This window comes from Nerophis ophidion, unplaced genomic scaffold, assembly GCF_033978795.1.
Source record: "Nerophis ophidion isolate RoL-2023_Sa unplaced genomic scaffold, RoL_Noph_v1.0 HiC_scaffold_93, whole genome shotgun sequence".
Taxonomy (NCBI): Eukaryota; Metazoa; Chordata; class Actinopteri; order Syngnathiformes; family Syngnathidae; genus Nerophis; species Nerophis ophidion.
Genome location: NW_026907015.1, coordinates 135,001 through 247,500, shown reverse-complemented (window position 1 = coordinate 247,500; position 112,500 = coordinate 135,001). Strand labels below are relative to the sequence as shown.

At 39.6% G+C, this 112,500-nt stretch overlaps 4 protein-coding genes and 1 long non-coding RNA gene across 6 annotated transcripts; 4 read left to right on the top strand and 1 right to left on the bottom strand.

Annotated features, from left to right (window-relative positions):
- Positions 1-9,222: 9,222 nt before the first annotated feature.
- Positions 9,223-35,012, top strand: LOC133547387 (gastrula zinc finger protein XlCGF57.1-like). Its single transcript, XM_061893065.1, has 3 exons — positions 9,223-9,636; positions 22,153-22,371; positions 30,797-35,012. The coding sequence occupies exons 1-3, from the start codon at positions 9,534-9,536 to the stop codon at positions 31,984-31,986; spliced, it is 1,512 nt and encodes a 503-aa protein (XP_061749049.1). The 5' UTR covers positions 9,223-9,533; the 3' UTR covers positions 31,987-35,012.
- Positions 35,013-39,351: 4,339 nt separating this feature from the next.
- On the bottom strand, positions 39,352-48,458 carry LOC133547389 (oocyte zinc finger protein XlCOF8.4-like). Its single transcript, XM_061893069.1, has 3 exons — positions 48,339-48,458; positions 46,485-46,707; positions 39,352-41,320 (listed from the first exon to the last, which is right to left on the bottom strand). The coding sequence occupies exons 2-3, from the start codon at positions 46,705-46,707 to the stop codon at positions 40,398-40,400; spliced, it is 1,146 nt and encodes a 381-aa protein (XP_061749053.1). The 5' UTR covers positions 48,339-48,458; the 3' UTR covers positions 39,352-40,397.
- Positions 48,459-48,642: 184 nt separating this feature from the next.
- On the top strand, positions 48,643-53,426 carry LOC133547383 (uncharacterized). Its single transcript, XR_009805478.1, has 2 exons — positions 48,643-48,901; positions 51,798-53,426. It is a non-coding gene; the product is annotated as an uncharacterized LOC133547383 (long non-coding RNA).
- Positions 53,427-55,235: 1,809 nt separating this feature from the next.
- On the top strand, positions 55,236-70,177 carry LOC133547384 (gastrula zinc finger protein XlCGF48.2-like). Of its 2 annotated transcripts, none has more exons than XM_061893060.1 (3): positions 55,236-55,653; positions 56,397-56,663; positions 68,583-70,177. In XM_061893060.1, exons 1-3 carry the CDS (start codon positions 55,551-55,553, stop codon positions 69,182-69,184), a joined length of 972 nt encoding a protein of 323 aa, XP_061749044.1. In that variant the 5' UTR covers positions 55,236-55,550; the 3' UTR covers positions 69,185-70,177. The 2 variants fall into 2 exon arrangements, with proteins under 2 accessions (XP_061749044.1, XP_061749045.1); XM_061893061.1 differs by lacking the exon at positions 68,583-70,177 and adding an exon at positions 60,574-61,559.
- Positions 70,178-76,572: 6,395 nt separating this feature from the next.
- On the top strand, positions 76,573-106,973 carry LOC133547385 (zinc finger protein 568-like). The gene is made up of 3 exons (XM_061893062.1): positions 76,573-76,705; positions 78,396-78,618; positions 104,045-106,973. Exons 2-3 carry the CDS (start codon positions 78,396-78,398, stop codon positions 104,896-104,898), a joined length of 1,077 nt encoding a protein of 358 aa, XP_061749046.1. The 5' UTR covers positions 76,573-76,705; the 3' UTR covers positions 104,899-106,973.
- Positions 106,974-112,500: the final 5,527 nt, after the last annotated feature.

The window sequence follows — 112,500 nt, the reverse complement described above, 5'->3', positions numbered from 1 at the left end:
CATCCAGCGGCCTGTGAAGCAGCGGAGTATATGTGTTGTCTGTCTATTTATGAATAATGCAGACCAAGAGTGTTGGCTGAGTTCTTAACGTTTGCTTTCAGAGCGTGCATATCACAACATACAAGATGCTGTCATGGCGACACACAACCTATACCGGGCTACCGCGCATGCTCGTCACTCCTGTTGCATGCTGGGTAGGGTAGTTCTTTTTTTCCCTGGCTCATAACATCACAATATAGTACCATGTATATGATGCGTTCAGTTTATCAAAGCACCAAGCAAACAATCGGAAAATTCCCATCATATCAATTCCTAGATATGGTCTTAATTATTTTAAGTGCACTACGCAGAATAAACATAACATTATTAATATTGCTACTACGGATAATTTGATCAAAAATTCCCTAAAAGAGCCCACTACCTATAATATAGGTTTTTTAAACATAAGACCCTGATAAAAAAAAAATGTTTCTGCTGTTACCTCAGAAATTGCCTGTTCAGATGTTATGATTGTGGCTCAGAGATTTGTATGTAGATTATATTTATTTTCCATAACAAACAGGATAACTTAAATACCCTGGCAGTGGCAATTAGCTTAAATGTTTGTATTTACATTTTTTGAGTTGATTTTCATCAAATATGCTATTTAACTGCTACTGTTTAACAAGGACTGATTTAAATTGTGTTTGCACAACAAATGTTTTGGCGCTTTTGTTCATGTGAGAGAATATTCCAATAAAGGTGCACTACACACTACTTTTGAATTCATTATTGGGCATTGCGTATACAATGCAGTTAATCACGATTAATCAGAGGAAATAGTGCGATTAACTTCGATTAAAATTTTTAATCGTTGTCCAGCCCTAATATATATATATATATATATATATATATATATATATATATATATATATATATATATATATATATGTTAAACATGTATTTAATATTTATACACTAAACATGTATTTAATATTCATATATTAAACCGTTTTTTAATTAATACTTATACACTAAACATGTAAAAGACAAATTGGAAGTCTGGGACACTAAGTAAGGCACACTTGGAAGTAATGAATTACTTTGTGTGTGCAGTTGCAGCAGAAGTCCACAGGAGGGCGCACGTTCCCTCTTCATAAGTCCGGTTCTCTCTCTCTCTCTCTCTCTCTCTCTCTCTCTCTCTCTCTCTCTCTCTCTCTCTCTCTCTTGCTTTCGCTCTCTCTCTCTCTCTCTCTCTCTCTTCTTTCCCTCTCTGTCTCTCTCTCACTCACTCTCTCTCTCTATATATTTATATATATATATACATCCATCCATCCATTTTCTACCGCTTATTCCCTTTCGGGGTCGCGGGGGGCGCTGGCGCCTATCTCAGCTACAATCGGGCGGAAGGCAGGGTACACCCTGGACAAGTCGCATGTATATATTTAATCTATATATATCAATTATTTATACACTTGTGGAGGAGGATTGTGATTAGCGCACAGTTAGAGTGGAAGTCAGCGACCCCGTCTGGGTGACTGGAGACAGTGCACCCTCAGACGGGGGCGTGGCATGTGCTGGCTGAGAGACACAGCTGTCAGATGATTAGTTGGCGCAGGTGGTACGTGTTAGACTAATCATCTGTATGATCGCCAAACGCTGTTGGATCTGTGTCCCTCTCACACGGACATGATCATCTTGGACGTTGGTTTTTCGACGTCCAAGTTAGCGTTCTCACCTGGCCGGATTCCTCCTTTCCTTTTTCGCCCACTGGCTCCTCCCCCCCGGCGAAAGCGCCACCGGCGCCCCGGCAAACGTGGCGGCCAGCTGGTGAGAGTTAGGGCACTCCTGGCCCGCCTTTCCGTGGCTTCCCGAAGGAAGTATAGTCCGGTACCTGGTCTCTTCCTGCACCCGCGTTCGCTGGATCCCCCCGGGTCCTGGATTGTGCCTGTTGTCGGTCTGCAGAGGGAAGCTCGCCCGCCTCGCTCCTGCTGGCCCCGCCCCCGGAGACGCGGCGTGAATTCTCGCCACCTGCGGGCTCTGTGTCGGGCCCCACCTGGATTAGCAGCGGCCTTGGACGAGCCGGCCCCCGTTAAATTCGGTCTTGTGAACGCAAGATCCTTGACCAACAAAAAATTTATCCTGAAGGATTTATTCGTCTCCCGCGGACTGGACCTCCTCTGTTTGACAGAAACCTGGCTGAGAGTTGGTGAGTCCGCCGCTCTTAATAAACTTCTGCCTCCGGAGTGTTCCTATTTTAATTCTCCGCGGTCGTCCGGCCGAAAAGGAGGAGGATTAGCAGTGGTTTTTAAAAATGACTTTAAATGCCGTCAGATCCGCCTGCAATCCTCCTTTTCAAGCTTGGAACTATGCATGTTTGAACTGGGTCTTTCTGGTGTCGTCCTGTGTGTCGTCGTATATCCACCACCCAAGTACCACAAATACTTTATAAATGACTTTTCTCAATTTCTGGCCGAAATCCTGCCCAAATACGATCGTGTCTTAATTGTTGGTGATTTTAATATTCACACCTGCTGCCCAGACGAACCTTTATCCAGGAGCTTCCTGAATGTCATTGACTCTTTTAACTTTGTACAGTCTGTGTGTGGTTCTACACACGAACGCGGGCATACACTAGACCTCGTACTGTCTTATGGTTTTATTGTTGACAATGTTATTGGTGATGCGGTGTTCAGTGATCACAGTCCTGTTATGTTTAATTTAACTTTTGAACCTGATGTAAAGCCGCTTGCCGTGCGTCATGCGCGTGTTATTAGGTCTGACACCGCAGCCGCCTTTTCTCCTTTGTTTACTGAGTCCATGCAGAGTATATCACACCCTGCAGACACTCAACAATTGATGTGCTCTTTTCTTTCGACATGTTCTAAGATTCTGGATAGTATAGCGCCCCTCAGAGCTATACGTCCCAAACTAAAACAGGAACCTTGGCTCAATGAAAGCACACACACAGCTCGGCTTGAGTGGCGAAGGGCGGAGCACAAGTGGAAAGGGGATCACTTGGAAGTCTCCTATCAAATTTTAAAAGAAAACTGTCGAAATTATCAAAGTGTGGTTAAAGCTGAGAAAACAAAATATTTGTCAGACTTCATTTTAAATAGCATCAGTAAGCCACGTGTTCTTTTTAATACTATTAGTAATGTTCTTAAACCGAATCCAGCCACTTCACTGGAGTTGACAAGTGAAACTTGTGAAAAATTTCTCTCCTTTTTTAATCATAAGGTTGCTTCTATTCTGGCAAATCTTTCTCGTTTTCCATTAAGTTTTAATGTGGCCACTCAGTGCTCGACTGTGTTCTGTCACTTTGAGCCTGTGTCCATGCCTGAACTTACAGGAATAGTCGGCAAGCTAAAACCCCCGTCATGTCCCACAGACTCAGTCCCCCCTCGCTTTTTTAAAGAAATCTGGGACACTATTGATTTGTCTGTTAGGAACATCATCAACAGCAGCTTGATTTCTGGCTGTGTCCCCTCCCTTTGTAAAAGAGCTGTTGTTGAGCCTTTGATTAAAAAAACAGGTCTTGATCCGACAAGTTTGTCAAATTATCGGCCCATTTCCAAATTACTTTTTGTGTCAAAGATTTTGGAGAAATGTGTTCTGGCACAACTGCAGCCTTTTTTAGATGAAAATTGCACTTTAGATCCATTTCAGTCTGGATACAAAGCTTTGCACAGTACTGAATCTGCACTTTTAAAGGTTTTTAATGACTTGCTTTTAATGTCTGATTCTGGCAGCTCTGCCATTTTAGTGCTTTTAGATCTTACAGCTGCCTTTGACACAGTCGACCACACAATTCTTTTAGACCGCCTGAGAGACTGTGTGGGTGTCAGGGGGACTGCGTTAGAGTGGTTCAGATCTTACCTGTCTGAGAGGTCCTTCTCTGTCAGGCTGGGGGACGCCACCTCCTCTTCTGCCCCGCTTTACTGTGGTGTCCCCCAAGGATCTATTTTAGGCCCCATCCTGTTCGCTCTTTATCTCCTTCCTCTTGGAGATATTTTTAAGAAACATGGAGTGTTTTATCACTTTTATGCAGATGACTGCCAAATTTATATGCCGATTTCAAAAGGCCACGGCCCCCTGACACCCCTTCTTAACTGTCTATGTGACGTCAAGGCTTGGTTAGCCCAGAATTTTTTAATAATGAATGAGGGAAAAACGGAAATTTTAGTTTTTGGTCCGGCCCTCACTGACTTGGGACCATCGGACCTCATCCAAATTTACACTCCTGCGCGCGCTCTGAGGTCCGAGAGCCAGTTCCAGCTCGTGGTGCCCAAGACCAGACTTAAGACCAGGGGAGACAGGGCCTTCTCTGTGGTCGGCCCTAAGCTCTGGAACACTCTGCCCCTCCATGTTCAAACTGCTTCCACAGTGGAGTGTTTTAAGTCTCGTCTTAAATCCCACTTTTATTCTTTGGCTTTTAAAACTACGTGAGTTGTGTGGTCTTCTGTCCTCTGTTGTCCTCTGTGTTTTTTATACACTTTGATTTCTATTTTACTGTTTTAATTGCTTTTACCCTTTAGAATTGTTTTTAATCATATTTTGTTTTTATATTGTTTTTATATTGGTTTTATATTTATTTATTTTGTGTTTTTATTCAGTCATTGGTGGAACATAAAATAGTTTTTTTAATATTGTTTTTAACATGGCTGTGCAGCACTTTGGAAACGTTCTTGTTGTTTAAATGTGCTATATAAATAAAGTGGATTGGATTGGATTGGATTGACAAAGATTGAGAGAAAAATTGAGAATAAAAGTAAAAATGGGGAGAAAAGGAGAGAATGAAGGTGAAAACAGATAGAAAATGAGAGAAAGAAGGTATAGAGTATGAATATTAAATACAATCAGGTGAGCAGATACCTCAGCTGGGACGAGTTATCTAATCACCTGTTTCCTTTTATCAGCAGCGTTGGAAACCATGAGAGGGGCTGGCGATTGAGGAGTGAGAGCCAGACGAAGGAGATCAGGAGAAACGCATGTCATTGAGAGCTGAAAAGCTGAAAGAGACATTGAGCACAAAAAGAAATTGTAAAGAAATAAAAAGTGTGTAACCACTGAACCAGGCGTGGTGTTTCCGTGGAGGGAATGGAGGATCCAGGACGAGGATCTCCACAGGGCTATACAAATAAACATTGATTGACATTGATTGATTGATATTTGTAGTTGCTCAGATGGATGGTGGATGGACTGTGGTGGTAAAGCTTGGCTTGACTGCTGCTGTGTGAGGGGTTGATAGTCTTGAGCCTGGGGGTTGAGAGTGACTGCTGGTTCCTTGGTTCTTTTTAAGTAGGAGCTCATGCCATCAGATGCTGTGTGTGAGGAAGCATGAAGGCTGGAAGCTTTTAAAACTGCAAATTTTGCATCAGCAGCTGCCACTTGAGCATCCAGGTCCATCATTTCCTTTTTCTTTCGGATTTTTTCCCTCTTCTCTTCCAATTTCTTTTCGATATTTTCTTCCTCCTCTTCCAATTTCCTTTTAATCTGTAGTGACTCTTCTTCCAATATCTTTTTGATATTTTCCTCCTCCTCTTCCAAGGCAGCGAGGGCAGCCCTGTCGGCCTCTGCCGGTCTGCGAACTGAGGAGGTTCTAGAATTACTAGAACCAGACCGTGTGGGACTCCCATGTGATTTGTGACTTATATTACTAATGCTGTCATTTGGATTAATTTCGTTTTCGAAATCTTCCATATTTTCCAGGGTTGGTGTTTTTATCCAGGTGTTAACATGCTCAATGAATTCATGTAGATTGATTAATTTGGCTTTGTACCATATGTCGTGATTGATTTGGTCCTCTGTTGGTAGAATTGGTAGGCGGGATGTGTGTGCACTTGCGGTTTCCTTTATAACATTGAGATATTTGGTGAAAGCAGATTGCACGTCCATTTTGTCCTCTCCATTTTCCATCATTTCCATGATATGTTTCTGCATGTTGCTTGCCTTGTTTAATTTAGATCTCCTCTCCTTCTCAAGTGTTTCAATTCTGTGCATTAGGGCTTTTGGTGTCATTTTCACTGTGCGTTTTTTTACATCAGATGTTTGATCTGTGTCATACTTGCCAACCTTGAGACCTCCGATTTCGGGGGGTGGGGGTTGGTGGTGGGGGGCATGGTCAGGGTGGGGCGTGGTTGGGAGCGTGGTTAAGAGAGAAGGAGTATATTTACCGCTAGATTCATAGATTTACCAAGTCAAGTATTTCATATATATCAATCAATCAATCAATCAATCAATCAATCAATCAATCAATCAATGTTTATTTATATATCCCTAAATCACTAGTGTCTCAAAGGGCTGCACAAACCACAACACAAAACACCATATATATATATATATATATATATATATATATATATATATATATATATAAAATAAATACTTGAATTTCAGTGTTCATTTATTTACACATTTACACACACATAACACTCATTTACTCATTGTTGAGTTAAGGGTTGAATCGTCCATCCTTTTTCTAACCATATGCAAGTGCAGTAGATGGCAGTATTGTCCTGTTTAAGAGTTTCACAACAATGCTGTTTGGCAGACGAACTGCTTTACGGTAGACGAAAACGGACTGCTGTTGTTGTATGTTGTTTTACCACGCTGGGAGGACGTTAATGAAACTGCCTAACAATAAACCCACATAAGAAACCAATAACTCGCCCTCGATCATTTTACAGTTATAACATCATTGGGCAGACACGCTCTTTATACATGTCACTCAGGTCCGCATGGAGCTGGAGGGGGCGTGGCCTCCAGCTCCGCCTGAATTTCGGGAGAAAATTGTCCCAGGAGGTTTTCGGGAGAGGCGCTGAATTTCGGGAGTCTCCCGGAAAATCCAGGAGTGTTGGTAAGTATGATCTGTGTCCACCTGTTTTTCCATCTCTGCAGGTTGTGACTGATTTTCAATCATTTCTGACAGTTCAGCCTGTGAGGGTTCCATTTGACCTTTAATTGTATCACACATTGAATGCGTTACTTTTGATTCCATTAACACATGATCATGCATTTCCAAAGCATTGTATTTTCCTTTCCCAGGATCCATGATTATGCACAACCCACAATTCAAAATCAGATCAAATATATGGAAACCTTGTTAATGTCACTCAAAACACCAAACATCAAAACCGCAATTATTCATTTGCATTTGTTCAAACCAAAACCTCACCCACGAATGGGCTTGCACAAGGAATCATGAAACACCACCTTGTATTTTAAATGTACCCACGAACGGGTTGCAATCATTCACAACATCTCCTGGAAAATACCCACTATCGGGTTCAATAACATTGAATATTAACCACCAATGCATTGGATTTTTTGTTGCTGTCTTTGTGTGCACACACTGTTATATGGCCATATATTACATACCTTTACTTCATGCTGGCCTGTGACTTTGTTCTTGTCTTCAAAAGATTTTCTTCGAAAAGAGTTCCATATCTTTGAAAAGAGTACACAACTTCAAACAGCGCTGCTCAGCTGTCGCTCCAAAGTGATATCTGTTTGTCGAGACATTATGTATTTTGCATCTAAAGGTCGGAGGTTCTGATGATAGTGAAAGCTAAGAGATGAACAATGTCTCCCTCGTTCAGAATACGCAAATTCCCACTTATTTAGTTAGTTCTCGAATAAAAATTTGAGTTTTGCCCCATTTGAGAAAAATCCCTCAGAGTATTTTACTATTTCTTTTTTTTTAGTTACTTAAGTGAAATGCTTTAAAAATAGAATGTGAGGTTACAGTGCACTTGACCTTAACATATATAATAATCATAGTTTGAGTTTGTGCCAAATTTGAGGAAAATCCATCAAATAATTCTTGAGATATGGCTTTAACAATGTGCTAAGTTAAGACAAAATAATAAAAAAAAATACCCAAGACCTGCTGTCACATTGTTTTGTTCATGTAAACATTGTTTTATACCATATTGTGTACAGATTCTAAACTGTAATGCACTTTTTGGTGTATTTCCATTTTTCATCATTATTCGATATTTTGATTGTTGTCAGCCATTTTGGGCCAAAGTGTTCTTTATTTTATTTTATTTCTTTACTTCCTCTTACAACAAATTATCTGCTGAAAATTTTAATGTATAAAACATTATTGTTAAGCAAAATGTACCATGTGTATGTTCAATTGTACAGGTTGCTATTCACTTACTTTGAAGCATTTTTTTTCATTTGTTTTATATGTTTCATGGTTTAAATTTAAATTAAAGTATACCAATGCTAAAATACCTGTATCAAATGTTAGGTATATGCATTAATGTCAATTTGTTCGAGAGAGTCTGTTTCCAGAATGAATGTAAATACATTTACAAGAAAAAATAGCTGCATAAGATTTTCGTTTTTTTATCATTCCTATTTTTATACATTTATGGCTCTTAAAAAAACTGCCAGGATATTTTGCGTATAACGTTTAACCTAATGTCCACAATGGCATTGTGTAGGCAAAAAAAGAGTAGTGCCCAGACGTGGGAACGAAAATCACTTTCTAGCCACTTTTTCCTGGTTCACCTTATGGCCTATAACTAAGAGTTTCCCGCTTGTCTCCAACCTTTCCCCCATGCATTCCTGAGAGTGTGTGCCTCACTGACACTCTGCTGTTAACAGGCGGCCTTTGTCTTTTGAGGCCTCCAATAAATACTAAAACAAAAAGGTATTCTCTGAACATTTCTTCTTAAATAGATTATTACATTATAAAACAACAGACACTTTACTTTTGCGTGTCCTTATGTCCCTGCAAGATGATGTTACGTTTTGGACGCATGGCTGCAATGGTTGTGATCTCTCGGATGCAGAATTTTAGAATAGAATAGAAAGTACTTTCTTGATCCCTGGTGGAAATTCAGCACCACAGTTCGCTCACAATAGGCAATAATAATTTACACCAGTAAAACCAGCAAACCAGCGAACCAGTAATTACAGTCTGCAAATTGTGTTGTTGTTGAATGATATTTATCAGATTTAAAGTCAAATACAGTTGATATACATGTCTGTCTATCTGTGTTGGCCCTGCGATGAGGTGGCGACCTGTCCAGGGTGTACGCCGCCTTCCGCCTGAATGCAGCTGAGATAGGCTCCAGCACACCCCGCCATCCCTAAAGGGACACACAGTCGATAAAGGGATGGATGGATCATTGGTGGCCGTGATTTTTTTGTGTAGACACCATGAAAACATACATTTAGAATGAATCGTTCATGACTTGCCCATCACGATGACTCGTTGGCCCCGCCCCTAAGTGACGCATGCGTGGAGGATATGTTCCTCGCAGCAAAGTCCTCCTTTACTCCACACACGCTTCTAAGCCTCGGCACATCTACTAACTACACTTTATTCATCCTCCGTGTCAGCATCAACTCCACACGTCTTACTCAACTTTGGACATTATTGGGCCCGCTTAGATTGCTCCTTGTTTGAGCGCGCTAGTTAGCTTAGCATGCTAGTTAGCTTAGCTTGTTAGCCGCTAACAAAGAGACGCGGATTTGATCAACACATCGCTTAGTTAAGATCAAGTGTGAGTGTAAAGTGTTGTGATTGTGTGAAAATGTGTGAAAGAACGATAGCAGAGTACGAGGAGGAACTTTGTCCAACTAAAGAGGAGAAGGAGCGACCACATCAAAAACCTCAAGTTGTGTTACACAGTACAGGTTTGTTTACTTCTTACTCTCACATCTTTACTAACTTTATATTTCATCATGAACATGACGTGTTTGATTAATAATTTATCAATAGGTGTACTCAAACACATGATTGTTATTGTGTTATTAATGTGATTATCAGACAGCAGTCATTTCCATTAGATAATGTTCAAATATAGGTGATTTGGCACAATTATAATTAAAAAAACAAAAATAATGTTGTTTTTCATCAGATATGTACTAGTATTGTATATGTGGATGGGGGCCCTGCTTTGGTAATAATGTGTACCCCTTTCAGAGATCACATTTAGTTCCACTTCAAACATTCACATGTTGCACAATGAGATGAGATGGTATAACGTGAACAGTTCTGGAACTTTCTAACTCGGGGGAAAAGAACGGGATCTCGTTGGAAGCGCGATGTATGAGCAGACGCTGTTTGGGTATAACAAAATGGTGTCTGCCAATTTAGTTTACAACTTCACTACATCAGTAGTTGTCAAACTTTTTTCACCAAGTACCAACTCAGAAAATACTTGGATTTCCAAGTACCACCATCATGAACAGCAATAAAGTACAGTAGCATAGTAGGCCTTAATTATTCATTAATAACAAGGAAGACACATTATTTAACAAGTATATTTAATATTTTAGTTACTGTAACATTACACACAGTTTGAACAGTAACACAGTTTTTGCATGTTGGAAAATAAAACAATGTACATAAAAAATGAAATAATATTTGGCGTACCATTAGGTGATACCCGCGTACCACTAGTGGTACACGTACCACAGTTTTAGAATCCCTGCTCGATCGGTTCAAGAAGACATGATCAATGCACGCGTGTGCAGAGACAAGGTCACTTCCATTTTTTTTGTTTCACGTCAGTTATGTTCCTGCATGTTGTCACTACTATAGTTTTCTTTTTTGCAATCTTTATTTGAATAACAATTTCACATAAAAGATGACATGCTGATCATTTAAAAAATTACAGAGCCCCTAAAGGGACATGGGTACAATTTTTTTTGAGATATGTATCTTGTGCGCACCAGAAACTATGATGCAGCTTCCTCAGTTGACCTCTGACCTGGTCCACAGAGATGACTAATGTTTGCGTAGAGGTGGAGGAGGAGGAGGAGGAGGGGGTTGCAACCATGGCTGGGGAGGGGGAGAAGAAAAGGGGGTGGATGCAATGAGGATTGGGGGGTGGGGAGAACAGTACTGGTTAAACCGGTTGAAGAAGTTCTTCATCTCATTGGCCCTCTCTATTGTCCCCCCTACTGCTCTGGTCTTTGTCTTGTGGCCTGTGATGGTTTTCACACCTTCCCAGACCTCCATCATGTTGTTCTGCTCCAGCTTCTTCCTGTAGCTGTCCTTAGTCTTCCTCACGCGTCCTCTCACATCCTGCTGTGCTGCTCTCATTGCCTCCCTGTCTCCACTCCAGAAGGGAGCTTTCTTCTTGTTGAGCACAGCTTGAACCTCCTGTGTTACCCAGGGTTTGTCATTAGGGTAGCACTGAACAGTCTTAGCAGGGCAGGTCACGTCTAGGCAGAAGTTGAGGTAATCCGTAGAACAGTGAGTCAGACCATCAATGTCCTCACCATGTGGAAACTGTGTTCCATTCGTCTGTCACAGAATGACATCACACTAAGATGTTCAGTGACAGTTTTATTTAGCTATTTAGCCTTTTTGTTCAGTATCAATCAGTCAATGTTATTTATACAGCCCTAAATCACAAGCGTCTCAAAGGGCAAAAAAATGGCAGTACACATCTTCCAAACAAAGTGTTTGCGAGTGAAATTTTCTGAAATGTGTAGGTATATTCTTGCTATCGTTTACATTTTCAGAATGTATAATATTGTGTTTTAGAGAAATGCTTTGACATTCTTGTCAGGTTCAAACACCGATGACATCTATTAGACAAGACAAGAAGCAAAGAAATCAAACAGAGACAGGATTCAATTTAGCTCATGAGGAGAAACGTCTGGGCCACAACTTCGTACAGTTTCCCACCACGCTCTGACGAGGGAGTTCCACGCTTCCTCTTTTATTTGGGCCTTTTCTGATTACATAGCTGCAGCTGTTTTTAAAGGGAGGGGGGTCGTAAACAGCTTTTGCACTCGGTCGTAAACAGTTTAAAGAAAAGGTCTGCTCCCTCTGCTTTGTAGATCTCAGGTCAGGAAAAGGTCTTCCTGTGGCTGTCAATAGATCAAAGAAACCGAAACCTCCATGTTGCATCCCATTGCAGACAGTGGAGTTTTACAAGCCTTTTGTTTGATAAGATGAAAGACAGCTTTGGTCTTCTCGCAGGGGACCTGAACTCAATGGAACAGAAAAGTTTTTTCATAACTTCCATCCATCCATTTCCTACCGCTTATTCCCTTTTGGGATTGTGGGGGGCGCTGAACTCATATACAATTATTCTGAAAATTTTGTTATTATTGTTAATATCATATGGAATCAATTATTGGTCGCAGTAAAGTGGCAAATTGGGTTCTTTTTAGCTCTAAAAAGGGTATTTCAACAAGTAAACAGTACAGTAGGTACTTGATTTTGATAGATGTAATGCTCATAATGCTCATAGGGACTGCGTGGCGTAGTGGGAGAGTGGCCGTGCGCAACCCGAGGGTCCCTGGTTCAATCCCCACCTACTACCATCTTCGTCACGTCCGTTGTGTCCTGAGCAATACACTTCACCCTTGCTCCTTATGGGTGCTGGTTAGCGCCTTGCATGGCAGCTCCCTCCATCAGTGTGTGAATGTGTGTGTGAATAGGTAAATGTGGAAATAGTGTCAAAGCGCTTTGAGTACCTTGAAGGTAGAAAATCGCTATACAAGTACAACCCATTTATTTTATCATAAGGGTATTCTAGTAAACTATGCAGAGATGAGATTTGTCAGTATCAAAATATTACTTGAAATCAAATTTTGGCAGCAGCAGCGTGGTTGTTTCGGTATAATTTAGCTTTGTAAAGGGTATTTCCACAAGTATACAGTACAGTAGGTACTTGATTTTTATATATATATATATATATATATATATATATATATATATAATGCTCACAAGAGTATTCTAGTAAAATATGCAGAGATGAGATGTGTCAATATCAAACTATTACTTAAAATACATTTTTGGCAGCAACAAAGTGGCCATTTGGGTAGATATTTGCTCTAAAAATGGTATTTCAACAAGTAAACAGTACAGTAGGTACTTGATATTGATATATGTAATGGTCATAAGGACATTCTAGTAAAATGCGTGTGTGTAAATATGCGATGTGTAAATATCAAAATATTACATCAAATCCCTTTTTGATTGAAGATTCAAGATAGTTTATTGTCATATGCACAGTTAAACACACAGTTTGCCGTACAATGAAAATCTTACTTTGCTAGTCCACAAGTCACACGGTACTTAGCTAAAAATAAAAATAAAAATGTAGCTAAAAATAAAAATAAAAATGTATATACAAGGCACAGTAAGTAACATAAAATTATGGCACATTCTGATTGACAGTCAACAGTATAAATATGGAGTTGACCTTGGGTCACAGCAGCAGTTAACGTGTCTTTATTGATCAAAGGTGAAAAGTGTCTACAGTGATGGTTCACAGTTGTGGTCAAAGTAGCTGTCTTTTCTTCAAAAAGACAAAAGTAAAGACGGAGGGTTGGGGGAAGCTAGCATTCATGAGTTAGCATTCACAAGCCTGATGGCCTGTGGGTAGAAACTGTTAGTCAGTCTGGTAGTTCTGGATGTCAGGCTCCTATATGGTCTGCCTGATGGTAGGAGGCTGAAGAGACTGTGTACTGTCCTTGATGATGCTGTGTGCTCTCCTGGTGGCCCTGGTAGAGTACATGTCCTGTAGTGAGGGGAAGGCTGCTCCTGATATGTACTGAGCAGTTTTAATCACTCGCTGGAGTGCCTTCCTGTCCTTAGCAGTGCAGTTTCCATACCAGACCGTGATTGAGCTGGTTAGGACACTCTCAACCGTACTTCTATAGAAGTCGCTGAGAATTTTGGGTGGCATGCCAAATTTTCTCAGCCTTGTTAGGAAGTACAGTCGCTGCTGGGCTTTCTTTATTGTTTGTTGGGTGTTGTGTCCCCAGGTGAGGTCCTCGCTGATGTGAGTCCCGAGGAATTTAAAGGTTTTCACCCTGTCCACCTTTGTCCCACCTATGTACAGAGGAATGTACTGTGCACTCCTTCTCCGTGGGTCAATAATCATCGCATTGGTCTTGTCTGTGTTCAAGGAGAGATTATTATCCTGACACCAGGCCACCAGTTCCGCTAACTCCCTTCTGTACGCTGCCTCAGATCCCCCGGTGATCAGTCCGACGACCGTAGTATCATCTGCAAACTTGATGATAGTGGTGTTGTTCTGGGAGGCCACACAGTCGTGTGTGAAGAGGGTGTACAATAGGGGGCTCAGCACGCAGCCTTGGGGGGTCCCAATGCTTAGAACCTTTGTGTCTGATGTCTGGTTGCCGATACTGACTGACTGGGGCCGGTTTGTGAGAAAGTTCAGGACCCAGTCACAGAGAGTTGGTGTCAGACCAACAGTGAGGAGTTTAGCAGTGAGTTTTTGTGGGATGACCGTGTTAAAAGCAGAGCTGTAGTCGATGAATAATAGCCTGGCATAGGTGTCCTTGCCCTCTACGTGGGTGAGGGTGGTGTGGATGACAGGGTTGACTGCATCCTCAGTGGACCGGTTCTGCCGGTAGGCAAACTGTAGAGCAGGGGTCACCAACGCGGTGCCCACGGGCACCAGGTTGCCTGTTAGGACCAGATGCGTCGCCCGCTGGCTTGTTCTAAAAATAGCTCAAATAGCAGCACTTACCAGTGAGCTGCCTCTATTCTTTAAATTGTATTTATTTACTAGCAAGCTGGTCTCGCTTTGCTCGACCTTTTCATTTCTAAGAGAGACAAAACTCAAATAGAATTTGAAAATCCAAGAAAATATTTTAAGACTTGGTCTTCACTTGTTTAAATACATTCATTTATTTATTTTTTTACTTTGCTTCTTATAACTTTCAGAAAGACAATTTTAGAGAAAATATACACCCTTAAAAATGATTTGAGGATTTTTAAACACATTCACCTTTTTACCTTTTCAAATCCTTCCTCTTCTTTCCTGAAAATTTAAATCAATGTTCAAGTATTTTTTTTTTATTGTAAAGAATAATAAATACATTTTAATATAATTCTTCATTTTAGCTTCTGTTTTTTCGACAAAGTATATTTGTGAAATATTTCTTCAAACTTATGATTAAAATTCAAAGAAATTATTCTGGCAAATCTAGAAAATCTGTAGAATCAAATTATATCTTATATCAAAGTATTTTGAATTTCTTTTAAAATTTTTCTTATGGAAAATTTAGAAGAAATAATTATTTGTCTTTGTTAAAAATATCACAAAGTGCAGATTGGATTTTAACCTATTCAAAACATGTCATCAAAATTCTAAAATTAATATGAATCAGGAAAAATTACTAATGATGTTCCATAAATTGTTTTTTTATTTTTTTCAAAAATATTCAAATTAGCTAGTTTTTTTCTTCATTTTTTTCGGTTGAAATTTGAATTTTAAAGATAAACTATTTTTCAAAATATAAATTTAATTTTTTCGTGTTTTCTCCTCTTTTAAACTGTTCAATTAAGTGTTTTTTAATCATTTATTCTCTACAAAAAAAACTTCCTTAAAAAGAAAAAAAATTACGAAAAAATGACGGATAGAAATACCCATTTTTTATATCCATCCATCCGTTTTCTACCGCTTATTCCCTTTCGGGGTCGCGGGGGGCGCTGGCGCCTATCTCAGCTACAATCGGGCGGAAGGCGGGGTACACCCTGGACAAGTCGCCACCTCATCGCAGGGCCAACACAGATAGACAGACAACATTCACACTCACATTCACACATTAGGGACCATTTAGTGTTGCCAATCAACCTATCCCCAGGTGCATGTCTTTGGAAGTGGGAGGAAGCCGGAGTACGGGGAGAACATGCAAACTCCACACAGAAAGATCCCGAGCCTGGATTTGAACCCAGGACTGCAGGAATTTTGTATCGTGAGGCAGATGCACTAACCCCTCTGCCACATATATATATAGATTTATTTATTAAAGGTAATTTGAGCAAATTGGCTATTTCTGGCAATTTATTTAAGTGTGTATCAAACTGGTAGCCCTTCGCATTAATCAGTACCCAAGAAGTAGCTCTTGGTTTCAAAAAGGTTGGTGACCCCTGCTGTAGAGGGTCCAGTGTGTCTGGGATGGTCTTCTTGATGTGTGACATGACTATCCTCTCGAAGCACTTCATCACTATTGGGGTGAGTGCAACAGACAGGTCACAGTGTTTTTCTTTGGCAGGGGCACGATGGTGGTGGTCTTGAAGCAGGTGGGCACAACAGCTTGTGTTAGTGACAAGTTGTATATGTCAGCAAGTACGTCAGCCAGCTCTGATGAACACACCCTGAGGGCCTGGCCAGGGGTGTTATCTGGGCCGGCTGTCTTCCGTGGGTTTGTTTTCTTCAGAACTGTACGTACCTCTGCTGTTGTCATAGTGAGCGGTGGGTCCTGCGTGGGCTCCGTGGTCAGAACCCCTCTCTGTTAGTTGGTGTTGAGGACCTCGAAGCGTGCGTAGAACTCATTCAGCTCATCTGGCAGTGAGCGTTGGCTGTTTGTGACCCCCCTGCTCCCCTGCTTGTAGTCTGTGATGTGTTGCAGGCCTTGCCACATGCGGCGGGAATCTGTGGTGAAGTAGAATCCCTCCAGCTTTAGTCTGCATTGTCCCTTGGCCTTGCTGATGGATTTACACAGGTCATATCTGGCCTTCTTGTAGTCCTCAGCGTTGCCTGAGAGAAATGCAGTGGAGCGGGCATGTAGCTTGGACCGAACATTAATCCAGGGTTTTTGGTTTGGGTATATCTTGTATTGTTTTGTGGGAACAATGTTTTGCACACACGTGCTGATGTAGCCAGTTACACTGGAAGCATATTCCTCTATGTCCACAGTACCGTCATCCCTCTGAGCAGCAGTTTTAAACATGTCCCAGTCTGTACTCCCAAAGCAGTCCTGAAGCACTAGTTCAGTGTCTTCATTCCAAACTTGAACAGTTTTACTCACTGGGGGGGCTTGCTTGGGACGCTGGATGTAGAAAAGCTGAGATGTGATCAGATAGTCCAAAGTGTGGTCTGGGTACAGCCTTGTAGGCTCCCCTCACGTTGCAGTACACCTGGTCCTGGGTGTTTATCTCCCTCGTAGTAAAGTTCACATATTGATGGTATTTTGGGAGGACACTCTTTAGGTTGCGGTGGTTAAAATCCCCAGCTACCGTGAACGCAGCATCAGGGTGTGCGGTCTCTTGTTTACTGATGACGTCATGCAGCAGATTTAGCGCTGTAGTGGAGTCCGCCCGTGGCGGGATGTAAACAGACAGTATAAACACTGCACTAAACTCCCTTGGCAGGTAAAAAGGTCTGCATTTCACCATCAATCAATCAATCAATCAATGTTTACTTATATAGCCCTAAATCACTAGTGTCTCAAAGGGCTGCACAAACCACTACGACATCCTCGGTAGGCCCACATAAGGGCAAGGAAAACTCACACCCAGTGGGACATCGGTGACAATAATGACTATGAGAACCTTGGAGAGGAGGAAAGCAATGGATGTCGAGCGGGTCTAACATGATACTGTGAAAGTTCAATCCATAATGGATCCAACACAGTCGCAAGAGTCCAGTCCAAAGCGGATCCAACACAGCAGCGAGAGTCCCGTTCACAGCGGAGCCAGCAGGAAAACATCCCAAGCGGAGGCGGATCAGCAGTGCAGAGATGTCCCCAGCTGATACACAGGCGAGCAGTATATGGCCACCGGATCGGACCGGACCCCCTCCACAAGGGAGAGTGGGACATAGGAGAAAAAGAAAAGAAACGGCAGATCAACTGGTCGAAAAAGGGAGTCTATTTAAAGGCTAGAGTATACAAATGAGTTTTAAGGTGAGACTTAAATGCTTGTCCGAGCAGTGTCTTTCAACCACCTGTACGTCCGAGCACCAGCTGTTACTCACGTAAACACAGACGCCGCCTCTTGCCTTTCTTGAAGCCTTTGTCCGGTCTCCACGGTAGACTGAGTGCGTTGCTAGCTGGATAGCAGAGTCTGGGATGCTGTCCGAAAGCCAGGTTTCCGTGAAAATAAGAGCACAGCATTCTCTCTTGTCATTACAATGAATGTCGCAGGGGGGCGCCACTGAACCCCAACATTAAAGGTTTGTTTGATATACTTTGAATTTATTTTTGAAAAACAAGACATTCTTTTATATCACATTGTCGTTCAAATAAATATTACGTAAAAGAAAAGCATGGTAACAGTGGCAGCACGCAATATCTTATATAGAGCTACCTCTTCGTCCACTCGGCTGTGACGTCATTCCCAGCTTCCGGGGTAAACGGAAGGCAGCAGAACAGAGCAGTACTGCCTTGTAACGTCAAGTGTGCTAACTGTCGTGAAAGCACATCGACGGAGAAAGACGTGAGCAAGACGCTAGTAAGTCAGTCTTATTATTTGTTATCCAGTTTGAAATATCTACGTCGTATAAAATACATATTTGATTCTTTCATTAAGGATAAAGTCGTCTCGATGCGCTAGAAGCACTGTGCCGCTTCTCGTGCTTACTTTGCTTGTAAGTTAGCTTAGCTCGCTAGTTAGCTTAGCTTGTTAGCTGCTAACAAAAAGACACGGACTGTCAGGACTGTGACATGGATTTATTTCGCTTCTTCTACGCAAAGGATGATTCGAACGGGCGAGAATTGAATGTAAGTACATGGTTTTTATTTATACACTATAATACAGAAAAGGCAAAACAAAAAGCACGCTCGATGGCGGATGATAATCCATGGTAAAACTTAGAACAAAAACAGCACAATGGCAATACTATCTACAAAACAAACAGAAGATACTATAAAAGGCACATGGCAAACCAAAAACTAGCACTGAGGCATATAAACAAAGAAGTCTTACGTGGCGTGGTCAAACAAACAGCGTGGCAAAGCATGAGGGTCCGGCAAGGAAAGGTAGGTGCGTGGTCATGAGTATTCAACACAGTCCAGTAGGTAAAGAAGCCAGGCCGAGGAAAGGAAAATAAATGACTTAAATACTGCTGTGGTAATTAGAACCAGGTGTGAGAGGCTGAGAATCGGGGCGTGACTAAGGGGACCAGGTGGAAACTAATGGGTTGGCATGGAAACAAACAAAACCAGGAAGTGCAAAATGTGAAGCAAGAGTCCAAAAACAAAACAAAACATGACCAAACATAAACCTGATTTACAGGCATGACACGGATGTTATCAACACATCGCTAAGTAGAGATCTAATGTGAGAGTAAAGTGTTGTGATTGTGTGAAAATGTGTGAAAGAACCATAGCTAAGTATGAAGAGGAATTTTGACCAAAAAAAGAGGAGAATGAGCGAGAATATCAACTACTGGACGCTGTTTTCAAGAAAATTCAAGTTGTGTTACACAGAACAGGTTTGTTGACTTCTTACGCTCACATCTTTACTAACTTTATATTTGATAATTAACACTCTTTTTCAACAGAAGATGCTTTGTCTTGTGGGGATGATGCAATGCTTTGATTTAGATTCTTCATGAAAAGGAGACAGTTTGAGGTTGATGTTCCTCTCTGTTTGGAACAATGTGTGATTGATTGATTGAAGGAGTTATGAAAAGTTTGCATAGGAAAGGGTACACTTTCATCACGGTACACATTCACTGCTGCAAGAAAGCCTGGGCTTGATTTTGTTGAAGTATTTTTTTTAATTTACACAACACAGGACTATGTAGAAAGTAGACACAAATACTGTAAGAAAGTAAATGGAAATATAATTTCAAATAGGTAAAAGGCTTTGTTTATTCCCAGGTACGAGTAGCCACAACATGTAATGTGTTTTCTTTTTGATAGGGAGTTCCACATGTTGGTGGTATTGCAGGCAAACAAATTAGAACCTTTTTTGGAGTGAAATCTGGGTTGAATGTGATTTGTACAACTACCTGGTTTTATAATGGTGAATATATTTTGAAGTATCTAGACAGGTAAATGGGTATTTTAGTGGTAGGGTGTATCTTCTACACCAGACCAACTGCAAGAAGATGTACTCTGTCAGATACCAAGAGCCTCCCCACGTTAAGGAAATGGTTGGCTGCAAGGTGAGTCTTATATGGACGGTTGAGTAGAAGCCCAATCATTTGGTTTTGGGCTGTCTGGAGTTTGTTTTTCAGGGCTTTTAAGGCCTCACGGTACCAAACATGAACTTTGTAGTCAAAGTGGGGTTAAAATGGGCTTGTGTTGGTCTTAAGTGTATTTGTACCCACCGGCGGGGTGATCTTTCCATGTAAGGTTGTACGGTATACCGGTATTAGTATAGTTCTGCGATACTATCCATCCATCCATTTTCTACCGCTTTTCCCTTTCTCAGTGGGTGCTTGAGGAGCCTATCTCAGCTGCATTATTCATATTCGGTACTATACCGCCTCTAAAGTGTACAACTGCTATGATTACATCAATATTTTTTGGCATCACATCTTTCTTTTTTTCTTTTTTTTAATTTATATTATGATTATAAACTCAGGAAATATGTCCCCGGAGACATGAGGACTTTGAATATGACCAATGTATGATCTTGTAATTACTTGATATCGGATTGATACCCAAATTTGTGGTATCGTCCAAAACTAATGTAAAGTATCCAAACAACAGAAAAAAAAGTGATTATTACATTTTAACGGAAGCGTAGATAGCACATGTTAAAACAAACAAAAAAAAGTAGATATTAATATTAAATGAACAAGGAGATGAATAATCAATTTTCTACCACTTTTCCTTAATAATTTTGACAAAGTCATAGAATATTAATGACACAATATGTTACTGCACATTTCAGCAGACTAAATTAGGAGCTTTTGTTTGTTTACTTACTACTAAAAGACAAGTTGTCTAGTATGTTCACTATTTTATTTAGGAAAAACTTTCAATAAGAATCATATGTTTAATGTAACCTAAGATTTTTTGTTAAAATAAAGCCAATAATGTACTTTTTTGTGGTCCCGTTTATTCAGAGAAGTATTGAAAAGTATCGAAATACATTTTGGTATAGGTCCCGGTACTATAATATTGGTATCGGGACAACACTAGTAAGAACAGAATTCATTGGTTGATTCTTTGACCACCTTAGTAGTCATTTTTTCACTGGAGAGATTAGTCTCTACGATGCAACCAAGATAGGTAATCTCATTTTTGTTTGTTATAATATTGTCACCCACTTTGACTGTGAAGTTATCTACTTTTCTGAGGATAGGAATTGACCCAAAGACCTGTGTACTTGCAAGTACCGAGGCAAGTCTTATTTCGGCAGTTTGTCATTGAAAGCCTTGCTAGTCTAGGTCTTGAGGATTCTAGCTTCTCTTGTTTTGTGGCCGTCAGCCTCGGTTCTGTTCTTCATGGGTACAGAAAATGATGGAATGATCACTTAAGCCGCACACAGTTGTTCCACTCGTGGTGATCTGAGACTGGTCAGAAGTAACAAGGAGGTCTATGAAGGTTTAACAGGACTCACTCACCCTGGTAGTTTGCTTAATGAGCTAAGTGAGACAATGTTGGTGGCACAGCTTAGTGAAGGTTTTAAAAATGGGTGCATCCTTTCAGGACATATCTGTGTTCCAGTCCCCAAGAAGTAAACCTGTATCAACATGTTTACATAAAACTCACACACTCACTAAATACATTTTATACTGTAAACAAATCTAATTAAAGTTATAATTTCACTTCCTAAATCTGACTTACAAGTATCAATAAGTGAACGTAAACAATTATTTTCAATAACTAAAGTAGTCAAAACTTGAATTATTAAGGTGACTGACTTTCCTTCAGCGTGTCATAGATGGTCTCCAATTCCTAAAGAGGAATTGTTGATGGAGATACTCCATAATGTTTTATGGAGTATCTCCATGTTTTTGGTGAAAGTTCCTTTTGGCCTAGCCAACAAACTGACCACCAAAAAATATTTTGCATGATCACAAAAACATACCATGAATGTTTTTGCAGTGATTTCGGAATTAGATTTTTTGAATTTCCAGGATATTTTAGTTATAGTAATAACTATGGCATTAAAATAATATGGTTAAGTTTACAGATAAAGTTTAGGTGTCATAGACCGTATACACAAAACAATATTTACCCACTTTACATCAGTGAAGTTAAGAATGCTTCAATCAATGCTGCCTCGTATTTATAAAAACTTTTCAAATTGCCCCGCATCAAATTTCCAAGTCTGTTTGTGTACTCACTGTACCACTTTTGAATTATTTTAGGAAACAATTGGGTATTTCCTGTGTTTTTATTGGTTGTTTTTGCTACACACTTTTAACACAACACACAAAAGAACACAAGTAATGTCATTATGTTAACAGTGTCAGTTCAAAACTATTTCTATTCTCTCTTTATCTTATTTACTTATTTACCCAACAGACGTTCAGCAGCCCCCTCACACTAAAGAGGAAGAGGAGATACCACAGCCCCCCCACATGAAAGAGGAAGAGGAGGAAGTGTGGATCAGTCAGGAGGGAGAGTGTCCTGTAGGGCAGGAGGAGGCTGATGTCAGCAAGTTTCCACTGACTGTTGTCTCTGTGAAGACTGAAGAGCATGAAGACAAACCACCTGAGTCCTCACAGCTTCATCACAGTCCAAGTAAGCACAACATTTTATTCTCAGGGCATTCAATCCATCACAACTGGACTCTTCACTTTGTCTTACAAGACCTTTGTCCTCTCATCCAAGTAGGCTTCATCACTTCATGCTCATACACTTCAAGTCTTAAATCTAATCATTGGAATTTAGAGGAGATCTGCACTTTTTTGAGGAATTTTTCTATCGTTCACAATCATTATAAAAGACATGATGGTGGATATATAAAAAAAAATAAATCCCATTCTAACTAGGGCTGGGCGATATGGCCTTTTATTAATATCTCAATATTTTTAGTCCACATCACGATACAGCATATATATGTGGATATTTTGCCTTAGCCTTGAATGAACACTTGATGCATATAATCACAGCAGTATGATGATTCTATGTGTCTACATTCAAACATTCTTCTTCATACTGCATTCATATATGCTACTTTTAAACTTTCATGAAGAGAGGGAAACCACAACTAAGTCAAATTAGCAAAAGTGTATTTATTAAACAGTTATTAAGCAGTGGCACAAACATTCATGTCATTTCCAAAGCAAAAAGTGCAAGATTGTCAGAGACATTTTAAAACAAGCTATGAGTGCACTTTTGTGCATGATGTCACTAAGATGACATAGCAAAACAACACTATATTAAAGTGCACTTGTTGTACAGAACACCACTACAATAGTTTAAAACAAATAAAGTGCACTTTTGTGCATGATGTCACACAAGATATATCAATAACTGTCAAATAAAAATGTGCTGCATAATAGGAAATCAAATAGTGTATGTCCTTCGCTATGTGGTAGGTTCCTACGGACGTTATCTCCTTCTGTTGTTGACCAGTTTTTTCATATGGGGTTGATGTGGAAATGGTTGCTTGGGCATTTTGTGGGTGTGGCACCAAACTGAGATGTTGACATGCAGAGTTTCAAGCACTCCTCATTCTCTAGCGGGTGACTTTTCAAATGATGCTACACATTAGCAGTGCTGCAACTTTTTGTAGCAACGCTTTTGCCGCATACTTGACATATTACGGTTGTCTTTTCAACATCTTCCCTTTTGAAGCCAAACCACCGCCAGACAATGGACTCTGTGCTACTTTTCTTGGGAATTAATTATTCCTTCATTTGTTACCAGACTAGCACCTTCTTTCTCTCGTATTACCACTAGCACCACCCCGTTAGCACCACAGCTAACGTTATAATGCCGCTACCTGTCTGCTCTGCGAGGGCGTATGACGTTGCACACGCGACAGTATGTGACGTATGTGAGAAGGTGCGCTTGTTTTATGTCTCTGTGAGAAGGACAGACAAGGAGTGAGAAGAGGATGTAGTGTAATGCCCGCGGCTAAAAGCAACTGCGTGAGAATCTATACTCCAATACTGACAATATAGTCATTTTCTATATCGCACAGAGACAAACCCACAATATATGGAGTATATTCCATATATCACCCAGCCCTACATCACACATGCATGCATACAACATGATACATCACACATACAACATGATACATCACACATGCATGTATACAACATGATACATCACACATGCATGTATACAATATGATACATCACACATACAACATGATACATCACACATTCATGCATACAACATGATACATCACACATGCATGCATACAACATGATACATCACACAAGCAAGCATACAACATGATACATCACACATGCAAGCATACAACATGATACATCACACATGCATGCATACAACATGATACATCACAAATGCAAGCATACAACATGATACATCACACATGCATGTATACAACATGATACATCACACATGCATGCATACATCATGATACATCACACATGCATGCATACAACATGATACATCTCACATGCATGTATACAACATGATACATCACACATGCATGTATACAACATGATACATCACACATACAACATGATACATCACACATGCATGTATACAACATGATACATCACACATGCATGTATACAACATGATACATCACACATGCATGTATACAACATGATACATCACACATGCATGTATACAACATGGAACATCACACATACAACATGATACATCACACATGCATGCATACAAAATGATACATCACACATGCATGCATACAACATGATACATCACACATGCATGTATACAACATGATACATCACACATACAACATGATACATCACACATGCATGTATACAACATGATACATCACACATGCATGCATACAACATGATACATCACACAAGCAAGCATACAACATGATACATCACACATGCAAGCATACAACATGATACATCACACATGTATGCATACAACATGATACATCACACATGCATGCATACAACATGATACATCACACATGCATGCATACAACATGATACATCACACATGCATGCATACAACATGATACATCACAAATGCAAGCATACAACATGATACATCACACATGCATGCATACAACATGATACATCACACATGCATGCATACAACATGATACATCACAAATGCAAGCATACAACATGATACATCACACATGCATGTATACAACATGATACATCACACATGCATGCATACATCATGATACATCACACATGCATGCATACAACATGATACATCTCACATGCATGTATACAACATGATACATCACACATGCATGTATACAACATGATACATCACACATACAACATGATACATCACACATGCATGTATACAACATGATACATCACACATGCATGTATACAACATGATACATCACACATGCATGTATACAACATGGAACATCACACATACAACATGATACATCACACATGCATGCATACAAAATGATACATCACACATGCATGCATACAACATGATACATCACACATGCATGTATACAACATGATACATCACACATACAACATGATACATCACACATGCATGCATACAACATGATACATCACACATGCATGTATACAACATGACACATCACACATACAACATGATACATCACACATGCATGCATACAACATGATACATCACACATGCATGCATACAACATGAAACATCACACATGCATGCATACAACATGATACATCACACATGCATGCATACAACATGATACATCACACATGCATGCATACAACATGATACATCACACATGCATGCATACAACATGATACATCACACATGCATGTATACAACATGATACATCACATATGCATGTATACAACATGATACATCACACATTTATGTATACAACATGATACATCACACATACAACATGATACATCACACATGCATGCATACAACATGATACATCACACATTCAACATGATACATCACACATGCATGTATACAACGTGATACATCACACATACAACATGATACATCACATGCATGTATACAACATGATACATCACACATGCATGTATACAACATGATACATCACACATACATGATACATCACACATGCATGTATACAACATGATACATCACACATGCATGTATACAACATGCTACATCACACATATAACATGATACATCACACATGCATGCATACAACATGATACATCACACATGCATGCATACAACATGATACATCACACATGCGTGTATACAACATGATACATCACATATGCATGTATACAACATGATACATCACACATACATGATACATCACACATGCATGGATACAACTTGATACATCACACATGCATGTATACAACATGATACATCACACATGCATGGATACAACATGATACATCACACATGCATGCATACAACATGATACATCACACATGCATGTATACAACATGATACATCACATATGCATGTATACAGCATGATACATCACACATACATGATACATCACACATGCATGGATACAACATGATACATCACACATGCATGTATACAACATGATACATCACACATATAACATGATACATCACACATGCATGCATACAACATGATACATCACACATGCATGCATACAACATGATACATCACACATGCATGCATACAACATGATACATCACACATGCATGCATACAACATGATACATCACACATGCATGCATACGACATGATACATCACACATGCATGCATACGACATGATACATCACACATGCATGCATACGACATGATACATCACACATGCATGTATACAACATGATACATCACACATGCATGTATACAACATGATACATCACACATGGATGTATACAACATGATACATCACACATACAACATGATGCATCACACATGCATGCATACAACATGATACATCACACATGCATGTATACAACATGATACATCACACATGCATGTATACAACATGATACATCACACATACAACATGATACATCACACATGCATGCATACAACATGATACATCACACATGCAAGCATACAACATGATATATCACACATGCATGTATACAACATGATACATCACACATGCCTGTATACAACATGATACATCACACATACAACATGATACATCACAAATGCATGTATACAACATGATACATAACACATGCATGTATACAACATGATACATCACACATGCATGTATACAACATGATACATCTCACATGCATGTATACAACATGATACATCACACATGCATGTATACAACATGATACATCACATATGCATGTATACAACATCATACATCACACATACATGATACATCACACATACATGTATACAACATGATACATCACTCATGCATGTATACAACATGATACATCACACATATAACATGATATATCACACATGCATGCATACAACTTGATACATCACACATGCATGCATACAACATGATACATCACACATGCATGTATACAACATGATACATCACATATGCATGTATACAACATGATACATCACACATACATGATACATCACACATGCATGGATACAACATGATACATCACACATACATGATACATCACACATGCATGGATACAACATGATACATCACACATACATGATACATCACACATGCATGGATACAACATGATACATCACACATACATGATACATCACACATGCATGGATACAACATGATACATCACACATGCATGTATACAACATGATACATCACACATATAACATGATACATCACACATATAACATGATACATCACACATGCATGCATACAACATGATACATCACACATGCATGCATACAACATGATACATCACACATACAACATGATACATCACACATGCATGCATACAACATGATACATCACACATGCATGCATACAACATGATACATCACACATGCGTGTATACAACATGATACATCACATATGCATGTATACAACATGATACATCACACATACATGATACATCACACATGCATGGATACAACTTGATACATCACACATGCATGTATACAACATGATACATCACACATGCATGGATACAACATGATACATCACACATGCATGCATACAACATGATACATCACACATGCATGTATACAACATGATACATCACATATGCATGTATACAGCATGATACATCACACATACATGATACATCACACATGCATGGATACAACATGATACATCACACATGCATGTATACAACATGATACATCACACATATAACATGATACATCACACATGCATGCATACAACATGATACATCACACATGCATGCATACAACATGATACATCACACATGCATGCATACAACATGATACATCACACATGCATGCATACAACATGATACATCACACATGCATGCATACGACATGATACATCACACATGCATGCATACGACATGATACATCACACATGCATGCATACGACATGATACATCACACATGCATGTATACAACATGATACATCACACATGCATGTATACAACATGATACATCACACATGGATGTATACAACATGATACATCACACATACAACATGATGCATCACACATGCATGCATACAACATGATACATCACACATGCATGTATACAACATGATACATCACACATGCATGTATACAACATGATACATCACACATACAACATGATACATCACACATGCATGCATACAACATGATACATCACACATGCAAGCATACAACATGATATATCACACATGCATGTATACAACATGATACATCACACATGCCTGTATACAACATGATACATCACACATACAACATGATACATCACAAATGCATGTATACAACATGATACATAACACATGCATGTATACAACATGATACATCACACATGCATGTATACAACATGATACATCTCACATGCATGTATACAACATGATACATCACACATGCATGTATACAACATGATACATCACATATGCATGTATACAACATCATACATCACACATACATGATACATCACACATACATGTATACAACATGATACATCACTCATGCATGTATACAACATGATACATCACACATATAACATGATATATCACACATGCATGCATACAACTTGATACATCACACATGCATGCATACAACATGATACATCACACATGCATGTATACAACATGATACATCACATATGCATGTATACAACATGATACATCACACATACATGATACATCACACATGCATGGATACAACATGATACATCACACATACATGATACATCACACATGCATGGATACAACATGATACATCACACATACATGATACATCACACATGCATGGATACAACATGATACATCACACATGCATGTATACAACATGATACATCACACATATAACATGATACATCACACATATAACATGATACATCACACATGCATGCATACAACATGATACATCACACATGCATGCATACAACATGATACATCACACATACAACATGATACATCACACATGCATGCATACAACATGATACATCACACATGCATGCATACAACATGATACATCACACATGCATGCATACAACATGATACATCACACATACATGCATACAACATGATACATCACACATGCATGCATACAACATGATACATCACACATGCATGCATACAACATGATACATCACACATACATGCATACAACATGATACATCACACATACATGCATACAACATGATACATCACACATACAACATGATACATCTCACATACATGCATACAACATGATACATCACACATGCATGTATACAACATGATACATCACACATACATGCATACAACATGATACATCTCACATACATGCATACAACATGATACATCACACATACAACATTTCCCCATTTTTCTGCACAATAACTCAGATATGGTAACACTAGTGAGCAGTAGAGAATATGACGTGATTTTTGGGCCAAAACATGTTTAGTTTTATTCATTATTGCCGTGTTTCTTGCTGCTTTATGTTGTAAATTTTTTACATGAGATTTTCAGTTCATTTTATCATCAATCATTATACCTAGAAATTTGCTTTCATTTACTCTTTCAATTTCTATTCCGTCTATTTGTATTTGTGTTTGACACTTCTTTCCTACTTTTACCAAATAGCATTATTTTAGTTTTACTGAAATTCAATGATAGTCTGTTTTTGTCAAACCATCTTTTTAATTTGTTCATTTCATCTGTTATTATTTGTATTATCTTCTGTGTGTTCTCTCCTGAACAAAACACTGTTGTATCATCCGCAAATAATACTAATTTTAAATATTTTATAACTTTACAAATGTCATTTATATAAAGCTTGAACCATGTTGGTCCTAGTTTTGATCCTTGAGGTACACCACAGGATATATTTAGTGTTGCAGAAGTGTGTTCGCCCGGCTTCACGTATTGTTTCCTGTTGGTTAAATAACTTCTAATCCAGTTTAAGACCAACCCTCTGATGCCATACCAGTATAGTTTTTTGATTAAAATATTGTGATTAATAGTGTGAAATGCTTTAGTTGGATCAATAAACACTGCTGCCACATATTTTTTTTTTTTTACTATCAATTGCATTGGTCATTTCTTCTGTCTTTTCTATTACAGCCATCGAAGTTGAAATATTAGCTCTGTATCCATATTGGTTCTCATCTAATATTTTATGTTGGTTTGTGGAACTCTCTAATCTGACAGTTTTTCAATGATTTTAGAAAATTGTGGAAGTAAAGAAACAGGTCTATAATTTGTAAATTGGTGTTTGTCTCCATTCTGATGAATTGGTGCAATTTTAGCTATTTTCATTTTGTTTGGGAATTTACCTGTTTGAGATGATGGGTATTTTTACGCTGCTTTTGCAGTGTAGCGTGTAGTGTAGCTTGCTACAATTCTCTGAGGATAGCTTAGCTACATTTAATTGGGAGTAACTTGTAGCTTAGCTTACTACATTTTCCAGGTCGCTTGTCCATCACTGTCTGTTTGGCCTAGCTCACATGTGAATAGTTTGAATACTGCAAACTTCTATACAGTAACACCTCATTTGTGTTTTATGTTCTGCAGACGTCCAGCAGGTGTCAGCAGAGAGTCATGAAGAGATCCCCTCCAAGCAGCAGGAGTGGAGCTCCAGTGTGGGACAGAAGGAGCTACAGACCCCCTCCCACATTAAAGAGGAAGAGGAGGAACTGTCGAAGCAGCTTCAAATGTTGGTGGAGGATAATGATGAAGCTGAAGCTCAGTCCTTACAGCTTCATCACTGTCAAAGTGAGGAGAACAGAGGGGCGGAGCTTGTAAGTCAACACATCACAGAAGCTGATGGAGAGCATTGTGAACATATAAAGTCAGAACCAGACAGCATCTTTGCTCCACTGTCAGACATGGACCACATGATGTCAGACTCTTCTGATCACAGTGACCACATCCAAAAACCTTTGAAGAGTAAAAATGACTCTAAAGGTGATACGAGACATCACACTAACAACAAACACTTTGACTGCTCTGAATGTGGGAAATCATTTAGACACAAGAGTTATATTACAATACACATGAGAATACATACTGGAGAGAAACCTTTTATTTGCTCTGTCTGTAAGAAGAGTTTTTCCATTAAGCCTGCCATGACCAGACACATGAGAACACACACTGGAGAGAAACCTTTTACTTGCTCTGTTTGTAAGAAGAATTTTTCCAGAAAGTCTAACATGTCCTCACACATGAGAACACATACTGGAGAGAAACCTTTGACTTGCTCTGTTTGTAAGAAGCGTTTCTCCACAAAGCAAAATATGGTCACACACATGAGAACACATTCTGGAGAAAAACCTTTTACTTGCTCTGTTTGCAAGAAATGTTTCTCCAGAAAGCCTGACATCTCCATACACATGAGAACACACACTGGAGAGAAACCTTTTACTTGTTCTGTTTGTAAGAAGAGTTTCTCCACAAAGTCTAACATGTCCTCACACATTAAAACACATACTGGAGAGAAACCTTTGACTTGCTCTGTTTGTAAGAAGCGTTTCTCCACAACGCAACATATGATCACACACATGAGAACACATACTGGAGAGAAACCTTTTACTTGCTCTGTTTGTAAGAAGTCTTTCTCCAGAAAGCCTGACATCTCCATACACATGAGGACACACACTGGAGAGAAACCTTTTACTTGTTCTGTTTGTAAGAAGAGTTTCTCCACAAAGTCTAACATGTCCTCACACATGAGAACACATACTGGAGAGAAACCTTTGACTTGATCTGTTTGTAAGAAGACTTTCTCCACGAAGCCTAACATGACCGCACACATGAGAACACATACTGGAGAGAAACCTTTTATCTGCCCTGTTTGCAAGAAGCATTTCTCCACAAAGCTTGTCATGACCACACACATGAGAACACACTGGAGAAAAACCATTTAGTTCAACTGTTTGTGCATAAGTTATCAGGTCAGTAAACACAAGTGTGTAACAGTCATGGAAGCTGCAGGGATTTAAAAACACTTAGTGATTGTGCTAAATGTACTTTAAAAACACAGCATGTTTAATATGAATGTATATTTGATGTTGTATGTAGTGCCTCTCATCTTCTACTGTTAAATTTAAAGGCCTACTGAAAGCCACTACTACCGACCACGCAGTCTGATAGTTTACATATCAATGATGAAATATTAACATTGCAACACATGCCAATACGGCCTTTTTAGTTTACTGAATTGCAATTTTAAAGGGGAACATTATCACCAGACCTATGTAAGCATCAATATATACCTTGATGTTGCAGAAAAAAGACCATATGTTTTTTTAACCCATTTCGGAACTCTAAAAGGGTGAATTTGGCGATTTAAACGCCTTTCAATTGTTTGCTGTCGGAGCAATGACCTTTCACCCGTGACGTTACAATGGGAAGCAATCCGCCATTTTTTCAAACACATTACACACACCAAGTCAAATCAGCTCTGTTATTTTCCGTTTTTTCGACTGTTTTCCGTACCTTGGAGACATCATGCCTCGTCGGTGTGTTGTTGGAGGGTGTAACAACATGAACAGGGACGGATTAAAGGTGACTTACGTGGAGTGTGCATCGATTAGCATGGCGTGCTAATCGACGCTAACATGCTATTTAGGCTAGCTGTATGTACATATTGCATCGTTATGCCTCATTTGTAACTATATTTGCATCCAGCCTTTCCCTCCACCCACATTTAATGCCAAACAAACACACACCAATCGACGGATTCAAGTACACCAGTGGTCAAAAGATGCGAAAGTCCCTTGTTTGTTCTGCACATTTTACCGGCGATGCTATGACAGACATGGCACAGAGATGTGTGGCTATCCTGCGACACTCAAAGCAGATGCATTTCCAACGATAAAGTCTACGAAATCACAAAGGTGAGTTTTGTTGATGTTATTGACTTATGTGCTAATCGGACATATTTGGTCACGGCCTGACTGGTAGCTAATCGATGTTAACATGCTATTTAGGCTAGCTGTATGTACATTTGTAGCTATATTTGCCTCCAGCCTTTCCCTCCACCCACATGTTATGCCAAACAAACATTTACCAATCGATGGATTTAAATTGCTCCAGTGGTCAAAAGATGCAATCGTTGGTTAGAAGGCGATCGCCGAATAGCTTCAATAGCTATTCGCTCAATAGCTTCAGTTTCTTCTTCAATTTCACTTTCGCTATCTGCCTCCACACTCCAACCATCCGTTTCAAAACATTCGTAATCTGTTGAATCTGCTGAAATCCACGTCTGAATCCGTGCTAATGTCGCAATATCTTCCTGTTCTATCCGCCATGTTTGTTTGTATTGGCGTCAATATGTGACGTCACAGGAAAATGGACGGTGGATTTACAGATAGCGAAAATCAGGCACTTTAAAACCTTTTTTCGGGATAATCCATGATGGATAACATTTTGAAAAAAGCTTCAAAAAATAAAATAAACCATTGGGAACTGATTTTTATTGGTTTTAACCCTTCTGAAATTGTGATAATGTTACCCTTTAAATTTCTCTCGAGTTACTTGTTAAAAACGTTGCGGAATGATGACGCATACGCGTGACGTCACCTGTTGGAGGGGACATATTAGCGTAGCACCAAACACGGCTAAAAGTCGTCTCTTTTCATCGCGCAATTACAAAGTATTTTGGACACCTGTGTTGCTGAATCTTTTGCAATTTGTTCATTCAATAATGGAGATTATAAAGAAGAATGCTGTTGGTGGAAAGCGGTGGATTGCAGCTGCCTTTAGCACCGAAACACAGCCGGTGTTTCTTTGTTTGTTTTTAACACAGAGCGGTCAAGCGAACATGTTTTCTCTACGTCAACCAGCATGTTTTTGGATGGGAAAATTGTGATATATATCTTACCGGAGAAATCATTGGATTATTCGTCGTCCTGCAGCAGCTGTGAGCTTGGCTCCTTGGCTTCTCTCTGAGACACTGGCGTGTTCACCGCAGCCATCCGACCTCGAGGTATGTTTTTACAATCTCACTAAAACACTAGTGTGCTGGTGAGAACAGCAGCAGCAAATGAAACTGCAGAATTTGAAATAAACTGTCAAGACTTTAACTTTGATTTTCTAGCAACATCAGCACATATAACATGTGTGACATTGTTGTGTGTGCAACACAATCTTTTTAATATGATTCTAACATTTATAGATTAGAGACTTCAGATTAGTGCTTTTATTTCAGTCAAGTACATGAGTTAATACACACATTTGTGTACTTTAAAATGAACACAACAGTTTGACTGAAAAGGTGAGAATAAACAGTACATAAAATATGTTACATACAATTAACATTTTAAGTGTAGATATTCATAATTCACTATTATACTTATTCATAATAGTGTTTTATATATGTTTTTTTAAATAATGAAGTGTTACATATTTTATTTTCTAATTGTAGATGATTCCATAGATGAACTCCTTTATATGATGTACATATTTGTTTTACATGTGTTCATACCTTTGCTTTTGAGTACACATAAATCCCTCTTAGTTCATATTTACTGGTTCACATCTGAAACATCTTCTGGACCACTTCTGGAAGCATATAATTATTTACTTTATACAACATTTGAGCAGTTGTGTTTTATATAAGATCATTTACTTTTAAAATGTATGACTTTGTGAATAATTTGTTGGGTCTCTAGAATCCATTCTATTAATTGTCTATTACTTTCTTGTGTAATATGATGATTGATGTGTGATTGTTTTATATGTATGTCCCCAGACTTTTATGCAATAAACAATGTATGCTTCAACTAAAGTTGGGTACAATAATTGTAGTTAATATTTGTAAGTATGTATTTTGTTCTATTTAGTAACGCACTCCATTTTTTAATGTTTTCTTTATATGACTTACATGTAGTGTCCAGCTTACTTCATCTATATTAACTCCTAAAAATGTGATATTATCCATAATTTGTTTTTTACAATTTTACAACCCCCAAATATGATATATTTAGTTTTATTGAAGTTTAGTGACAGTTTATTGACGTGCAGCCATCTATTTTATGGTCAAGTTCCCTCTGGATAAAATAAGATGAGAGTTAAATCAAGCGGTAATGAAGGTGAAGAATGGAATATTATTATATACATAATTATATATAGATAGTAGTGACAATTAAAGACACTTTCATCCTGTTCATTTGAGCAAAGAAAAAGAGTAAAGTAATATTCCAAACAATAGAAGAATATTAATATCAGCAGTCAATATTCCAACATTGTGAAGCTGAGCTATGGTAAACATATTCAGCTTTAGAAGCTTTATGGGAGTGATGTAATAACTGTTATAAACATGTGAATATTCAAAGTAATAATGTATGATAATACCATAATAAAATGGTACGTTTGGGGATGTGTAATATTGTTTGTATGAACATCCTGAATGTTTTCATGCTAGAATAGATTTAATTAGTAGGGAGTGAAACAAAATGAGGCAGTAATGATAATAATGTTTTGTTTTAAGCCTGTTTATGAATAATTAATTAAATAAAAAATGCCAAATGTAGCTTACATCCTCAGTGAGCTGAACTCCAGCAGTAAAGATGAGATAAATAATGTGGAAAGGTCAGAAGTCAAATGTTTCTTCAGGTAATACATGGAGCCTCTGCTGCCACCCAGCGGCCGTTGGAAAGAATGCATACATTTTGTTTTGACCTCCTTAAAGCTGCTTTTTACTTTCTGTCCTGTTTGTGTCCAAGTCTGTAGTGTGGGCCATAGGACAGAAGGAGGACATTTTGTTTATAGACTGTGGAGGGCAGCAATACACCTAAGAAGTTCTACTAGTCTGCTGGAAATAGAAAGAAGACATACGTAATAAACTGTACAGAACAGGCAAGAAATAAGAGTGAGAAGATCAAAAATAATCGTCAAAGCAGTAGCAAAGTTTTTAAATGTAAAAGAACTATCTTGGGAACAGGTACAAGGTGAACTACAAAGAGGAGACGAAACAGAGTCATGTGACCACAATCCAACGCCATGTTGATTGTTCAGTGGAATGCCAGAAGTCTAATAGCAAACGGACAGGAATTAAAGGGATATGTTGGAGCCAAATTTCCTTATTTGCTTATATTTATATTTTGTTTTCTCTGATTGATTGCTGGCCTCAGTTCATGCTGAGTTTCCCTTTCAGCAGATTGCTCTGCCCACTTCCTCTTGAGAACCAGGAAGTGTTGACAGGGATGGGACTGTTGCTATGGTGCGGTTGCCATGGTAGCCTCCTTTAATTGTGTTCAGCTGGGAACACTGGGGGGTGATTACATGGAGGACAAACAGTTTTGGAGCGTGTGGTGTGGTGTGTGGTCAGGTCTCGCTGCTGTGACAATGTGCCATTCAAGCCAAGGTCAGCATACATAATGTTCTAGAACCTACTTTTCATTTCATTTTGATAGCTTGGAATAAAGGGATTGTCATATCCAAACACATTTCTACAGTACTGGACATTCAATCATCAAACTGGTCAACACAGTATCAGTATCAGTATCAGTATCAGCCCAAAGGTAAGTGCTGTACAACGAGAATAAAATGCCTCATAGCCGATTACACAAATGTGATCAATTCATCTAGATACTGTCCTGCCACAGTGAATAGGTTTCCCTTTTTAAAAGGGCAAATTCCTCCCAGGGTCTTTTGTCCTAATGACTGTCTGGATAAAGTGAGGAGAATATAATTCAGGAAAACAATTTATTTTACTAATAAACTAGAACCCATTTTTACATCTTCTCAACAACACCCACATTCTTACAAACATATTTAAGAATGGTGGTAACAAATGAATATAAAGTTAGTAAATATGTGAGAGTAAGAAGTAAACAAACGTTCTGTGTAACACAACTAACACTCCTTCTCTTTTGTTGGACAAAGTTCATCCTCGTACTCTGCTCTCGTTCCTTCGCACATTTTGACACAATCACAACACTTTACACTCACACTTGATCCAAACTAAGCGATGTGTTTTGATCACTAATGTTTTTTTCTTAATCCGCGTTGACAGAAAGTAAAAAGCAGTTTTAAGGAGGTCAAAACAAAATGTATGCATTCTTTCCGACGGCCGCTGGGTGGCAGCAGAGGCTCCATGTATCACCTGAAGAAACATTTGACTTCTGACCTTTCCACATTATTTCTCTCATCTTTACTGCTGGAGTTCAGCTCACTGAGGATGTAAGCTACATTTTTGGTATTTTAATTATCTTTAATTATTCATAAACAGGCTTAAAACAAACCATTATCATTACTGCCTCATTTTTTTTTTCCACTCTTAAAACTATTCTAGCATGAAAACATTGAGGATGTTCTTCAAAACAATATTACACATCCCCAAACGTAGCATTTTATTATTGTATTAATATCATACTGTGACGGGCTTCCTGCCGTCCTGGTGTGAGTTGCAGTGCCATCCAACACATGACGCATCATAACAGGTTTGACTCTGATTTATTGCTTCAATCATCATGTCATTCTCTTGCCTTCTTGTCGCCGCACCTTGCAGTGCGCGGGCGTTTCCTGCTTCTGTTCGCGGTGTCCGGGGTTTGCGTCCGTGGCGGGGACTCGTCGTCTCTCAGGTCTGATCGTTCGTTGCTCGTGGTCGGTCTCGTCAGCGGGTTCCTTCTCCTACTTCCCCCTGAATGTTCCTCCTTCCCCCTTTTTATGCTGCAGGAGCAGATGATGTGATTGAGCGCAGCTGTGGTGTACGCACCTTGCGCTGATTGCTGTTGTCCTGCCGCCCTGCGTGCGTCACGCCTCTCCCCTCTGCTGCATGCCCCGCCTCCTGGCCTCCATCTTTGTCAGGACAATCATGTTTCTCAGCCCGCTGTCGGCCCGTCGGCTGCGTCTCTCCACACATACATTATTACACTTAATAATCACATGTTTATAACAGTGCTGACATTTTTTATTTCCCATCCATCCATCCATCCATCCATCATCTTCCACTTATCTGAGGTCGGGTCGGGGGGGCAGCAGCCTAAGCAGGGAAGCCCAGACTTCCCTCTCTCCAGCCACTTCGTCTAACTCTTCCCGGGGGATCCCCAAGCGTTCCCAGGCCAGCCGGGAGACATAATCTTCCCAACGTGTCCTGGGTCTTCCCCGTGGCCTCCTACCAGCTGGACGTGCCCTAAACACCTCCCTAGGGAGGCGTTCGGGTGGCATCCTGACCAGATGCCCGAACCACCTCATCCGGCTCCTCTCCATGTGAAGGAGCAGCGGCTTTACTTTGAGTTCCTCCCGGATGGCAGAGCTTCTCACCCTATCTCTAAGGGAGAGACCCGCCACACGGCGGAGGAAACTCATTTGGGCCGCTTGTACCCGTGATCTTATCTTTTCGGTCATGACCCAAAGCTCATGACCATAGGTGAGGATGGGAACGTAGATCGACCGGTAAATTGAGAGCTTTGCCTTCAGGCTCAGCTCCTTCTTCACCACAACGGATTGATACAACGTCCGCATTACTGAAGACGCCGCACCGATCCGCCTGTCGATCTCACCATCCACTCTTCCCCCACTCTTTTTTTTATTTCCCCTCGGGGATTAATAAAGTATTTCTGTTTCTGAAAATTACATCACTCTCATAAAGCCTTTAAAAATAAATATGTTTTTTACCATAGGTCAGCGTCACAATGTTGGAATATTGACTGCTGATATTAATATTCTTCTATTTTTGGAATATTACACTTTACTCTTTTTTTTGCTTAAATCAACAGGATGAAAGTGTCTTTAATTGTCACTACTGAGTGTAACTATACATTCTTCGCCTTCATTACTGCTTGATTTATCTCTCATCTCATTTTATCCAGTGAGAACTTTATCAAAAAATGTTGTCTGCACATCAATAAACTGTCACTAAACTTCAATAAAACTAAATATATCATATTTGGAGATTGTAAAAATGTAAAACACAAATTATTATGGATAATATTGAAATAAAAATAATAAAGGTAGTCACATTTTTAGGAGTTAATATAGATGATGAAGTAAGCTGGACACTACTTGTAAATCATACAAAAAAAAGTAAAAAAAACAATTGAGTGCAGTACTGAATAGAATAAAATACATACAAATATTAACTAGAATTATTGTAGCCAACTTCAGTTGAAACATACATTGTTTATTGCATAAAAGTCTGGGGACATACATATAAAACAATCACACATCAATCATCATATTACACAAAAAGTAATAAAGACAACTAATAGAATGGATTCTAGAGACCCAACAAATGATTCATAAAGTCACACATTTTAAAAGTAAATGATCTTGTATAAAAGACAACTGTTCAAATGATGTATAAAGTAAATAATTATATGCTTCCAGAAGTGGTCCAGAAGATGTTTCAGATGTGAACCAGTAAATATGAACTAAGAGGGATTTATGTGTACTCAAAAGCAAAGGTATGAACACATGTAAAACAAATATGTACATCATATAAAGGAGTTCATCTATGGAATCATCTACAATTAGAAAATAAAATATGTAACACTTCATTGTTCAAAAAAACTTATATAAAACACTATTATGAATAAGTATAAAACTGAATTATAAATATCTACACTTAAAATGTTTATTGTATGTAAAATATTTTATGTAGTTTATTTTCACCCTTTCAGTCAAATTGTTGTTTATTTTAAAATACACAAATGTGTATATTAACTCATGTACTTGACTGAAATAAAAGCACTAATCTGAAGTGTCTAATCTATAAATGTTAGAATCATATTAACAGGATTGTGTTACACAAACAACAATGATGTCACACATGTTATATGTGCTGATGTTGTTAGAAAGTCAAAATGAAAGTCTGGACAGTTTATTTCAAATCCTGCAGTTTCATTTGCTGCTGCTGTTCTCACCAGCACACTTGTGTTTCTTACACTGCTACTTAGAAGACAATCTTTCACCACACACACTGCAACTCAACACTTTCTCTCCTGCGTGTCTTCTCATATGCACTGTAAGAGTGTTTAGGTGACCAAAGCTTTTGTTGCAGATTGAACAGGAGTATGGTTTTTCACCTGATTGCATTCTCATGTATAATTTTAATTGCTGTCTTTCTATTCAAACTTTTACCACATACTGAACATATAAAAGGTTTTTCACCAATATGTGTTCTCATATTTACTTTTAAACTTTGTATTATGACAAAACTTTTACCACATTATGAGCAGGAAAAAGTTTTTTCTCCAGTGTGTATTGTCATGTGTTTTTTTAAATGGTCCCTTTGAGTAAAAACCTTACCACAGATTGAACATGAAAAAGGTTTTTCTCCAGTGTGTGTTCTCATATGTACTTTTAAACTTTGATTTATTACAAAACTTTTACCACATTCTGAGCATGAAAAAGGTTTTTCTCCAGTGTGTATTCTTATGTGTATTTTCAAATAGTTCCTATGAGTAAAATCTTTACCGCAGATTGAACAGGAAAAAGGTTTTTTTCCAGTGTGTATTCTCATGTGTGTTTTCAAATGGTGCTTTTGAGTAAAATCTTTACCGCAGATTGAACATAAAAAAGGTTTTTCTCCAGTGTGTGTTCTCATGTGTACTTTCAGCATGTGTTTTAGTCTAAAATCTCTCCCACATTCTGAGCAGGAAAAAGGTTTCTCTCCGGTGTGTGTACTCATGTGCCTTTTCAGATTACTATGGTCTTTAAAAGTTTTGTGACAGAGAGAACAAGTGAAGTGAGTGTTGTCAGTGTGACATGTCTTATCATCTTTAGAGTCTTCATCATCAGTGTCAGGAGAGTGTGACGTTGTGTCCTCACTATCTGATAGTGGAGCTAAGAGCTTGTCTGCTTGTGATCCTCCACAGTGGTCTCCATCACATTCTGCTAAACTGCTGCTTGGAGGCTCTGCCTCTCTCTTCTCCTCACGTTCACCTTTGACCTCATCACCTTGACTCTTCACACTGATGAGGTGTCTCTTGTCTTCCTCTATAAAGTGGGGGGACAGACGCTGTTTTTCTTCATCTTCAAAGTGAGGGGGCTGTGGCTCCTCTTCTTTCACGTGGAGGTACTGTGACCTCCTCTGCTCCATACTGGAGGACCCCTCCTGCTGCTCAGGTGGACGATATTTTTCACAGACGTCTGCAGGACACAAGAAGACAAACACATGCTGGGATGGAAATAGATAAGATTTCACCAATTCAGATTTAATTTTCGATTCTGCTTTAACTTTGACTAGTTGAGAAGTAACATGAGCCTACAAAGCCAACAGTGAGGTCTTAAAAGGCACAGATTTTAGGGGTCATCCATGGGGGGCCAGAGGGCCCTAAGGACAATATTCTGGTATGAAAATATCTATAAAATAAAAATATTTTTGGCAAGAAATTAACAAAATACTACACGTTATTTTGTGGCAATTACAAAAGAATATCCAGTATAATTCTCAGGGCATTCAATCAATCACAACAGGACTGTTAAACTGAACATATTATACATAAATATACAGTATATAAAAAAATAAAAAAAGGTATATATATGTGTATATATATATATATATATATATATATATATATATATATATATATTAGGGCTGAGAATCTTTGAGTGTCCCACGATTCGATTCAATATCGATTCTTAGGGTCGCGCTTCGATTATTAATCGATTTTTTCGATTCAACGCGATTCTCGATTCAAAAACGTTTTTTTTCCGATTCAAAATGATTCTGTATTCATTCAATACATAGAATTTCAGCTGAAATTATAACTAATAATGATGCTGTTGTTGATAATATTCATTTTTGTTTCACTACTTTTGGTTTGTTCTGTGTTGTGTTTGTGTCTCCTCTCAATTAATCTGTTTATTGCAGTTCTGAGTGTTGCTGGGTGAGGTTTGGTTTTGGAATTGGATTGCATTGTTATGGTATTGCTGTGTATTGTTTTGTTGCATTGATTAAAAGAAACAAAACATTGATTTTTTAAAAATGAGAATCGATTCTGAATCGCACAACGTGAGCATCACAATTCAAATTCGAATTGATTTTTCCCACACCCCTAATATATATACATACATACATACATATATATATATATATATATATATATATGTATATATATATATATATATATATATATATATATATATATATATATGTAATACATATATATATATATATATATATATATGTGTATATATATGTATGTATATATGTGTAAATATACATATATATATATATATATTTACACATATATATATTTACACATACACACATATATATATATATATATATATATATGTATTACATATACATATATATACATATATATATATATACCCAATTGTAACTAAGATAGGCTCCAGCACCCTGCGACTACGAAAGGGATAAGCGGTAGAAAATGGATGGATGGATATATATACATATACACATGCATATATAGAGTCGCAATCAAAAGTTTCCATACACCTGTAAAAAACATAATGTCATGGCTGTCTTGAGTTTCCAATCATTTCTACAACTCTTATTTATTTGTGATGTAGTGATTGGAGCACATACTTGTTGCTCACTAAAAACATTCATGAAGTTTGCTTCTTTTATGAATTTATTATGAGTCTACTGTACATGTGAGCAAATGTGCTGGGTCAAAAGTGTACATACAGCAATGTTAATATTTGCTTACATGTCCCTTGGCAAGTTTCACTGCAATAAAGCACTTTTGGTTGCCATCCACAAGCTTCTGCTTGAATTTTTGACCACTCTTGACAAAATTGGTGCAAGTCAACTAAATGTGTTGGTTTTCAGACATAGACTTGCTTCTTCAGCATTGTCCACACATTTAAGTCAGGACTTTGGGAAGAAAATTCTAAAACCTAAATTCGAGCCTGATTTAGCCATTCCTTTACCACTTTTGAGGTGTGTTTGGGGTCATTGTCCTGTTGGAACACCCAACTGCACCCAAGACCCAACCTCCAGGCTGATGATTTTAGCTTGTCCTGAAGAATGTGGAGGTAATCCTTCTTTTTCATTATCTCATTTAAAGCAGCAGTTCCATTGGAAGCAAAACAGACCCAGAGCATAATACTACCACCACCATGCTTGACGGTAGGGATGATGTTCCTAGGATTAAAGGCCTCACCTTTTGTCCTCCAAACATATTGCTGGGTTTTGTGGCCAAACAGCTTCATTTTTGTTTCATCTGACTACAGAACTTTCCTCCAGAAGGTCTTATCTTTGTCCTTGTGATGTCAGATGAAACAAAAATGGAGCTGTTTGGCCACAATACTGTTTGTTAGAAAGTTCCACAACTGTTCACGTTATCCCACGCTTCATGCGTCGAAGTCACGTTGTGACATTGGAGGTTTATAAGCAGACGAGCATGCTCGGCGGCACACAATCATGGAGTACTTACAAGCAGACACAGTGTGGAGACAGAAAAGGGAGAATTGACGCATTTTGGTGTAAAAAGTAAAGATAAAGGTGAAGTTATAACACTGAAACTCCCTCAGGAAGAGGTGCTTTAAGACATGCTAGCTAGCTAGCGGCTAACGTCCATCCACCTTCGGCAGTATCTAGTCGATACTACTATGATTACGTCGATATTTTTTGGCATCACAACATTTTCTTTCGTTTTTTTAAAATGTATATTATGTTTATAAACTCAGGAAATATGTCCCTGAACACATGAGGACTTTGCAGATGACCAATGTATGATCCTGTAACTACTTGGTATCAGATTGATACCCACATTTGTGGTATCATCCACATAGTAATGTAAAGCATCCAACAACAGAAGAATAAGTGATTATTACATTTTAACAGAAGTGTAGACAGAAAATGTTAAAGGGGAACATTATCAGCAGACCTATGTAAGCCTCAATACATACCTTGATGGTGCAGAAAAAAGACCATATATTTTTTTAACCGATTTCCAAACTCTAAATGAGTGAATTTGGCGATTTAAACGCCTTTCAATTGATAGCCTGTCGAGCGATGACCTTTCACCCGTGACGTCACAACATGAAGCGATCCGCCATTTTCTCAATCTTATTACACGCACCAAGTCAAATCAACTCTGTTATTTTTCTGATATCCACACAAGAATGTGTGGATATCCTGCGACACTCAAAGCAGATGCATTTCCAACGATAAAGTCAACAAAATCTGCAAAATTGTTAAATAGACAACTACTGAATCTGCCCGAGTGCGAGCTATTCAGGGAGGACGGCAGTCTCTTCCCGCAGACCAGCGAGGTAAAGCCCCTGGATATGATTTATGCCACTTCTTTTTCTGTCTCATTTTGTCCACCAAACTTATAAGGTTGTGCTTGAATGCACAAAGGTGAGTTTTGTTGATGTTATTGACTTATGTGCTAATCAGACATATTTGGTCACAGCATGACTGCAAGCTAATCGATGCTAACATGCTCCTTAGGCTAGCTGTATGTACATATTGCATCATTATGCCTCATTTGTAGCTACATTTGCATCCAGCCTTTCCCTCCACCCACATTTAATGCCAAACAAACACTTACCAAACGTTGGTTAGAAGGCGATCGTCAAATTCGTCCTCGTTGCTGCTGTCTGTCATGATATGGCTCAATAGCTTCAGTTTCTTCTTCAATTTCGTTTTCACTATCTGCCTCCACACTTCAACCATCCATTTCAATACATGCGTAATCTGTTGAATCGCTCACGGCGCTGAAATCCGAGTCTGAATCCTAGCTAATATCGCTATACCTTTCTGTGCTATCCTCCATGTTTGTTTCTGTGTGATCACGCTGTGACGTCACAGGATAATGGACGGGGGGATATAACGACGGTTAAAATCAGGAACTTTGAAGCTGTTTTTCGGGATATGGCGTGATGGGTACAATTTTGAGAAAAACTTCAAAAAATAAAATAAGCCACTGGGAACTGATTTTTATTGGTTTTAACCCTTCAGAAATTGTGATAATGTTCCCCTTTAAAAGAGAAAATAAGCAGATACTAACAGTAAATGAACAAGTAGATTAATAGTTCATTTTCTACCACTTGTCCTTAATAATGTTGACAAAATAATAGGTGTATAAATGACACAATATGTTACTGCTTCCATCCATCCATCCATCCATCCATCATCTTCCGCTTATCCGAGGTCGGGTCGCGGGGGCAACAGCCTAAGCAGGGAAACCCAGACTTCCCTCTCCCCAGCCACTTCGTCTAGCTCTTCCCGGGGGATCCCGAGGCGTTCCCAGGCCAGCCGGGAGACATAGTCTTCCCAACGTGTCCTGGGTCTTCCCCGTGGCCTCCTACCGGTTGGACGTGCCCTAAACACCTCCCTAGGGAGGCCTTCGGGTGGCATCCTGACCAGATGCCCGAACCACCTCATCTGACTCCTCATGTTACTGCTTATGTCAGCTAAATAATTAGGAGTATTTGTTTGTTTACTTACTAGTAAAAGACAAGTTGTCTAATATGTTCACTATTTTAATTAAGGACTTAACTGCAATAATAAACATATGTTTAATGTATCTTAAGTTATTTTGTTAAAATAAAACCAATAATGCCATTTTTGTGGTCCCCTTTATTGAGAAAAGTACCAAAATAATTTTAGTACCGGTACCAAAGTATTGGCATGGTTCCAACACTCCCACCTATATTTGAATATTGTCTAATGGAAATGACTGCTGTCTGATAATCACATGAATAACCAGTGTTGGCATTAATACACTTTTTATGTCTTTATACGCATTGAAATCAAAAAGAACGTGCATTTCCTTAAGTCCGCGGGTGCCTGGGATGCAGAGTTTTTGGTTTTATAACCGACCTGCCTTCTCTGGGTCAAAACTCCAGTTTGCTTGATTTTTTTTATAGATTATTGCTTTCTGCCGATGTTTTGTGTATTGTGACGGTGCGTTCTTATCCCGCCATCACTTGAGGACCGCCACGTCAGCGGAAGCAAGCGCGCTGTCGGTTGGTAGAGTGGCCGTGCCAGGAACTTGAGGGTTCCAGGTTCGATTCCCGCTTCCACCATCCTAGTCACTGCCGTTGTGTCTTTGGGCAAGACACTTTACCCACCTGCTCCCAGTGCCACCCACACTGGTTTAAATGTAACTTAGATATTGGTTTTACGATGTAAAAGCGCTTTGAGTCACTAGAGAAAAGTGCTATATAAATATAATTCACTTCACTTATTCACACGATTGATGAGCATTCATTTTTAAATGGTGGTGTTAAAAAGCAAGTATATCTCCATCTTTAGTGATAAATGTGTCCCCCGGATGAACATGTGTCACAAACATTGTATTAGATGATATGTGGATGTTGTGCTTACTTGGACTGTGATGAAGCTGTGAGGACTCAGGTGGTTTGTCTTCATGCTCTTCAGTCTTCACAGAGACAACAGTCAGTGGAAACTTGCTGACATCAGCCTCCTCCTGCCCTACAGGACACTCTCCCTCCTGACTCATCCACACTTCCTCCTCTTCCTCTTTAATGTGGGGGGGCTGTGGATCCTCCTGCTGCTGAAGGGGACGTTCTTCTTGACGAGCGTTCATCTGTTGGACGTCCGCAAGACAACACAAACAAACTTCAGCTCAGATGTGTCAAATATTTTTTAATCTATCAAATATAATATTTTCCAAGTGGACTGACACCACTTTGTGGTGATGTTCTTCTACACGTGGAATAATCATCAGTTATTGATTATTATGAATTGTGTCATTGATCCTGTTTTCTGCATTTACATTAATTATTGATAAAAAGTAACAACTTAAAGAAAACCTCCTGCTGGGATTTTAATACCGTCATGACTGCATGAAGTCAGTCTGCACGTATAAAAGTGTCATTGTGCTGCAGCATCAAGTGACGCCAACTGGCTCCTCCCACTACCAACCTACCAGCCAACCTTGACGTGCACCTCCAAAATAGTCCCACCTCACGTCAACGGTGACCAGGACTACAGAGCTGTGGTCCGTTGGCTTTACTTTTACGCGCAATATCCTCTCCTTGTTCTCCATTACCTCCCTGCTTGGCACTCAGCATCAAGGGTTGGAATTGGGGGTTAAATCACCATAAATGATTCCCGGGCGCAGCACTGCTGCTGCCCACTGCTCCCCTCACCTCCCAAGGGATGATCAAGGGGATGGGTCAAATGCAGAGGACACATTTCACCACACCTAGTGTGTGTGTGACAATCATTGCTACTTTAACTTTCTTCTGCGAAAGCAACATTTTTAACCCAACAGAAAACAAACAGAAGTGCAGTGAAGCACGTGGAACAAGTGCCAGTGAGTATATATATAAATATATACATATATGTATATATATATATATATATATATATATATATATATATATATATATATATACAAATTCATAAATGTAAACAAATATTTAGAATATTTGGGTACCTCATGTTTCGACTACATACAAAATATTGATGCAAATTCATTTTGTGTGCAGTATATTAAAGCTATTTTTAATATTTAACATTTATTTAATTAAATATTTATTTTAGTCCGACTGAATAAGCATTACTCGCTTACAATTGTGCAAATAGTGTATTCATAATAACAAACATCAGTCGATTTAATTTCCATGATATGTCCACCCAATGCAGCTGAGATAGGCTCCAACACCCCCTGTCCCCCCCCGCAACACCAAATAGGGACAAGTGGTAGAAAATGGATGGATGGATGTTATCAAGGTAATAGAAGTGCGTGCAAACATCATTTGTATTTCTAGCTAATAAAGTTGACACCAACATAAAGCAGACCACTGCAATAATACATTATATTACACTGTCATTACAATAACAATAATATTTTTTTTCATCCTGTAAAGCATCTTTGAGTACACTGAAAAGTGCTATACCAAATAAAATGTATTATTATTATTATTATTATACCATGTGACTTATTCCAGACTTAAATTACAAGACGTTTGTTTCTTTCTAGTAACAAATATTTAATGATGTTAAGCGTGACTGTAATATACAACAAAAAAAAGTTAAAGTATTAAATAAGTCAATATAATTCTCATAGAGAACATATAAAATACACTCCTCAAAAAAAAACGCTCGCATTTGCTACAAAGGCCTGCTAGCGGGCTAACGCTAGCACGTTAGCTTCGAACAACATATGAGGTAAATAAGATAAATAATATGAAAATATATCATGTATATTACCTCATAAGCCGCGTGTACAAGAGAGGAGTGGAATATATTCTTCCTATTGTTACACCAGCAACTCTTTTTTGTCTTCTGTGGCCGGGCGAAGGAAGTGTGCACCACTCACTATTGTCCCAGTGAAACACGTGTTTGAAGGAAGTGTGTACCACTCACTATTGTCCCAGTGAAACACGTGTTTGAAGGAAGTGTGCACCACTCACTATTGTCCCAGTGAAACACATGTTTGAAGGAAATGTGCACCACTCACTATTGTCCCAGTGAAACACGTGTTTGGCCAACATTTATTCCGCGGTTGAGAACACCTCGATGACGTCACACAGGAGGAAAAACAAAACAAGATGGCGTCTGGCGGAGATTACGTTGTTTTGGTTATTATGGTTTCTAGGTCTTAATTACAACGTACATGTGCACATGTGTGTCGTTTAACGCAGTAAACGTCGTTATTAATTGTTTGTATGCGGATACATTAGTCTGAGTGCACTTTGACGTGGTTAGCTTAGCTTGTTAGCTGCTAACAAAGAGAGGCGGAAGTGATCGACACATCAAAGCAGAGATCCAATGTAAGTGTAAAGTGTTTTTATTGTGTGAACATGTCTACATTACAAATGATGTGAGTGTTGCTGAATCAGCGACTAACTGCTGCCGTTGAAGAAATATTTGTGATGTTAGAAAAAAAAAAAACTACAGCAGAGTACAAGGAGGAACTTTGTCCAACAAAAGAGGAGAAGGAGCAACAACATCAACTACTGGACGCTGTTTTCAAGAAACATCAAGTTGTGTTACACATCCATTCTTCCATCCATCTTCTTCTGGTTATCTGAGGTCGGTTCGCGGGGGCAGCAGCCTAAGCAAGGAAACACCAGTCTTTCCTTTCCCCAGCCACTTCATCCAGCTCTTCCCGGGGGATACCGAAGCGTTCCCAGGGCAACCGGCAGACATAGTCTACCCAACGTGTCCTGGGTCTTCCCGTGGCCTCCTGTCGGTCGGACATGCCCGAAACACCTCCCTAGTGAGGCGTTCGGGTGGCATCCTGACCAAATGCCCAAACCACCTCATCTGGCTCCTCTCCATGTGGAGGAGCAGCGGCTTTACTTTGAGCTCCTCCCGGATGGCAGAGCTTCTCAGCCTATCTCTAAGGGAGAACTCCGCCACCCGGCAGAGGAAACTCATTTCAGCTTCTTGTACCCGTGATCTTATCCTTTCGGTCATAACCCAAAGCTCATGACCATAGGTGAGGATGGGAACGTAGATCGACCGGTAAACTGAGAGCTTTGCCTTCCAGCTCAGCTCCTTCTTCACCACAACGGATCGATACAGCGTCCACATTACTGAAGACGCCGCACCGATCCGCCTGTCGATCTCACGATCCACTCTTCCCTCGCTTGTGAATAAGACTCCAAGGTACTTGAACTCCTCCACTTGGAGGCAGGGTCTCCTCCCCAACCCGGAGATGGCACTCCAACCTTTTCTGTATGAGAACCTTGGACTCGGACTTGGAGGTGCTGATTCTCATTCCAGTCGCTTCACTCTCGGCTGCAAACCGATCCAGTTAGTGCTAAATTTGCTAGCCAGATGAAGAGACTTAATCCTGCAGCCACCAAACCGGATCCCCTCAACTCCTTGACTCCGCCTAGAAATTCTGTCTATAAAAGTTTTGAACAGAATCGGCGCTTTGGCGGAGTCCAACCCTTACTGGAAAAGTGGACCAAGCTCTGACACTGATCATACAGGGAGCGGACCGCCACAATCAGACAGTCCGATACCCCATACTCTCTGAGCACTCCCCACAGGACTTCCCGAGGGACACGGTTGAATGCCTTCTCCAAGTCCACAAAACACATGTAGACTGGTTGGGCAAACTCCCATGCACCCTCAAGAACCCTGCCCAGAGTATAGACCTGGTCCACAGTTCCACGGCCAGGATGAAAACCACACTGTTCCTCCTGAATCTGAGGTTCGACTATGCGGCATAAACTCCACTCCAGTACTTCTGAATGGACCTTCCCGGGAAGGCTGAGGATGCTTCTACATATTGACACAAATATATAAAAAACACTTACCTTATGACGGATGTTTTTGCAATTGTTTTATTTGATCTTTCCCAACACCTGGTGGCCACAATAATTCATGAAGTCAAGTTCATGGCGCAGAATGTTGGCTAACGCAGACTTGTTTGTTACTGGATACTTTCTGTCAGACTTCTGTTTTGGAGACTGAGTGTCCGTATTAAGCAACTATAATTATTTGATATGCTTAAAAGTGCTGTTTTAGCTTAGCTGTTGTGTAGCTGCTCGCTCCTTGTAGCTTACAGCAGGTGTGTCCAAAGTGCAGCCCATAACTATGTTTTTAATTGACAACGGGGAGTTTTGAAAATGTGGTATTTGCGTGTCGGTCCAATCAGCAGCAGTTACGCCCTATTTCATCATTGGACCTAAGTCTTTGGCTTGGTAGGCGGGTACGAGGCTACCAAGCCAGGTGGTACGAGCACGAGCACAGAGGAGCCTTTGTAGTGGTGTCGCAGCTCGGTGGTCGTGCCGTCAGGTAACACCAGGAAGGTTCCTTCTGTGCGATATTGACTGGTGCTTTTTTTCTCCCTGGACTCTGACTTCATATCTGGTGTTGTCCTTCAGACCTCGGCCAAGAAGCCACGTAAACAGTGTGAAGAATGTGGGCGATAAGAGTGTGTGTGGGTGGGCATGAACTTGCACCCACTTTCAACTGGAACTCAGCACATATGATTAGTTGCACGGCCTATTCTTATCTATATTAAACATTTCTTAATCACTTCATCCTTCATTATATTAATTATATCCCAACTTTAGCTACCTGCTCCCAGTGCCACCCACATTGGTTTAAATGTAACTTAGATATTGGGTTTCACTATATAAAGCGCTTTGAATCACTAGAGAAAAGCGCTACATAAATATAATTCACTTCACTTCACATGATATCTTGTTTTTCTAATTTCAAGGGGAACTGCAGTTTTTGGAATCATTCACAGTCCCTATGTAAGTTAAAGTTAAGTTCCCAACGGTAGTCACGCACTAGGTGTGGTGAAATGATCCTCTGCATTTGACCCATCCCCAAGTTCACCCCCTGGGAGGTGAGGGCAGCGGAGGCCGCACTCGGGAATCATTTGGTGATTCAACCACCAACCTTTGATGCTGAGTGCCAAGCAAGGAGGCAATGGGTCTGTTTTAAAATGGTTCTATCAGTAACTCTATATGAAGTAATACATCGCAAAATCCTTTTTAAACCATATTGTCCATCCATAGTAAAAACTCCTGTCGTCCTGGTTTTTGTTTCTTTTCCTGTGACAAATATTGTAAAGAGCAGCGTGTTTGTGCGTCACTGAGATTTCAAGACAGTTCATACGATAACTTGTTTTTCCTAAGTGCATGTAAAAGTAGTGAATGCATTATGTGACTGAGCAGAGATGCTGTGTTTGTCTTGCAGATGTCTGTGAAGAACATCTTCACCCTTAGCAACAGAAGTGGAGCTTCAGGATGCGGACGGAGGAGCCACAGCCCTCCCACATTAAGATGGAAGAGGAATACACACTGATTCCCCATTTTAAAAAGGAAGAGGAGGACCCACTGACACCCCTTTTTAAAGAGAAATCAGTGGACCCACTGAGTCCTCACATTAAAGAGGAAGAGGAGGAACACCGCATCAGTCAAGAATGTTTGGAGGAGTTCCATGTGATTGTGAAGAGTGAAGATGATGAGGTGAAAGGTGAAAGTGAGGAGAGGGGAGGGGGGGAGCCTCCAAGCAGCAGCTCAACACAACACATGACAACAGAAGCTGATGGAGACCACTGTGGAGGATCACAAGCAGACAAGCTCTTAGCTCCACTATCAGATAGTGAGGACACAACGTCACACTCTCCTGACACTGATGATGAAGACTCTAAAGATGATAAGACATGTCACACTGACAACACTCACTTCACATCTTCTCTCTGTCACAAAACTTTTAAATATCCTAGTTATTTGAAAAGACACATGAGAGCACACACTGGAGAAAAAGCCTTTTCATGCTCAATCTGTGGTAAAGGTTTTACTCGAGGGCACTCTTTGAAAAGACACATGAGAACACACACTGGAGAAAAACCTTTTTCCTGCTCAGAATGTGGTAAATATTTTACTCTAAGGATCAATTTGAAAGTACACATGAGAATACACACTGGAGAAAAACCTTTTTCCTGCTCAGAATGTGGTAAAAGTTTCATAACAAATCATACCTTAAAAGAACACTTGGGAACACACAATGGAGAAAGACCTTTTTTATGTTCAATCTGTGGTAAATATTTTACTTGAAGGCACTATTTAAAAACACACATGAGTACACACACTGGAGAAAAACCTTACACATGTTCAGTATGTTGTAAAAGTTTTATACAAACTACGTATTTGAAAAGACACATGAGAAGACACCCAGGAGAGAAAGTGTTGAGTTGCAGAGTGTGTGGTGAAAGATTGTCTTCTAAGTACCAGTGTAAGAAACACAAGTGTGCTGGTGAGAACAGCAGCAGCAAATGAAACTGCAGGATTTGAAATAAACTGTCAAAACTTTAACTTTGACCTTCTAACAACACCAGCACATAGATGCTAACATTAATAGATTTGATATATCAGTTAATTGCTATTTTCAGTCAAGTACATGTTTAATATACAACATGGTGTACTTTTATTTAAAAATGAACACAACACTTTGACTGCAAAGGTGAGAATAAACAGGACAAATCCTGTTAGAAATACTCGTGTATAGATATATTCAGAAATCATTTTTAATTATTAATGATGTTATAGATGAACTCCTTTATATGATGTACATATTTGTTTTACATGTGTTCATACCTTTGCTTTTGAGTACACATAAATCCCTCTTAGTTCATATTTACTGGTTCACATCTGAAACATCTTCTGGACCACTTCTGGAAGCATATTATTATTTACTTTATACATCATTTGAGCAGTTGTCTTTTATACAAGATCATTTACTTTTAAAATGTGTGACTTTATGAATAATTTGTTGGGTCTCAATAATCCATTGTTTTAATTAATTTGTATTACTCTCTTTTGTAATATGAATATTGTTTTATATGTATGTTCCCTTCATGCAATAAGTAGATTTGAGAAAATGGCAACAAATGTTGAAGGTTATGAAGGATAATTTAGTTTTTGATAAGGTAGATTTCTTATTAAAAAACTACACATGACCATTGTTTTTTAAAGTATTTTTCCCCCCCTTTTTTAAAATCTGTTAACCATGATCAATTTTAGAAAGCATGGGAAAGTTAGGAATGTTAGGTAAAAGTCAATAATGTACATCATCACACAGAGCTCTATTGTACATCCATCCATTTTTTTCCTACCACTTGTCCCTTTCATTTCGTATGTATAGCCTTTAATCACAAACTTGTACGCCAAAGGGTGTTGCGTTTTGGAGAAACTCCTTCTGTCAGAGTGCTGTTCAACACAGTAAAGAGGAACCCAAGGATGTGCAGGACGCTGAGTAAAACACTTCTTTTTCTGCGGAAATCTACTCACAAAAACAATCCAAACAGGAGGTAACAAAAAGCGACAGTGCGAAAAAAAGAAGACAAAATGTGCATCGTGGAAAAAAGAACAAAAGCTACTTGTATACACAAATAAACTTAACTTGGTTTGGAGTTACAAGACGTGCACACTACAAAACAACACCAAGATGGATGGCACCGGGAATGGCCAAGGTGGCAAAATACTCAAAGCATGGAATCAACTGGCGTGGAGCGGATTCACCGAGTGCCATCCAGCTGTCAAGGTGCTGCTTAAGCACCAGGGTCGATTGGAAGCAGCTGTGCACATCCCACAACTCCGCCCACAAGGGCAACACAGGAACTCTGGAGGGAGGAGAAACGTTAGAACAAGGTCAACTGCACCAAAAGAGGGAAACTGACAATACAAACCACTAGGTGGCAGCAGGCGGGAAAACTTCCCTCAAATTAATTTGGAAAAAAATGGACTGAGCATAAGACATAAATCATCACAAATAAAGTGAAATCATTCAAAAAGTTGACCTTTGTAACTCACTTCGATCCAAAATTATCCAGGATGTTTCTCCAGAATGTTCCACTGGAGAATGCTGTCAAACTGTTTTGTTTACTAGGAAAATGTAAACCAAATATTTTTTTTTTAATTCTGTCATTACACACACGCAGATATATATCTATATATATCTATCTATATATATATATATATATATATATATATATATATATATATATATATATATATATATATATATATATATATTTATGTGGGAATGAGCGGTAGAAATGGGATGGATGGATGTATTTATGTCTGTATATATATATATATATATATATATATATATATATATATATATATACATACATATATATATATACATACATATGTATATATATATATATATATATATATATATACGTATATATATTATACATATATATATAAGTAAAGGAAATTTAAAAAGAACATGAAAACCTCCCACATTCTAAAATACATTATAAAAACGATTAACATCAAAGACAAAAATAATATCATGAGTGTAATATTTCTTTTTTTTTCTTTTTTTTTCTTTCCTTATGCTACTGTTGTTTCAATACATTGTTAAATATTTGAATATTTTTACAGAAATAAGTTTTATGTCTTTGTTTTGAAAATTTGAAATGGAAAAGTTTACTTTTATTTTCACAATAAGTAAATAGTATATAACAAAATAGTTTTACCGGGGTTGGAAAGCTGGTTGTACTTATTCCTCTCGCGAGATTTGGAAAAGAGCTGCTTACTTGTTTCTCTTGCGAGATCTGGAAGAGGGAGCTGCCTAGATGTTTCTCTCGCGAGATCTGACAACACTGCGCGCGAACCAAACACGGCGAGGATAAAGCAAGATGGCGTCTGACGGTGAAGACGTTATTGCAGTCGTCACAGTTCAGTGTTCTTAATCTGTGCCTCCATGTACACATATATGTCCTTTATTAGACTCTAGTAAATAGAGTAAACATCGTTAATAACTGTTTGCATCCGGTTATATTAGTCTGAGCGCACTTTGATGCTTCTCGAGCTAGCTTAGCCTGCTAGTTAGCTTAGCTTGTTAGCTGCTAACAAAGAGAGGCGGAAGTGATCAAAACACATCACTAAGTAGAGATCAAGTGTGAGTGTAAAGTGTTGTGATTGTGTGAAAATGTGCCAAAGAACCACAGCAGAGTACGAGGAGGAACTTTGTCCAACAAAAGAGGAGAAGGAGCGACAACATGAAAAACATCAAGTTGTGTTACACAGAACAGGTTTGTTTACTTCTTACTCTCACATCTTTACTAACTTTATATTTATTATTAACACTATTCTTAAATAGATTGTCTACAGGAAGATGAATTGTTATGTGAGGATGATGCACTGATTGTTTTACATTGTTGATAAGAAGGAGACATTGTCAGACACACAATATTTAAGAGAGGTTGATGTTTGTAACAATGTGTATCAACATGTTTACACAAAACTCACACAGTCACCGGGGGAATATTCCAGAGAGCAGGTTAAGTGCAAAGTCCTGAGTATGTAAAGCTCGAGAGTTTTACCTCCAAAAATAAGAGCGGTAAGACAAAGTCAGAGTCAGTTACCATGGTTACTGATGCTGTAAACCTAGCCTGCTAGCTGGCAGGTTTGGCAAGTTATATATTTGTGTAAAAGCTATTCTGACCTGCTATTTCCTTCATGTCGGTGTTCGTTGATGCAGCCATTAATGTTCCAGTGATTGTCGAAAAAACAAAGCCTGATCTAAAGATGACATCTTGATCTCATACCATCTCAGACTAATTGACCGTTCATTATTAAGTGAAGTGTCTTATAGTCGCTTAAATTTGTCTTTAAACAAGCAACACTATGTTTCATCCAGTTACTCAATTAATCGGAAACTTTTCCCGTAGAACACTTGATTAATAAAATGTTCAATAGCTACAGCCCATTACTTCATCTAGGATTTAATATTTAGCATCTAGGAGTTAAAATGTGTTTTGTTTGTGTCCTGTAGACATCCATCAGCTGATTGGACACCAAGAAGAATGTCTTCCTCATCTGCAGGGGGACAGTTTCACTTTAGAGTATCCACAGCCCTCACATTTTAAAGGGAACAAGGAGGATCCACAGCCCTCTTATTTCAAAGAGGAAGAGGGGGGAGAGTGTCCTGTAGGGCAGGAGGAGGCTGATGTCAGCAAGTTTCCACTGACTGTTGTCTCTGTGAAGACTGAAGAGCATGAAGACAAACCACCTGAGTCCTCACAGCTTCATCACAGTCCAAGTAAGCACAACATCCACATATCATCTAATACAATGTTTGTGACACATGTTCATCCGGGGGCCACATTTATCACTACAGATGGAGATATATTTGCTTTTTAACACCACCATTTAAAAATGAATGCTCATCAATCATCAACAGTGTAATTGCTGGGGTGTAACCATGTGACCTAGAGGCCGTCCTCCTTACCTCACGTGGTCAAATGAAGGCAAACATTCAATATGGCTACTGTTTATTTACCTTAGCAGCACATATGTCAGCATATTTCAAAGGTTTAGTGGTGCAGATTAGGGATGTACACCAAGTACCATTTTTTTATTGATACTGGTTCCTAATTATGTCGTCCATGAGGACCGTGAAGATTCTGGACTAAAGACACAACTATTTGTATTTTTAATTCCAGCTGACTGAAGTAACTATGACACGTTGTCACATTGAGTTCAGCTGCCGCTGCTACACATTACAATCAGCTTTGAATAATGACAAATAAGGAAGCAACAAAAGTTTGATGTGTGTGTTATTGAGAAGAAGATGACATAACTGCATTTCACCTTGCACTGCACACATAGTTGACTTCTTTAAGACTTCAAATAAACAGCTGCTGATAAAAGACTTCCCTGCTGTTACAGAACATCATGTTGGAGGTGTTCTGTAATAGGAATGCTATATAAAAAGCCTTTTTTTCCCACTTTTTTAGTTCCACAAATTACATGCAGTACCGATAAATACTGGTATCAATAAGGAATATCAATTAGGGTATCATATCGATAAATTTTCAGTGATTAACATCTCTACTGAAGATACAAGCCAGATATCTTTAAAATATATATTCAACGTTTATTTGGATTTAGTTACTTCTCTGCTGTCCAGCAATGTCTTAATCAATCAAGTTTATTAGTACTAATTAGCAAAGTTTTCTTGTCTTTCTAAAGTCTTTAATTTGACAGCCCCCTCGCGGTAAAGTTGTCCAAGTGCAAACTATTTGTGACTGATAAAAGTTTTGGTGAATCAAAATTTTATAAATTGTACCGGACAGTTCATTACTCTGAAGATGGCCGATAAAAATACAATCAGAATCAGAAATACTTTTATAATCCCAGGGAGGAAATTAAGATTTTCAGCACAATCCCATTCAAGAGCAGACAAACATTACAGGGAGACAGAACAGGATCGCTGACGGGTCTGCCAACTTCCGGCGCCCCTTTCAAAAAAGGTGAGAAACAGGTAAACTCTGGGAGGGGGTGGGTGGTGAGAAAAAAAAATAGTCTAAGCCTGGGCCCCTGGAGAGGGGATCCAGACTGAGGCCAAAGAGAAAACAAAAACCTCATATCCATAGCACACAGAAACGTGTGTAAGAGCGAAACATCAAACAACACAAAGGACATTAAAGGGGACCATTATCAGCAGACCTATGTAAGAGTCAATATATACCTTGATGTTGCAGAAAAAAGACCATATATTTTTTTTACCGATTTCCGAACTCTAAATGGGTGAATTTTGGCGAATTAAATGCCTTTCTGTTTATCCCTCTCGGAGCGATGACGTCAGAACATGACGTTACATCGGTACTCAACGCCATTTTTCCCTACCACATTACACGCATCGAGTCAAATCAGCTCTGTTATTTTCCATTTTTTCGACTGTTTTCCGATACCTTGGAGACATCATGCCTCGTCGGTGTGTTGTCGGAGGGTGTAACAACACAATCAGGGACGGATTCAAGTTGATTTACATAGAATGTGCATCGATTAGCACGGTATGCTAATCGATGCTAACATGCTATTTAGGTCACTTACCAATCGACGGATTTAAGTTGTTCCAGTATCAAGAGATGCGGAAGTCCCTCGTTTGGTTTTTACCGGCGATGCTACGACAGAGATGGCAAGAATGTGTGGATATCATGCGACACTCAAAGCAGATGCATTCCCAACGATAAAGTCAACGAAATCACAAAGGTGAGTTTTGTTGATGTTATTGACTTATGTGCTAATCAGAGATATTTGGTCGCGGCATGACTGCCAGCTAATCGATGCTAACATGCTATTTAGGCTACCTGTATGTACATTTAAACTATATTTACATCCAGCGTTTCCTTCCACCCACATTTAATGCTAAACAAACACTTACCAATCGACGGATTTAAGTTGATCCAGTGTCAATGCGAAAGTCCTGATCAGTTGGTCTGCACATTTTACCGGCGATGCTAACATAGTATGCATGGCCGAATAGCGTCAATAGCTATCCAATAGCTTCGGTTTCTTCTTCAATATCGTTTTCGCTATCTGCCTCCATACTCCAACCCTCTGTTTCAATACATGCGTAATCAGTTGAATCACTTAAGCCGCTGAAATCCGAGTCTGAATCCGAGCTAATGTCGCTACATCTTGCTGTGGTAACCGCCACGTTGTTTGTATTGGAATCACTATGTGACGTCACAGGGAAATGGACAGTGGCTTAAGCAAATAGGGAAAATCAAGCACTTTAAAGGGGAACATTATCACAATTTCAAAAGGGTTAAAAACAATAAAAATCAGTTCCCAGTGGCTTGTTGTATTTTTTGAATTTTTTTTCAAAATTTTACCGGTCCCGGAATATCCCTAAATAAAGCTTTAAATTGCCTTATTCTCGCTATCTTAGAAACCACTATCCATTTCCCTGTGACGTCATACAGGGCTGCCAATTCAAACAACATGGTGGTTACCACAGCAAGATATAGCTACATTAGCTCGGATTCAGACTCGAATTTCAGCGGCTTAAGCGATTCAACAGATTACGCATGTATTGAAACAGATAGTCGGAGTATGGAGGCAGATAGCGAAAACGAAATTGAAGAAGAAATTGAAGCTATTGAGCGAATAGCTATTGACGCTATTCGGCCATAGTATGGGTGTACCTAATGAAGTGGCCCATATCATGGCTGCCTTATTAGCATCGCCGGTAAAATGTGCGGACCAAACGATCAGGACTTTCGCATCTTGTGACACTGGAGCAACTTAAATCCGTCGATTGGTAAGTGTTTGTTTCACATTAAATGTGGGTATCTATTTTCAAATGTACATACAGCTAGTGTAAATAGCATGTTAGCATCGATTAGCATAGCATGTTAGCATCGATTAGCTGGCAGTCATGCCTTGACCAAATATGTCTGATTAGCACATAGGTCAACGACATCAACAAAACTCACCTTTGTGATTTCGTCGACTATCGTTGCAAATTCATCTGCAGTTTATCCATACATCTCTGTGCCATGTCTGTCTTAGCATCGCCGGTCAAATGTGCAGACACTTTGGTACATTCAATGGGGGTCTGGCGGCAGATTTCTTGCCAGTGGTGCAACTTGAATCCCTCCCTGTTAGTGTTGTTACACCCTCCGACAACACACTGATGAGGCATGATGTCTCCAAGGTTCCAAAAAATAGTTGAAAAAACGGAAAATAACAGAGCTGAGACCCGGTGTTTGTAATGTGAAAATTAATATGGCGGGTGTGTTACCTCGATGACGTCACATTCTGACGTCATCGCTAAAAGAGCGATAAAAAGAAAGGCGTTTAATTTGCCAAAATTCACCCATTTAGAGTTCGGAAATCGGTTGAAAAAATATATGGTCTTTTTTCTGCAACTGCAAGCTATATATTGACGCTTGCATAGGTTTGGTGATAATGTTCCCCTTTAAAGCTTTTTTTAGGGATATTCCAGGACGGGTAAAATTTTGAAAAAAACTTCGAAAAATAAAATAAGCTACTGGGAACTGATTTTTTTTTGTTTCAACCCTTCTGAAATTTTGATAATGTTCCCCTTTAAAGACATTAAAAGAGCGGAGCTGATGCAACCAGTTACTTCTGCACACAGCCACAAAAGTAAATCATCAAAAATACAAAACAAAACATATAGACTGTGGTGACCTCTGCAGTGTTCCACGCCATCGTCTGCTGGGTTGGGGGGAACATGGCCATAGACAGGAGCAGACCCAACAAAGCAACCAAGAGAGCCAACTCCACCGTCGGCCGCCCACCAACTCCTGGCCAGTGTCCACTCTGCATGGATGAGCGTGGATACGTCCAAGGAGACCGAGGTGTCCGATACCTGCTCATTCAGCCAAGACACTGTGAAGCTTGTCCGTCCCGGCTCTCAGTGCCAGCTCCGCAGTCCTGTCTCTTCATCCGCATCTCCTCCAGTCTCTCCAAACAGACTCTGGTGTGGCAGAGACCCAGCAGCTGGTCTCCATGGCCAAAACGCTCCAAGGAGGCAGATCCAGAAGTTCACAAAAAAGCTTCGCAGAAGTCACCAAAGAGTCACCCCTTGTCACACAGTCCCAAAGGGTCCCCAACCAAAAGGCACAAAAACCCTCATGAAAACAAGAAGGAAACATCCAGAACCCAAAAGGATGACACAAGAGCACAGAGCTCCTGCCACCAGCAGCCAAAATGAACATGTCATGTCATGGCGTAGTGGGTAGAGAGGCCGTGCCAAAGACCTGAGGGTTGCAGGTTCGCTCCCGGCCTCTTGACAGCCAAATCGCTGTCGTTGTTTCCTTTGGCATGACACTTCACCCTTGTCTCTGGTGCCGCTCACACTGGTGAATGAATGAATGATGAATGATAGGTGGTGGTGGGAGGGGCCTTAGGCGCAAACTGGCAGCCTCGCTTCCGTCAGTCTACCCCAGGGCAGAAAATGTAGCTTACCACCACCATGCGGTGTGAATGAATGATGGGTTCTCACTTCTCTGTGAGCGCTTTGAGTATCTAATAGTAGAAAAGTGCTATATAAAATCTAATCCATTATTATTATTGTTATTACTAACGTTGGTCCGTCAAACATTCTTCTAGTTACACTTTCTTAAGTGTTGCCTATAGTGTCTTGTTACTGCAGTGATTTTCAACCTTTTTTTGAGCCAAGGCACATTTTTTGCATTGAAAAAATCTGGAGGCACACTACCAACAGAAATCATTAAAAAAACTAAACTCATTTGACAGTAAAAAGTCGTTGTCGCAATTGTTGGATATGACTTTAAAGCATAAGCAAGCATGCATGACTATAGCTCTTGTCTCAAAGTAGGTGTACTGTCACCACCTGTCACATCACACCCTGACTTATTTGGAGTTTATTGCGGTTTTCCTGTCTGTAGTGTTTTAGTTCTGGTCTGGCGCTCCTATTTTGGTGTCCTTTTCTCTTTTTATTCTTAGCAGTTTCATGTCTTCCTTTGAGCGATATTTCCCGCATCTACTTTGTTTTAGCAATCAGGACTATTTCAGTTGTTTTTATCCTTCTGTTTGGGGACATTGTTGTTTGTCATGTCATGTTGGGATGTACATTGTGGACGCCGTCTTTGCTCCACAGTAAGTCTTTGCTGTCGTCCAGCATTCTGTTTTTGTTGACTTTGTTGCCTGTTAATTTTTAGTTTGGTTCTGCATAGCCTTCCCAAAGCTTCAATGCCTTTTCTTAGGGATACTCACCTTTTGTTTATTTTTGGTTTAAGCATTAGACACAATTTTACCTTCACGCTGCCTCCCGCTGTTTCTGACATCTACAAAGCAATTAGCTACCGGCTGCCACCTACTGATATGGAAGAGTATTTTACGGTTACTCTGCCGAGCTCTAGACAGCACAGACACTCAACAACAACACATCATTTGCAGACTATAATTATTGCTTTGCAAAAAAACATTTTTACCCCAAATAGGTGAAATTAGACTATTTCCGGCTGTATCTCACGGTACACTAGTGTGCCGCGGCACAGTGGTTGAAAACCACTGTTACTGGACGCTATCAGTGAAAGCGACACGTACTGTAGCAGAGCTACTTTATTTACTTTTAAACTTAGTGTTAAAATCAAATCCTAGCAGAAACACTGCAACTTGTTTAGTTTTTACAGGACTAACATTAGAGTGTGTGTGTCAGTCAGATGATTATAATAATAATCATCTTCTAATAAATATAACATAATCCGTATTTACAGAGTGGGAGTGCAGAGGGCAAGTTGGATGCCACACTTACAGTACATCATCATCTACCAACATCACACATACAATACCTGATGTCTTCCAGAAGCAGCTGCTTATGCAAAAGAGCTCACTGCAGTGCTGTCATATTTCATTGGCAAACTTTCAAAGAGTTGAGAGGTGTTCTCTGATATGTGTAAGACTAGACCTCTCATGTATCAACACTATTGTTCTACACCAGGACAAAAAGTGCACTTACATCTTATGGCCATTGTTGGATTTCTTCTTTCTTCACTCATCTTCAATGAATACTCAAGTTGAATATAAAAGAAAGATGATGGTTTATTTTAAGGATGGTTCAGTACAATGCCTCACAGCACCGGGAAACAAAACATCGGTAACTGTGGAAAATAGAACACAACTTCATCGCGCTTCTTTCTGTGAGTCCCTCATATTCTCTCGCGCGAAGTGAACCGGAAGAGATCACGTGATGATAACACAGGCGAGCATGCACTACCTTATATAACCTGTTGGAGGCGCAAAACAACAACAGCAAGCCTCTCTCTTGATACACAGAAACAGCATTAATTACAATGAGATCACATTTACTCAACACCCCCCCTTGATCTCATGACCATGAAACAGTGAAACACATTAGTTTCCAAAAAAAATAATAATTTGAATTTGTCAATCTTGACTCTTGTAGTAGGTTTGGTTAAGATGTCTGCAACCATGTCTTCTGTAGGACAGTAGACCAATGACATTTTCCCTTCAGTGAGTGCCTCACGAATGAAATGATATTTGACATCAATATGTCTGACCTCTGTCTATTAACTGGATTTTTGTTCAGTTCTACTTTCTGTTCAGGAGTGCTTCTAGGTTTGCATTCTGACATGCCAAACATTTCAAGCATCTTTTGTATGTACATCTTTTGATCCATCTTGATTTCATTCTGTTTCTGTTCAAAATGAATACCCAGGAAATAAGATATCTTGCCCAGATCTTTCATGTTGAATTTGGCTTTCATTATGTTTTTGAATTGCTCAAGTGCTTCTTTGCTACTTGCAGCAATGATCAGGTCGTCCACCCAGATGATGACAATGACTGTTTCATTTTCTGTTTGTTTTCGGTAGACACAATGATCAGATAGGTTTCTTTTGAAATTGTTTTGCTCTAAATGGTCATTTAGAAGTTTGTACCAATTTCTTCCTGATTGTTTTAGGCCATAGATTGATTTCTTCAACCTAAATACTAGTTTTTCACCTGTGTCCGATGTTTCCTGAAAACCTTCTGGTTGATCTAGGTATATCTCTTCATCAATGGGGGCATGTAAATATGCCGTTTTCACATCCATCTGGTGGAAGGTGAGGTCATTTTGAACAGCTATTTGCATCAATGCACGCACAGAAGTAATGTCTGCAGTTTGTGCAAATGTTTCTTGATAATCTATACCTTCAGTTTGACTGTATCCTTTGGCAACATATCTAGCTTTGAAAAGCTGTCCTTTCTCTGTGTTTTCTTTGAGGGCATAAACCCACTTTCTGCCTATTGCATTTTTCCCTTTTGGTAATGTTGTTAGTTCAAATGTGTCATTTTTTTGAGAGATGCCAATTCGTCTTTCATGGCTTTTTCCCAGCTGGCTGCCTCTGATGACATCAGGGTGTCTTTATACGTCTGTGGGACTCCACACACTGCCCTGCAACAGTGATCAATAATGTCATGGCTTTCATTGGAATCATCAATATTTGTTACATATTCCTCTAAGTATTTTGGAGGAACAATTCTCTCTCTCTTTGGGTAACGACCTCTTTGTTCTATCCTAGTCTCTGTGTTAGTTGTGGCATCATCTAACACCACCTCTTCCTCTACTTCCAGAGTTTGTGTTTGGTTGTCAACATCATTTTGTGGTACAGTTTGACTTTCGAAGCTCCCTGATTTTTCTGACACAGTGTCAGGTAGTTTGGTTTCATTGCTTTCGCAATCTGGGATGTCCAAGTCATATGCATTTGTTTGTGTGTCTTTTTCTGCAGTGTTCTTTTTGGTGAATTTTACCAGTCTGTGTTTTGACACTTTTCTTGACTGTGGATCATAGACCAAGTATGCTGGACTAATTTTACTATAGCCCACAAATACTCCTTTCTCACACCTTGGTTCAGGTTTCTTGTGAGTGTGAGTGTATGCGTAACACTCCGAGCCAAACACCCACATTTTTGAAATGTTGGGCTTCTTTCCAGTTAGCATGAAATATGGTGTGTTCTTTGTTCTGTCATTGTAACATCTGTTCCGAATATGGGCGGCACTTTGAACAGCATAAGGCCATAATGTTTTTGGTAACTCTTTTTCTAGTAGCATACACTTTGCCATTTCAAACAGTGTTCGCCACTGTCTTTCAGCTGTACCGTTTTGATGAGGAGAATAAGGTGACGAAGTTTCATGTCTGATAGTTTTATCTCTCAAAAGTGTTTGAAAATCGTTTCCAGTGAACTCAGTTCCATTATCTGAGCGTATACATTTTACGTTGCCATATGGGGAAACGTCTGCAATGAGCTTCTCTGTCGCAAGGGTAGTTTCACTCTTATTCTTCAAGAAGTAAACAAATACTGCCCCTGAATAATCATCAGTAAATGAGACTGAATATTTATGCCCATCTAATCCAATGGGGTCAATGGGGCCGGCCAGGTCAGTGTGCACCAGCTCTAGGGGTGCACTAGCTTTGACATCAGGTAATTTGTTCCTAGTGTTAGTGAATTTTCCTTGTGTACAAATGTCACATTCTATCTTTGTATCTCCTGTAACTGTCATGCCTGTCACAACATTTTGAAGCTTCAACACATCATTCACATTGCAGTGCCCCAAGATCTCGTGCCATGTTTTCACATCACAACATAGATTCACTTTGTCTTTTGACATCATGTCATGCGCAGAGTCATCGTATGGTTTTTGATGGTTTACCGTTTTGAGGTAGTACAGTCTCTCGTGTACTTCTAACTTGAAGGTGTTTCCTTCTAACTTGAAGGTGTTTCCTTCTTTCGTGATGAGCTGGTTTTGTCCTTCTTCGAAGATCACTTGAGCTCCATCAGTCGTGGCTGCTTTCACCGACATGAAGTCTTGTGGGTAGATTGGGATGAACAAGGCGTTCTTCAGTGTGATGGGGACACTTTTACCTTCCGTGTTGCGTAGAAGAACCACTGCATCGCCTCTCTTCAGAGCCACGTTGTTCTTCCTTGTTCCATTGGCCAACTCCATGTAGTGTTTGTTTGGGTTAAAAGTCTCATCAAATCGTGTAAATTTACTCTTCTCAGTGATTATATGTGACGTCGCCCCACAGTCCACCATCAGTCCATTTTGTTTGATGCCGTCTGGAAGCACCAAATGACTGGCTTGGAACACAAAGGAGGTTCCACTTTCCTTTGAATCTTCTTCTTTCTCCATAGTTTGTTTAGCAGAGTCAGGCTTGGTTTTTCTTCTGCACGTCTCGTCTGTATGTGTTGTGCTTCTGTGGTAGTTGCACCACTTTGGTGTTGTTTTGTGGGGACAATTTCTCGCAAAATGTCCACGATTCCCACATCCATAACAGGTTGCTGACGCTATGTCCACTTTCATTACGTTGTCTGAATTTGGTTTGTGTTCAAATTTCTCTGTCTCTTCGTAGCTTCGTAGTTTGCTCTTAAACTCCACAAAAGTCACTTCATCGTTGCTCCGTGTCATGTGAATGACGAATGGTTTGTATGGTTCCGGTAGGCCCCGCAGAACCATAGCAATGCTCAACTCATCGCTTATTACTTGCTTTGTATTTCTTAAAGAAGTCACAATCTTTTCGGCTCTAATGATGTAGTCTGTAATAGTTTCTTCGGAGTTTTTCTTCAGGGAACACAATTCGTTGTACAGGGAAATAATTCTTGGCTTACCATCACTGGCATAATGGCGCCGTAAAATTTGTAGTGCTTTGCGACCATCGTCAGCAGCGTCTCTCATCACCAACGACAGACTTTTGTCGTCGAGGAACTGGATTAGCTCTGCAAAACATTCTGCATTCTTCTCTGGGTCCACTTCACCAGAGGAAAGTATTGTGTCCTTTAAACCTTCAAGTCTCATGCGACCAAGAAATTTTACTTCCCAAAGTTCGTAGTTGTCCTCGTCTCCATCGAAGACCAGGCGCTGCCATCTTCCTCCCGTTGCATGTCTGGGCCCATAACCTGTTGGGTTTCTTCTTTCTTCACTCATCTTCAATGAATACTCAAGTTGAATATAAAAGAAAGAAGATGGTTTATTTTAAGGATGGTTCAGTACAATGCCTCACAGCACCGGGAAACAAAACATCGGTAACTGTGGAAAATAGAACACAACTTCATCGCGCTTCTTTCTGTTAGTCCCTCATATTCTCTCGTGCGAAGTGAACCGGAAGAGATCACGTGATGATAACACACGCGAGCCTGCACTACCGTATATAACCTGTTGGAGGCGCAAAACAACAACAGCAAGCCCCTCTCTTGATACACAGAAACAGCATTAATTACAATGAGATCACATTTACTCAACAGCCATCATGTGCCATCTTGCACAATTATTTGTATTTATTTATGTTTTTAGTTTCTGCCATATTACTTTGTGCTTTCATATGCACATTTAAATTCCACTGGAGTTAAATGTGACGTTTTCTACAATATTGTTTCTCCTACTAAGTACATACTTTTCAATGTGTTATTTAAAAAAAAAAAACTTGTTAAAAAAAAGTACTTTAAGAACAATTGGAGCAAATTTGAAAAATACCACGATAAAAATGATAACCGGGAAAATAATTGTTCATTCCGCGACATCCCTAGTGTCTATGTTTGTGTGGGTTTATATGTATGTATGTATGTACAGTCGTGATCAAAAGTTTACATACACTTGTAAAGAACATGATGTCATGGCTGTCTTTAGTTTCCAATAATTTCTACAACTCTTATTTTTTTTGTGATAGAGTGACTGGAGCACATACTTGTTGGTTCCAAAAAACATTCATGAAGTTTGCTTCTTTTATGAATTTATTATGGGTCTACTGTACATGTGAGCAAATGTGCTGGGTCAAAAGTATACATACAGCAATGTTAATATTTGGTTGCATGTCCCTTGGCAAGTTTCACTGCAATAAGGCGCTTTTGGTAGCCATCCACAAGCTTCTGCTTGAATTTTTGACCACTCCTCTTGACAAAATTGGTGCAGTTCAGCTAAATTTGTTGTTTTTTTGACATTGACTTGTTTCTTCAGCATTGTCCACACGTTTAATTCAGGACTTTGGGAAGGCCATTCTAAAACCTTAATTAAGCCATTCCTTCACAACTTTTGACTTTTGTTTGGGGTCATTGTCCTGTTGGAACACCCAACCGTGCCCAAGACCCAACCTCCGGGCTGATGATTTTAGCTTGTCCTGAAGAATTTGGAGGTAATCCTTCTTTTCATTGTCCAATTTAAAGCACTAGTTCCATTGGCAGCAAAACAGGCCCAGAGCATAATACTACCACCACCATGCTTGACGGTGGGAATGGTGTTCGCCTTTTCTCCTCCAAACTTATTGCAGGGTATTGTGACCAAAAAGCTCCATTTTAGTTTCATCTGACATGGACGAAGTTAAGACCTTCTAGAGGAAAGTTCTGTGAAATACCACAAAATAACTTGGAGTGTCTTGTTAATTTATAGCCAAAAATATTTTTATTTTATAGATATTCTCAAAGCAGAATAAAGTCTTTAGGGGCCTCTGACACCCCATGGGGTAACCGTAAGGTCTGGGCCTCTTAAGACCTCACTGTAGGTGCTAATCGACCTGTTTCTTCACCTTTTTACCGAATTTGAAAGCAAAAGAGTCCACAAATAACCGAATCGTAAAGCAGAATTGAAAATTAAATCTGAATCGGTAAAATCTTATCAATATCGCTCCTGACATGTGACTGAAAAAAAGATGGACTCCTCTCGACCATGTTTGTCTTCCTGTGTCCTGCAGACGTCTGTGAAGAACATCTTCTCTCTGAGCAACAGAAGTGGAGCTTCAGGATGGGCAAGGAGGAGCCACAGCCCTTCCACATTAAGGAGGAAGAGAAGGCGCCACATACATTGCAAATGCAAAGGGAAGAAAATAACCCACTGACCCCGCATTTTAAAGAGGAAGAGGAGGAACACAGCATCAGTCAAGAATGGTTGGAGAAGTTCCATTTGATTGTGAAGAGTGAAGATGATGAGGTGAAAGGTGAAAGTGAGGAGAGGGGAGGGGGGGAGCCTCCAAGCAGCAGCTCAACACAACACATGACAACAGAAGCTGATGGAGACCACTGTGGAGGATCACAAGCAGACAAGCTCTTAGCTCCACTATCAGATAGTGAGGACACAACGTCACACTCTCCTGACACTGATGATGAAGACTCTAAAGATGATAAGACATGTCACACTGACAACACTCACTTCACATCTTCTCACTCTCACAAAACTTTTAAAGACTGTCGCAATATGAAAAGACACATAAGAATACACACTGAAGAAAAACCTTTTTCTTGCTCAGAATGTGGTGCTCAGAATGTGGTACAAGTTTTGCAAGAAATCAAAGTTTAAAAGCACACTGGAGAAAAAACATTTTTGTGCTCAATTTGTAGTAAAAGATTCACCCAGAAGGCACATTTGATAAACCACACAAAAATACACACTGGTGTAAAACCTTATTCATGCTCAGTATGTGGTAAAAAATTTACACAAAGTAATGATTTGAAAAGACACATGAGAATACACACTGAAGAAAAACCTTTTTCCTGCTCAGAATGTGGTAAAGGTTTTACACAAAGTAATGATTTGAAAAGACACATGAGAATACACACTGGAGAAAACCCGTTTTCCTGCTCAGAATGTGGTAAAGGTTTTACACAAAGTAATAATTTGAAAGAGCACATGAAAAAACACACTAGAAAAAAACGTTTTCTTGCGCAATCTGTTGCAAAGAATTTGCACTACCTATCTCTTTCAAAGTTCACATGAGAATGCACACTGTTCAATCTGTTGTGAAGGTTTTGGATTAGGTCTCTATTTAAATAAAACACGAGAAAACACAGATGAGAGAGTGTTGTGTTGCAGTGTTGAACTGTCAAAACTTGAATAAGGACTTTCTAACATCAGCACATATAACATGTGTGACATCATTGTTGTGTGTGTAACACAATCGTGTTAATATTATCCTAACATTCATAGATTAGATCATTTAGATTAGTGTTTTTTTTACAGGTAAATACATGTGTTATTATGTAATTTTTGGTACTTTGATTTAAAAATGAAGAGAACTATTTGGCTGAAAAGGTGAAAGTAAAAAACACGTGTTCTTCTGGACCACTTTTGGAAAAAAAAATACTTTTTACATCATTTGTGTTTTATTCAAGATCATTTACTTTTAAAATGTGTGACTTTATGAATCATTTGTTGGGTCTCTGTAATCCATTCTGTTAATTGTCTTTATTACTCTCTTTTGTAATTTTTTTTTTTGGATTGTTTTGTATGTATGTCCCCAGACTTTTATGCAATTAAACAATTTATGCTTCAATAAAAGTTGGGTCCAGTAAATGTAGTTATTATTTGTTGAGTATGTGTTTTGTTATTAAATATTGAATTTATATTTAGAGTCAGAGTCCTGAAAACATATGTACGGTCTGTCCTACTTTACGGCTGTGAATGCTGTACATTAAACAATCAACAATCTAGAAAATTAGAGGCAACTGAAATGTGGTTATTCAGAAAAATACTCTGCAACTCAGAAAAGGAATGAAGAAGTATTGGCAAAGGCTAAAATAAGAAGATCTCTAATTGCAACGATTCGAAATAGGCAGCCGAAATTCCTCAGTCATATCATTAAAAGACAGCTTAGATAAACTGGTGTTAGCAGGAAAACTAGAAGGAAAGAAAGCTCCAGGTCAACAACGAACAACATATGTCAGCAGCCTAAGAAATGTTATGGGAAATATCAATAATATGGAACTCATACATTGAGCGGACGACGGAGAAGACTGGAGAGCCCAGATTATCGATGCCTGCAAACAGGCCTGATACCCCATGATGATTTAATTTTGATATTTTCTTCTTTATATGTTTTACAAACACAGGATATGATGTTAATACCCAAAATGCCATGGACTGAATGGCAGGGGCGTCCTTCTCCCTGAGCCAAGCCATACCTGAGCGGGGTGAGATGTTCCAATCCTTTTTCCCTTGAGAAACGTGGGTGGGGATGATAGTCATCACAAAATTGTCGTGTCAAGCCGGGCGTGGTTACACAGACGGATGTTCATGGCAGCTTTGGGCACCGCAAAGATTGCTCCAAGTTGGTTTCACAGACACATGGTATGATGTTATGGGGGAGGAAAGGTGGCATTGGGGTCATCAGGCGGGCTCACTCCTTCACCGGTGTTTCACTGACAAGGCCCACTGCACCTCCAGAGAGCTCAGTAGCAACTCCTAGCATCCAAAGTATGCTCCCCTCTCCCTTTCCCCCTTAAAATCTCATGGTCTTGGTCATTTTGGAGCCCAGCTGTTGTCTCTCCTTCTGATCCAGTGCCACTGGCTTGCTCGTTCCACAGCACTGGACAGAGCTCTGATGGCTTGACGTTGGGCCTGGCCCACATTCCAATGTTCTTAAAGGGACTGGTAGCAAGACCCTTCACCCTTGCTCCTGATGAGTCGTGGTCATTGCCTTGCATGGCAGCTCCCGCCATCAGTGTGTGAATGTGGAAATAGTGTCAAAGCCCTTTGAGTTACCTTGAAGGTAGAAAAGTGTTATCCAAGTATAACCCATTTCCCAATGTTCCTATAACCCCTTTGTTCAAATGTTTGTTCCACTTGGGGCGCGGGCATCTTGTCTGACTCGCACCATGCACAGCCTTCCTTGTCACATATTTTTCCTTTTCCCGCTGTCCATCTAGTAATTCAAACTGATCAAGCAGCGCGATTGAAGATTATTTGTATTTACAAAAATCAAGGAACCAGGATACTCTGGAAACAAAATAAAAGGTAGTCTATATAAAAGGACATATATGTGCACATGTATGCACTGATTACAAATAAAGAACTATAATGCCCACATTTAGACTTTCTCCATCAAACGCCATTTTGCTTTCCCCTCCTTCTTCTTCTTCTTTCTATTTCCAGCAGACTAGTAGAACATCTTAGGTTTACTGCTGCCCTCCACAGGTTCTTAATAGGATTTCCTACTTCTGTTCTATGGCCCACACTATACTCTACAGTCCGGTAGGTGACAGTATGAACCTTTCAAGTCGTGGCTGCAAACTGCCAGTAAGAAGAAGAAGTAATAGAGCTGGTTGCTTGTTTCTCTCGCGAGATCTGACAACATTAATAGTTTAAATAGAACAATTGGCAGGTTGACAACATCCAAACAAACCAAGTCATCTCCAAAACATCTCAACATTACACACATCCTCCAGGCTGAGTTAGTCTACATGATGAAGTAAGCTGGAAACTACATGTAAATCATATGAGGAAAACATTTTAAAAATTGACCGCGATAATAAATAGAATAAAATACAAACCCACAAATATTAACTACATTTATTGTACACAACTTTAGTTGAAACATACATTGTTTATTACATAAAAGTCTGGGGACATACATATAAAACAATCACACAACAATATTCATATTACACAAGAGAGTAATAAAGACAATTCATAGAATGAATTATAGAGACCCAACAAATGATTCATAAAGTCACACATTTTAAAATTGTATAAAAGACAACTGTTCAAATGATGTATAAAGTAAATAATAATATGCTTCCAGAAGTGGTCCAGAAGATGTTTCAGATGTGAACCAGTAAATATGAACTAAGAGGGATTTATGTGTACTCAAAAGCAAAGGTATGAACACATGGAAAACAAATATGTACATCATATAAAGGAGTTCATCTATGGAATCATCTACAATTAGAAAATAAAAAACATGTCACACTTCATTATTTTAAAAAACATAGATAGATAGACAGATAGATAGATAGATAGATAGATAGATAGATAGATAGATAGTACTTTATTGATTCCTTAAGGAGAGTTCCTTCAGGAAAATTAAAACACTATTACGAATAATTATAAAAGTGAATTATGACTGTCTACATATCAAATGTTTATTTTATCTAACATTTTATGTACTGTTTATTCTCACCTTTTCAGTTAAATTGTTGTGTTCATTTTAAAGTACACAAATATGTATATTAACTCATGTACTTGACTGAAATAAAAGTACTAATATAAAATATCTAATCTATAAATGTGGAAGCATATTAAAAAGATTGTTAGACAAACAACAATGTCACACATGTTATATGTGCTGATGTTGTTAGAAAGTCAAAATGAAAGTCTGGACAGTTTATTTCAAATCCTGCAGTTTCATTTGCTGCTGCTGTTCTCACCAGCACACTTGTGTTTCTTACACTGGTACTTAGAAGACAATCTTTCACCACACACACTGCAACACTTTCTCTCCTGGGTGTCTTCTTATGTGTGCTGTAAAAGATTGTCGGTGACAAAGCTTTTGTTGCAGCTCGAACAGGAGTATGGTTTTTCACCAGAGTGTGTTCTCATGTGTGATTTTAATTGCTATTTGTCTATATAACTTTTAGAACTTATTGAACAAATAAAAGGTTTTTCACCAGTGTGTTTTCTCATGTGTGCTTTTAAATTTTAATTTATTACAAAACTTTTATCACATTCTGAGCAGGTAAATGGTTTTTCTCCAGTGTGTAACCTCATGTGTGTTTTGAAATGGTCCCTTCGAGTAAAATCTTTACCGCAGATTGAAAATGAAAAAGGTTTTTCTCCGGTGTGTGTTTTAATGTGTGCTTTGAGATTGTGCTTATGAGTAAAATCTTTACCGCGGATTGAACATGAAAAAGGTTTTTCTCCAGTTTGTGTTCTTATGTGTAATTTTAAATTTTGGTTTATTACAAAACTTTTACCACATTTTGAGCAGGAAAAAGGTTTTTCTCCAGTGTGTGTTCTCATGTGTCTTTTCAGACTACGACGGTATTTAAGGGTTTTGTGACAGTGAGAAGATGTGAAGTGAGTGTTGTCAGTGTGACATGTCTTATCATCTTTAGAGTCTTCATCATCAGTGTCAGGAGAGTGTGACGTTGTGTCCTCACTATCTGATAGTGGAGCTAAGAGCTTGTCTGCTTGTGATCCTCCACAGTGGTCTCCATCAGCTTCTGTTGTCATGTGTTGTGTTGAGCTGCTGCTTGGAGGCTCCTCCCCTCCCCTCTCCTCCCTTTCACCTTTCACCTCATCATCTTCACTCTTCACAGGGACACCAGTCACTGGCAGCTTGGTGACATCAACCTCCTCCAGTCCTTCTAGATGCTCTCTCTGCTGACTGATGCTGTGTTCCTCCTCTTCCTCTTTAATGTGAGGGGTCAGTGGGTCCTCCTCTTCCTCCTTAATGTGAAGGCTCAGTGAATCCACCGCTTCCTCTTTAAAATGGTGTGCCAGTGAAACAGGGCGTAGCTGCCGCTGATTGGACCGACACGCAAATACCACATTTTCAACACTCCCCGTTGTCGGTAAAAAACATAGCTATGGGCTGCACTTTGGACACGCCAGGAGTTAGCAGCTACACAACAGCTAAGCTAAAACAGCACTTTTAAGCATATCAAATAATTATAGTTGCTTAATACGTACACAGTAACAAACATGTCCGCATTAGCCAACATTCTGCGCCATGAGCTTGACTTCATGAATTATTGTGGCCACCAGGTGTTGTGAAAGATCAAATAAAACAATTGCAAAAACATCCGTCATAAGATTAGTGTTTTTTTTTATATTTGTGTCAATATGTAGAAGCATCCTCAGCCTTCCCGGGAAGGTCCATTCAGAAGTACTGGAGTGGAGTTTATGCCGCATAGTCGAACCTCAGATTTAGGAGGAACAGTGTGGTTTTCATCCTGGTCGTGGAACTGTGGACCAGGTCTATACTCTGGGCAGGGTTCTTGAGGGTGCATGGGAGTTTGCCCAACCAGTCTACATGTGTTTTGTGGACTTGGAGAAGGCATTCAACCGTGTCCCTCGGGAAGTCCTGTGGGGAGTGCTCAGAGAGTATGGGGTATCGGACTGTCTTATTGTGGCGGTCCACTCCCTGTATGATCAGTGTCAGAACTTGGTCCGCATTGCCGGCAGTAAGTCGGACACTTTTCCAGTGAGGGTTGGACTCCGCCAAAGCGCCGATTCTGTTCTAAACTTTTATGGACAGAATTTGTAGGCGCAGTCAAGGCGTTGAGGGGATCCGGTTTGGTGGCTGCACGATTAGGTCTCTTCATCTGGCCAGGAACTTTAGCACTAACTGGATCGGTTTGCAGCCGAGTGTGAAGCGACTGGGATGAAAATCAGCACCTCCAAGTCCGGGTCCAAGGTTCTCGTACAGAAAAGGGTGGGGTGTCATCTCCGGGTTGGGGAGGAGACCCTGCCCCGAGTGGAGGAGTTCAAGTACCTCAGAGTCTTGTTCACGAATGAGGGAAGAGTGGATCGTGAGATCGACAGGCGGATCGGTGCGGCGTCTGAAGTAATGTGGACGCTGAATCGATCCGTTGTGGTGAAGAAGGAGCTGAGCCGGAAGGCAAAGCTCTCAGTTTACCGGTCGATCTACGTTCCCATCCTCACCTATGGTCATGAGCTTTGGGTCATGACCGAAAGGATAAGATCACGGGTACAAGTGGCCGAAGCGGTCTGTTTATTTCAAGTGTTAGTTTTCCCTTATTAGCTCTTGTGTTATTTATTTGACCCCATATTTGTTCCCACTACCGCACCTTAAACTGGAGTCTTTAATATTGTTATATGCAAATATAATGACAATTAAGTCTATTGTATTTTATTCTAAATGAGTTTCCTCCGTCGGGTGGCGGGTCTCTCCCTTAGAGATAGGCTGAGAAGCTCTGTCATCCGGGGGGAGCTCAAGGTAAAGCCGCTGCTCCTCCACATCGAGAAGAGCCAGATAAGGGGGATCAGGCATCTGGTCAGGATGCCACCCGAACGCCTCCCCAGGGATGTGTTTAGGGCACGTCCAACCGGTAGTATGCCCCGGGGAAGACCCAGGACACGTTGGGAAGACCATGTCTCCCGGCTGGCCTGGAAACGCCTTGGGATCCACGGGAAGAGCTGGATGAAGCGAATGGGGAGAGGAAAGTCTGGGCTTCCCTGCTTAGGCTGCTGCCCCCGCGACCCGACCTCAGATAAGCAGAAGAAGATGGATAGAAGAATGGATGTGTAACACAACTTGATGTTCCTTGAAAACAGCGTCCAGTAGTTGATGTTGTTGCTCCTTCTCCTCTTTTGTTGGACAAAGTTCCTCCTTGTACTCTGCTGTAGTTTTTTTTTCTCTAACATCACAAATATTTCTTCAACGGCAGCAGTTAGTTGCTGATTCAGCAACACTCACATCATTTGTAATGTAGACATGTTCACACAATAAAAACACTTTACACTTACATTGGATCTCTGCTTTGATGTGTCGATCACTTCCGCCTCTCTTTGTTAGCAGCTAACAAGCTAAGCTAACCAGCAGGCTAGGCTAGCACGTCAAAGTGCACTCAGACTAATGTATCCGCATACAAACAATTAATAACGACGTTTACTCTGTTAAACGACACACATGTGCACATGTACGTTGTAATTAAGACCTAGAAACCAACGTAATCTCCGCCAGACGCCATCTTGTTTTGTGCTTCCTCCTGTGTGACGTCATCGAAGTGTTCTCAACCCCGGAATAAATGTTGGCCAACCACGTGTTTCATTGGGACAATAGCGAGTGGTGCACACTTCCTTCAAACGCGTGTTTCACTGGGACAATAGTGAGTGGTGCACACTTCCTTCAAACACGTGTTTCACTGGGACAATAGTGAGTGGTGCACACTTCCTTCAAACACGTGTTTCACTGGGACAATAGTGAGTGGTGCACACTTCCTTCAAACACGTGTTTCACTGGGACACTAGTGAGTGGTGCACACTTCCTTCGCCCGGCCACAGAAGACAAAAAAGAGTTGCTGGTGTAACAATAGGAAGAATATATTCCACTCCTCTCTTGTACACGCGGCTTATGAGGTAATATACATGATATATTTTCATATTATTTATCTTATTTACCTAACATGTTGTTCGAAGCTAACGTGCTAGCTTTAGCCCGCTAGCAGGCCTTTGTAGCAAATGCGAGCGTTTTTTTTTTGAGGAGTGTATTTTATATGTTCTCTATGAGAATTATATTGACTTATTTAATACTTTAACTGTTGTTTTTTTTTGAGGAGTGTATTTTATATGTTCTCTATGAGAATTATATTGACTTATTTAATACTTTAACTGTTTCTGTTGTATATTACAGTCACGCTTAACATCATTAAATATTTGTTACTAGAAAGAAACGAACGTCTCGTAATTTGAGTCTGGAATAAGTCACATGGTATAATAATAATAATAATACATTTTATTTGGTATAGCACTTTTCAGTGTACTCAAAGATGCTTTACAGGATGAAAAAAAATATTATTGTTATTGTAATGACAGTGTAATATAATGTATTATTGCAGTGGTCTGCTTTATGTTGCTGTCAACTTTATTAGCAATAAATACAAATGATGTTTGCACGCACTTCTATTACCTTGATAACATCCATCCATCCATTGTTCTACCGCTTGTCCCTATTTGAGGTTGCGAGGGGGGGTGGGGGGTGTTGGAGCCTATCTCAGCTGCATTGGGTGGACATATCATGGAAATTAAATCAACTGATGTTTGTTATTATGAATACACTATTTGCACAATTGTAAGCGATTAATGCTTATTCAGTCAGACTAAAATATTTAATTAAATAAATGTTAAATATTAAAAAATAGCTTTAATATACTGCAGACAAAATGAATTTGCATCAATATTTTGTTTGTAGTCGAAACATGAGGTACCCAAATATTCTAAATATTTGTTTATATTTATACATTTATATATATATATATATATATATATATATATATATGTATGTGTATATGTATATATTTATATATACATACTCACTGGCACTTGTTCCACGTGCTTCGCTGCACTTCTGTTTGTTTTCTGTTGGGTTAAAAATGTTGCTTTCGCAGAAAAAAGTTAAAGTAGCAATGATTGTCACACACACACTAGGTGTGGTGAAATGTGTCCTCTGCATTTGACCCATCCCCTTGATCACACCCTGGGAGGTGAGGGGAGCAGTGGGCAGCAGCGGTGCTGCGCCCGGGAATCATTTATGGTGATTTAACCCCCAATCACAACCCTTGATGCTGAGTGCCAAGCAGGTAGGTAATGGAGAACAAGGAGAGGATATTGTGCGTAAAAGTAAAGCCAACCGACCACAGCTCTGTAGTCCTGGTCACCGTTGACGTGAGGTGGGACTATTTTGGAGGTGCACGTCAAGGTTGGCTGGTAGGTTGGTAGTGGGAGGAGCCAGTTGGCGTCACTTGATGCTGCAGCACAATGAAACTTTTATACGTGCAGACTGACTTCATGCAGTCATGACGGAACTACAATCCCAGCAGGAAGTTTTCTATAAGTTGTTACTTTTTAATCAGTAATTAATGTAAATGCAGAAAACAGGATCAATAACACAATTCATAATAATCAATAACTGATGATTATTCCATGTGTAGAAGAACATCACCACAAAGTGGTGTCAGTCCACTTGGAAAATATTATATTTGATAGACTAAAAAACATTTGACACATCTGAGCTGAAGTTTGTTTGTGTTGTCTTGCGGACGTCCAACAGATGAACGCTCGTCAAGAAGAACGTCCCCTTCAGCAGCAGGAGGATCCACAGCCCCCCCACATGAAAGAGGAAGAGGAGGAAGTGTGGATGAGTCAGGAGGGAGAGTGTCCTGTAGGGCAGGAGGAGGCTGATGTCAGCAAGTTTCCACTGACTGTTGTCTCTGTGAAGACTGAAGAGCATGAAGACAAACCACCTGAGTCCTCACAGCTTCATCACAGTCCAAGTAAGCACAACATCCACATATCATCTAATACAATGTTTGTGACACATGTTCATCCGGGGGACACATTTATCACTAAAGATGGAGATATACCGTATTTTCCGCACTATAAGGCGCACCGGATTATAAGGTGCACCTTCAATGATTGGCCTATTTTAAAACTTTGTTCATATATAAAGCACACCGCATTATAAGGTGCATAGAATAGATGGAACAGTAAAGTTAAAGTTAAAGTACCAATGATTGTCACACACACTCTTGGTGTGGCGAAATTATTCTCTGCATTTGACTCATCACCCTTGATCACGCCCTGGGAGGTGAGGGGAGCAGTGGGCAGCAGTGGTGCCGCGCCCGGAAATAATTTTTGGTGATTTAACCCCCAATTCCAACCCTTGATGCTGAGTGCCAAGCAGGGAGGTAATGAGTCCCATTTTTATATTCTTTAGTATGAGTCAGCCGGGGTTTGAACTCACAACCTATCGATCCCAGGGCGGACACTCTAACCACTAGGCCACTGAGTAGAAGCTGGGGTCACGTTATGCATCCTTTACATCAGGGGTGTCAAACGTACTTCTTCTTCTACGGGGGAAAATGAAGTTGGCAGCTGCTTACCGTAGTTGCGAGACCTCCATCTGTCAGGTTCAAACATTGATGACATCTATTAAACAGGACAAAAAGGCAAAGAATCAAACAGAGACAGAATTCAATTTATACTCGGATCCGAGGAGAGGCATGGCCATTGTACTGCCTGTACAAATCCTGCACCATGCTCTGCCCCAAGATCGTTCTCGTGGTTCTTTATTTGATTTCCACCCCCCTCCTTCCCACAGCTGCTTCCTCATGGAAGTGGGTCATGACCAGCATTGCCTTCGGTTCCCGAACAGATCAAAGAAAATCCCATAAAATAGATCACAGAGAGTCCCATAAAATAGATCAAAGAGGGTTCGTAAAAATACTTAAAAGAGTTTCTCTGGAAGTTGGGCAGATTCTGCCATCTGTCCGCCTGGAAGTCCAGCATTCTTCTTGGAAAGCTCCAGCCTTTTTTCTTCTCGTCAGGAACACAATGTAATACAAGGTTTTATTTGATAATTTACACAGAATTTTTCTGACATTCCCCCCTGTTTATCAAATAAATTCCCCATAATCTTCGTATCCCTAATAACTTCTTCTTGCGATTTTCAGTTATTGTTTAACTTCCCTTGAACCAAGTTATGTTTACACTCAGAATTGAACATCAATTTTTCCCTCATAATTATCAATCAATCAATCAATGTTTACTTATATAGCCATAAATCACTAGTGTCTCAAAGGGCTGCACAAACTACTACGACATCCTCGGTAGGCCCACATAAGGGCAAGGAAAACTCACACCCAGTGGGACGTCGGTGACAATAATGACTATGAGAACCTTGGAGAGGAGGAAAGCAATGGATGTCGAGCGGGTCTAACATGATACTCTGAAAGTTCAATCCACAATGGATCCAACACAGTCGCGAGAGTCCAGTCCAAAGCGGATCCAACACAGCAGCGAGAGTCCCGTCCACAGCGGAGCCAGCAGGAAACCATCCCAAGCGGAGGCGGATTAGCAGCGCAGAGATGTCCCAAGCCGATACACAGGCAAGCGGTCCATCCTGGGTCCCGACTCTGGACAGCCAGTACGTCATCCATGGCCATTGGACCAGACCCCTTCCACACGGGAGAGTGGGACAGAGGAGAAAAAGAAAAGAAACAGCAGATCAACTGGTCTAAAAAGGGAGTCTATTTAAAGGCTAAAGTATACAAATGAGTTTTAAGGTGAGACTTAAATGCTTTTACTGAGGTGGCATCTCGAACTGTTACCGGGAGGGCATTCCAGAGTACTGGAGCCCGAATTGAAAATGCTCTATAGCCCGCAGACTTTTTTGAGGTTTTGGGAATCACTAATAAGCCGGAGTCCTTTGAACGCAGATTTCTTGCCGGGACATATGGTACAATACAATCGGCAAGATAGGATGGAGCTAGACCGTGTAGTATTTTATACGTAAGTAGTAAAACCTTAAAGTCACATCTTAAGTGCACAGGAAGCCAGTGCAGGTGAGCCAGTATAAACATATATATATAGATAGATATATATATATATATATATATATATCTATCTATATAAAAGGTATATACAGTATAGTCGCAATATAATCAAACGTTCTGGTTCTTGTCAAAAGTCTAACAGCCACATTTTGTACCAACTGTAATCTTTTAATGCTAGACATGGGGAGACCCGAAAATAATACGTTGCAGTAATCGAGGCGAGACGTAACAAACGCATGGATAATGATCTCAGCGTCTTTAGTGGACAGAATGGAGCGAATTTTAGCGATATTACGGAGATGAAAGAAGGCCGTTTTAGTAACGCTTTTAATGTGTGACTCAAAGGAGAGAGTTGGGTCGAAGATAATACCCAGATTCTTTACCGAGTCGCCTTGTTTAATTGTTTGGTTGTCAAATGTTAAAGTTGTATTATTAAATAAAGGTCAGTGTCTAGCAGGACCGATAATCAGCATTTCCGTTTTTTTGGCGTTAAGTTGCAAAAAGTTAGCGGACATCCATTGTTTAATTTCATTAAGACACGCCTCCAACTGACTACAATCCGGCGTGTTGGTCAGCTTTAGGGGCATGTAGAGTTGGGTGTCATCAGCATAACAGTGAAAGCTAACACCGTATTTGCGTATGATGTCACCTAGCGGCAGCATGTAGATGCTGAAGAGTGCAGGGCCAAGGACCGAACCCTGGGGAACTCCACACGTTACCTTAACGTAGTCCGAGGTCATATTGTTATGGGAGACGCACTGCATCCTATCAGTAAGATAAGAGTTAAACCAAGACAGGGCTAAGTCTGACATACCAATTCGTGTTTTGATACGTTCTGATAAAATATTATGATCGACGGTATGGAAAGCAGCGCTAAGATCGAGGAGCAGCAACATAGATGACGCATCAGAATCCATCGTTAGCAATAGATCATTAGTAATTTTTACGAGGGCTGTCTCAGTAGAGTGATTTGCCCTGAAACCGGATTGAAAGATTTCACACAGGTTTTTAGACGCTAAGTTTTCATTTAGCTGCTCTGCAACAATTTTTTCGAGGATTTTTGAAATAAAGGGAAGGTGAGACACCAGTCAGTCGTTTACCGTGAGGTCAGGTTCGTGGTTAGGTCTTTTAAGGAGGAGATGAATAACCGCTTTTTTGAATGCTAGGGGAACAGTGCCCGAGGAAAGTGATAAGTTTATAATATTTAGCACTGATGGACCTAATAATACAAAGAGCTCCTTGATAAGTATCCCAGGAAGTGAGTCAAGTAAACATCCATCCATCCATCTTCTTCCGCTTATCCGAGGTCGGGTCGCGGGGCAACAACCCAAGCAGGGAAACCCAGACTTCCCTTTCCCCAGCCACTTCGTCTAGCTCTTCCCAGGGGATCCCGAGGCGTTCCCATGCCAGCCGGGAGACATAGTCTTCCCAACGTGTCCTGGGTCTTCCCCGTGGCCTCCTACTGGTTGGACGTGCCCTAAACACCTCCCTAGGGAGGCGTTCGGGGGGCATCCTGACCAGATGCCCGAACCACCTCATCTGGCTCCTCTCGATGTGAAGGAGCAGCGGCTTTACTTTGAGTTCCTGCCGGATGGCAGAGCTTCTCACCCTATCTCTAAGGGAGAGACCCGCCACACGGCGGACAAAACTCATTTCGGCCGCTTGTACCCGTGATCTTATCCTTTGGGTCATGACCCAAAGCTCATGACCATAGGTGAGGATGGGAACGTATATCGGCCGGTAAATTGAGAGCTTTGCCTTCCGGCTCAGCTCCTTCTTCACCACAACGGATCGGTACAACGTCCGCATTACTGAAGACGCCGCACCGATCCGCCTGTCGATCTCACGATCCACTCTTCCCTCACTCGTGAACAAGACTACTAGGTAGTTGAACTCCTCCACTTGGGGCAGTGTCTCCTCCCCAACCCGTAGATGGCATTCCACCCTTTTCCGGGCGAGAACCATGGACTCAGACTTGGAGGTGCTGATTCTCATTCCGGTCGCTTCACACTCGGCTGCAAACCGATCCAGTAAGAGCTGAAGATCCCGGTCAGATGAAGCCATCAGGACCATATCATCTGCAAAAAGCAGAGACCTAATCCTGCGGTCACCAAACCGGAACCCCTCAACGCCTTGACTGCGCCTTGAAATTCTGTCCATAAAAGTTATGAACAGAATCGGTGACAAAGGACAGCCTTGGCGGAGTCCAACTCTCACTGGAAATGTGTTCGAAATGTGTGCGGACCAAGCTCTGGGACTGATCGTACAGGGAGCGGACCGCCACAATAAGACAGTCCGATACCCCATACTCTCTGAGCACTCCCCACAGGACTTCCCGAGTGACATGGTCGAATGCCTTCTCCAAGTCCACAAAGCACATGTAGACTGATTGGGCAAACTCCCATGCACCCTCAAGAACCCTGCCCAGAGTATAGAGCTGGTCCACAGTTCCACGACCAGGACGAAAACCACACTGTTCCTCCTGAATCCGAGGTTCAACTATCCGGCGTAGCCTCCTCTCCAGTACACCTGAATAAACCTTACCGGGAAGGCTGAGGAGTTTGATCCCACGATAGTTGGAACACACCCTCCGGTCCCCCTTCTTAAAGAGAAGAACCACCACCCCGGTCTGCCAATCCAGAGGTACCGCCCCCGATGTCCACGCGATGCTGCAGAGTCTTGTCAACCAAGACAGCCCCACAGCATCCAGAGCCTTAAGGAACTCCGGGCGGGTCTCGTCCACCCCCGGGGCCCTGCCACCGAGGAGCTTTTTAACTACCTCAGCGACCTCATCCCCAGAAATAGGAGAATCCACCACTGCTTCCTCATAGGAAGACGTGTTGGTGGGATTGAGGAGGTCTTCGAAGTATTCCTTCCACCTATCCACAACATCCGCAGTTGAGGTCAGCAGAACACCATCCGCACCATGCACGGTGTTGATAGTGCACTGCTTCCCCTTCCTGAGGCGGCGGACGGTGGTCCAGGATCGCTTCGAAGCCGTCCGGAAGTCGTTTTCCATGGCTTCCCCGAACTCCTCCCATGTCCGAGTTTTTGCCTCAGCGACCGCTGAAGCCGCACACCGCTTGGCCTGTCGGTACCTGTCCACTGCCTCCGGCGTCCTATGAGCCAAAAGGACCCGATAGGACTCCTTCTTCAGCTTGACGGCATCCCTCACCGCTGGTGTCCACCAAGGAGTTTTAGGATTTCCGCCTCGACAGGCACCAACTACCTTGCGGCCACAGCTCCGATCAGCCGCCTCGACAATAGAGGTGCGGAACATGCTCCACTCGGACTCAATGTCCAGCACCTCCCTCGTGACATGTTCGAAGTTCTTCCGGAGGTGGGAATTGAAACTTTCTCTGACAGGAGACTCTGACAGACGTTCCCAGCAGACCCTCACAATACGTTTGGGCCTGCCAGGTCTGGCCGGCATCCTCCCCCACCATCGCAGCCAACTCACCACCAGGTGATGATCGGTAGAAAGCTCCGCCTCTCTCTTCACCCAAGTGTCCAAAACATAAGGCCGCAAATCCGATGACACAACTACAAAGTCGATCATGGAACTGCGGCCTAGGGTGTCCTGGTGCCAAGTGCACATATGGACACCCTTATGTTTGAACATGGTGTTTTTAACGGACAAACTGTGACGAGCACAAAAGTCCAATAACAAAACACCACTCGGGTTCAGATCCGGGCGGCCATTCTTCCCAGTCACGCCTCTCCAGGTTTCACTGTCGTTGCCAACATGAGCGTTGAAGTCCCCCAGTAGGACAACTACTATGGCCGCAAGGTAGTTCCAGTATTCCCTTGAGTGTACCCAAAAAGGGTGGGTACTCTGAACTGCTGTTTGGTGCGTAAGCACAAACAACAGTCAGGACCCGTCCCCCCACCCGAAGGCGGAGGGAGGCTACCCTTTCGTCCACTGGGTTAAACTCCAACGTGCAGGCTTTAAGCCGGGGGGCAACCAGAATTGCCGCCCCAGCCCGTCGCGTCTCACTATTATTACTGTACTAAACAAAAATTGAGGATTGTTTTCATTAAGGTGTATGAGATTCGAGTAATATTTAGCTTTAGCTAAGGTAAGCATGCGTTTATAAGTTATTAAACTATCACTCCATGCTTGATGGTGCACCTCAAATTTAGTCGTGCGCCATTTGCGTTCCAGCTTTCTACATAATAATTTCTGAGCTTTAGTTTCTTTTGTAAACCACGGGGTAGGCTTTTTTGGAGCCTTTTTTAACTTTAGTGGTGCTATGATATCAACGGTTTTGCGCAGGGCGTCGTTAAAGTTGTTAGTGAGGTTATCAATAGAGCCCACATACTTTGGGAATGGTGCCATTACCGAGGGCAGTAGGTCAGCAAGAGTTGTCGTTGTGGCCGTATTAATGTTGCGGCTGCTATAGCAGTTATTATTATTATTAGTTTGACGAACATGCGTCTGAACCTCAAATTTAATAAGGTTATGATCGGACAATACTTTAGTATACGGGAGTATCGTAACTTTGGAAACGGTGATACCCCTGACAAGCACTAGGTCTATCGTATTACCGTTGCGATGCGTGGGTTCAATTATTATTTGTGTGAGACCACAGCTATCAATTATAGTCTGGAGCGCTACGCACGGTGGGTCCGATGGGGTATTCATATGGATATTAAAGTCCCCCATTATGATTATATTATCGGCGTATGTCACTAGATCAGCAGCGAACTCTGAGAATTCATTGATAAAGTCCGAATAGGGCCCTGGGGGGCGGTAGATAACAGCCAGGTGTAGAGGCAGCGGTGTGACAGACCTCATAGTAAGCACCTCAAACGATTTATATTTATTATTTATGTTAGGACTAAGGTTAAAGTTTTCGTTGTATATTAGTGCGACCCCCCCCCCACAATATGCGCATGTGTAAAGTTAGGAGGACATGCCTCGTTTAGCGCAAAAAAGGCATTTGGTTTAAGCCAGGTTTCGCTGAGACCGATGACGTTAAGATTGTTGTCTCTGATGATATCATTAACTAACAACGTTTTAGGAGACAATGATCTTATATTTAAAAAACCTATATTATAGGTAGTGGGCTGTTTTAGGGAATTTTTGATCAAATTATCCGTAGTAGCAATATTAATAATGTTGTGTTTATTATGCCCAGTGCATTTAGTATAATTACGACCATATCTAGGAATTGATACGACGGGAATTTTCCGATTGTTTGTTTGTTGCTTTGATGAACTGCACGCATCATAGTTAGCCACCTCAGTAAAACACATGTCCAACTCTGAAACACTCAAAGCAGAAAAAACTTGTTCTAATTCAACTGACTCCTTACCCAGACCAGTAGTCTCGCATCTTCCATTTAAATCCTGCTTCAGGATGGAGGGAAGTGGTGTTCTGTGGGGATTAGCCTTCTGCTTTGTTTTTAGCCCCGCTCGGCATCCGCGTTTCCGATCACACCGCTGGCGTCTGCTCCGTTGACGGCCTCCGCTGCTACTATACTCCCCTGCTTCACAGGCCGCTGGATGTAGCCGCCGAAGTATTCCCATGCTAGCTAGCAGGTTTAGCAAGCACGCGTCTATCAGTCCAAAATGGCCCGATCTGTCCACATCCAGAAGTGTCTGGCGGTCGTAAGTGACCACGGAGTGACCACGATGTGAGCCAGCCATGAAGTTTGCAGAATTGTCCGGTATTTTTTTATTTATTATGACATTTCTGGAAATAAATCAGGAACACCATCCAGGTAGGTATTCTCGTCGTCAGATTCATCTTCTCTGTCGTCCGCCAGAAAGTGCATCTGAACAGCTTTATTGTCTGCTGGGCTAATCGCTGTGGTAATCAAGACGGTTAAGCAGAGAACACAAGACAGGAAATATAACAACATCCACACAACGTCAGTCTTGTTGAACACGGCCATAGATACTAAATATCAAAGACTTGTATTTGCCAAACACGTCCAACCACCCCTCCCACATAGATGTATCTATGCCAGAGTACTTTTTAATCTTACCGTTAAGGGTGTGCAGGCCTTCCAGTGCTTTGGTCAGGCTACTTTCTGCATCAGTGTAGTTTGGTATGAACGTGCAAAACTGTTCACCAAATATTGTGCACACGCCCCCTTTTTCCACTAACAACATGTCTAGTGTTATACGGTTTTGAAAAGCCATAAGGAAGGTGGCGACGAGTTGATCAGCGACGGCTTCAAGTCGGCCTGTGTAATTTTCTAATCCCTCTACGTTCTAGTGGACGTAGTTTATTCTATCAACATTCTTGTTAATCGTACACCACCAGTAGACGGAGGATTCAAATCCACCTACAACTTAATTTACCAATTTATAGTCGTCAGATACACTTCTTTGGACACCCATTGGATCGATCAAGTTAGATCTAAAACACTTTGCCAGTTTACATCATGTCTAGTTATTTTCCAATGTCCAGGTATCAAAACTGTTCAGATATGTTAACAATCCTTGTACAAATATTCATACATGTACTATGTGTAAGCAGTTATCTTATGATAAGTTTCCTAACTGTTGTACATGTCAATGCAGGTATAATTAGCTTTTTTTTAATTTTATTTTATTATTTTACATATTTATCAAATATTAGTTTCTGTTTTGTCTCTTTAGCTACAGGTAAATTTTGTTTTGCTCATTACTTCAATCAAACCTTTTTTGACTCATCTTGACTAATTGTCTGGGCTTTTACATACAACACAATCAATTTGTGTAGCTTTTCCTACTTGCTCTGCCATAAGGAACAAATTAATTGCCAAAACAGGAACCAATTATTATCAAACTTTGACACAACTGTGACAGTGTAATTTGTAGTGTGCTAGTTAACATGTCCCTTTAATAAGACAAATACAATCCCAAATACTTTTTTTCCCACTACATGACCTTTTTACAATGTGCTAAGTGTAGTCAGCTTGGTCTTTCCACTATCTTTACTGCTGTCTTAGTTGTTTACAACCTCTCTCCCCCCTTGGAGAATGCCAATGTTTCCTTTTCATTGATTTTTCAAAATTTTGGTAGCTGACAAGGTCTTCCAAATATTATTTCAAAGGGTCTTAGTCCTGTTGTACTTGTAAGGTTCATATACTGTACATTTTTACTAACTCTTGCATAATGCTTTTGCTACTGTTAGCACATCTGCTTTTCCTTTAGGAAATATTTCTACCCACTTTGAAAATGCATCTACTATGACCAGACAATAATGTTTTCCTTCACTTTCATTTAGTTCAATAAAATCCATGCATAGATGTTGTATACATTTTTTTTATTTTTTGTATGAATTAAACTATAGGAAGTATGGTACTTCTAGTCATGTCCCTCCTGTTGAGCCATAAGTTCACCTATGGCTCACAACTGCTACCCACTTCTACTGATTGTTTGGTACGATTAGTGTATTGTCTGGACATACATAGATGTATTCTTTGTACAACGTGACTCTTTTTTTTTTTATTCATTTATCTTTTTCTTTTGGAGTACTTTGTTGTTGCATATATTTTAGTATATCATTATTCATGTCACTAATTTGTAATTGTAAATGTGTATTTCTTTTTCCTGTTCCTTGTTTTGCTGCTGTCAGCAAACACACCTCCCAGTGACACTGCGTCTGCTCCTTTGGTGTGTGCTGCACATTTGCATATTGCTATTTTAGCTGGTAGCTGTACTGCTTTTACTCATTTTTTTCCAATAATTCTCCATGTTTTACAGGTTTTCCTGTTGACGTTCCTATATTCTTCCAGTGTTATGCAAATGTGTGCACTGTTGAAAATGTGTATTGGCTATCTGTGTATATTGTGACCTTTAGATCTTTCATTACTTTACATGCTTCTATTAGTGTTACTAATTCTGCATCTTGCATTGAGTAATTTGATGGTCATTTGATAGCTTTCACAATTTTTGTTGCTGTAACAACCATACATCCTATTATATTTTTATTTCACAGAATGCTGCTTCAGCTTCTGAATTCCACTGTACAGATTTTTTTTTACATTTTTTTACATTAATTTTTTTAATGGAGCTACTATTTCAGCATAATTTGGTATCTAATTAGTTGATCCTAAAAATTACTTAATTTGCTTCTTTGTTTGATGTTTTTCTACTTTCCACAATAGTGCGTCCATCTTTGTTTAGACAATGTCCGACATACTTTACTTCTGTTTTGCATAATTGGACTTTTATTTTCCTTACTTTGTATCCTTCACTATGTAGATGATTTAATAACGCCAATGTTATTTTTCTCCTAATTCAGATTTTATACATATTACTTCATGTAATTTTTTTAAGTAACATTTTAAACTCACTTAACCGTCTATATGCCACTTAATCTATACTTTTGCCCTCAGAATCTACATTCTTCCCATTGTTTATATTTCTTATTTCTTATTCTTATTTGCAATTATTATTCAACAATATTCTAAGCAAATAGTTGTCTATTGCTAACTGATAGTTGTTTTGATTGTCATGTCTCCTTATTTATTGTATTTTATGTTCATTTTTTATCTTAACTCAACACCTAGATGTATGGTTTACTGCAAATGTCTAAAACATAATTTAACCTAAGAATGTTATACTACACTTCAAAGTTAAATCTACTTTAAACTTACATGTGTTACATTCTTTTTCACACCTCCCCAGTGCACCACGCACGCACACACACACACACACACACACACACACACACACACACACACACACACACACACAGAAAGTTGTGTTTGAGTGTGTGCTTGCACTCCTAAGGGCAAGGGTCAGCACCACTTGAAAAGTGTTTCTCTTTTTTTTTCTTCTTTCCTCAGCGAATAAACGCATATCCCACTTTATCATGCTATACATATGAACACGTATTATAGTTATTAATCTAGGTTTGTATTTGTTCCATTATTTTAAAAATATACATATATATATATTTGCATATATAACAGCGCTATTTCTATACACAAACATACATGTATCTCTTCAGTCTACAATTTATTCATATCTTATTTCAATACCCCCACATTATCTCTGTCGTACGCATTAGTTTATTCCATTTTGAATTAATTCTTATGATTTCTTCTCATTTCTTCATCTATTTTTAGTTTTATCTCACTCTAGCACTATGAAATGTTCTCCTATTTTAATTTTATTTTAAACTATTTTTATTTTTATTTGAACCTCGGGGTTTTTACACTATTTGTACCTAGAAAGATACACACTTAAACACAAACTAACAAACAAACAAACAAGTTTGCAGCGATCTTACATGGCATACGCTGACAACATGACTAATTGGTGTCATCTTTTAACAGTCATGCTGAGTTACTTTGTTAATTTTTATATATTTTTTTTAATTTTTTCTCAGGACAGTTTCTTGCAAAATGTCCTTCTCTGCACAAACGCCAACACGCAGTAGGGGTGTAACTGCTGTTGTTGTTGCTGTCTTTTATTTTCTTTTTTACTACTTTTTCCGCATGGAGTGCATGGTTTATATATTCTTTGTTGAGACGCACTTTCAGTGCCGTCTCACCCGGGCCGGGAGCAGGAAAACAATTCGAGGAGGCAGGAGTTGAGTCAAGTAGAAGTATTTTATTGAACGCAGTCTGCAGAGAGCGGAGATCGTATAGTACACTTCAACAGTAGTACCAGGAAAACCCAAAGCGATCTGTCTGAGAGTTTGGTTTCCTGCTATGTTGGTTGTTGCTCAAGCATCTGTTTCCTGTATGTGCAGTGTTTGCTTGGTTTCCTGTTATGTTCGTTATTGTTCAAACATCTGTTTCCTGTAGGTGCAGTGTTTGGCACACTGAGCCAAATTGAGGTCAGGACGTTTCCTGTATATTTGGTACACTCTGAACTCTCAGACATGAGGCTTTGTACACTCATTATCTTCTAATGTGCCTTTTTTAACCATCTTATATCTACTTTTTCCTCTGTCTCTCTCTTCTGCCTGTTGAAGTGTCCTATCTCACCTTCCTGCAATATAACACCTTCTCACCCCCCTTACTGTCTCTCTCTCTCTCCCTTCTCTCTGGCCCTTTCATCTTTTTAAGATTGCCTTTTGTTTTTGCTTTTATGGCGCCTCTTAAGTTCTACTAATTTGGTTGTTTTTTATTGTCACATCAAATTTTTAATAATTTATCCATTTATTTAAACATTTGATTCCATCAGGATCCTGTTTTTCGATTAACTTCCAATCTTTACATTTTAGTTCATCTTTTGGACTATCCTTTGGTTTACTTGTCTCTTTTCCCATTTTGTAAATTTGGAGTAATCCGTCGTCCCCTTGAGAGCCGAATTTATAAGGACTACTTTTGTCTTTGTTGTAAAATAATGATTTAATTTATATAATCGTGGAGGTGTCTTGAATATTAAATCATCACAACTTTAATATGGAGTGATAGCCTAATGGCAATTACTTCCACTCACTCTCACATTCACACTTTTCAGTATATTGATCGGCGGAAATTTCAATTTTTCATTGTGGACTCCGATGCTCTCCAGATTATTGTTTTTCACGGAATAAATGTCAGTTTTCTGAAAAGAGCATTTCAGGTCTGGGTTTTGGACTCCGTCGCCCCTCAGGATATGGCTTACAGATTTTTCAATTCATTGTGGGCTCTGCCGCCCTCCAGTATGTTTGTTTATGGCTAAGGACGTTTCAGTTTTCGCGGTCCCGTTTACCTTCAGTATATTGGCCTCTTCAGTTTTTAGATTTTTAATTTTTAGCTTATTTCCAATGTTGAATTCCCGGAATTTTTATTATTATTATATATATTTTTTTATTATATATATATATATATATATATATATATATATATATATATATATATATATATACGTATATATATATATATGTATATATATGTATATATGTATATATATATGTATATATATGTATATATGTATATATATGTATATATATGTATATATGTATATATATGTATATATATGTATATATGTATATATATGTATATATGTATATATATGTATATATGTATATATATATGTATATGTATATATATGTATATATGTATATATATATATACATATATATATATATATATATATATATATATATATATATATATATATATATATATATATATATATGTATATGTATATGTATATGTAGGTGTGGGAAAAATCACAAGACTACTTCATCTCTACAGAACTGTTTCATGAGGGGTTCCCTCAATCATCAGGAGATTTTAATGGAAGCATTCACATACAATGGTTTATATAGAGCACAGAGTGGGTGGGTACAAGCAGGCGTAGGGTGTGGTGATTGGCTCATGTGTTACCTAGGAGGTGTTTCCGTCTGTGGCGGCATGTTGAAATGATTTCACTGCGCTTGTTGAGGGATGATAGATCTGGATGATATATAATAAACAGTTTCTCTTTTAAGCATAGGTTGCATCTTTTATTACCACTGTTGTAAGGTGTGCTGGATGCAAGAATTTGCCATGTTATTGAATATTCAACATTATTGTCTTTGAGGTTCCACATGTGTTTGCTGAGTTCTGTAGAATTCCGCAAAGTCTGGTTTCTAAACGAGGCGTTGTGATTATTCCATCTTGTTTTGAACGCTCCTTCGGTTAATCCTACGTACGTGTCGGATGTGTTAATGTCCTTGCGTATTACCTTTGCTTGGTAAACGACTGATGTCTGTAAGCGCCCTCCGTTGAGAGGGCAATCAGGTTTCTTGCGTCAGTTACATTCCTTATTGGTTTCAGAGTCGTTTAGTCTGGGGGTAGGCAGTCCTTTTGCAATTGCTTTGTTGTGGTTTGAAATGATTTGTTGTATGTTATTCATACAGCTGTAGCTCAATTTAATGTTGTTCTTGTTGAATATTTTTCTTAGGGTGTTGCCTTTGGGGAAGTGTTTGTCGATCAGAGTGAGGAACTTGCGGCCGATGTTGGTTGAGACGTTTTTACTGAATGGCGGATTGTACCAGATGATGTTGTTTTGTTTTCTGCTCTTTTTTGGTTGGTTTCCTGGAGTTGGTTCATAGGTGAGGGTGAAGTTGTATCCGCTTTCATCAAGTGCTTTCTGGTACGGGGGGGTTGCTTGGTCGAATTCAGCTTTGCTAGATGACAGCATCGATAGCCTTTTATTAATTCCGGTAGGTATTCTTTTCGTGGTGGTGGGTGGGTGGTTGCTGTCATGGTACACGTATTGGAGTGTTGTGTTGGGTTTCGTGAATGGTTGGTAGCTGTTATTTCTCAGGTTGAAAGTGACGTCGAGGAAGTTGACGGTTTGCTTGTTGGCTTCAATCGTGATCCGTAGGCCGTTTTCTTTGAAGATTTGGCATATGCGTTTCTTGGTGTTCTCGCTGCTCCTTGGCGAGGCACGGCACACTGCCAGTCCGTCATCACGGTAAATACCAAGGTTCAGGTTGAGGCTAGCAAGCTGGGAGAGGAGGAAACTCCCAACGAGTTCGCACGTTTCTGCTCCGTCAAAACTCCCCATAGTAACGTCAAATGTTGAATTGTTCTTTTTTTGCCATGGTGTACTGTTGTGGATGAGTATGGAGTTCTTTGCGTGGATGATGATGTTTCTTTCGTTGCCTGTGATTGAGTCGTAGTCCGAGGCGAAGTTTAGTGCTCGGGTCAGTAGGTCTTGCGGGATGGAAGGGTAAAATTCTTCGATGTCGAAGGAGATAAAGTTGTGTTGTTTTTTGTCTTGGATGTTGTTAAACCATTTGATTACTGCTGCTGTATTTCTCCATTGGTTGAGTGGTGTTTTGTCCTTGATTTTTGTGTTGATTCTGTCAAGGATTATTTTGCTGATTTTTCCTATTTCGGATTTAGTTGGGTTTATTAGTCGGCATGTTGGGTTATTTGCGAAGTTGGGTTTGTGGTCCTTCAATGTGATGAAGGCTTCTTTGTTGGCTGTGGCGTCCACCCTGTCCCCAATGTCCAGTTCGGTTGCGATCCGCTTGTTTTCCAGGTGGATGTTCTGTAAAGTGTTGGGTTGCGCTTTTTTGTATTATTTGGTGATGTTTTTGTCCATTAAAGAGTTATGTTCTGGTATGTCCATTCTGTAGAAGTTTGTGGTTTTATCGGCGGCTATGATGAGGTTGCTTACTTTCTTGATGTGCTCCGTGTCGTTTTTCAGCTTGGTGAGGAATGGGTTGCGGGCTGGCTTAAATTTGACTGATTGTATCATTTTGAGCATGTCGTTCTCAAAGTCCTTTAATTCCTTGACTGTGGGTGGGTTCTTGGTAGATTTGAATCCGTAAGTTTCCTTTTGCGTTCCTTTTGTTTCAGGGTGGAGGAAAAAGTGTGCTTTCCACCGCATCCTTCTTAGGAAGTGTTCCGTCTTTTCTATGAGTCTTTGCTTGTTGTCCTTCTGCGCGGGTATGGGAATGTTCTTCGTGGAGTAGTCGATGCTGAACTTTTCCATTTCGGATCGTCGTACAGTGCTCAACAAATGTCAATTTGGAGCGGAATATGTCTTGATTGGATTATCCAGAGAATAGTGCTCGATACCGTGGTAGAGCGCAATATGTAGGTGTGGGAAAAATCACAAGACTACTTCATCTCTACACCCTCACCTATGAACCCACTCCAGGAAACCAACCAAAAAAGAGCAGAAAACGAAACAACATCATCTGGTACAATCCGCCATTCAGTAAAAACGTCTCAACCAACATCGGCCGCAAGTTCCTCACTCTGATCGACAAACAGTTCCCCAAAGGCAACACCCTAAGAAAAAAATATTCAACAAGAACAACATTAAATTGAGCTACAGCTGTATGAATTACATACAACAAATCATTTCAAACCACAACAAAGCAATTGCAAAAGGACTGCCTACCCCCAGACTAAACGACTCTGAAACCAATAAGGAATGTAACTGTCGCAAGAAACCTGATTGCCCTCTCAACGGAGGGTGCTTACAGACATCAGTCGTTTACCAAGCAAAGGTAATACGCAAGGACATTAACACATCCGACACGTACGTAGGATTAACCGAAGGAGCATTCAAAACAAGATGGAATAATCACAACGCCTCGTTTAGAAACCAGACTTTGCGGAATTCTACAGAACTCAGCAAACACATGTGGAATCTCAAAGACAATAATGTTGAATATTCAATAACATGGCAAATTCTTGCATCCAGCACACCTTACAACAGTGGTAATAAAAGATGCAACCTATGCTTAAAAGAGAAACTGTTTATTATATATCATCCAGATCTATCATCCCTCAACAAGCGCAGTGAAATCATTTCAACATGCCGCCACAGACGGAAACACCTCCTAGGTAACACATGAGCCAATCACCACACCCTACGCCTGCCTGTACCCACCCACTCTGTGCCCTATATAAACCATTGTATGTGAATGCTTCCATTAAAATCTCCTGATGATTGAGGGAACCCCTCATGAAACAGTTCTGTAGAGATGAAGTAGTCTTGTGATTTTTTTCCCACACCTACATATTGCGCTCTACCACGGTATCGAGCACTATTCTCTGGATAATCCAATCAAGACATATATATATATATATATATATATATATATATATATATATATATATATATATTTCCCATTGCGAGCTCCGTCACCCGTAGCATTAGCCTTTTTACCTGTTAGAGCCTAGGATTTACAGGGTTTGTATATGCGTCGAAACCCTTAGTTACACGGTCTTTCCATACGTCGTAACCCTTAGTTACCCGCTCTTTCTTTGTAATTTAAAACATACTCACTGAACTCTGCGTTCCTTCCTTTTGTCCTCGGTATTCCGTCAGTCGTCCAATTCCAGCCAAAATGAAGAAACGCAGTTCCTCAATCAGGATTTGGATGCCATGGTCTCTGGTTTCACTCACTCTTGCTGGAATCGTCAGACGTGTTGGAATCCGCCTCGAAGGACCAAGAAGATGTCCGGTTCAAACACTGTTGACATCTATTAAATGAGACAAAAAACAAGTAATCAAACAGAGACAGAGTTAAATTTGGACTCAAGCTTGAGAAGAGACACAGCCTGGTCCTGTCTTTACCATTCCTGCACCATACTCTGTCCCCAGACCGTTCTCCTCGTTCTTTATTTGATTTTCACCCCCCTTCTTCCCACAGCTGCTTCCTCATGGAAGAGCGTCGTGATCAGCTTTGCCTTCGGTTCCGAACACTTCAAAGAAAGTCCCATAAAATTGTTCAAAGAGGGCCCATAAAATAGATCAAAGAAAGAGTTTGTAAAAATACTTAAAAGAGTTCCTGTGGAAGTTGGGCAGACTCTGCCATCTGACCGTCTGGAAGTCCAGTGAACTTTTACAAGCATTCTTCTTAAAAGGCTCCAAATAATTGTGTAAATTATTTGATAAATTACACAATTTTTCTGACAATTATCTTCTGTGTTCTCTCCTGAACAAAACACTGTTGTATCATCCACAAATAATACTAACTTGAAATGTTTTGTAACTTTACAAATGTCATTTATATAAAGATTGAACAATTTTGGTCCGAGTATTGATCCCTGAAGTACACCACAGGATATATTTAGTGTTGTAGAAGTGTGTTCACCTAGCTTTACGTATTGTTTCCTGTTGGTTAAATTACTTCTAATCCAGTTAAGGACCACCCATCTCATGCCATATCATTCTAAGTTTTTTGATTAAAATATTGTGATTCATTGTGTGAAATGCTTTAGTTAGATCCATAAACACTGCTGCTGCACATTTTATATTATCTATTGCATTGGTCATTTTTTCTGTCATTTCAATTAAAGCCATCAAAGTTGAAGTATTAGCTCTCATCGAGTATTCTATGTTTATTTATGAACTCTCTAATCTGTTATTGAACAGTTTTTCAATGATTGTAGAATAATGTGGAAGTTAAGAAACGGGTCTACAATTTGTAAATTGGTGTTTGTCTCCATCTTTATAAATTGGTAAAACTATAGCTATTTTCATTTTGTTTGGGAATGTACCTGTTTGAGATGATAGGTTACTGATATACATTAAGGGTCCTGAGATCTCTTCAATTACCTTTTTTATCTTTTATATATCAATTCCATTACTATCAGTTGAAGTCTTAGATTTGCATTTCTTCACGACTATAACTATTTCCTCATGTGTCACATTACTGAGGAACATGGAGTTGGGATTTATTAATATAGTCCTCAGTTAAAACTGGGTCTGGAATCCTTTCTTCCAATTTTGGTCCAATATTTACAAAGGCTTTTAACTACCTCCTTTATGTTGTCATTATTTTTGTTTCCGTGTAAAAAGTATTGGGGGTAATCCCTCTTAGTGCCAAGACTCATATAAGCTTTGGCTTCAGCCTATTCCTTTTTCCGTCATTCTTTTTCTTTTTTCTGTGTGTGTAAATGTGAATGATTATTAATTATGCATATTATTTACTGTTAAACTGATCACACAAAATGGTTGATTATTTGATGGAAACAAACTTATTTTATTAAAAAAAACAGCACGTGGGACGCGGGTTGTCTTACGTCAGCACTGGAAGTGGTCAAATCAGCTGCTCACCTGGTGTGTTTTTTGGGGATGAATAGGGAAGTCCTTCCTTAGCTGCCGTCTTGTTTTATCATATATTGCTGCCTTTGCACCTGTCAACGTTCACTTTTGTATGCACGTTCAATCAATAAAAAATATTGACTTTGGAGCAATGTTCACAGACTCTATTTAGTGTTTGGCTCTCTATTAGAAGTAACAGGGCCTACCTCTTTAAGACCACTTTTTGTAGATATATAACAGTTTATATTTACAACATTAATATTAACATACTCTTAAAATGTGAAAGAAATGTAAGCTTTTAGTTAATTTGAATATATATATATATATATATATATTTAAATGTTTTGTTTGTAATTGGCTTTTAATCTTCATTATTTACTTGACGTTTTTGAAGTATTTCTCTTTATACATATTTATTTTGTACATTTTGGCCAAAGGAGGCACATTTCAATTCCTTACTTACACTTGTTATTACATACGTTGGCCAGAGGGGGAGCACTTCAGATATTTAGACTGACTTGTTATTTCATATGTTGACCAGAGGGGGATGAATAGGGATGTCCTTCTTTAGTCCTTCTTTATCTGCCGTCTTGTTTTATCATATATTCCTGTCTTTGCACATGTCAATGTACAATTTTTATGCACATTAAATCAACAAAAAATCCTGACTTTGGAGAAATGTTCACAGACTCTTGTATTTGCCTCTTTATTAGATGCAATGGTTTTCTCTATTGGGAGTATGATTTATGTCCTAATTTGTTCACCAGTCCTCATATGGAAACTACTTTTCCTTGTTGATATCTCAAGATGGGCACAAATACAAACCCTGTTTCCATTTGAGTTGGACCCATTTTCAATTGAATGCACTACAAAGACAAAATATTTGATGTTCAAACTCATAAACTTTATTTTTTTTGCAAATAATAATTAACTTATAATTTCAATGCTGCAACACGTGCCAAAGTAGTTGGGAAAGGATGGCATGTTCACCACTGTGTTACATCACATTTTCTTTTAACAACACTCAATAAACGTTTGGGAACTGAGGAAACTAATTGTTGAAGCTTTGAAAGTGGAATTATTTTTTATTCTTGTTTCATGTAGACCTTCAGTTGTTCAACAGTCCGGGGTCTCGCTGTCCTATTTTATGCGCCACACATTTTCCATGGGAGATAGGTCTGGACTGCAGACGGGCCAGGAAAATACCCGCACTCTTTTACTACGAAAACACGCTGTTGTAACACGTGCTGAATGTGGCTTGGCATTGTCTTGCTGAAATAAGCAGGGGCATCCATTAAAAAGACGGCGCTTGGATGGCAGCATATGTTGTTCCAAAACCTGTATGTACCTTTCAGCATTAATGGTGCCTTCACAGATGAGTAAGTTAACCATGCCTTGGGCATCCATCCATCCATTTTCTACAATCAATCAATCAATCAATGTTTACTTATATAGCCCTAAATCACTAGTGTCTCAAAGGGCTGCACAAGCCACTACGACATCCTCGGTAGGCCCACATAAGGGCAAGGAAAACTCACACCCAGTGGGACGTCGGTGACGATGATGACTATGAGAACCTTGGAGAGGAGGAAAGCAATGGATGTCGAGCGGGTCTAACATGATACTGTGAAAGTTCAATCCATAATGGATCCAACACAGTCGCAAGAGTCCAGTCCAAAGCGGATCCAACACAGCAGCGAGAGTCCCGTTCACAGCGGAGCCAGCAGGAAAACATCCCAAGCGGAGTCGGATCAGCAGCGCAGAGATGTCCCCAGCCGATACACAGGCGAGCAGTACATGGCCACCGGATCGGACCGGACCCCCTCCACAAGGGAGAGTGGGACATAGGAGAAAAAGAAAAGACGGCAGATCAACTGGTCTAAAAAGGGAGTCTATTTAAAGGCTAGAGTATACAAATGAGTTTTAAGGTGAGACTTAAATGCTTCTACTGAGGTGGCATCTCCAACTGTTACCGGGAGGGCATTCCAGAGTACTGGAGCCCGAAATGAAAACGCTCTATAGCCCGCAGACTTTTTTTGGGCTTTGGGAATCACTAATAAGCCGGAGTCCTTTGAACGCAGATTTCTTGCCGGGACATATGGTACAATACAATCGGCAAGATAGGATGGAGCTAGACCGTGTAGTATTTTATACGTAAGTAACACGTGCTGAATGTGGCTTGGCATTGTCTTGCTGAAATAAGCAGGGGCATCCATTAAAAAGACGGCGCTTGGATGGCAGCATATGTTGTTCCAAAACCTGTATGTACCTTTCAGCATTAATGGTGCCTTCACAGATGAGTAAGTTAACCATGCCTTGGGCATCCATCCATCCATTTTCTACAATCAATCAATCAATCAATGTTTACTTATATAGCCCTAAATCACTAGTGTCTCAAAGGGCTGCACAAGCCCTTTGGGAATCACTAATAAGCCGGAGTCCTTTGAACGCAGATTTCTTGCCGGGACATATGGTACAATACAATCGGCAAGATAGGATGGAGCTAGACCGTGTAGTATTTTATACGTAAGTAACACGTGCTGAATGTGGCTTGGCATTGTCTTGCTGAAATAAGCAGGGGCATCCATTAAAAAGACGGCGCTTGGATGGCAGCATATGTTGTTCCAAAACCTGTATGTACCTTTCAGCATTAATGGTGCCTTCACAGATGAGTAAGTTAACCATGCCTTGGGCATCCATCCATCCATTTTCTACAATCAATCAATCAATCAATGTTTACTTATATAGCCCTAAATCACTAGTGTCTCAAAGGGCTGCACAAGCCACTACGACATCCTCGGTAGGCCCACATAAGGGCAAGGAAAACTCACACCCAGTGGGACGTCGGTGACGATGATGACTATGAGAACCTTGGAGAGGAGGAAAGCAATGGATGTCGAGCGGGTCTAACATGATACTGTGAAAGTTCAATCCATAATGGATCCAACACAGTCGCAAGAGTCCAGTCCAAAGCGGATCCAACACAGCAGCGAGAGTCCCGTTCACAGCGGAGCCAGCAGGAAAACATCCCAAGCGGAGTCGGATCAGCAGCGCAGAGATGTCCCCAGCCGATACACAGGCGAGCAGTACATGGCCACCGGATCGGACCGGACCCCCTCCACAAGGGAGAGTGGGACATAGGAGAAAAAGAAAAGACGGCAGATCAACTGGTCTAAAAAGGGAGTCTATTTAAAGGCTAGAGTATACAAATGAGTTTTAAGGTGAGACTTAAATGCTTCTACTGAGGTGGCATCTCCAACTGTTACCGGGAGGGCATTCCAGAGTACTGGAGCCCGAAATGAAAACGCTCTATAGCCCGCAGACTTTTTTTGGGCTTTGGGAATCACTAATAAGCCGGAGTCCTTTGAACGCAGATTTCTTGCCGGGACATATGGTACAATACAATCGGCAAGATAGGATGGAGCTAGACCGTGTAGTATTTTATACGTAAGTAGTAAAACCTTAAAGTCACATCTTAAGTGCACAGGAAGCCAGTGCAGGTGAGCCACTATAGGTATATATGTATGTATATATGTATATAAAGGTATTTACAGTATAGGTATATATGTATGTATATATGTATTTAAAGGTATATACAGTATAGGTATATATGTATGTATATATGTATATAAAGGTATATACAGTACAGGCGTAATGTGATCAAACTTTCTTGTTCTTGTCAAAAGTCTAGCAGCCACATTTTGTACCAACTGTAATCTTTTAATGCTAGACATGGGGAGACCCGAAAATAGTACGTTACAGTAATCGAGACGAGACGTAACAAACACATGGATAATGATCTCAGCGTCTTTAGTGGACAGAATGGAGCGAATTTTAGCGATATTACGGAGATGAAAGAAGGCCGTTTTAGTAACGCTTTTAATGTGTGCCTCAAAGGAGAGAGTTGGGTCGAAAATAACACCCAGATTATTTACCGTGTCGCCTTATTTAATTGTTTGGTTGTCAAATGTTAGAGTTGTATCATTAAATAAAGGTCGGTGTCTAGCAGGACCGATAATCAGCATTTCCGTTTTTTTGGCGTTGAGTTGCAAAAAGTTAGCGGACATCCATTGTTTAATTTCATTAAGACACGCCTCCAGCTGACTACAATCCGGCGTGTTGGTCAGCTTTAGGGGCATGTAGAGTTGGGTGTCATCAGCAGAACAGTGAAAGCTAACACCGTATTTGCGTATGATGTCACCTAGCGGCAGCATGTAGATGCTGAAAAGTGCAGGGCCAAGGACCGAACCCTGGGGAACTCCACACGTTACCTTAACGTAGTCCGAGGTCACATTGTTATGGGAGACGCACTGCATCCTATCAGTAAGATAAGAGTTAAACCATGACAGGGCTAAGTCTGACATACCAATTCGTGTTTTGATACGTTCTAATAAAATATTATGATCGACGGTATCGAAAGCAGCGCTAAGATCGAGGAGCAGTAACATAGATGATTTATCAGAATCCATCATTAGGAATAGATCATTAGTAATTTTTGCGAGGGCTGTCTCCGTGGAGTGATTTGCCCTGAAACCGTATTGAAAGGTTTCACATAGATTGTTAGACGCTAAGTGTTCATTTAACTTCCCCGCAACAATTTTTTCGAGGATTTTTGAAATAAAGGGAAGGTGAGACACCGGTCGGTAGTTTACCATGAGGTCAGGATTGAGGTGAGGTCTTTTAAGAAGAGGATGAATAACCGCTTTTTTGAATGCTAGGGGAACAGTGCCCGAGGAAAGTGATAAGTTTATAATATTTAGCACTGATGGACCTAATAATACAAAGAGCTCCTTGATCAGTTTCCCAGGAAGTGGAAATGCACCCCCATACCATCACAGATGCTGGCTTTTGAACTTTGCGTCGATAACAGTCTGGATGGTTCACTTCCCCTTTGGTCCGGATGACACAGTGTCAAATATTTCGTAAAACAATTTGAAATGTGGACTCGTCAGACCACAGAACACTTTTCCTATTTGCATCAGTCCATCTTAGATGATCTCGGGCCCAGAGAAGCCGGCGGCGTTTCTGGATGTTGTTGATAAATGGCTTCCGCTTTGCATAGTATAGCTTTAAGTTGCACTTACAGATGTACCGACCAACTGTATTTAGTGACAGTGGTTTTCTGAAGTGTTCCTGAGCCCATGTGGTGATTTCATTTAGAGATTCGTGATCGAAAGTCACGGTCATTCAATGTTGGTTTCCGGCCATGCCGCTTACGTGGAGTGATTTATTCAGATTCTCTGAACCTTTTGATGATATTATGGAGCACAGATGTTGAAATCCCTAAATGTCCTGCAATGTCACTTTGAGAAAGGTTGTTCTTAAACTGTTTGACTATTTGCTCACGCAGTTGTGGACAAAGGGGTGTACCTCGCCCCATCCTTTCTTGTGAAAGACTGAGCATTTTTTGGGAAGCTGTTTTTATACCCAATCATGGCACCCACCTGTTCCCAATTAGCCTGCACACCTGTGGGATGTTCCAAATAAGTGTTTGATGAGCATTCCTCAACTTTATCAGTATTTATTGCCACCTTTCCCAACTTCTTGGTCACGTGTTGCTGGCATCAAATTCTAAATTTAATGATTTGCAAAAAAAAAATGTTTATGAGTTTGAACATCAAATGTGTTGTCTTTGTAGCATATTCAACTGAATATGGCTTGAAAAGGATTTGCAAATCATTGTATTCTGTTTATATTTACATCTAACACAATTTCCCAACTCATATGGAAACAGGGTTTGTACAAAACACACAGACACACACACACATACACACACACACACACCCACACACACACACACACATATACTGTACATTATTGTATGTGTGACCTTCTTGAGACCTCTGAAAAATGCCTGCCTCTTTAGGTTCACCCTTTTTAGATATATCAAGATTTATATTTACAACATTAATAAAATATACATACTATTCCAATATAAGAAAATAAGCTTTTTGTAAATTTCTTTTGGATTCTGTTTTTTAACTGGTTTTTATTCTACATTATGTGGGCTCTACCGAGGATGTCGTTGTGGTTTGTGCTGTGGTTTGTGCAGCCCTTTGAGACACTAGTGTTTTAGGGCTATATAAATAATCATTGATTGATACATTATTTATTTGATGTTATTACGATCTCTCTCTCTCTCTCTCTCTCTCTCTCTCTCTCTCTCGCTCTCTCTGTCTCTCTCTTTCTCTGTGTGTGTGTAAACATATTTTTTTTAATAATTTTGGCCAAAAGGGGCACATTTCAATGTATTACATAAACTTGTTATTTCATACGTTGCTCAGAAGGGGAACACATTCAAAACTGACACACAGTCAATTTGAAAAATTCCTCCTTTTTGGGACCACCCTCATTTTGATAGATTTCACCACCAGGGGTGCAAATGAGACATTCTCTATTCGACGCAATGGTTTTCCGTATAGGGACCATGATGTATGTCCTAACTTGTTCACACCTGCTCATACGGAAGCTACTTTTCCTTGATGGTGTCTCAAGAATGGTAGAAATAAAATAAATGAATAAATACATACAGTGGATTGCGGGGACCCCTTGAGGTAGTTGTAAGGTATCCCCAGCTGAATGACAGGTAGTTAACAGCAATGGAACCTCACTGGGTCCATTTGTACACTCTCAGTTACATTAACTTTGATATTATACATGTGGGCCAATAGATAGAAATGCTGTTAAATGTAGCTTTGATGTGGCAAGCTACTTTTGCAGTGTAGCGTGTAGTGTAGCTTGCTACAATTCTCTGAGGATAGTTTAGCTACATTTAATGGAGAGTAACTTGTAGCTTAGCTTACTACATATTCCAGGTCGCTTGCCCATCACTGTCTGTTTGGCCTAACTCACATGTGAATAGTTTGAATACTGCAAACTTCAATACAGTAACACCTCATTTGTGTTTTATGTTCTGCAGACGTCCAGCAGGTGTCAGCAGAGAGTCATGAAGAGATTCCCTCCAAGCAGCAGGAGTGGAGCTCCAGTGTGGGACAGAAGGAGCTACAGGCCCCCTCCCACATTAAAGAAGAAGAGGAAGAACTGTGGAAGCAGCTTCAAAGGTTGGTGGAGGCTAATGATGAAGATGAAGCTCAGTCCTTACAGCTTCATCACAGTCAAAGTGAGGAGAACAGAGGGGCGGAGCTTGTAAGTCAACACATCACAGAAGCTGATGGAGAGCATTGTGAACATATAAAGTCAGAACCAGACAGCATCTTTGCTCCACTGCCAGACATGGACCACATCATGTCACAGTCTTCTGATCACAGTGACCACATTCAAGAACCTTTGGAGAGTAAAAATGACTCTAAAGGTGATACGAGACATCACACTAACAACAAAGACTCTGACTGCTCTGAATGTGAGGAATCATTTAGACTGAAGAGTGATTTTACAGTACACATGAGAATACATACTGGAGAGAAACCTTTTACTTGCTCTGTTTGTAAGAAAAGTTTCTCCACAAAGCAACACATGACCACACACATGAGAACACACACGGGAGAGAAACCTTTTACTTGCTCTGTTTGTAAGAAGAGTTTCTCCGTTAAGCCTGCCATGACCAGACACATGAGAACACACACTGGAGAGAAACCTTTTACTTGCTCTGTTTGTCAGAAGAGTTTCTCCACAAAGTCTAACATGTCCTCACACATGAGAACACACACTGGAGAGAAACCATTTAGTTGCACTGTGTGTGATAAGATGTTCTGGCATAAGTATCAGGTCAGTAAACACAAGTGTGTAACAGTCATGGAAGCTGCAGGGATTTAAAAACACTTAGTGATTGTCTTAAATGTACTTTGAAAACACAGCATGTTTAATATGAATGTATATTTGATGTTGTATGTAGTGCCTCTCATCTTCTATTGTTAAATTCAAGGCCTACTGAAAGCCACTACTAGCGACCACGCAGTCTGATAGTTTATATATCAATGATGAAATATTAACATTGCAACACATGCCAATACGACCTTTTTAGTTTACTAAATTGCAATTTTAAAGGAGAACATTATCACCAGACATATGTAAGAGTCAATATATACCTTGATGTTGCAGAAAAAAGACCATATGTTTTTTTTAACGGATTTCCGAACTCTAAAAGGGTGAATTGGCGATTTAAACGCCTTTCAATTGTTCGCTGTCGGAGCAATGACCTTTCACCTGTGACGTTACAACGGGAAGCAATCCACCATTTTCTCAAACACATTACACACACAAGTCAAATCAGCTCTGTTATTTTTTGTTTTTACCACTGTTTTCCGTCCCTTGGAGACATCATGCCTCGTCGGTGTGTTGTCGGAGGGTGTAACAACACGATTAGGGACGGATTCAAGGTGACTTACGTGGCGTGTGCATCGATTAGCATGGCATGCTAATCGATGCTAACATGCTATTTAGGCTAGCTGTATGTACATATTGCATCGTTATGCCTCATTTGTAGCTATATTTGCATCCAGCCTTTCCCTCCACCCACATTTAATGCCAAACAAACACATACCAATTGACGGATTCAAGTACACCAGTGGTCAAAAGATGCAAAAGTCCCTTGTTTGTTCTGCACATTTTACCAACGACAGCTATGCTACGACAGATGGCACAGAGATGTGTGGATATCCTCCGACACTCAAAGCAGATGCATTTCCAACGATAAAGTCAACGAAATCACAAAGGTGAGTTTTGTTGATGTTATTGACTTATGTGCTAATCAGACATATTTGGTCACGGCATGACTGCCAGCTAATCGATGTTAACATGCTATTTAGGCTAGCTGTATGTACATTTGTAGCTATATTTGCCTCCAGCCTTTCCCTCCACCCACATATAATGCCAAACAAACATTTACCAATCGATGGATTTAAGTTGCTCCAGTGGTCAAAAGATGCAATCGTTGGTTAGAAGGCGATCGCCGAATAGCTTCAATAGCTATTCGCTCAATAGCTTCAGTTTCTTCTTCAATTTCGCTTTCGCTATCTGCCTCCATACTCCAACCATCCGTTTCAATACATTCGTAATCTGTTGAATCTGCTGAAATCCACGTCTGAATCCGTGCTAATGTCGCTATATCTTGCTGTTCTATCCGCCATGTTTGTTTGTATTGGCGTCACTATGTGACGTCACAGGAAAATGGACGGTGGATTTACAGATAGCGAAAATCAGGCACTTAAAGCCTTTTTTCGGGATAATCCATGATGGATAACATTTTGAAAAAAACTTCAAAAAATAAAATAAACCACTGGGAACTGATTTTTATTGGTTTTAACCCTTCTGAAATTGTGATAATGTTACCCTTTAAATTTCTCTCGAGTTACTTGTTAAAAACGTCGCGGAATGATGACGCATACGCGTGACATCACCTGTTGGAGGGGACATATTAGCGTAGCACCAAACACAGCTAAAAGTCGTCTCTTTTCATCGCGCAATTACAAAGTATTTTGGACATCTGTGTTGCTGAATCTTTTGCAATTTGTTCATTTAATAATGGAGATTATAAAGAAGAATGCTGTTGGTGGAAAGCGGTGGATTGCAGCTGTCTTTAGCACCGAGACACAGCCGGTGTTTCTTTGTTTGTTTTTAACACAGAGCGGTCAAGCGAACATGTTTTTGGATGGGGAAATTGTGATATATATTTTACCGGAGAAATCGTTGGATTATTCGTCGCCCTGCAGCAGCTGTGAGCTTGGCTCCTCGGCTTCTCTCTGAGACACTGTGTGTTCACCACAGCCATCCGACCTCGAGGTATGTTTTTACAATCTCACTAAAACACTATTAAAACAATAAGCAGATAAGGGATCTTCCACAATTATCCTAGTAAATGTGTCTAATTACATCTGAAACGCTCACACTGCCGTCTCCCGGAGCCGTCGCGTTTTTTTTTTTTTTTCTTCTAGTCCTTTACTATCAATATCCTAATTCACAAATCTTTCATCCTCGCTCAAATTAATGGGGAAATTGTCGCTTTCTCGGTCCGAATTGTTGTTACTGCTGGTGGCTCCCATTAAAAACAATGTGAATATGCGTGGAGTCCTGCAACTCGTGACGTCACGCGCACATACTTCCAGTAAAGGCAGGGTTTTTTATTAGCGACCAAAAGTTGCCTACTTTATCGTGGATGTTCTCTACTAAATCCTTTCAGCAAAAATATGGCAATATCGCGAAATGATCAATTATGACACATAAAATGCACCTGCTATTCCCGTTTAAATTAGAAAATCTAATTTCAGTAGGCTTCTAAAGTTAAAGTACCAATGATTGTCACACACACACTAGGTGTGGCGAAATTATTCTCTTCATTTGACCAATCACCCTTGATCACCCCCTGGGAGCTGAGGGGAGCAGTGGGCAGCAGCGGTGCCGCGCCTGGGAATCATTTTTTGGTGATTTAACCCCCAATTCCAACCCTTAATGCTGAGTCTTTGGTATGACTTGGCCGGGATTTGAACTCACGACCTACTCATCTCAGGACGGACACTCTAACCACTAAGTCACTGAGTAGGTTATATGTTGTCCTGTAGTTACTTTTTAAGTTGTGTGCATGTATTAAACATTATATATGTAGCGACATTTTATTATTTTCATTTGTTTTTTTCCACACATTTTTTCCATTGCATTTTATTAATGTTATTATCCAATTAAAAGTATGAATGAATCAAAACGTGGACTCTGGTAGATGAGCAGCATTGTTACATCATGGATGTTAACTACTGCAAAACATCAACAAAGAAGAAAAAGGCTGAAGTTAGCAACACATCACTGAACTTTAGAGCCATCGTGAGTGGAGTTGCTTGTTTTTATTGTTGCATTTGTACTTATTTCACCTCACATCTTCACTTTTAATCCTAAAGTCTTCTTAAAATACATTGTTGTAGGCTTCTAATATTGATGTTTACTATGTGTGTGTAGTCTGTGGAAAGTGTTGTTGTCCCTTGTGGATCCATTTGTTCACTTGAACGGATACATCATCATCATTATCATTATCAAAATACAGATTTAAGTACTGTATTAGAGTGCCTCTTGTAGTACTCCAACTCGCCACACTGAGAAGTGGGGGCAATCCTGAGCTAGCAGATGCATGTTGCTATCATGTTTTATCAGCGAGGAAGACAGCATTTGTGTTTACTTTTTTGTCGGATCCAGGTTGTATTGCTCTGCTGAATAAATGAATCACTATGGCTGCCAATATGTAGGATTTTATATACACACATATATATATATATATATATATATATATATATATATATATATATATATATATATATATATATATAAAATCCTACATATATATATATGTTTAAAGGCCTACTGAAATGAGATTTTCTTATTTAAACGATGTGTCATACTTGATCATTTCGCGATATTGCCATATTTTTGCTGAAAGGATTTAGTAGAGAACATCCACGATAAAGTTCGCAACTTTTGGTGCTGATAAAAAAGCCCTGCCTTTACCGGAAGTCGCAGACGATGACGTCACATGTTGATGGCTCCTCACATCTTCACATTGATTTTAATGGGAGCCTCCAACAAAAACAGCTATTCGGACAGAGAAAACAACAATTTCCCCATTAATTTGAGCGAGGATGAAAGATTCGTGTTTGAGGATATTGATAGCTAAGGACAAGAAAAAAAATAACAAGTAAAAAAAAAAAACGCGATTGCATTGGGACGGATTCAGATGTTTTTAAACACATTTACTTGGATAATTCTGGGAAATCCCTTATCTTTCTATTGTGTTGCTAGTGTCTTAGTGAGTTTAACAGTACCTGATAATCGGAGGTGTGTGTTCACGGGTAGAGGTGGGTAGAGGAGCCAGAAATTGTACTCAAGTAAGAGTACTGTTACTTTAGAGATTTATTACTCAAGTAAAAGTAAGGAGTAGTCACCCAAATATTTACTTGAGTAAAAGTAAAAAGTATGTTGTGAAAAAACTACTCAAGTACTGAGTAACTGATGAGTAACCTGTTTATTTAATGATGACGGCAACAAGTAATGCACAAAAACATAAAAATAGCAATGAGCAAATTCAGAGACAGGAATATCTCTTAAGCAACTAAAACAATATTATATATTAAATAATAGTACATCAAAATAAAATTAAAAAATGGCACATTGAGCCACAATAACTTAACAGCACCATAGCTTCAGTAGGCATTCATTGATTTGATTGATTGATTGATTGATTAATTGATTGATTGATTGATTGATTGATTGATTGATTGATTGATTGAAACTTGTATTAGTAGATTGCACAGTACAGTACATATTCCGTACAATTGACCACTAAATGGTAACACCCCAATAAGTTTTTCAACATTAATCAATTACTTAATAAATGATCAAGTCGAGGTGATCTACCTCATATATACATATACATACGCACACATATCATACATACACACACATCATTTATACACACACATATATATACACATACATTTATATATACAGTATATAATTTATATTTATTTATTTTGCTGTTTTTGTTGACATGTTAAAGGTGTTTTAATGAATATACATGCATGTTTAACATATAGATTCCTATCTTTCATGAAGACAAGAATATAAATTGGTGTATTACCTGATTCTGATGACTTGCATTGATTGGAATCAGACAGTATAGTGCTGATAACGTCCCGGTTTTCAAATGGAGGAGAAAAAAGGTCCTCCTTTCTGTCTAATACCACATGAAAGTCGTTGGTTTTTGGCATCTTATTTGTCCAGCTTCCATATTGGTTTTTATACACTTTACAAGAAATACATTGGCGGCAATCTCCGTTGCTTGCTAGCTTGTTTGCGCTGGCTTTCGGAGACTCTTATTTTGTTAATGCAGGCGCGATGGAGCGGCACTTTTATTGTGAAAACAAGAACTGTGCGATTAGTCTTTAGGCTTTTGACGGGAAGTACGGTTGAAATAAAAAGTGTCTTTTTTCCTTTAAACTTTTGATTGATTGATTGAAACTTTTATTATTAAATTGCACAGTACAGTACATATTCCGTACAATTGACCACTAAATAGTAACACCCCAATAAGTTTTTTAACTTGTTTAGGTCGGGTCATGTGACCGCCTGGCTCTGTTTGATTGGTCCAACGTCACCAGTGACTGCATGTGATTGGTGAAACGCAGGCATGTGTAGTTCCTACTTTGAAGCTCTGTCATTAACCAAAATAAACATTAATAGATCGATAAAAAAAAGTAGCGAGTAGCGAGCTTAATGTAGATAAATGGAACGGAGTAAAAGTAGCGTTTCTTCTCTATAAATATACTCAAGTAAAAGTAAAAGTATGTTGCATAAAAACTACTCGTAGAAGTACAATTTATCCCAAAAGTTACTCAAGTAAATGTAACGCGTTACTACCCACCTCTGGTGACATTGTTGTTTGAGTAACAATATTTTTAATGTGCTTCTACATTTATAGATTAGATATTTTATATTAGTGCTATTTTCAGTCCAGCACATGCCTTAATATGCAACAATGTGTAATTTTATAAAAAAAAAAAGAAAGAACAATTTGAGTAAACAGTACGAGACTTATTTTACATGGAAAAAACATTTTGTGTGTATGTACACACACACACGCGCACACACACACACACACACACACACACACACACACACATATATATATACATATATGTATGTATATATATATATATATATATATATATATATATATATATATATATATATAGATATATATATATATATAGATATAGATAGATATCATCATGCAATTTCAGATTCATATGAAATATTGAAGTATTACATATTTTATTTGTAATTGTTAATAATCCCATAGATTATCACCTTTATATGATATACATATGTACTGGTTCACATCTGAAACATCTTCTGGACCACTTCATTTATTACTCTGTATTTGATTGTGTTGTGATTGTTTTATATGTATGTCCCCAGACCTTTATGAAGTATAAATGTGAAAGGATGGTTTTGTTTTTACAAACTTACATTTGTGGATACATCAAATAAATCCAGTATTGTGTTTTAAACATTTTTCATGTATTTTTTTTTTTCTTTTTCAACATCCCCAAAACAACATCAATATCAGTCAATGTTTGGAGTGTCAGACAAAAGCCAATATTGTACATCATCCCACAGAGATTTACTTTGCATACATTCTTAAAATAAACTTTTTATTGTGTTTCCCAATCACAGAACGAACAAGTGTTGTCTTCAATTGCAAAACAACATACAAAATATTATTTTAAGTGCTCAATTCCATCTTTATTTTTCTGTGATTAACTCTTTTGCCTTAGAAAGAATGGAAACTTAAGTTATGAGTATGTTTTTGTTCCAGAGAAAATAATAATAAGAAGAAATAGTAAAGAATTAAAAAAAGATGCAGTAACTAGAATATTTTGAATGAAAGCCTTTTTAAATTTTGTAATATTTTTTATTTGCAGGTTGTGCTTAATGAAATCTTCAAATATTAAAATATTTTTATCAGTCAATAAGTGCATCAGTGACCAAATGCCTTTTTCAAACCATTGCTGTACAAAGATGGATTTGTTTCTCATTTTAATATAAGAACAATTCCATAGTGGAGTATTGTGTGTGATGAAGTTGTGTTTGTAAATTAGTTTCCAGTACAACAACACTTGCTGGTAGGGATGGGTACTGTTCACTTCTAATTCCATGTTTTATGTGTTATATATGTCAATATATTGTGTGTTTGTATTTTGCCAACATGGTAGAATCACATGATAGGCAGGTTGTATCATGTTTTTCTGTCACCTTGAGGAAATGGCATAAAGAGGAAGATGACAATATAATGTCACTTGGACAATGATGTACAGAACAGAGGAGATGTATTTCATTTTTATTTTTGCTTTTAGGCAATTCTTTTGTATTATTATTTTTTCACAAAACCTCTCTATTATTCAGCTATGGATTTCTGGTAGCTGCTTAAAAATAATTAATACAGAAAGCTTTACTTTAATAAGTGTATTGTTTTCCATTGATAAACACAATTGGGAACTGACGTTGCCAAGAATGGAACTCACGTCTTGTAGAATAAAAGGCCAACGCACCAACCATTGTGCTATCAAAGTTTTGTTGACGTTACCAACAACAATCAGTAATCTAATGTTTATGAAATGGACATCAAGTTTGTTGTTTTTATTCAGTTTGTCATCCTTCTTTGATTCTAGTGGCATTTAAAAAACTGTTTTTATTCTCTCTCCATATTCCCAACTGACCACAAGACTCAAAAGACAACATTTTTGATGGAGCTTGGGCGGTTTATCACTTGTCGAATTTCCCGGCAAATCTGTACTGCTTCCCGAAGCGGTCACGGGGCTTCTTACGTCATCATTTCTGGCTCCTCCCCTGAATGAAATAGGCCTCCATACACGCCTG

Coding starts and splice junctions, on each gene's coding strand:
- LOC133547387 (XM_061893065.1), top strand. CDS start 9,534: ATGTGTGAAAGAACGATAGCAGAGTACGAGGAGGAACTTTGTCCAACT. Junction 9,637..22,152: donor AGTTGTGTTACACAGTACAG/GTTTGTTTACTT, acceptor TTTACCCAACAG/ACGTTCAGCAGCCCCCTCAC. Junction 22,372..30,796: donor ACAGCTTCATCACAGTCCAA/GTAAGCACAACA, acceptor TATGTTCTGCAG/ACGTCCAGCAGGTGTCAGCA.
- LOC133547389 (XM_061893069.1), bottom strand. CDS start 46,707: ATGAACGCTCGTCAAGAAGAACGTCCCCTTCAGCAGCAGGAGGATCCA. Junction 41,321..46,484: donor ACAGCTTCATCACAGTCCAA/GTAAGCACAACA, acceptor TGTGTCCTGCAG/ACGTCTGTGAAAAATATCGT.
- LOC133547384 (XM_061893060.1), top strand. CDS start 55,551: ATGTGCCAAAGAACCACAGCAGAGTACGAGGAGGAACTTTGTCCAACA. Junction 55,654..56,396: donor AGTTGTGTTACACAGAACAG/GTTTGTTTACTT, acceptor TGTGTCCTGTAG/ACATCCATCAGCTGATTGGA. Junction 56,664..68,582: donor ACAGCTTCATCACAGTCCAA/GTAAGCACAACA, acceptor TGTGTCCTGCAG/ACGTCTGTGAAGAACATCTT.
- LOC133547385 (XM_061893062.1), top strand. CDS start 78,396: ATGAACGCTCGTCAAGAAGAACGTCCCCTTCAGCAGCAGGAGGATCCA. Junction 78,619..104,044: donor ACAGCTTCATCACAGTCCAA/GTAAGCACAACA, acceptor TATGTTCTGCAG/ACGTCCAGCAGGTGTCAGCA.